The sequence below is a fragment of the Camelus dromedarius genome, chromosome 30, assembly GCF_036321535.1.
Source record: "Camelus dromedarius isolate mCamDro1 chromosome 30, mCamDro1.pat, whole genome shotgun sequence".
Classification (NCBI taxonomy): Eukaryota; Metazoa; Chordata; class Mammalia; order Artiodactyla; family Camelidae; genus Camelus; species Camelus dromedarius.
Window position 1 is genome coordinate 24010713 of NC_087465.1, and position 144179 is coordinate 24154891.

Sequence of the window (144179 nt, forward strand, 5' to 3'; positions counted from 1 at the left end):
AAAGTAACACATCTACAACACACATATATACATAAAAAATTTCAATTGTGAATCAGGTACAATAATACAAAACTTATCAGTTACAAAAGAGTTTGGATTCAACTTGTGTTTCTGATGGAACAAATCCAGGTCACCTGTTTAGATGGCTAAATCCTTTTTACCAATATTTACAGAGAAGACACTTGAGATTTGTATTTGTCTTTGACAAGTCAAGTTCCAAATTGCCTATCCCCCTTTTGGTTTCTTCTTTCCATAAGAGTCACCTTCCTGAAGTTTGCATTTTAAAAAGATGGCCTACCTAAGAGTTCTTGGAGAAGACCAAGAAGAACATGTACATCTCAAAGGCATAGGAGAAATGCAAGTTTCTCTTAGGAGGAACTTTTGCTCCCTTAAAGTCAGAACTTACTTTTTTCAGTACTTACAAGGCACTTAAGATATACAAGGGAGGTTTTGGGAGTGGTAAAAGGACCGGTGGGCTTTGAATTGTTTCTGAGGTCACACCTCTGGTCCTGTAAAGACAACGTGTAGAGTAAGGACGGCTGGTTTTAATTCCTCAAAGAAATGAGTGGCCACTTTAGTGATATCAAAAGACAGGCATATCTATTCACCTATGTTGGAATGTTTTCCTTCCCTTGTCCTGGAGCTCTCTGGCTGTCGAGGCACAATTTCCCATTATTAATTTGGTAGTCTAATTCAGATATGTGATATGATTTGAGCAATTTTTTTTTTAATGGAGGTACTAGGGATTGAATCCAGGACCTCTCACATGCTAAGCGTGCACTCTACTATTGAGCTCTACCCCATCCCTTGCCTCCAACACTTTCTGAGGACAGTGTAGTGGATCAGATGTGTGCTGCTTCTGAGTCTAGCTCCCCAAGGAGTTGCCCTTGGGTTGGTTCAACTCTTTTACATGTCATAGTTTCTCCCTCTGATAGTCTAAAACCACCGTGGGTGCTCAGAGCACTGGATGATCAGTCCTTGTCTCACACATCCTTGTATTTACTTAGTGGTTGTAGTGAGGAAGAGTACTGAGAAGCTGGTGGGGCTCAAACCACCTGAAGAGTACTGAGATGCTGGAGTTTGGGGTAGACTCCAGGTATCCTCCGGTGGGTATCTCTGATATGTTGCCAACCAACCATGCATATGTTGACCAAAAAAAGTTAATCAATAGTTGATCTAAGAAAGAAATTGAAATTTTTATCTAAGCCAACCTGAGGGTTATAACCTGGGAGACAGTCTTTCAGATATCTCTCAGGACTGTTCCACACATTAGAGAACAAGGCACAGTTATATAAGTTATTGAGACAAAGGGTTATATGTCAAATGACATATTGACCATTTACACAATCCAGATCTAAACGTACAATGAGTAGTAGGTCATCATTACCCTTACAGGATTAAGAAGGAAGGTTACCTCCTAAGGAGTTATTGAGTAATGGGTTATCCTGACCCTTTACAAGATCAAGAAGGAATGTTATTTCCTGAGGAAGTCTAGTTAATGAAGATGCACGATACACATTAAAGGGGAGGGAGGAGGCCCGAGTGGGCAGAGAAAACATTTTATGTTTAAGTTTTTCTTATCTTGTCATAAAATATGAATTTTAATTCACCAATAACCAAGAAGACACAACCCATCCCACTCATGTTTTCAAGATAAACAACTAGTCTTCAAATAAGAGGATTGACAGCACTGTTTGCACACATTGTTCATCCTAAATCCATGTAGAAATCAGAGTGAGCATCTGTTCTAGCTATTTGGCTTTACCAAGAGGAAAAATAAACTTCTCGCACCTTTATGACAGGAGGTGATTTTGCAAGTTGGAGCTTGGAGGCCCTCTGAAGATAGGCTCTGACCCTCCCACAGAAACGAGGAGGTGAGCCACTCTTTTCCTTGATAACTACATTTCTAGGAAACGGCTTCCAGGTCTCTCAGAAAGACATTCCTGGGTTGTAAAGCTGTCAAAAAGTTTGTTTAGCCTCTTAAAAATAATTGACATACATTTCAGAGAGGAAGAGAAAGAATTTACAATGACAAGTTTGCTAAACTAAATGCTCTTACAGAAGGGAGGGAGGGAGTCTCTTCCCTTATTTTCAACAGAGAGAATTGTCTATTATTTTGAATTTGTTACATTACCAAAGTAAGTAATCACATTTTTCAACCTCTTCCCCTGGAGCAGAAGCTGTGAGGCAAGATTTCATACAAAGACAACTTTGTAAACTTATTTTGAACACTGCAGGTTAGCTTTTTGTAAAACTCTCTAAACAAAAATATTAAACAACATTGAGCATAATTTCTAGACAACACTGCATGAGAAGGATTTTTTAAAGTTTTTTCTTTTTTTTTCCCCTCCCTAATGGTAGTTTATCTTCTGGGTAATAATCTTGCTGATCTTGCTTAACAGTTAGAGCCAGTGGTTCCTTGAGGAAAAAAAAAATCATTATATACTGATGCCAGGGATTTACCCTTAATACTGGGTATCAACTGCTATTGTCCACATGCACAATAATAGTGAAAGTTTACTGACTGTTTTCTAGGTGCCAAGCCCTGTTCTAAATATATTATCTCATTTAAACATCTGTCGAGCCTTATGAAGTCAACACTCTTAATATCTGCACTTTATAGATAAGGAAATCAAACAGTTCATAACTTGTTAAACATTAGGCCTCTAGTGGGACATGTAGCTTGGCTCGAACCTCTGCAGTCTGCCTCTCACATCTACACCCTACTAGCAAAGAGTGCAACACCATGTCTGAGAGCTGGATCCCAGAGTCAGACAGGTCTGGGCTCAGATTCCATCAGTGTTTTTTTATTAGCTGGGAACTTTGCCTAATTGTTCTGTGCCTCAGTTTTCCAGATGGGGATAATAATAGTAGATAATAGATAATAATAAATGAGCACTCATGAGGATTACTGAAATGCATACACAGGATGCTGAGGACAGTCTGACACCCAGAAAAAAGTTAAGAAATATTAGCTTTCATGAGTAATATATCCTCAGGCATTGAAGTCAGACGCCATGGTTGACTCATTAAGATATTAAATAACACATTGCATTTGGAATAATGATTTTCTTTCATGCTCCGAGTCTAATCTGCCCATCAATGCTACAGGGTCTCTAAATTCCATTTATGGTACTGCCTTTAGAAAAGGCAACAACCTCGGTGCTTACTTATTCATCCCACAAAGGTTTATTGAGGGCTCACTTTGTTACCAGGCATTTGCTAGATATGGGAGATAGAAAGATAGTAAATAAAAAAGACATTCACCCCTACACCTACCTTCGAATATGTAAAAGAGTGGTACAATTGCAGTTGTGACAAGAGTTGTAAAAGGGAAATTCAGGGTTCTATGAAAACATAGAGTAGGTTGGGTTTACCCAAAGCCAGTAAACATCAGTACCCCTCGCTTGCACGGTTCTTCCAAGGACCCAGAGCTATTTATTTTTTAGTAAAATTTGCAAAAGTAAGCTATCTTAACATCCGTGGTTAAAATAAGTATTTTCATTCCACTTTTGTTTGTCAAACCTCTTCTCATATTGAATGATGTTGGAATGACTATCAAGCAGTTTTGGAATTTGCTAAGAGGAAGTTGAATTAGGGGTAGGTTTGACTTGGACTAAATGAGAAAAATTTGTGGTTTGTTGTCGCTTCAGTATAGAGGTAAGTAAAATTTAGTTGTCCTGTCAGAAATATACTTTATCTGTACTTTGTAACACCCATGGGCAGGGCCAAAAGGGGTATTGAGATCTGGGTATGTCCCGTGGTGTCCAATCCTGGAAGTATATGCAGATTGAAGGAAAAGTAAAGTTTGAAATGTTTGAAGTATATGGAGCAAGAAGCTAATATCAATTGTGTAAAATTGTAAGCAGAGTACATGGTTTCATGGATGCATAGTCATATGGGAAGTTTTCCTTTGTCAGGAATATTCAACAATACAGTATTTACTATTATGAGATACCATGCTTCTGAGGTGTGTGTGTGTGATGGAAATTACACTCAATAGACTTTATCAGAATTTCTGTCTGCGCAGGATAGAAATTTGTAACAATCCTATAAACAGCAAGTCTGTGTATGTGTGAGGTCACATGAGTTTAGCACCCAAACTCTCTACTGTCTCTATATAAAATGTGATTATAAAATCTTTGATATATGAGGATATGATCAAAGAGAATGTAGCCAAAAAATGTAGGGGGAAAGTTTAAATAGAGGTGTGGTGAGCTTTCAAGTAATTAAACATATTACTAAACTTTTCTAGACTCTGTTAAATGTGTAGTGTTATGGATTTTTTGACATTTGTAATTTGTTATGATTTCTTCTTACACTCTAATATTCATTTTCGTACTTAATTTGGTATTCTTTTTCTTAAAGAGGGCTCCCCAAAGTGCATAAGCTTCAGATATCGCCAAACTTGGATGCACCTCCAGCAGGAAGACTTAAACCAGGCCAAAAGTCAAGGTAAATTTCTGAGAAAATGTCATTGAAACTGACTCCTGATAGGGGTCAGAGGCAGCCACACTAAGGAGGTAAAGAGTGTATGAGCGTGTATGTGGGATGGGGCTGGGAGGGGAAGGCAGTGAGGTGCTGGGTGCAGGTGCTCAGACTGAACCATAAGGAGGGATGGCAGAAGTCATGGTATGATTTTAGGCTCTCTGATTTCAAGAAAAATTAAAAAAATTTAATATGACCACTTCTTTTTTTTGTCACATTCAAGACAGGAATCGGGTGTATGAATTTTCAACCTTATATTCAAGCGTGAAAGTAATATCACCTAATTTTATTTAAGTTGCATTCTTAGCCCCTGTCCATTGGTCTGTTATTGTGTGGGGCATTCAACCTTAGTCATCTTTACAACCCTGTCTCTCTCCTTCACTCTCAGGATCACAAGAAGGTGGAAATTCTCTGAGGCATGTGTTTTAGTCCTTCCATTCTGCTATAGCAAAATACCATAGATTGAGAGGCTTACAAACTGCAGTAATTTATTGCTCATAGTTCTGGAGCTGGAAGTCCAAGATCAGGGTGCCCACAGAGAGCCTCCTTCTGGTTTGCAGACTTTTCACTATAATACCTTCACCTTGGGGGTCCTGATTTCAACATATAAATTTTGGGGGGAACACAAATATTCAGTCCATAGCAGCATGTATTCTCCATCTTCTCCCAGATTTGCCCTGTGGTATTGGCTCTAGTTGCCCACACTATTAGCTAGCTGAATAATTTACCCTGTATTGTCTGTCTCCCTTCCTTATTGGTGTTCCCCAAAGTTCCCAGATGAGTCCCTTGCACTGGATCCTTGTCACAGGATCTGCTTTAGAGGAACCCAAACTGAGACAATGAGTTAATACTGTAAGGTCACTGTCAATGCCCTTGAGCCAAAGACCACCAGGGACACACATATGGTTGAACCTGTTGGGTTTATTATTTTTTGCATCAAGGTGGGACACACTCCATGGGAAATCATGGGGTGTCTCTGCAAAAGTGTGTCAGAAAGGGCCTATTACAGGTTTTGGACACTGGATGATTTGGGCGATGATCTAAGGAAGTGGGGGTTTCACTTTAGATTGGATGCTGTCAGAAAGCACGGGCAATTCTATGAAGGAGCATGTCAGTTAGTCTTATCTACAGTGAGGGCAGACTAAAATGAGGTTAAAGTTGTAACTGGTAAAGAAATAGCCACTCATCTCGGCCAAGAGCTGAAATGCTAGGTATTTTGTAGGTGACAACTTTGAGCTTGTTTTTGTCTGTGCTTGAGACAGGAAGGAAGGGGGTAGGGCATAACCATTGAAAGAATGACACAGCAGTTGAGGATAGGTTAACTAGTTAGAACCAATCAAGCCCAAGATGGCAGAGGATTTGACTTTCAGTGGACCTTAAGCTTCAGTATACCCTTATTGTAATGGACTAGCATGCCACATGACACACCCTCAGGTGCCATGACAGTTCTGAGGCTGACCATAAAAGGCCAAAAAGTGGGCAGGGGCTCAATTCCTGGAAATTCCTGCCACTTCTCCCAAATAGTTGGAATAGTCCTCCCACTTGTTAGCATGTGAAATTACTGAGCCCAGAAAAACTAACAACCCCCACACTCCAGGACCTCTCACCTTCTAAGATGGCCCATATTTGGTCTGTGGAATCTATATCTCCTAGGCCATTCTTGCCCCATCTCTTGCCTTCTGAGATGGCCACACTACCTGTGCAGTGTGTATCTCTCTAAATAAATTCACTTTCACTTTATTGTGGCTCGCTTTAGAATTCTTTCCTGTATGAAGTCAAGGAGCCTCACTTGTCAGGGTGTGTCCCAGTGATTTGCCCAAGACCTAGGACATGACTATCTTCTCAGGTCCCATTTTCCTGTAACACTTAGAATTGTGAAGTCAGTTTGCTCTGTTTCACCCTCTGGGCTCAGAGAAACCTTGTCTGAGGTTGGTATTCTGTGAGACAGTGTATGGCTAATTAGAATGGTCTACCTGTGAGTGCCAGGCCAGGGTCTGAAAGTCCAGGGCTGATTTTAAAAAATTCTCAGCGCTTAGAAAATGCCAGGTCTTTAGTAAATTGTCAATGTTAAGTATCATCTGTAAATAAAATTCATATTTTATGCCAAGACAAAAATTTAAACACAAACATTTCTCCTCTGCCCTTTGGCCTCCTCTCTCCACACTGTGCACTGTGTATCTGTATAATATAGGGACCAAACCTCCTCCATTGGCAGGAACATCTGCTCAACCATAAAGGTCAACATTCTCCTAGCATCAACATGACAACTCCTTAAAACATTCCTTCTTGATCTTGTAAAAGGTCACTATGACCCACCATGATGATGCTTAGATCTGGATTATGTAAATAACACATCATTTGATGTATGACCCTCTGTTTCAAGAAACATGAAACTATGCCTTCATTTCTAATTGGGTGACAGTTCTCAGAGCTTTCTGAGATGCTCTTCCCAGGTTATAATCCTTAAATTTGTATTGAATAAAAATTTCCATTTCTTTATTAGATTGCCTGATTAATTTTTCATCGACACATCAGTCTAAACTTGGAGCTTCACATGCGTCCTCTTTTAATCCTTGCAATAATCCCAAATTAGGTATGACTATTCACATTTTAGAGGTGAGAAAGAAATGTGATCTATGCTCATGAAGCCTGTCAACAGGTATATGACACTAAGATGGAGAATGATAAACCAAAGTTCTGCCTTTACTTTTAAAGTGTATTATTACTAATCCCGCAGAGAGAAAAACATAAGTAGAAGGGTCAGTAACCTGCTGCCTCTTGGGGATAAAGGGTGCTGTGTCCTTGGAAAAGTCAAAGCCGCCCCAAAGCTGCAGCTTTTATTAGATTTCCGCCATTTCCCCTTAAGAAAAAGGAGGCTGTGTCATAAATCTTTTATTATTCTGATTATGTATGGTCCAGCGTGGACTTAAATATGCATCTAAGGAATAAACATAAATTACTGAAAAGGCACTAGGACTCGAGCAATGTATATGCACCGCGTGTTCTGCACTCTGCAAACTTTCCTGGCGCAGTAGTTCCCGCATCCGCACCAGGACACCGGCACCGCCGTTACCTGCCCTACAGTAAACGATCCGGACGGTCTCGGCCGCCAGGGCTCGCCCACTCCAGTCCACTCCCCGCCCACTCCCCAGCCGCCCCGCCCACTCCCCAGCCGCCCCACACACTCCGCGGAGCTTTTCCGTTTCCGGGCGACGTTTGTGAAGCTCAACATGTCGCTGCTAGGTCGGGTGTTCTTTGCTCCGGGCCGCGGTCCTCGGCGGGTAAGGGGGCAGGAAGCGCCCAGGGCCCTCCTCGCCCCGCCATTAGCCCCCTTTTTGGGGTTCGCAGAGCCAAGATGAGGGGGTCCCTGGGTACCCGGAGAAGCACAGAGCGTGGACCCGCGCGCGCGGCGGGGCGAGGACAGGGTGTCCTGCGGAGAGAGGAGCGGGAGCCGGGGACGGGTTTCGGGGGAAAGTCACATTCTGTGGCTGATGGAGGAAGCCCTGATTCGTGTTTGTGTATGCGTGGAAGGGGAGAGGAGGGCACGCCATGGTTCTCAAAGGGTTTCACATTCTTAGAAGTTTTAAAGTCGTGTGTAGAGAGCAGGACCCTGTACACACCGGCCCTTTTGGGGGGAAGGGAGGGACCAGGGTGGAGAGTGGGGCCCGGTGGGAGCGTTGTCCTTATCTGCAGTATTTTTTTTTTTAAATAGACTAAATTTTTTTAGAGCAGTTTCAGGTTTATAGCAGAATTGAGCAGAAAATAGAGTTCCCACATAGCCCTCCCCACCTTCAACATCCCTCATCAGTGGCAGATTTGGTACAATTGATCTGCAGTCTTTTTTAATGAAAGAAATTCATTTAAGTGTTAGTTGTGCAGTTAAACAGTAATACAAACATATTCACATTAAAAAAAAAAACAACTCAGAAAACAAAATCCAGCTTTTTACACTTCCCTTCCTAGAGGCAGTGCCACGGAGCTGCATCTCCTGCTGGTTTCCACTTCTTTCTCCCCCATATTTCTGTTGTTTTGTTTTGTCAACATCTCTGCGCTAGACCCATAGTCAAAATTAAGTGTACAAGGGAAGACAGCTGGAGGGGGAAGAAAGAGAAAGGAAAATAAAAAGCAAGAATATCCAAGACAGCTCCTTCCCCCAACTAAATGAAGAAATCTTAGCTAAATTAAACTAAACCAAAAATCACAATTTTCTTAGCTAGGTAGAAAAGTTAATCTGCCAACTGTGAAAACACTTTTCAGTTTTGATAGAATCCGCAGGAATGGTTTTCTTTTTTGTAAAACACGGTCGAATTCTAAATTCCAGATTCCAAAGGTGAACACAGGGAAATGGCGTAATGAGTCTCTGACGTAAAAGAGAGATTTGTTCAGTGCTAGATTTTATTCGTATTATTTTCTCTTCCTGTAGAGATTTAGGTCATAAGTTATTGTAAAAGGAGGCTATATTTTCTGATCTCTTCTTAAAGAATTCTCTTATTTGAATCCTACGGTGGGTCTGTATAGTAGAAAAGTCTTCAGAGTTTTTTTCAAAACACAAATCAGTAAGATTGTAGTAACACGGTCGCACGGACTGTGTCCCACCTCTTCTGACACCATTAGACAATACAGTATGAGAAGGTGAAAATGAACTCATTTAAAAATTAACTGTAATCACAGCTTTGAAATTCCTTTACTTAAGAAAAATGAAAGGTTTGAGGATGGGGGTTTGAAGGCAAGAGGGGCTCACATAGACCATGTTTCTCTCCTGGCACGTGCAGACTTGGATTTGAATTCCTGAAAGAAGAAAAGTCTTAACATTTGTGAAGTGGGGAGTGGTTTCAGGGAACATGATGTTTTTGTGGGTGAATACAAGTTACAAGTAAAGCCCTGATGTGAATACTTTAATTACCAAGAACCATGAGAAATGTTTCATTTGACATAAACCCTACTTATGAAGTGCTGCATTGTACTATTAGCTAGTAGGTCTTAGTTCAGTGTAAACTTTAAAGAGAATTGGCTCTTTGCCTGGCCCTGGGGATGCAAAGATTAAAAAAATATAAACCCTGCTCTCAAGTTGCTCTCAGTTTCACTGAAGAAAACATCCACTCATTCAGTAGTTGATCAGGAAATGCTAATTAAGTGCCTACAAAGTGTTGGGCATTCTTTGGGGATCCTTAGTTGAAAGCTGTCTCTACCACCCTTGAGTTAATAACCTCGTGCGTGTTTTTCAAGCTGTGGATAATAACTTATGAGTGGACGTTGAAGTAATTTAGTGGAACAGAATGACTTAAAGGAAAACAAAATGGGATAGAGTAGGAAATCGTAGACTGAAAATGCAGATGTGTATTAGAATGTATATATGAACCAAACAGTGTGTGCCAAGAGGAAGTAGGGAAGGCTTCATGGAGGAGGTGGCTCCTAGAGCTGACTTTTGATGGAGGAGTTGGAATTTATAGGCCCAGAGAAGGATAGCACGTATCAAGAAGTGAAGGAGCATGGGCTACTTTTAAAAATTCAAATGATTTGGCACTGTGGAGTTTCTAAAGTGGAGTAGTGGAAAGTGAGAAAAGTGCATAGAGAGGAGACTGGACAGGCTGCTGGGGGCGGCCAGGGCATGGTGGGCTCCACTTGCTTATGCAGCAGATCAAACATGTACTATGTGTTAGGCACTGTACTAGAGAGATGGGCACAAGAAAAAGAGCCGACTCCTGCTCTCAGAAAGCTTGCAATCTACTGACATTATGGTATAATATGGTTTGTGTTATGATGAGTGTTCTTGATCTCAGACGGGGTCCAAATAAATAGCATTCCTCTCCTCCAGTCTGAAAAACAAGAGTAAAGGTGGAGGCCAGAGTATCCGTTGTTATGGTTTGGTATGAGAGGCAGTTGTTCATACTAACTGGATTTCCTGAATCAGCCTCAGGAGGAGGGCAGAACTCCTGCTCCCTCCAGGCAGCTAGCTCCCAGGAGGAAGGCAGTTTAAGAAGGACTACTCATGCTCAGGTGTTCTCTCAAAATTTACTGGTGAGATAAACCGTTTCTAGGGGGACGGGGTACTAAGGGGGCGAAAAGAAGCCTGGAGTTAAATTAACTGAGCTCCTTTCTGGGGGAAGTGAATTTTCAGGATTGGGGAAGAAACACTTCCCATTCGCAGTGGGAGAAGTGTACAGTTGATGGCGTGTGATTTGGGGGTTATGCATTTCAGCTGAGATGTGAAGGATTAGTGGGCGCTAGCCCGGGGAGGGGGAGGGTAAGGAAGTTACAGGCAGAGAGTGGCCTGTGTGAAGGCCCAGACTAGACTTACAGGTAGCAAGTTAGGACGCAGGTGGTGAGAGACAAGCCAGTGAGCGGCCTCCGAGCCATATTAAGGAGTAAGAGCGTTGTCCTGAAGGCGTGGGAGTGGGAGTGAGAATGGAGGCAAATGGTCAAACCCTGGGTAGACCTCTCCCCATGGTGGCCTCAACCAGGGAAAGGCAGTGTATGAGAGACTTGAAGTCTCCTGATTTCAGGAGGTGACTTGAGAGGCCTTGGTGGCTGGTTGGTGAGGGCAGGGGGCTGAGAAAGGAAGGTTAGGCCGTGCTGAGGGGGGTAAGCAGCACTTTCACAGTTGTGAGCAGGAAAGTGATGTTACCAGGGGGGCCTGCAGGTGGGGAGACCAGAGCGCTAGTAAAGTGATGCGAGTCTGAACTAAGGGCGCTGTTGGAGCTGTTTGGAACTCTAGGCCTTCACAGTTGTTGAAATGATGTTGCCATTTACCTTTAGTCCTGATTTATTTTATTCCCTATGCAATTTCCAGCTGCGGGTTAATATCTCCACCTAAGTAGTCCACAGGCGTTCCAGGTGAAGCATTTCTAATCAGAGCTGGTTATTGTCAGTTTGGTCTTCTCATGTCAACCCAGGCATTTCGCTTACAGCATCACTACACGTGCAGCTGTCTGAACTGAAAAACTCCGTCATCTGCAGCTCTCCACTTCTTGGTCACCATTTCCAGTTGATTGGCTTCTGAGTTTAGGCTAATCAGCATGTTAAATTTCTGTGCAAAGTATTGTCTTATCTTAATTTCTACTCTCATCACTTCTTACCTAGACTTAAGCCTTTTGTTTGACTTACCTCCATTTCCTTGCAGCTCACAGTTAAATCTTATTTGTAAAGCACAAAGGCAATGCATAAAGTAATAGAGATTTTGAGGTGAAGGTGAAAGGAGAAAAGATTCTATCTGCCAAATGGCCTTGATCAAAGAGGGAGACCTCTTTGCTTGCTGTTAGTGAAATAGGTCAAAGTGTGCTGAGGTTGGGCTTTGAAGCAAGAAAAAAATAGTTGGACCAGATGGTACTGTAATAATTAACTGTGTCCTTATTTTCTGGGACTTTCCATCAGCAAATAATTTTATTTGCTAACCTCCCACCCCTTCTGATGGTGGCGTCCAGGCTAAGTCACCATCTCTTGTGTCGCCTGCTATAAAAGCATCCCCTATTCTCCCTGCTTCCAGTCTTGCTTCCTACATTTCATTCTCAACTTAGTAACCAGACAATCTCTAAACTTAAGGAAGATCATGTCAGTCCTCTTCGCAAAACTTTGAAGATCTTGCCCACTTGACTTAGAGTAAAATTGTAAGTCCACATAGTGGTTGACTTCAGCCTGTATGAACCAGTCCCCTTTACTGACCTCCCCTCCTGCTCCTCTTTCCCCTCCCTCCTGATTCAGGCCCACTGGCCCTCTGACTCTTGCTCAGCATCTTCTGAGGGCCTTTGTCCTCATTCTCCCCTCTGCCTGAAAGAACCATGGGACTCATTCCCTCACTCCCTTTAGGTCTTTGCTCAAATGTCATCTCAGCAAGACCTTTGCTGACCACTCTGTTTGAAACAGCAACACTCTACCCATATTTTATGCTTTATTTTCCCCAACAGCAACATGCTAGTTTTTAGTATACTATATATTTCACTTAATTTATTTATCATCCCCCCTCCCCAGGATAATCTCCCTAAGGGTAGAGTATTGCATCTGTTTTGATCACTGTTGTATTGCCATTGCCTAGGACAGTGCCTGGGGCATAGCATGTGCCTAGTGAAAACTTGCTAAAAAGAAATAATATGAATTAATTCTAAACCTAATCATAATACCATGTTTGGTTCTAATTCTTTTTCATATAAGCAAATTCCCAAATCAAAACAAACCCCTTTCAAAAGCAGGGCGTCTGTTTCTTGGTTCAAAAAAGATAGTCATGTTTGTTTCGGCTAACATGATAGGGATCAGTAAGAAATGACTGGAATGACAGGCAAGCAGGAATGAAGGCGCCAGTTGAAAATTTCAAAGTGCCTGCTAATTTGTCTCTTTGATTTCATCTCCCTTTATTGTATAGTACTGGTGAAGCATCTGTTTGGTCTACATCTAATTGCATACAGATAAGAGTTGTAATAAAAATGGGGAATACACCTTGTAACACAGAGCAGCTACTTTTTCAAGGACTCATTGTTATAAGATGTGTCATTATTCAAAAAATGTAATTTCTGTCTTGCTACTGGTGACAGCTGCATTCAGCCTGGCCACTGGAGCTCGGAGTCCAGCTGACTTCTTTTTATGCTTGCTCAGCTTTACCTTCAAGTTGCTGTGGTAGTGAGATCTGTATTCTGCAGAAGCTTATGTCAGTGGCTTCTGCGCAGTGCCCTGTTTAAGTGAAGCGGCAGACAGGTGCTCAAGCAGCCCACACAGGCGTAGAGCTGGAACCTAACACAGCCTGAGGCAAGCCATGGGGTGGGTAGAGTCTGGGCTCTTCAATCTTTTTGAAGTTTGTAGGATCACTGTAGGGTTGTTGAAAGTCCTTAGTAGACCTGGCTCATGGTAAATATTGAATCCACTACTGTTATTTCCTGCTAGTCTTTTTTTCTAGGCATATATTTTTATTTATAGTTAAGAACATCCTATATATTTCTTTTTTCACTTAACACCATACAAGCATTTTCTTGTCCAGTTTCCAGTTGATAACTTGCCTGTCCTAAATCACTGACTACATTTATAATTATTTTCTTAGAGTAAATTTCTAGATAATTCAGAACAACTGATGGCAGGCTATTCAACTTAACGTTGTAGCAGGAAATTATAAATTCCGGAGTTTTAATCTTGCAACCATGACCTGATAGGGAATATCATAGCCCACTGATGTGATTATTAAACTCAGTAGGAGCTCTGTGATTAGAGAGAGGCAATAGACAAGATGGTTATAATCTTGGTCCTGTAACTTGGTAACATAATTAACTTCTCTGAGCCCCTCCTGTACAATGGGATAAAAATAATGTGTATTTCATGGAGTGGTAAAGATTAGTTAGATACGTAATCCTGACATATGGTAAGCACTTAATGAATATCAGCTTTTTATTGCTTGTTATTCTGTTCAGCACTTAAAAGTTTGTTTTCATACTTAAAAATGAGAGAATGAAGTATAATCAGTTTACAATGTTATCATTTATATACTTTTAATTAAATGAGAGAATGGCAGTGATTTTGACAAGTAATATGAGAGTAAGCTGTAAAATATAAGATAGGGCAAGTATTTTTCAGTTCAAAATGGTTTAATTTTCCCCCATTTTAAATATAGCAAATATTTTTTATGTTAGTACAATAATTATTCTATATATTAGAATATAAAATATTTTAAATTTATTATCTAGAAGATAACATGAGAAGAAGCATTTGATTTAATAAACCTAATAAAGGACATTTTGTAACTTTCTTCAGTGATTCAAAGATGGAATGTGACTTTTATCCAAATTATCCTTGTTAAAAGATGAATGCTTTATGTAAGTTTTTTTAAAGTTAAATTTAAGCAAAACATCTAAACTAATAGAGTGTTTCCTATGTGTGACACAATTTTCTAGGTTTATTATTTATATTAACTCATGTAATCCTCACAATGTCCTATTAGAAAGATTCTATTATTATCTCTAATTATAGAAGAAACTGAGGCAAAAGAGGTGATAGAACTTGCTGAAGTTTATATGACCAGGGAGAAAATTTTGTCCTATGTAGTCTAGCTCTAAAGCTCATGCTTTTAACCATTTCCACTGTTACTTAACATTCCAACAGAAAAAGAAGAAAACTTGATTAAATACAATACCAATATGTTTACAGTGAGTTTATGTTAATCTAAGAATTTGATTAATGTTAAAGAGTAAGTTTTAAAAAATTTATCTCTTTTGTGGGAATACAAGTATGCAAATTTCTTTTCTTTTCTTTTCTTTTCTTTTCTTTTCTTTTCTTTTTTAGTTTTTCAGTTACGGAACACAAATATTATATCAAACCACTGACGCTTTTCAGTCTAAATTCTTTCCACCTGTTCAAAATGTGATGCTACCACCAAACAGTTTCCAAGGAAAAGTAGCATTCATTACGGGGGGAGGCACTGGCCTTGGTAAAGGGATGACGACTCATCTGTCCAGCCTAGGGGCACAGTGTGTGATAGCCAGCCGGTAAGTCAGTTTCAGCAAGTTGCCTAGCAGGAGTCTATCGATGGGATAATTCTGTGCCACATTGTTGAAAACATTGTTTGCCAGTTGTTTGATTTGTGTCTTAATCTTGTATGAAATATCCTTTAGGTCATTTAAATAAATCTCCTTGGAAAAAGTGTTAGTTTGTGATGATAGAAATAATGATTGATTATGGAACTGATATATACATTTCACAAATTCAGTGATAGAATTTTTTTCTGTATATGAATAGGAACTTAAAAAGTATTACAGTGAGGATGCTTTGCTTTCAAAAGTGATTATAATTGCTCATTCAATAGATGGTTAACCTTGTGCCAGGATAATGGATATAATGTTTCCATTTTCTATAAGATAGGCAGATATTTCAAAACATGTATTGTGATGAATGTAGGAAGGAGGAGACCATGTGGAAAGAATTTCTTCTTATTTAGGCGTGTCCTGGTACCTTATAACTACGTAAGTGTTGAGCTTTAGAGGCTGGTCAAAAAATCTACCCATTTCTCCAGTTTTGAACAGTGTAAAATTTTTAGGTAGGCTAATTAATAATCTGAATGACAAGTCATTATGTCATTTACAAGGGGCCAAGTGAATTTCTTTCTGATGTTTCCTTTAACGTAAATTGTCCAGAACATTTTTTTCATGTTATAATATTTTTGAGTGTTAAAATACTGTCTTCTTTGTAATACTACATAACGTACATGGTTTTTTTTTGTGTGTTACTCTCAAGAGTGTAAGACACTGAATGCGCATAGGTTGTCCAGACCTATCAATTTGGTCTAAAATCGACTAACATAGATTTTATAAATAACATTGATTTTATATAGTTTTAAGATAAGCTTACATCATTCCATGAATGTGTTTTCTTTCTAAAGCAGGCTTGGGCCAGGAAACAGATAGAAATGAATATAATTAAGGAAATAATTTTAAATCTGTGAGTAGATATAAATTAACTAGTCTAAAAGAAATTCAATAAATTAATGTCAGATGTATGAAAATTGCATGAATTTAACTTCTAGAAAATAAACTCATTCAGACTGTCTTGTTTGTAGATACAGATTTCCTATTGCCTCAAGAATGCATGTCTTTTAGCTATAGATTGTTTTTTTAATTTATGAAAAATAAAACATGAAATCGTTTCAGAACTCATGCAAAGTACCATGTGTTTATTTCTAGAAAAATTGATGTTTTGAAAGCTACTGCAGAACAAATTTCTTCTCAAACCGGAAATAAGGTATGTTAAAAAGTTATTTAAATCAGATTTAGGAATTATGCTTAAGTAATTTACTCATGCTTATAGTTTAGGAAGTCTGAAAAAAGGTAGGATTCTTTCTTTTTTCCTTTGTTATTTTGCAGGTTCATGCAATTCAGTGTGATGTGAGGGATCTTGATATGGTAAAAAACACTGTGTCAGAACTGATCAAAGTCGCAGGGCATCCTGATGTAAGTATAATGGTGATGAGGTCAAAGTTTGAGGCATTTGATATTGATAACATCTGCCAAGATGTAGGAAGGAAATAAAATATTGACGTGGACAAGTGCTGTGTTGAGAAGCATCTGTTTTCCGTCTGCTAGCAAAAAGCCATCTCTGCTTAAAGCGGGGAATAGATTAGGAGGAGTGCTATACCGTTTTCTTTCAAGAATACTTTAAAAATACATTTACAGTCATAGAACAAAAAAATCCTTCACTTTAATAAGTTAATGAAATAAGAGCAGTTATCTAAGAGCACAGTATCTACTTTAAATGGTTCATGCTCTTTGCTTTTCTTAATCACTTTTGATTATCTCTATCAGTGGAGGCAAATAATACAAACAAGGAAACCTACAAGGAATTCCAGATTTCTCCTTGTAAGAACTGAGATATACATTGGTATTTTGCCATTTTTTGGTTCACCTAAAAGAAGCCATTTCCTCCTGTAGTCTCAAAGAGAGTACTTTTCTATGTTAAAGCTGTTTTCAGACAGACCATAATATCTGCTGTTGTATCTGCTCTAAAACTAAAAAGAGTCTATTGCTAGTGAAGAAACAGGTCAATAACCAAGAGTTTCATTAGGTAAGTTAACCCAAAAATGACACCAGAAATTAAAGGCACTTTATTTGAGATTCTTTGAAGTAAAGTATAATTACGTGGTAGATATGTTAACAAGTCCAGACTCGTTCTGCTCACAGCATGACAGGCCAATAAATTGGGAGACGAGGTGTTGGGGCAAGAAATAGTGACTATTCGGAAAGCCGGCAGACCGAGAGGATGGCACACTAATGTCTTGGAGAACCATCCTGCTCCAGTCAGAACACAGGCTCCTTTTTTACCAAAACCCCCCCAAAACCCCCCAAAAAACAAACAAACAAAAAACCCAGGAGAGGGGATGTGTTGGTTGTTGCAAACTTCTTGATGTAGGAATTCTTTGTTCTTGCCGCCGTCCGTGTGGGTCAGGCCATGGTGTCCTTGTAAACCTCCAACAAAAACAAAGGTTATTGTCTATTCTGCAACTTGTCATCTTTATGTAAGTGCAGAAGTGTTAATATCCTTGAAGGTCAGAGCCTTTGGAAAAAGGCTCTCCTGTTTACCAGACAGGCTAAAAGCAACATTGTTTTACAAAAGGTGCAGAGCCAGCAAGAATGAACCTAGAAAGAAAGGGCCCTGGCACACTGGTTAAAACTAAAGGAACAGATCCAATACAGAGTCAGATTTGTTCTCCTCTATTACAGATATGCTTAACTGTATTTATATTTTAATAATAGACTCTACCCTAGTTTTGAGATGGAATTAGGATTCTAAAATTTGGTAAAGAATATAGGAGATATTCCCAGGCTCAAAAAAGTGAAACTGAACCAGATCTTATGATATTGTTTCATAGCAGACTGTGAACTTTAGCTTTATTATATTATTGGGAATAATAACTTTCAGAAATAAAAGCCCTTAAGGGAAAATATTCTTCCTCATCTAAGTTTCTGTAACTTGCCTTATTCATTATTAGATTGTGATAAACAATGCAGCAGGGAATTTTATTTCTCCCACTGAAAGACTCTCTCCTAATGCTTGGAAGACCATAACTGACATAGTTCTAAATGGCACAGCCTATGTGACACTAGAAATTGGAAAGCAACTAATTAAAGCACAGAAAGGTATGTTTATTCTTCACATATTTATCGGGTCCCTATTGTGTGCAGTTTTGGTGCTAAGCCCTGGGATACTTACAGAAATCAATGATACAATGTCTGTACTTGTCCAACTCATAATCTAATAGGGAAGAAAGATACTTTTACCATATGCTATGATCTAAGCTTTAATGTTATGTTTCAAGTGCATTGGAAATCCAGAGACAGGAGTGACTAACTCTCCCTAGGGATGATTAATTATCGGGTTGAGGAACAAGACGCAATTTGAGCTGAGTTTTCAAAGATCAAGACATGGAGAAGGGGGAGGGAAAAGGAATGTAAATGTCCATGGGAAGAGGCTCCGTGTGGGAAAAGCAGAAGGGTGGGAAAAGCAGAAGGGTGTAAGGACTGGTTACAGATGGGGAGGGAGAGTGGTGGGAAATGATTATGGGAAATGAGTTAGGGGGTGTCATTGGGAAAGTTCTCAGTACCAAAATGGGGGAATTTCATGTTAATTCAGAGGAAATGGGGAATTATTTCCTTATGGCTTTCTCTTGAAGGTGTCTCATAAAGAATATGCTGTGATTAGAAAGGTTACTGGAAACAATGTGGTGGGTAGAAAGACCATTCTAATCTAGAAAGATTAGAAAGACCGTTCAAGAGGATTTTATTTTTTTTTCATCAGGATAGAGGGCATGAGGGATAAAGTAGAAGGCATTTAGAAGATAAGGTCTGTAGGTCTTACTGATGAGCTGAGAGAGTTTTTAGCTGGAGTGAGTAGTTTAGATGATGATGACATCGGTGAGAAAACTGGAAGGAGACTAGATTTAGAGAGACATTAACTAGGAGGCCGTTTCTGTTTAGTACTGTGAACAGACTTCTTTATAAAAGTTCATACAATATAAACGGTAAATATATTTGTAATGTATTTACGTGTGTATATACATGTACGTCCAGAACCAGTGTACATGTATTCATTCAACAGACACTTACAGACTTCCGTGTACCAAGCGCTGTGCTGCAAGCCCAAAGGACAGAGGGGGACAAGACGTTGTCCCTGAATGAGCTGTGGTTAGGACATGAAGGATGGGGGTATTTTCTCAGAGAGGGTGGAGGGTATTCTCAACAAGGATGGGAGGAAGAGTCCTTGTATTCCTTGAAGGATGTCCTTTGGGGTTTGAAGGTAGAAAGGAAGGCGTGGAGCTGGCCACATTCCTTCTGTTCATTCAGAGCTTTTGCCTCATTAGATTCAATTTCTTCTGTACAGTGTGGGTAATTCTCGGACCAGCTTGAGAAAGGATGTAGGAACAGACAGACGGATGTTAGAAAGGCACTAGATTTTTTCCTTTTTGTGTGCTAACAACTTCCGTCCTTTCTCCATGCACTCACTGAAACTGAAACCCCAGGTCACTCATTCCCACTACAGCAACTTGGCTATGATTGAGATTTGGAGTTTGCATGAATTTTTTTTTTTTAAGGGATGGATGGTTGGGAAGGGAAACGGAGAAGTGTGGGTTGACTTCTCTTCTCTTCTCTGTCTGAGGATCCTTGAATGTACACATCTTTGTACGTGTAAGGAAAGTATCTTCATCTTCTCTATCTCTTCCTTCTCTGTGTCTGTCTGATTTTGTCTCACCATAACTCTTATTCATGTCTCTGATTCTGTCTCTCTCTCTTCTTCTCTGCCAACTTTTCACTTTTGGTTCTCTTTTTCTCTCATCATCTTGATCTTTCTCAACACTTGGTATTTCTCTGCCTCTCTCATCACTTGGTGTTTCTCTGTCTCATTTTTCTTTTATTTTATCTCTTGCCCATCTCTGTTACTCTTGATTTCTGCCTGACTCTCCCTTCTTTTCTCATTATTGTCTTTCGTTTTAACATAGACTTTGATCTATTTTTATTCATCACATTGTATTAAAATTCTATGGGCTTCATTAAAAGTATACTAGCTAAAACTTCTAGGAAGATGGAGCCAGTTTTTATTCTTCCAAGATTCCTGCAAACTGTAGATGTGTAACCTCCAGGGTTTTAAGGACCTGCATTAGTGGGCTGTGGAGAGCACAGCGCACGGGTCTATACTGGGATTGGAGCAATAATCAAGGAATTCAGGTGCTGATGATCTCTAACATGTGTCAAGCTGGTAAATGTGGAAGTCAGTTTAGGAGGCAGGCAATCTGTGATAATCCATGGTCAGAAGTATGTTAGGTGGTCTGGCTTCGAGGATGGCAGCCAAAGTAAGAGATCTAGGAGGTCAGACTAGAGAAGGTAAGGGCACTAGCAACTGGAAGACATGCTCACTTGCTGAGGGCAGGGATTGGTGATGCTGTGCACTCAGAGAGGGGCTAACAGATGACTGAGGATCGAGAGAATTGTGGCCTTAGCAGGGGCAGAGAGCTAAAATTAGAGGGACATTTTTAAAGTATGTTTCTAAGCACTATTGATGCAAAATTAACAATTTTGAACAAATAAAAGATGCACAAAACTCCTGAAGCCCTCAGCCCAATGTGCCACGAAAGTCAGTAACTATATGGCTGAGCCTTTTGGGGAAGGACATTGAAATTATCATGCTGAGATCCATTCATCACTAGATTACCATGTATAAATGTAAATTTAGTAAATAAGATAGAAAAGAGTACCTAATTTTATTAAAGAATTGGGAGAACTTGCCATGAGGAGAGATAAAAAGAAAGCATAATATGTACTTTTATTTAAAAGTGTAGTCACAACGGTCATGGATAGGATAAATACTGAATTTTTCCTTCAACCCCTAGAGGTCACTAGAAATAAGAGATACCTCTTGAAACTCACAAGAGGTGATTTTGGGACATATAATAAGCATTTTATTCAAGTAGGTTAATAATAATACTTTATACCGCTACAGTGCTTTGTAATTTACAAAGTACTTTGACATACCAGTATGGAACCAGTATGAAACCCAGCATTATTGTATGCTGAAATACAGATAGATTAAAGGAGTAAGTCAGTGCATGATATAGCTCTAATGTGTGTATTATTTTTAGGTTGCTAAATGTGAGGTAAAAGTTATATATAGTGAAGTCCACAGATTTTAAGTGTATAAATTGATGTTTTATAAATTTACACACTTAGGTAACCATTACCCAAACCAAGACATAGAACATTTCCACTGCCTCCAAATGCTCCCTTTTGCCACTTTCTACTTAATCCTCACTATATTTTTAATCCATTTTTAATTGAGTTGTCTTTTTATAATTTAAAAAATTTTAGATTTTTTTATTGCGGTAACTGGTTTATAACATATATATGTTTTATGAGTGCACTATTCTATTTCTGCTTCTACATACAATACAGTGTGTTCACGACTGAAAACAGTTTCCATCTGTCACCATACTGTTGATCCTCTTTACTCATTTTGCCTTGTCCCCTCCCTTTCCCCTCTGGTAACCACTACTGTGTTCTCTGTACTTATGTGTTTATTTTTGTTTGGTTTGTTCATTTATTTTGCTTTTTGTTTTTGTGTGTGTGTATTTTATTTTTGCATATGAGTGATATCATACGGTATTTATCTTTCTCCACTGACTTCTTTCACTTAGCATGATACCCTCAAGGTCCATCCATTTTGTCACAAATGGCAAAATTTCATCTTTTTAATGGCTGAGTAGTAGTCCAGTGTGTGTTTGTGTGTGTTTATCACATCTTTATCCATTCATCTGTTGATGGATGCTTAGCTATTCTGATATCTTGGGTGTTGTAAATAATGCTGTGATGAATAAAGAGGTACATATATCTTTTCAAATTAGTGTTTTCATATTCTTTGGATAAGTGCCCAGAAGTGGGATGCCTAGATCGTATGGTAGTTCTATCCTGAATTTTTTGAGGACTCTCTATACCACTTACCATAGTGGCTGCACCGTTAGACATTCTCACTAACAGTGTATGAGGGTTCCCTTTTTTACACATCCTTGCCAACATTTGTTATTTATGGTCTTTTTGATGATAGCCATTCTGAGAGGTGTGAGGTGATCGCTCATTGTGGTTTTAATTTGCATTTCCCTGAGGATTAGTGAAGTTCAGCACCTTTTCATCTACCTGTTGTGGAATTTCCTCATTTTTAGTATTTATTTCTCTTTTTTCTTCTGCTTGCATCACTTCTAGATTTCTGTCTTTGAGCTCACTATTTCTCTCTTCTGTAGGGTCTGCTCTATTTCCTGTGCTTTCTAATGTATTCTTCATCTTGTTTACTGAGTTCTTCCACTCTAGAATTTGTTTTACTATTTTTTTGAGTGTCAGTATTTTTGGTATAATATTCCTTTTGTTCATTAATTTTATTCCCAAGCTCATTGAATTGCCTTTCTGAGTTTTCTTGTAGCCTGTTGATTTTGTTCATGACAGTCAGATTGCAATATTCTGTGATTTTAAGTTTGATTTCTGGAGAATTGTCACTTTCATTTTGTGGTACAGTGTTACTGTGTTCCTTCGTGGTACTTGATGCATTGTTCTTGTGCTGGTGCATTTTAAGTAAGGAACTCATTTCTTTTTGAGTCTAATGATTGAAAAAGTTAGAAATTAGAAGCCTTTCTTTTCTTACCCAGTAGGTGGTGCTATAGCACAATTTTGGTTTCTCTTACCTGAGCGGCCTCTGGTCACATTTGAGTCTGTACTTTCCACTCTCCACCACCTCTGTGAGAGGTGTGGCCCATGCCTTTGTTATGGCTTCTTGTGCCTCGGGCTCATGGGTAGCTTACTTTTGCCAGTGTCGCTGGTGTTGCTGCCTGGTGCACCAAGATGGTGGACTTTTTTGACTGAGTCACAAGACTCTGCGTTCTAGGGGAGGGTGAAAGTAGAGGGGCCTGGGGTCACATGGGTGCCTCAGTGGCTGAAGGGACTGGGTCACAGGACCCACTGCTGCTGCTGCTACCCAGTTATCCATCGCTGTGGGCACTACTGTGTTTGGGAAGCCAGTTGTGAGGGCTGCATCCCCTTCTGTTCCCAGCTTTTCTGGGGCTGTGGGCTCAGCTGCTGGATTGCAGACCCTGCCTCCACTCTTCCTGGGTTCCGTCTCCTCTTTATGTTCCAGTCCACCCACCGTTAGATGTACAGATTTGTGGAATTCTCTGGAGTCCTGGGTGTGTTGGGCAGAGGCATCTATTGAATTTTAGATGTTTTACTGAAGGGGAGAGAGAAAGGTAGCTTTTCACTTTGCCAATTTGCTCTGTCTTTTTATTATTGATTTGTGGAAATTCTTTATGCAATCTGGTCTGAGTACTTTGTCAGATACAGTATGTGTTTAGAATAATTCCTTCTATTGTGTGGCTTGTCTTTTCATTTCCTTAGCAGTGTCCTTGATTAGCAGAAGAAATTTTAATTTTGATCCATCTGCCAAACTGTTTTCCAAATTGGCCGTACCATGTTGTGTTCCCAGTAGCAATTTACAGGTTGTAGTTGCACCATACTCTGGCCAACACTCACTTGATTATACAGTTGACTTTTGAACAACATGGATTTGAACTGTGCAGGTGCACTTACATGCAAATTTTTTTCGTGCTACAGTACTACATGATCTGAGGTTGGTTGAATCAGGGGTTGCTGAACCACAGATACGGAGGAGCCAAGTATACAGAGGGCTGACTATAAATTATATGTGCATTTTTTATTGCATGGAAGGTTGACACCCCCAACCCCTGTCTCTTTCAAGGATCAACCGTATTACATTTTAGCCATTCTAGGGTTGTGCAATCGTTTTTCACTTATGGTGTTAACATGTGTTTTCTTCATGACTAATGAAGGTGAGCATCTTTTTGTGTGATCATTCATCATTCGTATAGATTCTTTGAGGAAGTGACTGTTTTATTCCTTTGTCCAATTTTTATTGGGTTAATTTGTCTTCTTGGTATTGAATTGAAAAAGTTATTTTTATGTATTCTGATACCAGTTACTTTTCAGATCTATGTTTCGCAGATATTTTTCCAGTCTATGACTTGCCTTTCATGTCCTTAACAGTATTTTCTGAAGAGGGAAAGTTTTAAATTTTGCTATTTTCCAACTTTTCTTCTATGGCTCATGCTTTTTGGGTCCTATCTAGGGGATTTTTTTCCTAATCCAAAGCTGCAAGTAATTTCGCCCTTGCTTTCTTCTTGAACTTTTACAGTTTTCACTCTTACATTTAGGCCCATGATCCATTTTGAGTTAATGTTTATGTATGGTATGCAATGATGGTTAAGGTTAATTTTTTGCATTTTCCTGTCCCTATTGAAATACCTTGGTGTTTTTGTTGAAATAAATCAATTGATATATGTATATGTGTGTGTGTGTGTGTGTATACACACATACACACAAATATATATGTATATGGGTCAATTTCTGAAATCTCTGTTCTATTCACTTGATTTATATGTACATCATTATTTTGGTTTCTTTAAAATATATACATATATTACTTGTTATATGTATAGTATAAATTGATTACTTTAGCTTTATATTAACTTGAAGTGATGTAGTATTCTTTTTCAAAGTTTTTTTTTGCTATTCTGTATCCTTAGCATTTTCATATACCTTTTAGAATTAATTCAACAATTAAAAAAAAATGCCTACTGGAATTTTGACCAGGCTTGTTACAAATCTGTAGGTTATATTGAGGAGAGTTGGTATTTTGACAATGTCAAGTCTTTCAGTCCATCAGCATATGTCTTTCCATTTATTTAAATCTTCTTTAATTACTATCAGTAATGTTTTACTCTTTTCATTGTATAGGTCTTACATAAATTTTGTTAAACTTCTCCCAAGGTAATTTATATTTTCGATGCTATTGCAAAGGGTATTATTTTCTAAATTTTATTTTCTAATTGTTTTTTCTAGTGTTTAGAAATATAGTGGATTTGTTGTTATATATTGATCTTTGTCCTGCAAGGTTACTATACTCACTTATTAGTTCTTATAGCTTTTTTTTGTAGATTCTTTAGGATTTTCTGTATTGCTAATAATGTTATTTGTAAAAAAGATGATTTTTGTATCTTTATTTCCAGTATGTCTGTGTGCTTTTTCTTTTCTTTTCTCACCTTATTTTGCTTACTGGGACCTCAAGTATAATGCTGAATAGCAGTGGTGAAATTAATCGTCCCTGTTTGTTCCTCATATCAAGAACAAATCAAATACATTTCCTCCTGATCACAGTGTTTTTTTTTTAAAATCATGAATAGGTATTGAATTTGCCCAGTCTTCTTCCTATATTTATTGAGATAGCCATATTTTTTAGCCTGTTAATGTGGTGAATTACATTGATTAATTTTTGAATTTTTAAGTCAACGTTGTTCCTAGGCCAAACCCTGCTTGATTATGACATGTTATCTGTTTGTACGTTGCTGGATTTGTTTTCTTAAGGCTTGCTTTTTCAGCTTTCAGCTGTTGCTATTGAGTGAGCTAAAAGAAGAGCCATCCCAATGCTTACTTAGTTCAGAAATCAGTCACAATTTTAGGGAAGTTTATGTGCAGATGTTGCCTTCTCCTTTCCAGCTGCTCTGTCAGTCCTCAGCTTTAATTTGGAAACAGATGATATGCTGGATACAGCCCTGCCTTTTGAAATTGATATTATGTTTAAACTAAAAACATAAATGCCTCTGTGTCACTGCCAGAGACGTGTTAAATAAGTGTTCAACATAGTTTGATAGTCTTCACATTTGGTTGTTTTCCAGAGTCCTAAATTGCTTAATATTTGAGTAAGAATATTGAGCAGAAATGCTCTAATTTTAACTAAATTCTCTTCTTCCTTGTCTTTACTCTCCTTTCCTCCCTCTCCTCCCTCCTTCCTTCCTTTTTACTTTTTTAAAACACCTAACATTTACTGAGTGCTTATTCTGTATCAGTTTTTGTTTTAAGTGCTGAATATTTATGAACTCATTTAATACTTGTAATGACCCTGCAAAGTATAGTTATGGGTGGAAACTGAGGCACAGAGTTAGCCTTTTTTAATACATGAGGGTAAGATGTTTTTAATTCTCAGTTTTATGGATGAGAAAATATGGTTTGTTAAATACCTAATAAGTGTTCATTATTATTAAATTTGATGATTGACTTTTTAAAAGAATTGTCATAAATGGTCTAGTAGAAAAAAAGAAAGGAAAGACTGTATCTGTGATTGACCTTGGGAATTTGCAAATTCTTTGAGTTTTTAACACCCTGTTAATTTCTTGAAATCCAGCTGTTAATTACTTAACCAGGCAACATTCATCCTATTGGAACAGTGCTGTTTTAAATGTTTGAATCTCCTTTTTACACTCAGGGAGAATCAAAAGCAGCAGTGTCTCATTCTAAGCAGTGGGCTACCCATGTCATAAATAAAATCTAGAGAGAAAGAGAAGAGGAAAATAACTTTCACTTTCAGTATCTGAATTGTATAACAATGGCTTAACTTCGGTCCCACACCTCAGTACACATTTCGGTTAAATATGAATGAGAAGATAGAGCACTTTCTATTGGAGCATTGGCTTTGCATAAGTAACTGTCACTTTGTAAAGTCATTTTTATAATTTTGTTATAAGAGTAATGTAGTTAGCATCTGTTTTCAGTGTACTGCAATGGTGTACACTAAAGTTCTGCATACCTCCACTTTCACAAGGTGAGTTTGGAAACAAAGTATTTTTCAGAGATCTGAAAGACTGAGCTTTTGGTACATTAGAAGCAGTTACCATAATGTCTTAACATAACCATTCTTATTTCTCATGTCCTTAAAATGGTACTCCTGCTCCCTCTTCCACTCCCCATGTTTACTGAATTTTGTTTGCTCTGGAGTGTACAGAGGGAAAGAGAAACAATACATATCAAGGAGGAAAAAGAAACTTATCTGAATATTCTTCAAATGATTTTCCTTATAGCCCTTCAAACCTGTAGTCCTTTAAATTTCTTAAAGTTTCTACTGTTTCATAAAATATATAAATATAGTTTGATTCTTTTGCAAATATTAACTAATAGTATTATTTTATCCAGTATTGTGGCCAAGTAAGAAGTAAAAATCACTGAGTTCTCAGGAGTTAAATATTATTACTTCAAACTTTCATGCAGTCAATTTATTGAGAACCTACTGTGTCCTTGGCAATTTTTTAAGCTTGTTTGTAACTGGTCCATTGTATTGCAGCTATCTTTTTTTTCTTAATTGAAGTGTAGTCAGTTTACAATGTTGTGTCAATTTCTGGCTTACAGCATAATGTTTCAGTCATACATACACATACATATATTTGTTTTCATACTGTCTTTCACCATATGTTACTACAAGACACTGAATATACTTCCCTGTGCTATACAGCAGAAACTTATTGTATACCTATTTTATATATAGTAGTTAGTATCTGCAAATCTCAAACTCCTAATTTATCCCTTCCCACTACTTTTCCCCCCTGGTAACCATAAGTTTGTTTTCCAAGTCTGTGAGTCTGTTTCTGTTTTGTAAATAAGTTCATCTGTGTCTTTTCTTATTAAGATTCTACATTTAAGTGATATATATGGTATTTTTCTTTCTCTTTCTGGCTTACTTCACTTAGTATCACTATCTCCAGGTCCATCCATGTTGCTGTAAATGGCATTATTTTATTCTTTTTTATGGCTGAGTAGTATTCCATTATAGACATACATACATACATACATACATACATACATACATACATACATACCACAAGTTCTTTATCCAGTCATCTGTCAGTAGACATTTAGGTTGTTTCCATGTTTTGACTATTGTAAATAGCGCTGCTATGAACATTGGGGTGCATGTATGTTTTTGTATTAGCATTATATCCCTCCAGATAAATGCCCAGGGGTAGGGTGCTGTATCATGTGGTAAGTATGCTTTTAGTTTTTTGAGGAATATCCATACTGTTTTCCAAATACCATCAACAGTGTACTAGGGTTCCCTTTTCTCCACATCCTTGCCAACATTTGTTATTTGTGGGATTTTTTTATATGGAAGCATCATAAGTGCATATCAGTAGATGAATGGATAAAGAAGATGCAGCATATGTATGTAATGGAATACAACTCACACATAAGAAAAAAGAATATTTTGCTATTTGCAGCCTTTCATTCACTTTTTTTTTTCCACTTCAAAAACCAGAATTTTATAACTGGCTTAAACATTTCCATTGCATCAAAAATACCTAGAAATAAACTTAACCAAAAATTTACCTGTACTCTGACAACTGTAAAACATTGAAGGAAATTGAAGATGATACAAAGAAATGGAAAGATATCTTGTGCTCTTGGATTGGAAAAATCAACATTATCAAAATGGCTGTACTACCCAAAGCAATCTACAGATCCAATGGAACCCTTGTCAAGTACTCATGACATTTTCACAGAACTAGAACAAACAATTCCCAAATTTATATGGAACCATAAAAGATCCTGAACTGCCAAAGCAATCTTTTGTAGGTCTTTTTTTTTTTTTTTTTTCTCTCTCTCTCTTTCCTCTTTTTGTTCTCTTTTCTTACGGTTTGATGACTAGAGAAGTTCCTTTAACATTTGTTGTACAGCTGGTTTGGTGATGCTGAATTCTTTTAGCTTTTGTTTATCTGGGAAGCTTTTGATTTCTCCATCAAATCTGAATGAGAGCCTTGCTGGGTAGAGTGTTCTTGGTTGTAAGTTTCCCCCTTTCATCACTTTAAATATATTGTGCCACTCCCTTCTGGCCTGTAGAGTTTCTGCTGAAAAATCAGCTGATAACCTTATGGGAGTTCCCTTGTATGTTATTTGTTGCTTTTCTCTTGCTAATTTTAATATTTTCTCCTTATCCTTAATTTTTGTCCGTTTTTTGACTATGTGCCTTAGTGTGTTCCTATTTGGGTTGATCCTGGTGGAACTCTCTGCACTTCCTGTACTTTGGTGACTATTTCCTTTCCCAAGTTGGGAAGATTTTCAGTTATCATCTCTCCAAAGCTTTTCTCAGGTCCTTTGTCTCTCTTCTCTTTCTGGGACCCCCTATAATGTGAATATTAGTGTGCTTCATGTTGTCCCAGAATTCTCTTAAACTATCCTCATTTCTTTTCATTCTTTTTTCTTTTTTCTGTTCTGCATTAGTGATTTCCACTAATCTGTCTTCTAGCTCACTGATCTGTTCTGCCTCGTTTAGTCTATTCTTGGTTCCTTCTACCGTGTTATTCATGTCAGTGATTTTATTCTTCAACTTTCGGTATTCTTTATGTTTTCCAACTCGGCTAAAAACTTCACTCTGTGCATCTATACTCCCCTTGAGTTCTCTGAACATCTTCTCCATAATTATTTAAACTGTTTCTCAAATAAATTTCCTATCTCTTTATCACTTATTTCTTCTGGGATTTTATCGTGTACCTTGTCCTGGGAGATATTACTCTGCCGTCTCATATTGTTTATCTTTCTGTTTGTATTTTTAGGTAGGTTAGTTACATTTCTGGACCTTGGAGAGGTGGCCCGCTGTGGGAGATGTCCTGTGTGTCTCAGCCGTACACTCCTCTCTCGTCATCCAAAGGCTAGGGTCCAGCCGGTCCTGATGTAGAGTCTGGCCTGTGTTTGTGGACTCCTTCCGCAGGCTTTGGGATTGTTGTTTTCTTATTTCTAGTATCTGCCCCTGGTGGATGAGGCTAGACTAGAGGCTTATGCAGGTTTCCTGACAGAAGGAGCCAGTGCCTGCCCACTGCTGGTTGAAACTGTCCTGGACCTCTGGTGGGTCTGTGTTCTTTTTGATGAAAGCCATTCTGACAGATGAGAGGTGATACCTCACTGTGGTTTTGTTTTGCACTTCTCTGTTGATTAGCGGTGTTGAACATTTTTTCGTGTACCTGTTGGCCATCTGTATGTCTTTTTTGGAAATCTGTCTAGTCAGGTCTTTTGCCTATTTTTTAGCTGGGTTATTTGGTTTTTTGACATTGAGTTGTATGAGCTGTTTATGTATTTTACATATCAGCCTCTTATCAGTCATCTCATTCACCAGTATTTTTCCCATCCATTATGGTTTCATTTTGTCCATGGTTTCATTTCTTTTGCTGTGCAAAAGCTTTTAAGTTTAATTAGGTCCCATTTATTAATTTTTGCTTTTGTTCTTTTGTCTTGGGGGAGCCAAAAAATAATTGCTGTAATTTATGTCAAAGAGTGTTCTGCCTTATATTCTCTTCTAGGAATTTTCAGATCATGCATTTAGGTCTTTAATTCATTTTTAGTTTATTTTTGTGTATGGTGTGAGGAAATGTTCTAGTCTCATTCTTTCATGTGTAGCTGTCCAGTGTACAATATCATTTGAAAGCTCTTTATCTGCTAATTCTATCTTTTCTTATTTCTTCTCTTATTTCTAAGGGCTTTCTATTAACTAATTTTTCCCCAGGTTGTTTCTGTGTCTTTTTATGTGTAGTAATTTTTGGTTACATACTGTGAATATTAGGTTCTTGAGGGGTGTGTGTGTGTGTATGTATGTATGTTTGTGTGTGGTGTGCACATATGTATGTGCATTTGAATTTCCCTTTGAATTAAAAACTTGTGGATCAGCTTGATCTTTTCAATTTTATTTTACAACTTTATTTGTGTGAGTGTAGAGTAGACTTTACTTTTCGGCTAATTTAACCCTCCTACTAACGCACAGCCTTTCTGAACTTTCCACTGAAAATCCTGGATCTTCATCAAAGCTGCTCAGACTCACCTATCTCCCAGCCGCTGTGCACTCTGGGAATTGTGCAGCTGACAGCTCTTAGGCTGTTGTTCTTTGCCTGGCCTTGTGGAATCTCACCCTAAACATGTACAGCTTGGTGTTCATCCAGAGACTCAAGGATACACTACACAGATTTATGGGGCTCTATCTCTACGTACTTTCCTCTTTGGGGGAACTCTCCTCACAAATTCCAACTTCCTTCATCTCTCCAGACTCTGATTGTCTCCTCAACTCAGTGATAATGCTATAATTTGGTGTATTCATATTCCTTATGCCACAGTCCACATGATACATGCACATAGTATACAGTATATAGTGTGTGTATGTATGTAGGGTGTAGTATATGGGTAGTACTTTTAGGCAAAAAATTTGATCTTAGGGCTCATTTCATTTGTTTTTCTTCTCCCAGGAATTGCTGTCTTTCCCTGCCCATAAACAATATCTGAAAAAGTTTGTATCGTATATTTGATCCAGTTTTCTTTATGTTTACAGGAGGAGGGCTAATCCATGATGCTGGAGGCTGAAGTCCTTGCTAATTTAGTTTTGGCTCTGACTTATTCTTACTTAAATAGGTGCTTAGTTAATGGAAATCCTGTCAGGCTGATTATGCAGGGTGTAACAGGGCCATGCCTCTGAGATTTGAGCCTCGGTATTGACTCACCTGGTATAGAATTTTAATCAAGCGCAGACTGGGCCATCCTGAATGACAGCACGGTGTAGTAGTTTTATTAGATTATGCTTTCATTCATTTAGCATTAGTGAAGTTTTGAAAAATGCTTCAATTTTTGTTACACCCTCTTGAATCAGATCCCATTATTATAAATCTTGTTTTCCTGATGTGAATGGATTTAGCTGTCTTGTTAATTACTGTATCCTTTTGCAATGTCAGGAGCAACATTTCTTGCTATTACAGCCATCTATGCTGACACTGGGTCAGGCTTTGTAGTACCAAGTGCTTCTGCCAAAGCAGGAGTGGAGACCATGAGCAAGTGAGTACTGTTATGTTCGTCTTGTCGCTGAAGGTAAATAATGTGCTTTAGTAGCTTATGCAACTGAATTCCTGCTTCCTAGTCTCTGTCTAGAGAAAAATGAAACAAAGGCTAATTTGTATTCACCAGGAGTCATCCTGCTTCACGGTTACGTCCTGTTTGTCCACAGCAGCACTTGTCCAATAGAATTTCCTCCATGATGGAGCTGACTGTTGTGTAAAATCTGCACTATCCAGTAGCTACATGGGGCTGTTGAACCTTTGCATTGTGGTTACTGTGACTGAGAAACTAAATTTTATTTGGTTTTAATTACTTATCTGGTATGACTGTATGTTGTAAAGTTTGAGGAAGAGGCTGATGGAAACTCAGGCTGGAGTGTCCATATGTCTATACACGTGCCACCTCTGACCTCTTAAACACACCATCATCCTTTTGTTGTACCTACTGTACAAGATTAATAGGACTAACATAGACAGTGACTGCTTTCTGGGTCTTGTGGCCTTTTCTGAGCAGCATGATTGCTTCTGGAATTTGTTCCTCGTTGGCCTTTTCCACTGTCTTTGTTGTAATGTAAGTTCTCATCATTGCTTGTCTTGCTGATTGTAATAACCCTAAAATAAGTTTCTCTGCGACCAGTTTCTTCTCTCTTTATTTATTATTCACTTTCCTACCAGACTTGGCTTCCTAAAAATGCACGTCTGCTTATTATGCTCCCTAGCTAAAAACCTTAGATGATTTTTCTATTACTCTTTAGAGTAAAAGCCAAAACTCAGTCTGGTATTCTAAACAGACTTATCCCTGGCCTTTCTTTATTCATTAACTCATTTAATAAATATTTACTTTGTACCTTTTGTGTGCATGGCACTGTGCTAGGTACAGGGAAATGATGGAGATAGAAATAGAACAGTCCTCATCCTCACCTGAGCTCACATTCCTTTTACCATTATCCCCACGCTCTGTAAATTTCCTTACTCGCATCATGCCTTTCATATCTCAGCGCCTGGGTGATGCTGTTGTTGGAATTTGCTGTGATATTTTGCCTCCCTTCACGGCTCTCTAATCACCTCCTCTGGGATATGTTCTCTCATTTCTCTAGAACAGAGTTAATCATTCTCTACTCTTTGCACCCTTAAAACTTTGTTTATTCCAATCTAGTGGGAAGACTAACACATTAATAAATGCCATCCAGTGATGTAGAATCTGAAATGAAGGTGGTGTACCAATGTAAAGGTGCACAGAGAAGGACATAGTAGACCACTTTTTTTTTTCAATTGAGTTATAATCGGTTTACAATGTTGTGTCCACTTCTGGTGTACAGCACAATGCTTCAGTCATACATGAGTATACATGTATTCATTTTCATATTACATTTTAACATATCATTAAAGCTACATGACTTCCCCACTAAAATGTGAGCTCTGTGAAGGAAGAAACCATATCTTACTCATTTTTGTATACTCGTTGCTCAGCAAGATCCGGTCCGTTACTGGTGCTCAGTGCTCACAGAGCTGCATAATTGTTCTCTTTTTCAAATAGTCTCAAAGTACTTTTTAACATTAAAACAGTAGCACACATTTGTTTGAGACACAGAGAATTAACTCCTGACTCGGCAGTTTAGTCTTAGTCTGAGTAGAGATAATTACCTTTTTCAAAGTCAGGTGGTATGGGAAGTAGGAGATTGGAGCTTGACTATTTGGCACCATTTGTACAACATCAACATTAGTTTTGTCGGAATTGTTGACCCTTGTTAGACATTTCAATTTCGTGTCCTTTAAGGACTGTGATTCTGTGCTGCTTTTTTGGTAGTAACTGCATAGTGGGCACTCAGTGTATGTATACCGCACTCTCCAGCCTGAGTTCCCATCAGCCCTCTTCCGTACTTTGTAGTACAAAGTCGTAACAGATAAGGCCTTGTGGGTCCCTGAATATGGCATGTTACTCATACAGACCCATATGCCTGGGCTGTCTTCCTTTCTCCACACTTCCCTCTATCATCTCCCATCCTCTTCTCCTTCCCCACTTACCCCCACGAAAAACTCCAGCTCTGTTATCACCTCCTGAGGGAAGCCTTCTCTCTCACTCCCGGGAGACTTAGGTGCACCTGCCTTTAAGTAGCCCTGGCTCATAGGACACGATTTCCCAGAATGCAGTATCTAGTTCATTACACAACTAAAGTGACCTCTCCTAAGAGAGAAGGACTGTCTCCTGAGGACAGGGACTGCTTTTCTTGATTTGATAGTATAAACACTTACAGAGTATTGGCACAGAGTAAGCTCACAACAACCGTCTGCTGATTAAACAGCAGTGATGACTAACATATATTGAGTATATTGTGCTTAGCATCGTAAAGTGCAGAGCGAGCCAGTGAGGTGGATTCCTTGTTACAATAGGTCTTGAGAATATAAACTAGGTTAAACGAGCTAGCACTAGAATAAATTTATCTGTTGCACCTCTGAACAGAGGTGGCACGGCCTTTCCTCTGGGCTGATTTCCATAGTAGTTTGCTGTTCTGCTCAGCCCAGTAACTCTGTTAAGACACGGGGCTGCTGCCGCCCTAGCAGTTGAGAGTAGGTGCACTACAAGTGCATATCCACGGTGGGTGTGGTCACAAACTCTGTCAAAGGCATCACTCAGAAGAGCAATTTTTATGTGTGATTTGCCTCAAAGAGATGCAGCCCATTTCTCTAAAATGCACCAGTGGATTAAGTCAGATTAACAAACTGTACTTGGAGCACAATGTCCCCTGTCCCATAGAATGGGTTTTGTTAAATTGGCCTTTGAAGTGATGTTACCAGGTCATGTGAATGGATGCTTTATAGTTACATAGAACTTACCCCTTCGTGTCTATTGCAAGGATGCAGTGTCTTAAGGACATTACTATATCACACAGTTTTCCTTTTATAAATTTTCTTGACAGAAATGTTTCATTAAATTTTTAAAATCAGAAACAGTTGTGCTTTTCCTGAGAGATGAGCTTGCTTTTTTCCTTTTGGGCACTGTGGATTGTGTAACTGATGAGGCTTATCTTTTCTGCATAGCATCATGGGAGGGGTAGATACAAGTTTGTGACCCGCCTGTTACAATTGTGTGGACCATCACAGTACATTTAGTTATAACTCTCGTTCTTGACTTTATATTTCTTTATCCTTGTTTTGTTTTGTTTCTTTTCAAATAATTTTATTTCCTTCATTTGCATTATATGTATTCCTTAGTTACGTTAAATCATTTTTGAAGCTAGATTAAGTACATATACACACAGATATACATAAGAATATAAATTCCTAAAATAAATTTAGATGATAAAAGTTAGACCTACCTATCAAGTAGGCTTTTTAAAACCAGGTTGCTTCTTCATGATTTCATGTTTGCTATTAATGTTCTGTTTTGCTTCAGGGCATTTAGCAAGATTCTTTTGGATTCCTATCTCTTTTTAGCTCAGTTCAACACTTATATTAAAGCTTAGTTAAACATGATGTGTTAATATTTTAAATCTATATAATCTGTCTCTTGCTCAAAGTACTTGTCATGGTGCAAACATTGTCATCTAATGTACTATAAAGGTATATTGAACTTTATAAATGCAGGACTGAACTCCAGAAAATGTCAGGGAGGGGCATGAGTCTCATTTCTTTATGCTAAATAATGAGACCTGCTTTAAAAGTGTGTATTGATCTTGGACTTTGTTCTAAAATGTGAGTGGTAAGTAGTCTTGCGCAGCACTTACGGACACTACAGTGTTAATGGTGGTTAGCTCAGCAGAGTGGTGAACGGCCCAGGCTCTGGGGCTAGGCCCTTTGAGGTTGACCATCTGATTCAGAGCAGACGCTTTAACCTCTTTGCTACAGTTCCGTCGTCTGTGACATGAGGAATGGTAACAGACTGACCTGTTGGGGTTGTAGTCTCTAGCGTGTGGTAAGCATGCAGTAAGTCTTGGTCATTAGTATTTTTAACATATAGTATAATATTTTAGCATCTGTGTTGTTTATTTTAATTTTTAGGTCTCTTGCAGCAGAATGGGGTAAATACGGAATGCGTTTCAACATGATTCAACCGGGGCCTATAAAAACCAAAGTAAGTTTTGGTTTGCTTATCATCAAATTTTGAGTGATTAAGGAGTGAAACATCGATAGCTGTATTCTGATGTGTGCAGGACTTCCCAGGCACGTCTGAGTTTGGGGTCTTGGTGGTAGGGAAGAGGGTTTTGCCATTATCCAGTGTAAGAATTAAAGAGGTGGGCAGGAACACAGCAGCTAAACATCTCCTTCATAAGGTCTATTTCAGTGTCGTAATCATTCTGAGATCTTTTATGCCATCAGTTCTGGCATTTTGTCTGATTTGCTTTAATCGTCTGTTATTGTCTTATGTTTCTTTCTTTTTTTTTTTTTTTTTTACTGTATTTTAAGGTTCTTACTTTGACATCTTTTTTTTTTTTAAATCATGGAAGTGTAACTGTACTTTTAATTTAAGAGATGCTTTAGAAATTCATCATACAGGCGTGGTCTTGTTATAGGCAGCATTTTCTTCGACTTGTATCTGTGCCTTTTCATTTGAAACACTCAGTTCCGCATGTCTTCGAATTCCCACATCTCTCTGATTAAACGCCTTCCGACGGCATGGATTTCACTTGTAATCGGTAATCCTTACGGACACTTACTGCAGCTCATAATTACCACTAGCGCTGTTACGGATGTTGCTCAGAAGGTCCGCAGAGTTCTCTGTTCTCTCATATTACCCCTGATAACTTCACTCTCAGACTTCTTTTCATTTTCTTATAAAGCGAGAATGTATAATCCCAACTGAGGTGTAGCTTTGGAGGCCAAGTGAAATCTGCTAGCTTGTTTCAGCTGCATAAACTGAAAATAATGCTCAGGAGCATTTTGGCTTGTAAGTGGTTCTAGGGTATTAAATATTAACATGGAGATAGTTGTATTAGTTTATTTAGCAGTTTGAAGGGTGAAAAATGGAAAGAAGTACCTACATGAGTGAAACTTGATTGAATATCTTATTTGTTTGGCACTTCAATAATAAAAATAAAATGAATGGAAAAATAATTCAAATGCACATATTTAAACACATGATTGAGAACAGTGCTGTGCTAAGCACTGTCTTAAAAGGAATAGTCGTAGAAGCTTCTTTCTAGGACTTCAATATCTCAGGAAGACCATCTGCATTTGATACATTTATTTACTGTGTGCCTACTGTATGCAAAGGTGCTAAGAAAGATACAAAAACGTTTGTGACAAAAAGCTTGCCATCAAGGAGCTTTTAGTCTAACAGTAGAGGTGTGAGATGTATGCTTATAACAAGCATATAGTTTTAAAGAGATTAAAAGAAAACTGAAGTCTGGCAGCTCTCTAGCCCTGACGGAGCCAGGATTGGACCTTTACCACGGTTTGTCTGATGCTTTGTGCCTGCCCACGGAGAGCTGAAGGCCTCAGAAGGAGCCCGTGTGTGCTTGTTCTGTCTCCTGTCTGTGTTATTGAAGAAAATCGTCACCTATACTTCCAGGCACTAGAGAAAAATCTAACCGTTTTTATTTTATCACTGCACATGCATCCTTATCTTGCTCTGCTCCTTCACATCATTAACAGAAGGCAGAATTTGTTTGGCAGATTCAGTTACGGTTTTTCTCTCTCTGGCACCTACTTGAATTTAATATTCCTGCATACTTGTTTTCTTCTTTTCCTATTATTTTGAGAAGAAAGGAGAAGAAAGGAATTTCCTCTTAAATATTTCCCACTTTGGTTATTCTTCTGTGTTTTCTAAGTCAAATGACACTAACACCCCACATCCACCACACAGCTTGCGCGCTCTTCAGCATACTTCCATGCACGTTTTCTCATCTCAGACAGCAGGTTTGCAGGGTAGCTAAGACAGGCATCCTCATTTTACATATAGAGAGACTAAGATAAAAAGGTTATATTTTCTAGTGGTTTTTTTAAAGGTCAGTATTAGGTAAAATGAATATGAAAGAATTTGACAAAATTCTCTGGTGCTTATAGGCCTAAGGTATGAACAGGCTACCATAGTAACATTCCATTTAATGCAAATTTGTTTAAATAGGAAAGGGGTTACATTAAGAAAAAATAACTATTTTCTTATTTTCTAAGGGTGCCTTTAGCCGTATGGATCCAGCTGGAGCATTTGAGAAAGAAATGATTGAAAGAATCCCCTGTGGTCGGCTAGGAACTGTGGGAGAACTTGCAAATCTTGCTGTTTTCCTTTGTAGTGATTATGCTTCTTGGATTAATGGAGCTGTAAGTATTGTTGTCTTTCCCAACTTTTTAGGGAAGTGGATTGTAGAACCAGTCTTGACAATGTTGAATATATATATGATTTAAAGCATTTAATTAGCTACATTTAATATATTATTTATAATTAAAAATACAGTTTATATAATTAATATTATAATTAAAATATTAGTATACATTATTTAGCTTATGGAATTTTTTCATTAATAAATTAATTTTATTAAATGCAAATTACTATAGTAGACATGCCTCTAACATGATCTTTAAGATTGGGTAGAATTTACAGGGAAATATATACAAGATCTTGTGGTAGCTCACAGTGAGAAAAAAATTATGCTATAATGAATTTATATATGTTCACGTATAACTGAAGAATTGTGCTCTAGTTGGAATTTGACACAACATTGTAAAATGACTATAACTCAATAAAAAAATTTTTTTAAATAAATTAATTAAAAAATAAAACAATAAAAGATGATTGGGTAGAATTTGAAATTGTGGAAATGATGGAGAAAGGATTTTAAAAAGAGCAAATCAATTTAGGCTTAATCATCAGTTTTATCTTTAAAACCTGGGCTTTGATTGAAAGTACCAAGGAGAGATAGTCCATCCAATTAGGAGGCAGAAATGGCTAATGGCTCAGAAACTTTTTTAAAAGAAGTTAGTTTCACAGTTTTTATTACTGTTTTGCAGGTCATTAGATTTGATGGAGGAGAGAAAGCACTTATTTCAGGGGAATTCAACAGTCTGAGGAAGGTGATGCCATTTTTTGATTATAATATTGCCAGCTAGGAGACCAAGCTTAAAAACACACAAGGATCATATTAAATTGATTTTTTCTTTTTGTGTTAGGTCACCAAGGAGCAGTGGGACACAATAGAAGGACTCATCAGGAAGACAAAAGGCTCCTAAGACTACCTTGGCCTTCATCTTGGTCATAATGGAAATTGGACAGACTACCTATAATCTTTTGAATATTTTCAAGTCTAATAGAGCCTAGTAGATTGTTAATTAGCAAACATCAAGTGTGTATTACGTGCCACGCCAATGGTAGGTAGATCTTGTGATAAATAAGATAAATAAGGTGGGATAACAACCCTTCAAAGAATTTTTTAAAAATTAAAAAAAAAAGGGGGGGAAGGGAATGAAGACTTTGATAGAGGTAAAAAGTGCTTAGAAGTGCAAAGAAATGAATAGGTATTTGTAACCTGGAAAAATCAGGAGAAATTAATGGTGGAGGTAGCATTTCAATTACATATTAAAACCATGTCTTTGGTGGTGATGACTAAAAGGAAATAGAGGATTTACAGAAATCTAATGGACTTTGTCTTTTCAGTGTGTTTCCTTTTCAGTGGACTGATGAATTGTCTTCTTCAGAGAGCTCAATATTAATTCAAACAAGTTTTTGCCAAAACCTATTTTGTAGCCAGATGCTTTATTTGGTACTGAGAATAAAACATGAATAATCTACAGCCTTTGCCTTCTTGAAACTCATTATCTAGCAGGATGGACAGACCTGTAAATAATTATTTACAATGCGTTGCGATAAATATTATTCCAGCAATGTCAAAGTGTGGAGAAGGAAGTAATTCATTCTGTCTCCAGAGTTTAGAGAAAGTGACACCTAGGAGATAGCATTCCGTTTCAGCTTTTAAAGGAGAATATATTCTCTGTGTAGAGAAGATGAACAAAGCTTATAAAATATTTTTATGTATGATTTTATTTCATTCCATGTTTGGTTTGACTGTCATCCTAAGAATCAAATAAGAAAGCCACAATCTGAAGTTATGTAGCTGTAATTTTGAGTTTATATTATAAATATTACTCCTAAAAATGATTTTTATATGTAATCCAAAAGAAAAATATAAGAAAGTTGAATAGGCATTTCAGAAATAAAACGGTATTTAAATGTCCAAAATAAAAATAAAATAATCAACTTTATTGGTGGAGAAACGCAAATTTAAAAAAATGAAATACTACCATGTACTCACCAGAAAGGCTAAAATTAAGAAATTTTGAATGCTAAGTATTGGTGAGGGTGTGACACAGTGGAAATTTTTACACATTGCTTGGTGGGAGGTTAAATTGTCAAGACTTTGAAAAGCCATTTGGCAGTATCTGCTAAATTTGAACATATGTACACTTCACAACCCAGCAATTTCACTTTTAGGTTTAATCAAACTAACAGAAAAGGGTATGTATATATACCTTCTTCACCAAAAGAACAAAAGAAGAATGCTCACAGCAGCGTTGTATTTGGCATAGCCCAAACTAGAGGTAACCCAGTGTCCACCAATAACAAGGCAAATAAATTGTGGTATATTCATGCAGTGGGAAGTTAAATAACAATGAGAATGCATAAGCAGTTGCTACACAGGTAAGAGAGACTGAAGGATACAGTTGTGTAATTCTACTTACATAAACTTCAAAAGCAGCTTAGCTGTGGTATTGGAAGTCAAGATAGTGGTTAATTTTAGGGAGAGAAAGGGAGTCATAATGAAGCAAGGCTTCTGGATTCCTGGTGATGTTCTGTTTCTTATCTGGGTAGTGGTTACAAAGGTGTATTCATTTTGTGATAATTCATAATTTTTTGAGTACTTTTAGAAGTCACGGGTCAATTAAAAATTTAAAAAAATCAATGGTGTGCAAATAGGCTTGTAGGGAAGCCTCTCTGAAGAAGCTAGCAGTAAGAAGATCGGGGAAAGAACATTCTTAGGTCAAAGCAGCAGCTAGTGCAAAGGTCCAGGGCTGAGCAACCCTAAGGAGCGGAAAGCTGCGGCGGGACCGGGGGTTAGGGGTGTGTACCTTTGTCAGTTGTATGTGTTACAAATTGTTGGAGGAGGTCATCATGAGGATGTGACTGCAGGTTGACCCAAGAGCCGGATCCGGGTCATCTGAGGCTCCTCACCACCTCCCCAGTCCTGGAATGGACATTGGACCCACCGTTCCCACAGCCAGAGCTGTTCCAGAGAAGCAGCCTTGAGTGAGAAAGGTGCTGTTGAGACCATGTGAACTGAATGCATGACCGAACCAGTTTAAAGGCTCTAGCGAGACTCTTAAGATTCTGGTGGACAGTGCAGAGATTTACTCTTATACCTAAGCCAAACCTTGTGTGTAAGTTTTCTTGCTTATTAAACCTGCCGCCTCTCAGTCTGCAGTGGTCTGACTCTTTCTCAGGTCTTTCCTTGCCCTCTGGGTACCAGGGCCAGTTTCAGATTTCACCTGGGTAACTCTCAAGGTTGTGAGCCAACATAAATGTCTTCTTACATTCTGATGTTTGGTTTCTCAAATGACAAATAGATTTACTCTTAATAGTATATTTTCGGGAACAGAGTTCTTAATTTCAATAGATTCCAATTTTTCAATCTGTTTTTTCATAATTGGTTAAGGAATTTTTTACATGCACGAGGCATTGGAGATAATCTCTTGTTGTCTGCATACACTTACTGTTTAGATTAATAATATACTTGGAATGAATTTTGTGATACGAGGTGGGTGTTGTATAAGCTATCTTAAGTTTGGCCTTTCAGATGGATTTTCCATTCTTCATTCTGTCCTCTGCTCCAGGAAGCTGGCCTGTCACATATAATTGTGACTGATTTAGCTGCATTGTAAGAATTTCTTTTCCTGGTAATGCTCAGGAATTAAAGTCCATCATGGTAGGTTGGGTGCTGGATTTATGGCCATTATTACTATCAGTACTCTAGGAAGCCCCCTCAGATATCCTTCTATCAGACTTTTTGTTGTGGTTTTTCTTTCTTTCTCCATGCTACTATTGTAAGAGTGCCAAACCTGATCTCGTTATGGTGAATACTGTGTAATGAGCAGCTGATTACCTACAAGTGAAATGTTGGAAAATTCTGTATATTCCTCCTATTTGTCTGGAGAAGATCTTTCATAAAGAAATACTTGATTATGTCCATTGGGCAAAAAAAAAAAATCCAGATCTTCAGGTATTTTGAGATTTGTTTGTGTATCTTACTGTCAGAAGCACCTGTTAATTCAGTGAGGTATCCAGTAATTCACTGAGTCAGGCAGGTTTATGTTTACTTAGATTTCTTAGGCTTTAATAATTTGAGCAACCTACATTTTCACCTGGATTGATCATGGGTTACATGTCCACTGACTTTTTGAAGAAGAAAACAAAAATACAAGAGATTATTTTCCTCTTTATTTATTCTTAATAGTTAAATTCAGCCTAAGGTTCAGTGCTTCCATTTACACACTAGAAGCAAAGCCAGTCTGCTCACATCACATCATTTGATAAATTTTACTTTTTGGCAATCTCTTTCTGTTTATTCTTGGGGGAAAGAGATAACCTCACTTTTTTGTTATTTCTATGAATTGAGAAAATCAGTGATTACTTTATAGCATGGAGACATTCAAACTAACCCAGAACCATTAATTCTTTGGTGGTAACTATAAATTTCAAACAGGCACGTCTCTCATAGCTTGCCGCTTCACATTCAAAAATCAGAACTCACCAGTCATTACATGTCAGCTGTAACCAGTAGAGAATATTTTAGCTACAAATACATGAAACTGTGACTTGGATTGTGGCTCAAAAGAATGTTCTAGAATCACCTTTCCTTAATAAGATATATGATTGCGTTAGCATCTCCCTTAGCTGTTCTTTTAAACTCATTTGAAATTATTTGCAGATAGAACAATTTTGAATGCTGATCTCAACATGAAACAGAATTCAGAGAATACACAAAGTTATCAATGAGGTAACATTCAACAAGCAGGGTGCTATGAATTTGACATTAAAATTCATTTATGTAGTAAAAAGTAAAGTTGAAAAAAGTATTTTCAGAGGCAGCAGTCACCGTCTACATAGAAAGAAAATCCAGGAAGTATGCAAATTACACACCAGGATACTTGATATATAATTTAATCAGAGGATACATAGAATACAGAAGTTTACTAGAATAATTATAATCTACAACACATGAAAACAGTTTAGAAAATGGATTAAGGTCACATTCTTTGACAGTAGCTTCGTTGAAAATACAAACGTAGAATGAGACATTCATGCGATGTCCAGCGCTGCCCTGCCTTGTCATCAAATCAGCTCAAACCAATCAATTGGTATGGATTCAGGCAGCAGATGTGTTGTTGATTAATAAACTAAATCTTGCCTAGTGAGATTGTTAACCTCATAGAAGCACACTCAACTAACTACTGATTGATATTTTGGTACTTAAGATGCAAAAGCACATTTCTTCTAATTGGAAATATAGCTTAGAACTATATTGTGGGGCAGACCTACGATTGTCTGAAATAAGAATGCTTGGCTTGATCATTCTTCTATTCAGCGACAAATGTGCACTCACACATCAGAGACTAGGATTTTAGAAATTAATCCTGGTGGAATTTTTAGGGAAATCTTGTCCAACTATATTTATGGAAGCAAGAATGTGTTAGGTTTTTTTTTTTATTGGGTGTATTGACTGGCCTAAGCACAGACATTCTGCTTTTCAATCATATGTTTACAAAATCTGTACATTACAAAGAGTATAGAAACAAGCTGAAAAGAATGTGCCACACATCCTGGATAAGTATCTATATGCAGTTAAATTTACAGATACAAAAGAAAATACAGCCTACTTCCCTTATAGTGCAGTTATTTTTAGATACAATGTATCACTAGTAAATGGTCGTAGCCATCAACTCTAGTTGTCCCCCGCAGAGAGAATGAGAGCAAGATCCGTTCGATACAGCTTCCCTCCGTCCGACAAAGCCATTATGCTTTTCTTGTATGTTGGAATATTATTAATATCCAGATCCTGTACAGAACATAGATAGCATTATATTCCAGTTAAATATGGAAGTGAATTAACCACTGTCAAGTGATAAAATGTGAGAGAAAACTGCTTGTTACATCAGTCCATTAAGGGCTGGATTAAATTCTTAGATGTGAATAAATCACAAGGTTGTTTTTGAAATCTGTTTATCACAGTGAAACACTGACTCAGGCTAGTACCAGATCAGGTTAAGAGTTGCAATCTACTTCTGCTCCTCTGTAAGTTTTTAAAGTAGATTTCAAGAAATGAATGTGTGGTTGCTCCTGGATGGATCTGTCAAGTCTGCTTAAGAAGTAAGTGGCTAGGTAACTAGATTACCTGTTTATTCTTCTCACACAGATCCTTCAGTAAAGCATCTAGTTCATTTTCATCTATGTATCCATTGCCATCCTGAGGGAGGGGTAATAAAATAGGACATAAGTAACTTCATCCATTAAAATGGGGAATGTAGTAAAATGGAAATAATTAAAAGCTTCAGAAAATCTTCTACTGCATATTGGCAGATATTCTGACCTCTATGTCAGACCCTCAAATTTTTAACTGCTGTGTAAAGTTCTAAAATACATGTGAATTGCCTCTCATTCAGCACCTCACATTTGTAAAATCCTTTGAACTTTTCAAAGTGCTTTCACATTTAGTATTTCACTATATGTTAACAATATCACCACCTCCTACTGAAGTAAATAAGCACAAATATTTTCATATGAATGGGAACATAGGCTTGGGGAAGCTGTATTACTGGTCTGATGTTACACCAGGCAGTGGAAGAGCTGTACCAGAGCCCATAAAGGACTGATACTGGGTCCAGGAGTAGAGAAATTAGAAGAAACAAAGCATATCTTACCATATACAACATGGGAGGATTCTGCTGGATATATATTTTTTTTAGATTTATTCATTTTGTAATTCATTTTTCAGTTTTAGTAGGTAGCATTGTTGCAATCTGACTGCACATATACAATGTATTGCATGTAAATTCATATACATAATATACTGCACGTTTTTAAAAATTTACATATATGTACTGTTCATTGTTTCTAAGAATGTTTACATAGTTATCAAAGGAATAAAGCCAACCACAAAATAAGAATTAATTTAAAAAGATGCATACATCCTGCTATTAACAGCAACATTCTTTATAATTGCCAAGATATGGAGGCATCCTAAGTGCACATCACTACATGAGTGGATAAAGAAGATGCAGCATGTATATGTAATGGAATACAACTCACACATAAGAAAGAAGGATATTTTGCCATTTGTGGCCCTTCATTCACTTTGTTTTCACTTCAAAAACCAGAATTTTATAAATGGTATAAACATTTCCATTGTGTCAAAAATAGCAAAACACCTAGAAATAAACTTAGCCAAGGAGGTTACCTAGACTCTGAAAACTGTAAAACATTGATGAAGGAAATCAAAGATGATAAAAAGAAATGGAAAGATATCTTGTGCTCTTGGATTGGAAGAATCAACATTATCAAAATGGCCACACTACCCAAAGCAATCCACAGATCCAATGTGACCTCTGTCAAAATACGACATTTTTCACAGAACTAGAACAAACAATTCCAAAATTTATATGGAACCATAAAAGACTCCAAATTGCCGAAGCAATCTTCGTAGGTCTCTCTTTTTTTTCCCTTCTTTTTGTTCTCTTTTCTTATGGCTTGAAAACTAAAGAAGTTCCTTTAATATTTGTTGTAAAGCTGGTTTGGTGGTGCTGAATTCTTTTAGCTTTTGTTTATCTGTGAAGCTTTTGATTTCTCCACCAAATCTGAATGAGAGCCTTGCTGGATAGAGTATTCTTGGTTGTAAGTTTTTCCCTTTCATCACTTTAAATATATAGTGCCACTCCCTTCTGGCCTGTAGAGTTTCTGCTGAAAACTCAGCTAACAGCCTTATGGGAGCTCGCTTACATGTTACTTGTTGCTTTTCTCTTGCTGATTTTAATATTTTCTCCTTATCCTTAATTTTTGTCAATTTGATGACTATGTGCCTTGGTGTGTTCCTCTTTGGGTTGATCCTGTGTGGAACTCTCTGCACTTCCTGGACTTGGGTGACTGTTTCCTTTCCCAAGTTGGGGAATTTTTTAGTTATTATCGCCACATAACTTTTCTCAGGTCCTTTCTCTCTTTCTGGGACCCCTATAACGTGAATATTAGTGTGCTCCAAGTTGTCCCGGAGTTCTCTTAAACTATCCTCATTTCTTTTCATTCTTTTTTCTTTTTTCTGTTCTGCAGTAGTGATTTCCACTAATCTGTCTTCTAGCAAATTGATCTGTTCTTCTGCCTTATTTAGTCTGTTCTTGGTTCCTTCTAGTGTGTTATTCATGTCAGTGATTTTATCTTCAACTCAGAGTATTCTTTATATTTTCCAACTCTTTGCTAAAAACTTTGCTCTGTGCATCTATACTCCTCTTGAGTTCTCTGAACATCTCCATCATTATTTTAAACTCTTTCTCAGATAAATTACCTATTTTCTCATCACGTATTTCTTCTTCTCAGATTCTATCTTGTGCCTTGGCCTGGGAGATATTCCCCTGCTGCCTCATATTGTCTATCTTTCTATTTGTATTTTTAGGTAGGCAGTTACCTTCTCAACCTTGGAGAGGTGGCCCTTTGTGTAGGCATCCCTACTGCTGGATATTTTCATCTAGCTTAATCCTCATTCTACCCTGCAAAGTGAGTATTACTATCTCATTTACAAATGAGGAATTGAGGTTCAGAGGAGTTTGGTATCTTTCAAAGCCTCACAGGAGATAAAGTGTGGCATGGGATTTGATTCAAATTTATCTAATTTGGGATATAATAATTCACTTCTTATGACAAGAATGAATTGGGTGAGTAATTTTAATAGTTCAGGTTTCTTTTAATATAATCTTGAGTTTGAGGCTTTTTTCTCTTTGTGAGCATTTTCCAAATTTTTCTAGAGTCAAATTATAGATAAGAAAAAAGCTTTACCTGATCATATAACTCAAAAGCTTTATTGAACTCTTTCCCACACATTTTGACTCCCTAGATGATAGAGAAGAGAGCAAAGGTTAATATGTTACAATTATATATCTCACATTCTAACCTTTCAAAAAATATTCTTTATAGTAGAGAAAAAGAAAAATACCTGAAATTTAAGAAGAAAATTCTCCTGCACTGGTAGTAACCTTTTGAGAGAAAAATATTAATAGATTAGATTTTTTTGACAAATATCTTGTTATAATAATATTTGCATACTTCCTAAACTCACCTGGCCATCTCAGTTAATTCCAGCTTCCCATCATTATTTGAATCAAACAATTTCAGCTGAAAGACAGAATGCATTATTGTAGCCACTGAAGAATTATTTATTGCACGAAGGAGAAGACAATTCAAAATAAAGCATTTTCAGTTATCAATTATTTACACAGACAGCAAAATTCTAGAAACTAGCATCTGTTAACACTTTCAGTGTAAAATTTCAACTCTGTGACTTTCGTCAATTGCCAAAGTTTATCAGCACGATGCAGAACAGTCAGAGTAACAGCGATCTTAGGCTGGGCTTTTAGAACATAATTATTTTTCTTGCAAAGATGTGTTTATATGTATCAAGATGTGGGAGAGATGGTGTCTGGCTGTATATAGCACATCCTGAAACTTTCCAAATAACAGTCCGAAATAAATAATTTGTTTCCCTCTTTTACAGCATCAAAGAGTACGAACAGAAGTAATAGGTAGATAATAGGTATAAACCCTTCGAGAGTAGAATTTTTGAGGGAGTTTGAATAGTTTTATTTCTCTTGGACACTAGGTACTCGATAAAGCTCCCTACCTCCCCACTGCACTATACACATCATACACCAAGACATACCCGGGTATAAACACATTCATATCCATATTTGGGAAGCATTTACGTTTTTAGAAAGTTTCCAACTATTGCTCTAATATATTACATAGGAGGACTGCATATGAAATCAAATGTATAAAATATGTGGAAAAGAGGCATCTTTGTTTTTAAAGAAAGGAATGTGATCATAAAGGTTATAGGTTTGGTGAAGTCTTTTTAGGGAGATAAGGAAGAGCATTCTGTGGTTTCAGATATTCTAAGAATCCTTCGTAGGAGGTAGATTTTTTCAGGACCTGATACTGATACAACATTTTATAATCCATTGACTGTAAGCTCAAAAATTGTCACACCAGCAAGTTACTGGACTCCAGATCACACAGTTCAGTGTCCACAGGGAATTATTTCCCTACATATAAATTTTAATTTTAATTAGTTCTTGATTAATCTGCTTCCGGGATTTGAGCTGGTTTATGACATTTAGTCAGACACGCCAGGCCAATCCAACAGGGGAAACTCCCCTCTGAGTGGTTTTAAAAGGCTGCTTCAAATTTCTACCTGGAGAGGAATCTTTAAATAGACATCCCTTGAGATTGGCATAAAACACAAAGTTGATAGATGTAGGTTATTGTTCATTTCCCAAAAGTTATTCAGAGTCTAGATCTGCCCACTGTGACACGTGTATGCTAATGCTGTGATAAATGGAAATGTGATGAGGAATTAAAGAGCTCACTTCCTTACAATGAAAACTTTTTCAATTGTTGTGAAACTAAAGATTAGACCTACTTTATAATAATTACCACTGTATAGTGAATAAAGTACTGGTATAGTTCTAATGTTTTTTTTTTAATCCCACATAAAAGTAGGCTGATAGGCCGAAAGCAAACCTGTTCCATCAAATATAATCAAATCCTTTATAAGATTATTCCTCAGGAAAAAAGTCTAACTCCTTTGTTGGTATAATATAATTGTTGTAATAGGCACCTATATTTTGCAGGTTATTTATTTAAATCAGTGAGGTAAGAATTCACTGTACATTGATAATACTTAAAGCATATATATAAATACATGTACTGACTGGGTAATTTGAAACTGTGAATTTCAAAAATTAACTAGTTAAAATAATGTTTCCAAAAATATTGGCTGATGAATTAATCAGTTTGGCAAAGATTTTTCCTCATAGTCCTAGTGCTGCGAGTCAAAATGAACAGACTCTACCCACTTGAAAGTTAATTAACTTCATGGGCATTGGATTATTTTGTCTAGAAGTTCATCAACTTATTTGTTCATTCGTTCCTAAAACATTAAGTGCCTATGTATAAAGCAATTTTCTTAGTGCTATTAGCAACATTCTACAGCAGCTCTTGGTTATACTATTTATGGTAGCACCAGCTCAGGGAATATTCGGATTTCCTCACCCAAAGCACCAAGAACAATATTCCAGAATAACAAGAATCGAAAGAAAGAAGCAGGAAATGCCCCTTTTTTTAGTCACTCAATGACTGAAGTAGCTGGACGTTTTCTTTAAACTTCAACAAAATCTATGATTTCCTAAGACATGATAAAAATGGATCAGAACCTCTATAATAAATGAGTTTTTAGTGATACAATTTATATATATAAAATGTAACTTACATATATATGTTATATAATTTAGTGATATGGCTTTGTAAGAATAACAACGGATCTTCTGATAGATGAAAATTACCTCGCTCCACAGAAAGGAAATGCTCATGTGTTGCGTGCTTGTAACACTCAGCCTTACAAGGTGTAACCACCCTAGTTATTTCACTTTTCAAGTGAAATGATACTTATGTGCATGTGATGCTCACAACCATGGTTTATTTACTTCCTCCTGTGTAGCCTCGGGAATTAGCCAGAGCACAGTAATATTTCACAGGCTCTTGGCTACAATATTTCCAAGCCCAGTCTTACCATTAGGTCCGTATACTCGGCTAGCTTTGTATCATCAACAGTCTTGTTTGCTTTTTCCAGCAGGTCCTTTAGAAAGTTCTGTTAAGACAAAAAACAGTCAGATAAATTTCATCAAGAGCAAACAGTCTGCTTTCATTTCAGCCTGCCTTGAAATGGAACACCCCAGGAATACGAAGAAAGTCTCTTTCTGAGGGTAGAACTGGGTAAGGAGAGGTGCTTACAAGGGAGGTCCTCTTGGCGTTCCAGCAATGACGCTGCCTTTGACAGGCCTTTTACTGAGAACTGATCTGTTACCATCTATACTAGGCTGTTCTATGCTTTTATGATTTCAGTTAGAGTATCTGGATTACGCACTGTGTAGGAATCAGAGGAAAAACTTGTTAAACCAGCCAGCCCAATGAATGCATTTCTACCTAAGGATATCTTCACAGATATTCGTATGACTCTGCTGCAAGAGACACAAGGGACCCTGCTATGCCTTCATAAGGTATGTGAACAATTATCAACAAACAAGATGGAAATACACCCCTAATTTCAAGTGCATTTTATGCCTGCACAGGCAGTTTTCACATCAGTTTACGGCCAAAATGAAGCTCTTCTCACGAGAGGGCCAGTTGGTTAGCTTTGGGGCTTGATGCAGTCCAAAGCACCTTGGTTAGAACGTGTCAGCTGCCTGTGCAAATTAAAGCAGTTGACTGCAGATGTTACCTAATCTTTGTAGAATACGTGAATCACATCAAAGTAGAGATTAATGTGGGAAGGATGAAAATGATGATTATTAATTTGACAGTTAAAGTATAGGAGTGAGTTTAATTTTTTTAACAGAGAAATAAATCAAATAAAGGCTTTACAAAAGTTTGCCATATAAATGGCAATGTAAGTACTTACGCATATAACAGTCTTCATTTTGTCTAGGGCTATTCATTTGCAACTTCTTTCTTTGTTCAGAAAATGAATTAATGCAATTATGGAAAACTGAGCAGATACTATGTTCAGACATTATTGAAGGATTGGGTTTCTCCGGTTGTGCAGCCATTTACCTCCCTCTCACATGTACTAGTTCTGCTGGACTGATTTAACTTCATTATTTTCAAGGAAGGAGATCTTTCTCTTGGCTTGATAAATTTATTCTCACTTCAGACATTCCACTTCAAATCCAAAGTGAAGCATGGAAAATTCAGTTATCTGTTGGGGTGAATTTTATTTTTGAACCTTATGAGGCTTTTGTCAGAGACTAATTGGGTTAAAAATCCTCACCAGAGACTGAAATGGTGGTCACAAAAATAGCCTGGAAGAAACTTCGGGACGCTGAGATTCAAAGTCTGTCTGAGAGCAAGCAATGTTTTACTCTATTATGGATCTTAAAATTAGCTTTCTTGAAAGATCCATTAAAAAAGAATGCCAACTTATCTTCAAAATTCCCCAGAGAGGAGTGCTTCTATTTAGAATCTCTTTTGAGAATAAAATTGAGAACAAAGAAGACCAGTATTAGAACTGAGCTTAAGTTTCCTTATGAACTTGAAATGATTTTTAAAATATATTTTTTGATCCAATAGAATAAAAACACAATAGTTTAACTTGTGGGCTCTCGGTTGCTAAGCTGCAAGTTTGTGAAAGACACTGTTTTTAGTAATTTCACATCAAAAAGGTTTACATTTCTAAGTGTTCTAGTTAAATATTTTAGCAGTTTTGCAGTGGTCCAAAGTGACCCAAATCATGTTAAGCTGTGACTAAGAGACCATATTTATATTCGTATTTTCCTGCATAAGCAGAAGAGGTAGCTTTTGATGACTGAAGCTTGAAAGCATGTGGTATTGTGGGAAAAAAACCATTATTACCATTATCAGATATTCCGTGTCCACATCTGTGTTCTTTTCCCAGGCAGCTGTGTAATCTTGAAAAATATCTAATCTCTCTGAATTTCATTTCTCTGTTTGTGGTAATGGGACTCATAATACCTTCCCTGCAACTTTTCTGTGAGGATTAAATGTTAAAATACATTTCAAGCACCTAGTATTATGCCTGCCATATAGCAGGTGCTCAATAATTACTAATTTTCTTCCCTTTTAGTCATTCTATATCCTGAAGATAAGGAAAATAAGGTTTTCTGGACTGAGCAGTTTGGGGTCAATTTAAAGAAATGAGAGAGAGCTGATTTTGTATTTCTGAAAGGCTAGTAAATTACTGAGTTCATGACTAACATATTTATTGTGCTTGTATTTCACAAAAATCTTTCATGTGCAACATCGTTCTTGAGTTTCACAATAAATCTGAAAGAAGGTATTACTGCCCCCATATAAAAGATGAAAAAAAATCAGGCAGAATGATGAAGAGATCTGCCCAGAAGTAGGACTTGACTTTAGACCTTCCTGCCTTTTCCTTTACATCTGCCTTCTCCCGCACCAGCTCCTACGTACATCTGTGAGATAGGAATTGACCGATTCATTTTTTTCAAAGTTGCAGTTTTTCAGAAGTTTGACTATATCAGGACATTGTTTTTATTATTGTTACTGAGAGGCAGGAGGCTGCAGGGAATGTCTAGCGGCCCAGGAGGCAGACAAGTTTAAAGAGCACAGCTCTGTGTCTTATTTCTGTGTAGCCGTAAGTACATGCCCTAACTTCTCTTAACTTTTTTACTCACTGGAATAATACTGATCTCAAATAACTCACATGAAGATTAAATAAGATGTGTGTAAAGTACCTGGCCTATAGTAGGTGTCCAATTAATGTTTAACTTGAAAGAGGAATCTGTTTTATATAGTTGTTTAATTTATAAAATAAAGTGCCAAATTTCAACAAAAAGAACTGACTTATTCGGCTTGGTGTATCATTATCTATCCATCTATCTATCTGTCTACCTACCTACCTACCTACCTATTCATCCATCTATCTATCCATCTATCTGTCTATAATCTATCGTCTACCTCTTATATAACAATTTGTATAGACCACAGAGAATTCTAATTCCGCAATGCTGAACAGAATTTCAAAAAGTACTTGAAGTCTCTTTTTTGATCTGGTACTTCATTAATGATATGGAAGAGTGGGTGAAAATATGCCATTGCTCAACGTTAGTTTCTTCTGTGGGAGGTTTTTTTTAAAAAGCTACAAAGTTCATAATTGTATTTGAAAGGAAAAAAATTTAAGCACAATATTTTCTTTGCTTACCTTAAGCTCCTCGGTTTCTATGAAGCCGCTGTGATCAGTGTCATATCTTCTCCATGTCTGTAAATAATTTTGGATAAGGAAAACCAAATACATTAAAAAAAAAAAAGGCAACCATTTTCCTATTTTAAGGAGCTTTCTGAAGACGTCACTCACTGACACAGCTTTCTTATACCTTCATGAACTCCTCACAGGACTTCAGCTGCTGGCATCGGAAAAGCAGCAGGAAATTCTCTTCCGTGGGTAATACGTGAGCCAGCTGCAAAAGATTTAAAAAGTTGTTGTAAGGAGCTTGAAAGCGAGTCTCACGTTCCCTGCTCTTAGTTGTTATTGAACATAGCTCTATTACCTAGAAAACCAGGGGAAGAAAAGCATTACAATCGATTTTCCCTTTCTGATCGTTCGTCCCTACGAAGCGCCGTCCCTGTTTCCGGGGCTTGGCTGCTCTTGAGCGAAGGCGCTCCGGCCAAGAAGCCGGCGCAGCGAGCGTCCGCAGGCAGCTCAGACCGCTGTGGTCTGGCCGCTTCTCATCTGCAGGACACACAAGCAGACACGTCCTGGTGGCTCGAACCCTTTTTCTGTGCCACAAATCAGGTCTTGCTCCTCTCAGGCCACATAGACCTGCACACATGGGGCCGTACATTTCATGTAAAATGAAAGAGACCACGAGAAATATGAATGTAGGGGAGGGGATAGAGGGAAAATAATGCATTCTCAAGTCTGAGAAGAAAGCTTACTAAGAGATTCAAAGCAACACAAACTCAAAACAATTCTAAGACAGTGGAGAGAGGTGGAAAAGATAATTCACAATGAACAGTGGAAACTGAATAGTAACAGGGAGTATCAGCTCTCAGATTTTTTGTTCCTGCTAAAAGAACATTTATTGCGCGAATCCAGCGCTTGGATTTTATTTTATGATCTCCATTTTGTGACCCTATGACATTTCTCCATTGATCTCATTTCATAACTTAAAAGCTCCTTTTTTTTTTTTTTTTTTTTTTTTGGAGGAAAGAAGGGCTCCAGATCCCATTTTAAGATGAATATAATCTATCTATTGCGTGCAGGGAAGGAGGGAGTTGGATTGATGGCCTCACTGAATATGTGAATTCTATTCCTGGCTCAGCTGCTAATTAGCTGTGTTCCCCAGCAACTCCCTCAGCCATTTCTGGAACTTAGCGCCCTCATCACTAAAATAAGGAATTGGAATAGAAACCAGTGTCTCTTAAATGTACTGGGTTCGAAATGACTTTGAGAATCCGTTAGAATCACTACATCGTCACCATTAAAGAATAAACCTACAGCACTGTATTTCATCTAATTCCCAGAAGGTAATGAATCCTGAAATACAGGCATAGACCCTCGTCTCTGGATTTTAGACCAAGAACCTGTGGTCTAGATCAACCTTACGGGCAGCATAAGCTCCAAAATTTGTACTAAATTATAGGAAAGACTCTCACACTTTAAAAAAAAAATTGTCCTTTTAGGTTTATTTAAAAAATTAAAATATAATATAATAAAATGTGTCATTCTACCTTATCTGCAAGTAATCTCAATTTTTAATTATATTTTTTATAATATATCCTTTAACCCAGCTCATTTTTAGATCTTTGAAATAATAATCTCAAATTAGAACCAGACAGTTTATATACACTAATAATGAGATGAAACTAATGGACGGGGCCAGACAACTTATTAGGATGTTTAGTATGACTCAGAACGCATTTTTTAATTTATTTTGAAACAAATGTCACTACTATGGTTGTGCATTAATGCAAGCATTCATTTAGGAAACAGGGAGTAGCCAATGCCAACTCTTCCTTTATTTATTAGTGTGTAACTTGTCAGGTAACCACTTTGTATGTTTTTGGTGGACTTCCCCATTGACCATCCGTTTCAGGAGGGTGAAGACTATTCTTTGTCTGCATCCCTTGAATCCTCAGTGGGATGCTCAACACGTTAGGTGCCTGACATAAATGTTTGGGATTGGTTGATAATTTTACTTCATTAAGAATACCTACTTAACATGATTTATAGTGAGCATTGTTTTTCTATCTTCATTGCAATTTTCTATTTTGTTTGTTGTTTTGTGCAAAAAATAACAAGTTTTCTTAAAAATTTTCTACTTATTGAAACCCACCAAATACATGAAAACAGAAAAAAAATAAAGAGTTAATAAGCAATGACCATGTGTAAGATTAGGGAAATTTTAACCGTTTTGTTTCAAAAATTAAAGTCTAACTTTCATGATGTTCAGAGATCCCTACAATGTCAAATATAGAGATGGTAAAATTCTCTTCAGGTTTAGTGTAAATGTATATTTCTTTGTCCATGTCATTTTGGTTCTAGTTGGTTTATTTATAAGAAGACAACATTTTATCTACATGTAACATACTCAGACTTTTACTTTCATTGTGCTATTAATTTTGAACTGAATAACGTGCCATCCTGTTCTACAGATATTGTGGATAGGCATGTGGCTATAAAGAAACCACCTTTTTTAAGGTGTGTTTCACAATGAGGTGGTCCTGTGTTATCTGTTAGTCCTTCCATTGATGCATATGAATCAATATTCAAGTTTAAGAGCTGAGTACAGTAACTCTCCAGCTGTTGTCTCTGGACCATGTCCACAAAGTGCCTGAGGTCCTCTATAGAAACTGCTTTTTTTCCTCAGATTTGCTAAGTCACTGTTGTCCATAGAATTATCCAGAACTGCCCGTTCCAAAATTACTGGTGATTTCTTAGTCCTTGGGCGGGCTGCCTCCCGGCTCTTTTATAAACTCTCAAAACTATTTTACGGATTGGAGAAGAGAGGAGAGAAAATCAACGGAATGTGTGGAAGGCAGATAGCTGTGGTTACAAGGAGAATCAGACCTTAATTTATGAAAACTGGTTGCTTGTCACTGAGAACGGGGAAGGAAAATTTTTTCTCCATTTGCCTGTATTCCCTATCAGTCTATATACATTTTGAGGAGAGGGTCTGTGTTTTAATTATTGTTTCTTTTCTGGCACTTGCACAAACTTAAGTAGGTATTTTAATGAACCAATGAATGAAGGCAGTTGACTATCTAGGGTCCGCATAGGCTGAAAGTAAGTGGAAATTAAGTTCCTTTGGAGGTAATTCAAATAACTTATCAGTGAGGTGTGGATAAAGGTTGGGTGGACACTGTGATACACCATCCAGAGCTTTCTTTAGGTGCTAGGAGTGTTGCTGTGGTCTCAGCAGTCAGGTCTCTTAGAGCTGTATTCCCCAAGGAGGCTGAATTCCATGACTGATCAGCATGGGGATATGAAACCTAGCCTTCTCAGTCAAAATTTGGGACATCTCTGAAGGGTTGTCCCAGCTTCAGAGCTCACTGTAGGGTCAGCTAAAGTCTCCTTTGAGGCTGTAACACAGCTCAAGGTCTCCCTCTGCCCATTGCTGTTCTTTTCATTTCCTTTTGGCAGGTACTGATCTCAAGAGCACTTCCTAATAAACTTCCTCATCACTAATCTTCAACTCAGATATGCTTCCCACGGGGCTCAGCCTGTCCCATGACAGGGATCGTTACATCTCTCTTCTGTTTCTAGGTATAATATGGAGCCCTTGCATTGTGTTTTGAAGTAGGTTGGAATCCCTTGCTATGGCTCACATGGCTATGATTCAGAACCTGCTAGGCACCGTCCTGGATGCTGGGGATTCAGAACCACCAACAGCAAGAAATTTACAGGGAGGAAGATAATTTCAAAAAATTTTTTTTTCAGAAAACTCCAAAGTAGGAGATAGCTACAATGATAAAGCTATGTTCTAGGTGCTGGGAGAGTACACATGAACAACAACTTCACTAGAAACACAAATGACCCAGGTACATAACTTAAAGCACACAGTCTTGGTGCGTGTTAGCTTGAAGACAGTCTTGGTGCATGTTAGCTTCCTTTAACACATATTAATACAACATTCAGCTTTTTACTTTGGGAACTAAAGAAATTTTTTTTCTAGCCAATAAGCAGTGAGTCTAGGAAATCTGGAAATTTGAAAGGCAAATTAATTTTCTCATATAAATTTAGGTCTAGTTGAATATAATAATTTGAATTTGACAAATTATAAGAATGGGGAAAAAATTGGCCTTCAGAAAAATGGTGTAGATTTTCCAATGAATTATTTTGATTTTTAATAATAAGAGCACATACATTTATAGAGTTTTTACAATATGCCAGGATTGATCTATTTGTTTGATGTGTATTGTCACATTTGCTGTTGATGCTCACATGTCACCCCTGTTCACAGACAAGAAAGCAGAGGCTCAGAGAGGATAAATGGCCTGCTAATCTTGTATTTTACAGTTTAAGCCAGATTTGAAATCTTGATTTTGAGATTTTTTTCCTTTTACCATCACTCTCCATTAAAATCTCCAGTCAAGAAGTTCTCTTAATAAAGTGTTTAAAAAATATACATCCAGAATAAAGTTTTAAATCAGATTTCATTGTCAGTCATTTCCCCAAATTCTGAGGTGGGAAAGTAGACTGGTATTAAAAAATTACATTTCCTATGGTTAAACTCACATGCTGAAATCCCACTGTGGAAGAAAAGAAGGGAAGTCTAGAGAGGTGCCTGCTTCCCTGGGAGGGTTATTACAGTTTAGGTATTAAAATAGCTTTTAGATCTATTTTTCCACTGGATGCACTGACCTGGACAAATAAGACACAATAAGACTGGAGAGGATGGTAGTTGAAGGGAGTAGGTAAACTATTATAAATTTCAGAAAATATAGGGGTTTCCATTCCTTCATAGCTGGTTGAGATTTTTGTATTTGTGTCCCATGTTATATACAGGATTTCTTAGCAAGTGATGTATGTCAAGTTGGAAAAAAGAAAGGATGAACTTTACATAATACAACTTCCTGGTGACACTAGAGGGCGCATTAGAAATTCAGGCATTTCCGCCTCTCCTTTCCCCATTTTATACATATGATTGGTAGCTTTCAGTTCATTTCTTTCAGTGATTTTTCAGAACCCTTCCTTTCTCTTGTCACACCTGCTTAACCACACCAGGTACAGTCAACATGCTGCAAACTACTATAGCAGTCTCTTCCCCATTTTCCCATTCTCTCATTCTCATCTCTCCAATTAACCACCCTCCCCACTGCCTCCCGTGTCTTGGCTGATAACTTAGATTAATGAAAAGAGTTCTGGAATCAGAGTCAGCTCTAGGGCTGCGTAAGTGTTCTGTCACTACCTGCCAGTGAGATCTTGGACACTTCCTTCATCATTTGAGCTTCAGTTTCTTCATCCTAAAAACAAGTGATTTAGGCTAGTGTTCCCCAACGGTCCCATGTAACAAAAAATTCCATATTCTGGAATACTTATTTAAACTTTCTCGTTTATTCTTCTGTGTCCCACTTCTCGCCCTTTAAACTCTTTCTGCCTCAGCAGATCTGGAAGTCCTTCCTGAATCATGTTTCAAGTGGTTTGGTCAAATAACTTTTCTATACCTTGTGTATCCTTTTTCAACCAGGCTAAATTTAAGCCTTGCCATGAGAAATCAACAAACTGAAGCTTGAAAATATTTTCTTTTAATGTGGAAAATATATGGATTATTAATTATAGAAAAAGGCTAAGTACTTTGGAGAAACATGGCTGGATTCTGGCTCTTCAACCATTTATTTCTTGTGGGTTTTTTTTTTTTTAATTTTAGGCAAATTCTATTAAAGCCATAGGCTTCCCCAACTATAAAATATATGCTCATTTTATATTTATATTTACTTTATTTTGTTATCATGAGATCAAATGGGATAACATATCTGAATACACTTTATAAATTGTGTAATGTTATACAAATGTAAATCTTTTTCCTACTGTTACTGCTATAAAAGTTCCTCAGTTCTTTATTTCAGTCTTCATTAACTTTCTCATCTTCCTCTGTTACCTATATCTATCTTTCCTCCCACAGAAATCCTTTTCTTTCTGATGACAGTTTCTTTTCTCAAACCACTGGGGAAATTTCTTTCATCAAACCTCAAGGACAATGTGCCTGCTAATGACTTCTACCCTCTCATTCAAATCAGGCCTCAAATTCTAATTCATAAATGATTATACTATATCATATATGGTAAAATATAGGTTCAAAACAGATTCAATCATCTTATCCTTTTAAAAATGTAAAATCCATGTGAATCAGATCCATGCTTTTTGTACTACTGTTGCAACCTGGTATGAAGAAATTAAAATAAATAGCTGAGCCTATTTGAGTCCTTCAAAATGAAATATGTTAAATACAAGATGCCAAACTCTGAAATAACCACATCTATAATTTCACTGATTTCAGACTTTCAAACTGGTTTTGAATAATTAGACTTATGTCACCTCATTTATGTTCATTTCAAAGTTCTTTTCTTACCCTTGATGATTCTCATCTTGATTAGCTGGCCTCTAAGTCGGTCTATAAGTCCCATTACTATTAAGTTATCTATTTATATAGTAATGAGTTACACATAGGCAAAGGGAAAAGTGTATACTCCGGGGAAATATTTTAATTACAAAGATAATAATAGTATGTCCTTCCTTAACTCTATTTGTAGTAGCTATTTAAAAATAAGTGTACTTCACATTGACATCACAGGTGTCCTGTAAGATCAATTATTTAAAAACGAGGTTAGTTCTCTGAATCAAAGGTAAATTATGACTAAATGTTGTTGACAGCCCAAATTCTTCACACTCTTATACACTAAGAACGTTATATAAAGAACATGATTATGCCTGTAATTTGGCATATTTTAAAATATGACCTTATTCATTTTTCTGGGCAAAGCTATCCACTCAATTTCTCTAACCAGGTTGGAGAGAGAACGAAAGTAGCTGAGACACTAGATTTTATAAAAGTAGACATGAGGGAAACAACAGCTGTTTCACAAATCTGAGAATGCTGGAGAATCAACGCATAGTCAAAGTTTTGCTTCTTTGATTCATTGACCAAAAAAAAAGTCGCCCTCGATAGGAAAAGTCATTGTCAAAAGATAAGACTTGACGCCCACAATTTTAACTTTTAAAGTCTCAAAAGCTATCTGTACCTATAACACATCATGAAATAGTCACTCACTTTAGCTAAGTTCTTGTGGTTTTGTAAGGCCAACTGCCAATCTAGACTGAAATTTCAGAAATGAGTGTGCAGCTTTTTGCTATGATATTATCATAGGGACTGCAAATACTTCATTTTATATTCTAACAGAAAAGTCTAATAAGAAATACTGATGAACCCTGTCCTTGGCTGCTGTTTTATTGAACTGAGGCTGGGTAACGTATGGGACGAGTACTCATCCACAGGTTGGAGACTTGATCCTGTAACTGCACCAGTGCCAGCAAACAGTTGCATGGCCAAAGGCAAGTCATTTCACTTCTTCAGGCCTTACATTCATAAAGAATTAAATTTTGACTTTGGATTATGCAAATTCTTAAGGGTCTCTTTAATTTCTGAAGGGTTTTTGATTTTATGTTTCTGAACAGAAGATAACATGTTACTTAAGTAAACTAAGCCTCTTGGAACAAGTCTTCCAAATCATGTTTGAGTTGGATACAACTACTAAAAGCTCATTTATTAAAACCACATGAGAAAAATGCGTAAGTTCCTTACCTCTACAATTCCTATTTTTCCATCATCTCTTTGCCCATACTGATCCACAAAAGTTTTCATCTCAGGTGATAACTCCTAAAATTATTAAAAAAAAAAAAAGAGGTAAGAATTCTGTAAAACAAACAAACAAACAAACAGTATGCTTGTGATAGTGCTAATAATTTGTTGCAAAGAAAAACTGGAATTGGAACCATTTAGAATTATGCATATTGGTTTTAAGGATATGTTATCCTTTGAAAGTGTAGTCAGAATCATTCAGTTCATAACGTTTAGTGAATTTAAATATAGTGATCACTGTGAATGTACTTTAACATTGCTTCAGGAAAGATTATTTTATATTGCTGCATTAACTGTCCTATAACATTTTCCTTATTATAACATGTTTTATCCATGGAAGTTACAAATATGTGTTTTCAGTTTGGACAAGCAAACAATGTGATTGTTGAAGAGCAACTCACTTTGTGAGTGAAGAATGTTTCAAGCATGGAAGTAGCATTCATTGATTAAATAAGTTAAAAAATTAAATATCAGAAAAACATGTGTCAGATTAAAAAAAATTACTTGATCAATTTGTACCTTTACTAGAGACAGACAATACAGTGACCTTATTTTGGGTCACTGATTTTATGTACTTAAGATCTTTGCCTCCAAGAGTAATTTAGGGAGCAGCTTTCTAGTGTTTCCTTGTTTCCATTTTTCCCAAGATGTTTTCTCTGTCATTTATTTTTGTACATAAGATGTATTTAAGAGTGACAAAGTGAATGCTTTTATCTCATTTGACTTATTTTTTTCAATCTATTCTATTGCTTATATAATCTCCTCAAATATTGACAGATTAGAGAGCTCTGAACTGTAAACTAGTGATCTGAACATAGAACTAGTATTCAGGAAGTTGGATTTGTACCCTTGGGTCTTCAACATAGCCCAGCTGAAACAGCCCTGTCACATTAACTGAAGCCTGTGTAAATAGGTCAGCCTTCGTAAATGTCCTATTCTGTGTCCTTGGAAAAGTAAGTTAAGGTCTCAGTTTTTATCATAACTAAAAAGATGATGGTATTATCTATTGCACAAGTTTGTTCTAGGGAAAGATGGGTTAATATAATTTAAGGGCGATACCGTAGCTGAATATTATTATTACTAGTGTTACAAAATCCTGTTTAAAGCAAGTTATCTTTGGTAGAACTGAGGTAACAAATCGTAACTAAGTAAATTAATATAGACTTTAAAAAACCCTCCTAATATGAATTAATTTTAACTTGCATTTATTAAAGTTTATTACAGAAAACAATTTTAAGAAAATGAAAGGGGCCATAGTAGGACTATCAGTTGTCATATTGTTCACACATACCTTAAAGTAAACAAAAAACCATCAGGTAAACTGAAAAACAATATAATGCCACTAGTTTAACTAGCAGACTTGATGTTTAGTTTATGAGATTTCTGTATGATAATTATGTCAAAATCTGTGTTTTAAACAGTACAAAACATGATAATAACAATAAATTAAAGCTTTATAAAAATGAATGCAAACTTAAAGACTATATTTAGTGAAAATGGTAGTTCTGAAAGTATATTGGGTTGTATTTCATTAATGTTATATTCACTTATACTTAATATTAATGAAAAATTTGAAATTTCACATTACTAATATAAGCCAAACAATCTATCTATTAATACAAGAAAATCTGCTATCCTATTGCTATAAATGCAAAGAAACCTGGTTTATAAGGTCAATCGTTAGGTTTTAAAAAAGAAAGAACAAATATATAAAAGTAGATTTACTACAATGGGGCCAGTACCAAAATATTTGTCTACTATTACAAACCTCGCAATTCAGAGTTTGATTTAGATTTTAACTATTCAAAGATTATCTACTTAATTCATAAAATAGTCAGTAATCAAGGTATTAAGCAATTTTATATAATCCTGTACCTGTGCTCAAATTTCATATAATTGGATTATAATCTAATAATTAGAGCTTCCAATACTCTAAAATCAGAAACTTGGAAGAAAAAAAATTAAGCTCTAAAATGTTTAAAACTCTAACATAAAGTCATTGATTAAGAAAAGTTAAACATTAAAATAGGAAGAGGAAAAGAAAAATCTGAAAACATGTAGACAGTTTCTAAATATCTGAATTTCTAAGATGAAATAAGTATCAATATTAAAATTAATTCTAGAAAAATTAAAATATAATCATTTAGCTGCTGGAAGCATCTTTCAAGGTTTTAATTAGAAATTTTATGGCAAGTAAGATATTTCAACCAGGTATTTTAAATATATATTTTTTTAAACATGGAAAAGAAGTTTTTGTTTTATTACTCAAAGATACATAGAACTGTAATGATAGTATTGCATGAATATATTTACACAGTAATGTACAAACTGGGGGGAGGGTGTGGAGAGAGCATATAAAACATTTTCAGTTTTATTTGATCCTATCTATTATGCTTTCAGATTTATGTAATATTCAACCTTGGTAAAACAACTCCCAGAATGCTATCTAGTTTAAAATCAATTTGATCAATGATTTTAGCAACTGATAGTTTTTTAATGCATCATAGTACATTTTAGTGTCCTCTGGGATTCTTGTGAATATGTTGTACAGAGGTGTGTATCACACAATTTTCAATTTAGACAGAACAAAAAGGTAACTATTAGTAGATTATATATGTATATAAATATATGTATGCTATTTTATATATGTAACTCAGTGCTAGAGGTGGTGATCTGTTAAAGGACCACATACACCTGTATTTCCCTCTAGACATATACATACAAAATCTGTAATGTAAATTTTCTTTCTAATGGTAGTCAAAAAGGCCAAAGATTATTAGCATCTAACTAGCCCAAATCCAACATTGCTTTCTGAAATGCAGTCCTACATAAAACCCAATAGATTAGTAAAATTCTTAACATTTTTTCCTCTATGCAATCACCTCATCTATGTTTTAAAGCTGGCTGTATTTTACTTTTATGCTGACAACATCTTTTCTTAAGGGATTAATTCATGCCCAAAGGAAGTCATTCAGAATTAGTAAAAATTGTCATTTCTTTAATTAACTAATGGCTTAAATTACAAATATAGCTTGCTTTGAAAACACCATGAATTGCTTCCCATCAGCGTATCATTTTGTTTTTTAAAAAAATATGAAGTTCTTAAAATTACTTTTTACACCTCTAACTTTTGGATTTCTTCTCAACAGAAACGGACACTTTTTTTTTTTTTTTTTTTTTTTGCTATGTTCTTGCTCATTATAATGTTGCAAAGTTGTCCAAATTTCCCCCACCTTGGGAAGTCAGGACAGGACTGTTTCTCATCACTCCAACCACATCAACAAAACAAGAATAATAACAGTCAATGAATAAGAGATCCATAATCTGCAGATTTGTTTCCTGACCAGCAAGGGGCAGAAATGTATTTCTACCCTCTTACTTACCAGGCTGTTATAGAGAAGATTAAAATTACCTAACTGAACTCAGACGTAGAGGTGGTGATCTGTTAAAAGATCTCACACACCCACCATTTCCTTTTAAACACTGTTAAAGAAAGTACAAGTATAGAATTTATATTTTAAAAGCTCTGATTTCATATTGTAAGTTTTTTTCCCTTTAAGGAATTTCTCTTTCCCTCTCTCTCCCCTTCTCACTCCCTCTCTGTCCCCCTCTCCTCCTCTCCCCTTTCCCCTTCCCCTTCTTCCTTACCCTCTCTTCCTCCCTACACGATTTGCAAAGGCACTCCTTCTCCCCTTTCTCAGTAAATAAGTGTTTACATTCCAGGAAATTACTCGACCTCACTAGTTCTTTATGAGAAAGCTAGAATATCTTTTTCTTTAAGGGTGAAGGTCTTTTTCCTCCTTTGCAAACTTCAACCTACCAATCCAGCCTTCTTCCGCGCCTGCTGGAGCTCTTGAATCAAGTTCTGAAGCTCTTTTCCTTCCAGGTAACCACTTCCTGTAAAGACAAAGAGGCACCCAGGTGTCAGACATCTCATTCTGAGTTTCTTCCCCATCCAGTTTCCACAACAGCCATCTTTCTGGCCACCGGAGAGGTTCTCTCTTGCCTCGGTATTGATTAACCCTCAAAGGATACAGAGGCGGCTGAACTCCCCTCCCGGGGTGTCAAAATTTAGACCCACTAAGGGCAAAGGAGGATGACTGGGATGCTCAGCGCAGCTGTAGAAACTTTGGGGGAGGCAGAAAGCCTCAATCCCTGAGTTCTTGCTCCCCCCATCTTTCTACTAGTACCATTCTTGGAGAAAAAAGATTAAGGTGTAGGGATAACATAGAAACAGTAAATTAACTTTAAAATTGATGGTTGGCAGCCAGCCAGAGAGAAAAGATTAGGGAGATGTGGGAAGAAGTAAAGAAAAGAAATGAGGGCTAATCGGATCAGGAGTCTCATGGAAGGGGAAAAGGTGGGAAAGGGCAGGGTCGAGATCCTTCAAACAGTTAAAAAAAAAAAAAAAAAAAAAAAGAGGATAATCACCGTCAGCGTCGAAATGAAGCCAGATCTCGAAAAACTGTGAGGCTGAGATCAGGGATGACTGCAGGTGGGATTCTGCCATTGTACAGCGGAGTGTGTGTCTGCGTGTGTGAATATGTGTGCGTGAGTGTGTCAGGGCGAGAGTGGGGTGAGAAAGAACCGCAGGGTGTGTGTGTGTGTGTGTGTATGTGTGTGTGTGTGCGCGCGTGTAAAGAGGAAATTCTGGGCTGTTGGAGGAAGAGCAGGGCGCGGGCGCTGTCCTCGGTGCTGCTCAGCTCAGGCGGTCCTCCGGAGTTCTCTCTCCACACCCGGCACCCAGTTCTCAGTATTTATCCTGACAGCCGGGCCACGCCTCCTCCTGCCTCCGATTCCTCACTCCCTCCTCTTGCTCGCACCAACCTTCTCCCCCTCCCTTCCAGTTTTCCCCTCGCCTCCCTGGAAAGCTAGCTGGAGCAGCAGTTTTTTGGAGTGTAGGGAGCAGCAGGTGGTGGGAAATCCTTAGCTCAAAGACTGAGTGCTGAAAATAGACTCTTTGCCCTCCACATTCTTCTGTCCAGAAGGTATCTTCTTCCTAAATATTATAGTAAAATAACGTACTTGAAGAATTTTTGATTTTCAGATGGAAGAGGAAAGCTAATGAAGGGTAGAACCACATAAATGATATTTATATTGCATGTGCTATGTGTGTGATTTCTCTAAGATATTTTAGTGTTTGTTTGAAAACAGCCAGGTGAAAGTTTGGCAAATATTAAATTACTGTGATTACTTTGATTAATGTATACAATCTACTTATATAAATAACTACTCTATTTTGTGCTTGTGGGGACCATCATATGAATGTTTCTTAAGATGGCTTATATAAACAAGCCTTTACCAACATGAGAAAGCAGGACTATGTTTTTTTTTTTTTTAACTTGTAGTAGAATTATAACTGGAAAGTGACAGAACTAAACTACAAAATCATAAAATGATAGGAGAAGGAAGTGATCTTTACGGATACTATGGTTTATCTCTGAGTTTAGAAAAAGCAAGCAACCTAAAACAAAGAGAAACCAAGGATCTGGACCAAGTTCATATCTATGTGAATTAGTGACCCCAGCCAAGGCTCTTCTCAATGACTGTAACACACATCTCTCTCCTTTTTGCTGTGCTAAGCAATTCTTATTAAAGAATTTTTCAGAAACTGGAAGTTACCGTCAGAGTTGGAAAAAAAAAAACCTAACTGAACACGTGTTATGTATTTTAATATAATAAATGATGTATTAGATGATTTATTATTTACTTCTAAAGTATTTGGTTTTGAATGTTTTGAAACTTTAAGTTCTCCTGAAGATGTATCTTAAGTGTCTGATTAGAATGGTAAAAAACGCCAGTTGGAGTAGCAAGAGAAATTTCAAATACAGCCAATATAAACTTAAAGTGAATTAAAGTGAATTTAGCAAGCTCTGTTTTTAAGCTTGTGTAACTGAGTATGAGAACCCTGAATTTTACGTTTCTGAGGCTATAACTCTACCTAATAAGGGATTTGTGGAGCTTTTTATGTATAACCTTTTCAGAGACCCATCATTTCAAAGCTGGCCTATTTTAATAATCTTCTCAATGGAGTTCTCACTTCCATAGTACCTGAAGTACACAAATTATTTTCACTTTATATGATTCTCACATTTAGTCTCTGAGGCTGCTCTTCAGAGCAATACTACTATTAACATTTTACACAAGAGGCAAATAACTGTATTCTTGGACTAAACAGGCATTCACTAAACATTTAGTTATTTATACTTTTATTTATCCAATGAACATTTATTAGTACTTATTTTGTCAAGCACTAGACACTGGAAAACAATGAGATAAAAGACATGGTGCCTGCCTTATTGAAACTTGGACTTATGGGCATACAGTGACATACACACACATGACATAGTGGATATAATGGAGGTGTGCACAAGCTACTATGAATGTGTAAGACTCCTAATTTTTCTGCATGTGTGAGAGTTGAAGCTTAAGTTGTCTAACTTTGCTTATATAACAAGCACAGAGGAAGCTCTGTTTCATGGTGGGCACTGTTGCTTGTAAGGAGAAATGGTCATGGGAATGGACTGTAATTCTTGAAAGACTAATCCTCATCCAGTCTGGTCTGCCACTATATTAGCAGCAGGAACTTTGTATGAAAAAATATGGTATGTGAACTAGGAAGCTAATGCTAGAGGGTAAACTTCAAGGAGAGGGTGAGAAAGCATTGACTGTAGAATGATTTGAGGAAGAACTCTGACCTTTCTATTCTTAACAGCTAACAATGTGCCTAGACTATATATACAATTCTGAGAGAAGGAAAAAATGCCAGGAAAAAAAAATGAAGGAACATGATCTGAATAAAACAATGAAAAGAAGACTAACATTTCTATTATTTTTGGTAATTACAACTAATTTTCTTCCCAAACATCTCCTGAATCCCCAAACGTGTGTGCGTGCCATGCACACACACACACACACACACACACACGCACACAGAGGCATAAATGTTTCCACCACAACTTTTTTTTTAGAATATAATTTTAAGCGTCAAGAATATTATATGAAAACTTTAAAAAATTAAAGATTTATATAAAAAGCTACCTCTTTTGCATTTCACTTTGCTGAAACTAAGAAGACTCCAGAATTTCCACGTAGCATTGTTTAGAAGTGATTTGTTTAGGGTAGGAAAGCAAGCACATTCTTTTCACTCTTCATGCTTCTGTGCAGTGGCTTTTGAGGGAACTAATTCAGGTTATGAAGAACTAAAGCCCCCTTTCAAGTCACCTCTTAGTGTTGTCACTACCCTGAGCAGTCAGTATTAAGACCTCCATGCTTTAACAAACATGCAAATACACACATATGGGTTTTTTTTAATTGGCTTCACAGAAAAGAGACTATATTCTGTACATTACTCTGTAACTTTTTTATTATTAATTGAAGGACATCCCTCCAATATTAACATCAACATCTAATGAATACATTTTTACAGTCAAATAATATTTTTATTGATTAACTATAATTACAGACATTAAGGCTATTTCTAGCTTTTTTTTTTTTCTGACAAACAATGCTGCCACAAACATCTTTATCCATGTAACTTAGATACAAGTGTTTTTTTATTACAGCAGGACAGAGTTCCCAAAAGCAGTTCTAGTTCAGAAGTGTGCATACTTTAAATTTTAATACACATTTCCAGATTATTTCCCCAATTTGTAGGAACTCATATGAAGAAAGTCTAAAGATAACTTAACCTCATTAGCTATGAATATTATTGCCTTTTAAATTTTTGTGCTAATCTAACAGGTAAAAAATCCGTTATTAGTCTCCCTTAATTTGCATTCACTATTAATTCTTAAAATTTACCTTTTGGCTTTCTAAGGTGAGATTTTTATCATATATATATCTAATAGCAGAAATATAATTCAATAGAAAATATTTTTTCCTTGAAACTATTATTGGCTTACTGTTCCAGACTGTTACCTAATCGTACCTACAATACCTCTTTTCAGACTATTTTCAGCCATTTCTAGATTAAATTCTACTTTATGCTACCAGTAAAGAAGTGTATGTTTTACGTAGATTTGAAGTAAATTCACAAATACTTCTCATAACTACCTTCAAATCCTTTGATTCCTTAATTAAGGTAGGAAGGATTGTCTTAAGTTCATGGGAATCCTTTCATTTCTAGGATTCTTGAAGAACTACAAATGTTTTTAATAATGAGAAAGATTTTTCCATAAGATTGGAGTTTCTAAAAACAGCATTGCAAAGCATTTTTATGACTTGCTTTATATGCATCATTACCCAACAGTAAGGTGAATGGGCCCATGATCCAATATTGTCATAAAAATAGAAGCAATTTGTTTGCAAAAAAATCCCCAGGGTAATTAAAATGCATTTCCCATTTTGTGGTACTGAATTACCATATCTCCATTCATATTAAGGCTACTGCTGTCTCAACTCACTATGCAAATTGGAAGACTGAACTTCCCAGGTTTAATGAATGCTTACTTAACCTCCATTTAGAAAGGAAAACTCCCAGAAATCTTTTACTATGAGTCCAATTGCTTGCGGAATGTGACAAATCACTATATCTTAGCATCATAGCCCCTCATAGAAGTGTCCTTAATAGATGAATCAAGCCTTCTGGGAGGAGTTCGTTGTTTTACCTGCTTGTGTTCTCGGCAAGGTACCTGATCAGCATCATTTTGTCATTTGATGCAATGTCCCAAAGATTGAAGAACTTACATAGATCCAGTCACAGAGAATTCTATACTCTGGGCTGGCTAGGCAACAATTGGAAAGAACTATATTTCATTCTGAGTGCCACAAGCTTTTCAAAAAGGGATGATCGAATGTTGCTTAGATGGGGGACAGCAGAATGTCTTGGAAACAATGATACATGGCAAATTGTGGAATGAAATGGGGAAATTTGGCTTGGAGAAGAAGCTGCCTTGCAAGTGTTTGCAAGGCTTACATATGGAAGATGGGGCAGACTTTATCAGAAGACACCAGAGGTGGATTTTAGTGCCATTTAAACAGGTATCTATCAATTTGAGCTCTTCTACAAGGATGGGCACCGCTGGATAGGTGGCACAGTTTCTCCATGAGAAAACTCATTCACTTACTCAAAAATACTTATTGACTACAATATATTTTTCAAGGGCTAGCATGGTGAAGAAGAAAGTTTCTGCCCTCGTGAAAGTTACAGTTTAGCACGAAAGAATGTGAAAGTCAAATGGCAAGCAGTGAGAGGAGATACATGCACTGGGGGCGTTTTGACTTTATAACTTCTGTGATCCTTCCAAACTTTTTTTTTGTATATATATGTTTTTTATTGAAGTATAGTCAGTTTACAATGTTGTGTCAGTTTCTGGTGTACAGCATAATGCTTCAGGCACACGTGAACATACATATATTCATTTTCATGTTCTTTTTCACCAGAAGTTACTACAAGATATTGATTGAATATAGTTCCCTGCCAACTCTTCAGTTCTATAATTTCGTGACTCTGCTTGGTCTGGTGTGTTTGTGATAGGTAGTATGCATTTGCAAAATAGATATCCATTGAGAAGTACAGACTGTGGCCTTGAGCAGAAATGACTTTCTTGGTGACTAACTGTCCTACTTAAGATAATTTTAAAGTCCTTGGCCTCACTAAACCCATTATCTAATCTCCTGAGTTACAAACACTAGTAAATACTGCTACAAATATTTTTGTTTACATTAACTATATTTTCACTTTTTCAAAGACATAGAATCCTTTGTTTTATGGAGAGGAAGAGATCTAAAACATGAAAACAGATTTTCCAAGTTTTTTTCTTTAGAGTAGATATCTAATATCATCAGCCTTCTTTGATTGATACAATTTCCATCAGTTGTAAAACTCATTTTCTTCACATTTTACAATCTCCGATGTTGTGATGTATCTTACAATCATTGCTCTACAATTGGCAAATTGGTACATGATAATCATATACCTTAAACCAATGGTGTATTAAAACTGAAACTTGTTAATTCCCTTCAAAAGTTTCCGTGGCTACCCAGTTAACATGAAGAATAGAATTTAAATTTCTCAGCCTGGATTCAAGAGACCTATACAATATATTTTCAGCCTTATTTCCAGTACCATTCCCATAATATGCAACTCTCCAGCCACAAAAACAAAACAAAACAAAACAAAAAACCAAAAAAAAAAAAAAAAAAAAAACCAACAAAATTAACTCCCACCCCCAACCCCCAAACCACTTGCATACTTGCAGGGTGCCTTTTCTCATGTTATTCTCCTGTTTCTGGGAAATCTGTCTTTCTCTTTCTTCAGCTATTTCTCCACTGGAGCTTCCTATAGGTTTAGGTATTACCAGGTTGCTCTCTCTCAGTCCTTTACAAAGAGATAATACTTCTTTCTTTTGAGTCACTTTGAGTAGCTTACTGTTCTCTATCTTCTCTGCTGCGCCTCTCAACTGGATTATGCAGTTATTTATAAAATGGTCTTAAAGGCCCAGATAAAAGGAACTATATTTGGCTAATAACAGGCAGGAAATTGATCACATCTTGATTTTAATCTGAATTAATACAAGACTTAGAAGAAAGCCATTATGTGTTAATATCTTTGAATGTATAATTGTAATTTTTTTCCCAATAGACTTTTGTAACATTTACAAGTATGAAAGGGAAAGTTCTCATCAATACATGCAATGAATATATACAATGAATCAATACATACAGTGGATTAAAAAGTTAGCCTTTAAAAAATGTAATAGGAAATTGAAAATGGGTAACAATGAAACAAGTACGTACTGTTCAAGAATTTCAGAGTTATTAACCAAGTCTGGTGTCTGACTTCTTTTTAGAATCATCTCTTTCTAGCACACTTGCCCTGTTATATTCTGTGCCCTAGCTACACTAATCCTTTTTAGTTCTTCAAGACTCTCTTTTTCTCCCCAGGGCATTTGCACATACGGTTCCTGCTTCCTGGAGCACCTTCATGCACTCTCCTAGCTGGGCCAACTCCTGATCATCACTTGGGACTGAAATTAAATGTCCATTTTTAAAGAAGATCTTCTCTAAATTTTCTCCCAGTTTATATAACCTTGCTATATGCTCAGAGAGCACCTTGTGTACTTAATCCTAATACCTGTCATTCTAACTTTTAACATCTCTCTTTTTTTTCCCACCAAATTCTAAGTTCCCTCTGGACAGGGACCAAGTCTATCTTTTCTTCATTGTTTCGTAAGTACTTGACATATAGTACATAATCACTAGATATTTGAAAACATAAGTTATTAAATACAGATAAAAGTGTAAGGGTTCTTAATTAAGGATCTGAACATTCAATACATTATATATTTCTTATAATCTGCCTTTCTGAGATCTAAATTTCAAAGGAGGATAGACAAGAGGGGAGAGGATCATGGGAAAAAAGAATACTAAATTACCCAAGGCAAATGTGAAAACTAATTAAAGTAAATAGCTGTAGGGAAGTATGGCTAAAAATACTCAGGGATATTAAAGCCACAAAATTCACATCCCAGATTGAACTCATTATATTCTAACCCTCCCCTCATCAATGTGCTCTTGTTCTGTATTTCACATTTTTGTTAATGACTATTCAGTCCCCCAAGTCACAGGTCTAGGAGTCTGGATTTTCCTGCCTACACTTCCAACTGGTTTTATTCCAAAATAATAAAATTCTCTCTTTCCCCCCACCCAAAGCCACTCTTGTTCAGCTGACATACTGCAGCCTAGTCAGTTCTTGGACTATTATAATAGCCTCTTAGATGGTCCCCTGCCTCTATTCTGGATGCCTTCTCTACTTAATTCTTCTTTTACAAAACAGCTTTATAGAGATATAGTTACCATACAATAAACTGCACATATTTATAGTGTACAATTCGACAAGTTTTGACACATCAATTACTCTTGTGAAACCATCACCACAATCAAGATAGTGAACATATCCACCACCTCAAAAATTTTCTCATGCCTCTTTATGATCCTTTCTTATCTTCCATCCCTTCTGGTTGCCTCTTACCCATCCACTCCAGGCAACTACGGATCTGCTTTATGCCACTATAAATCAGTTTGCATTTTCTAGGATTTGTGTAAATGAAATCATACAATACACATTCTTTTTGTCTGGCTTCTTTCATTCAGCTTAATTATTTTGAGATTCGTTTGGGTTGCTATGTATATAAATAGCTCTTTCTTTATTGCTGAGTAGTATTCCATGCATGGATACACCACACTTTGTCCATTCACCTGGTAATATTCACTTGGTTTGTTTAAGTTTTGGCCTTGACAGATAAAGCTGCTATGGACATCCATGCCTGGTAGTTTTTATTGGATTCCAGACATTGCAAATTTTACCTCGTTGGGTATTGCATATTTTTGTATTCATATACATATTCTTGAACACTTGTAAGACTGAGTTATTATTATGGGAAACAGTTTAAACTGTTTGGGTCATTCTTGTAAAACCAGAGCAGTCTTTAGTCTAAGGCTAATTATTCCCCACTACTGAGTTCCTCCTGTGTGCTCTACCCAATGCCCCAAGAATCGTGAAATTCTCCAGTCTACCTGGTGGAAACAGGCACTATTCCCAGCCATGTGAGAGTGATGAATATTCCTTTTTCTCATCCTTTCTGGTGGTTTCTTCCAAGCCTTGGTTAGTCTCCTCACACACATGTACTGGTCAATACTTAGCTGAAAATTCTAGGAAGACCTTCTGTAGATTTTCAGAGCTCTCTCTCTGTGCAGATGTCTTCTCTTTAGTGCTCTTGGCTGTGAATGTGATCCACATTGTGCTCCTCAGACTCTTGGCATTGTCTCCTCAAGCTGGAAGCCTGCTGGACTCTACCTGGATTCCTCATCCCTGTGCTGTGAACTAGGAACCTTCTGAAGGCAGTAAGCTCATCTCATTTGTTTCCTGTCTTTTGCTGCTTGATCTCTGTTGTCTTGAAAACTATTGTTTCATATATTTTGTACAGTTTTTCTGTTTTCTGCAGGGGTGTGTGTATAAATTTGGTTCTTGTTGCTCCATCTTGACCAGAAGTGGAAATCCTCTAATTCATTATTTATGATGCTGATAGAGTGTTCTTTCTAAAGGCCTTTCATTTAGTGGCTTTTCATTGTATGACATTATGATATCCTCTGTAATTTCACTTTGCCCTCCTTTACAAGGTCTCTCAGTGTTCATTATTTCTTTCCCTACTTTTTCAGCTATATTGAATTACTTGCTTTTCCTTCAACACTCTATGCTTTGCATATTTTTAAAATTGAAGTGCAGTCAATTACAGTGTGTCAGTTTCTGGTGTGCAGTACAATATCCCAGTCTTGCATATACATACATATATTCATTTTTATATTTTTTCCGCTAAAGGTTATTACAAGGTATTGAGTGTAGTTCCCTGTGCTATGCAAAAGAAACTTTTTAAAAATATATTTTTAGATAAGGTGGCTAACATTTATAAATATCAAACTCTCAAATTTATCCCCCCCACCTCCTTTCCCTGGTAACCATAAGGTTGTTTACTAAGTCTGAGAATCTGTTTCTGTTTTGTAGATGAGTTCACAGTGTGCTTTTTGTTTGTTTGTTTGTTTTTAGATTCCACGTATGAGTGATATCATAGGGTATTTTTCTTTCTCTTTCTGGCTTACTTCACTTAGAATGATGAGCTGTAGGTCTATCCATGTTACTGCAAATGGCATTATTTTATTCCTTTTTATGACTGAGTGGTATTCCACCGTATAAATATACCACAGCTTCTTTATCCAGTCATCTGTTGATAGACATTTAGGTTGGTTCTGTATCTTGGCTATTGTATATAGTGCCGCTGTGAACACTGGGGTGCATCTATCTTTTCACATTAGAGTTCCCTCCAGATATATACCCAGAAATGGGATTGCTGGATCATATGATAAGCCTATTTTTGGTTTTTTGAAGAATCTCCATACTGTTTTCCATAATGGTTGTACCCAGTGAAATTCCCACCAGAAGTGTAGGAGGGTTCCCTTTTCTCCATACCAACTCCAGCATTTATCATTTGTGGACTTTGGAATGATGGCCATTCTGACCGGTGTAAGGTGGTACCTCGTAGTTTTGATTTGCATTTCTCTGATAATTAGTGATATTGAGCATTTTTTCATGTGCCATTTGTATGTCTTCATTGGAGAAATGCATGTTTAGTTCCTTTGCCCATTTTTGGGTTGGGTTGTTTGAGGTTTTTTTGTGTGTAAGTTGTATGAGCTGTTTATATATTCTGGAAATTAAACCTTTGTCAGTCATATCATTTGCAAATATTTTCTCCCATTCTGTAGATTGTCATTTTGCTTTGCTTATGGTTTCCTTTGTTGTGCAAAAGCTTATGAGTTTAATTAGGTCCCATTTGTTTATTTTTGCTCTTATTTCCATTGCCTGGGTAGGTTGCTCTAGGAGAACATTGCTAAGATTTATGTCAAAGAATGTTTTGCCTGTGTTTTCTTCTAGGAAATATGCTTTGCATATTTTTTGTCTGTCATTTTCTCTCCTTCTAATCCTCCAGGATTAAGAATCACTATTTCTTAAGCTTTTTTGACCTTTCCTTTTATTGTTCAGAACTGATCAGAACTTTTCTTTGTACTTCCACTAATACTTTACTGACTTTTGTTGTAAAATATATTATACTGTTACAATGATTGCATTGTACCTCCTTCTTGTACATTAGTCCCTGGAGACAGAAATGAGGTCTTTATTTTTTGCCTCCTCAGTGTCAAACACTGTGCCTGGATCATAATGAATATTAAATAAATTGTTAATTAAATTGATGGAGAGTTGGAATACTGTATATAAAGGCTACAAGAAAGGACAAACAAACTTTTAGTGCAGTGATTCTCAACCATTCACTGCACATTTGAATCACCTGAAAACCTTTTTAAAAAAGTTTCTGATGCCCAGATCCTAAGAATATAAAATAAAAATATCAGACAATAGGTCCCAAACATGAGTATATCTTTAAACAGGTGATTCAAATATACAACCAAGGTTTAAGAACTCTGCTTATCTAGCATTTTTAAAGGCTTTATTGAAACATACCGTAAAGTTCACCCACTGTTAGTGTATAATTCAGTGATTTTTAATGAATTTATAGAGTGTAAGACTACCACCTCAATACAGTTTTAGAACATTTCCCCTACCTCCTGAATTTATCTTAAGCCTGTTGTAAATCTCTGCTTCCACTCCACCAGCCCCAGGCAACCAGTCATCTGCATTTGTTTTGATAAATTTCTCTTTCGTGACATCTCATATAAATGGAATCATACAATGTGTAGTCTTTTGAATTTGGCTTCTAATGCTCTTGAGGTTCAAGCCTGTTGTAGTGTGTGTCAATATTTCTTTCCTTTTTCTTGCTGAGTAGTATCCCATTGTATGGATGCAGAGCATTTTATTTGTTCATTTATAGATAGTAGACATTTGGATTGTTTCCGGTTACAGGTGATTGTGAATAAGGCAGCTGTAAACAATCATACACGAAACTGTGCAGGCATATTTTCTAATTTGCCTTGGGTAGATTCTTAGGAATAGAACTGAAGAACCATGTAGATTTAACTTTTTGAGAAACTTCAAAATGACAGTATCATTTATATTTACATTCCCGTTAGCAATGCATGAAGACTTTAGTTTTTTCCACATTGTCACAAGCAGCTGTTATTGTCTGTCTTTTTTATTATAGCCATTCTAGTTAGTGTGTAATGGTATCTCACTGTGGTTTTAATTTGCGTTTTCGTCATGTTTAGTGATTTTATGCATCTTTCATGTTCTTCTTAGTCAGGCAAGTATCTACTTAGGTGAAATGTCTATTCAAAATTTTTTTTATTTTGTAAATTTGATTGTCTTCCTGTTAAGTGTATACTGTATACAAGTCCATTACCAGATATATGATGGACAATTACTTCATTCCAGTCTCTCTTGCCTTTTTATTTTGTTAATGGTGTCTTTTGAAGTGCAAGTGTTTTACATTTTAATGAAATTTAATTTATTTTTTTCTTTTCTTGTATACGTTTTGGGATTGTATATAAGAGATGTTTGCTTAGCACAAGGTCATATAAATTTTCTCCAAGGGTATTATCTTTTAGTTCTTAAATTCTGATTCTTACATTTAGGTCTATAATCCTTTTGCGTTATTTTTCTCAAATTGAGGTATAATTGACAAATAACACTATGTTAACTGTAGGTGTACAGCATCATGATTTAATATTTGTGAAATTTAATATTTGTGAAATGATTACCACAATAAGTCTAGTTAACAGCCATCATCATACAAAAGTTTTTTCTTGTGATGAGAATTTTTAAGAACTCTTAGTAACTTTCAAAAAAGCAATACAGTATTATTAACTAGAGTCACCATACTGTACATTACATCACCAGGGCTTATTTATTTTATAACTTGAAGTTCGTAACTTTTGACCCGCTTCACCCATTTCGCCCCATCCCCATTCCCCTCACCTCTGTCAAGAACCAACCTGTTCTTTGTATCTATGAGCCTGGTTTTTTGTTTGTCTATTTTTGTTTTATATTACACATATAATTAAGACCATTTCAGTATTTGTCTTTCTCAGTCTGACATATTTCATTTAGCATAATGCTCTCAAGGTCCATCCATGTTGTTGCAAATGGTAAGATTTCCTTTTTTATGACTGAAAAATACTCCCATATATATACCACATCTTCTTTTCCCATTCATTCACTGATGGACATTCTTTTGAATTAAATTTTGTGTATGGTATAAAGTAAAGATCTAAGTTTATTTATTTGCATATGGATATCAAATTTCAGCATCACAGGAAAGGACTTCTTTTCCTATTTAATTGTCTTGACAACTTTGTTGAATCTGGACACTCATTTCTGTTCTGATATTAATGTCTGTTTATGTACTAATTTCATACTGTCCTGATTACTTTTAATTGTATTGCTAGTTTTGATATTGGGCGGTTAAAATTTTCAATTTTTTCCTCTTTTTTCAAAATTGCTTTGACACTTACAGGTCCTTCACATTTTCATAAAATTTCGGGCCAGCTTGGCAATTTGTACATGAAAGCCTGCTGAAATTTAACAGAGACTGAATTGTATATAAAGACCCACCTGGGAATGAATTGCCATTTAATAATATTGAATTTCTTACTACATAGGCATAGAATGATGCTTCATTTATTTAGATTATGTATCATTTCTCTCAGGAATGTTTTGCAGTTTTCAGCCTATAAAGTTTGCACTCTTTGTTAAATTTATTCCTATGTATTTTGTTCATTTTGAGGCTTTTGCAAATGCAATTATTTTAAATTTCACTTTCAGATTGTTTACTGGTAGTATGTAGAGATACAGTTGATTTTTATACTTTAATCTTTGTTCTGTTGTTACCAAGTCCAAACTTGTTCTGCTTGCCACACATCAGGCCGATAAATGAGGAGACGAGGTGTTGGGGCAAGGAATAATGACTATTCAGAAAGCCGACAGACCAAGAGGATAGCAGACTTTCTTGGAGAACCATCCTGCTCCAGGCAGAATACCGTCTCTTTTTTTAACAATAAAACAAACCAAACCAAACCAAACCAAAACAAAACAGGGTAAGGGGTGTGGTTGGTTGTTGCAAACTTCTTGCTGTAGAAATTGTTTGTTCCTGCAGCTGTCCATGTGGGTCAGGCATGGTGCTTCTGCAAAACCTCCAAAAAAACAAATGTTATTCTCTATTCTGCAACTTTGTTATCTTTACATGAGTGCAGAGCTAGCAAGACTAAGCCTAGAAAACAGGGCACAGGGTTAAAGCTAAAGGAACAGATCCAATATAGAGTCAGATTTGCTCTGTTATATTACACTGTGACCTTGTAAAACTCATTCATTAGTTCTAGTATTTTTGTGAATTCCTTAGGAGTTTCTACATACTGAATAATTAACCTGCAAATAAAGACATTTTTACTTCTCTATTTCCAATCTGAATTTTTAAACTCCTTTTCTTCCTCCCCGTTTTTCTCTTCCTCCCCTTCTCCTCTTCATCTCCTATGTAGATACTCTCTCAATTATTGAGAATGGGTTATTGAAATAGTCAGCTATTGTTTTTAATTATCTGTTTCTCCTTTCAATTTTGTCAGCTTTTGCTTCATATATTTAGATAATCTGTTCTAGGTGTGTATACATTTATGATTGTTATATATTCCTGGCTTTTATCATAAAATATCCTTCAATGTCTCTTATATTTCTTATTTTAAAATCTATTTGTCTGATGCTAATAAAGCCACTACAGCTCTCTTACAGTTACTGTTTGCATTTTATGTTTTTCTACCCTTTTACTTTCAACCTATTTGTAGATTTGGAATCTAAGGTATATCTTTTTTGGACAACATATTTTTAGGTTTTGCTATTTTATTTTATTTTATTTTATTTTATTTTATTTTATTTTATTTTATTATTTCAGTCTGACAATCTTTTTTTGAATGTATTTTAAAGAAAACCAACATCTTTTACTCTTATTCTATTACTCATTAAATGAAAACAGGTAACACTGATGAAGAACCACAGGATAATAAGAAAAACAGGCTTTGCAGTTAGGAAGACCTATTTAAAATCCTGAGTTTGCTACTTGTTAATTTTGTGACCTTGGTCAAGGGGAGTTCTAAAATGTGTAAAGTGGTGATAACTGTTTCACGGTATTGTAAAATTAAAAAAGAAACCTTAGGTAAAGTGCCTAGCAGGGTTCTAGCCAAGGCAAGTAGTTAGTGATCAGTGCAGTTATAGTAAGCAGCTATTAAGGTTAGCCTATTAGAAAACTCAATTAGATTCAAGATTGTTATCTTAAAATTCTCTAATCCTGATTCATTGTAACTGACTGGGGAAACTATCCCCATGCCTCTTATGATAGCAAAATTCCATGGCAGTTTTACTGGTGCATGATTATTGGATGGCTGTTGTTAATTTTCATTCATAGATCATAATTCATTAACTAAGAGTGCTGTTTTGAATGACCTTTTGACTTCGGCATTGCAGGCAAAGCCAGCATGAATTAAAATATAAAGGTGAGGTCTATTTATCATGATGTTTTTGAGGTATATTGTGATTATCAAAGCTGAGCATGGCTTCAGTAAATGAAGCAAGATATCCCCTTCCAATTAGCCATGACACAAAATAAAGAGATCTTCTGGGAAACATGCTTTTATGGAAGATGAAAAAAAAAGTTATTTTAAGGGCACCACAAAAATAAGGGTAAAAGAAGATAATCTGTAACAAAAAAAAAAAAAAAAAGCAAACAAAGAGACTACCTGACACAAGGCAAGTTTTATTTTAGCACTTTTGTAAGTGTGTCTTTTGCAAACAAAACATTAAGAATGTTCTCAGACATCAGGGAATACTTGAAAGCTGGGTTATTTTCTATTTTTTTTTTTTCTTGGAATAATAGAGCTTTGGTATAGTCAGGGCTAAATCAAACTGAGAGATTTTGCATTATACTCTTAATTTTTTCTAGAAAAATGTTATCAATTTTTTTCTTAAAAATCATGTATGTGTCTAGGGAGAGCAGTAATTAGCTGTAAACAAATGTTTTGATAGATAGATGGAAAACAGTTAGAATGTGCTTAGAGGTACTGCACCCAGCACTGTGGTGTCTGGGGCCAGGGAAATGCAGAGTAATTAAAGCACTGGTAATCATAATGTTAGTGATGATAAACATTGTTAAAAATTATTTGGAGCTAAGTAGACAGAGCTTTATCTGTAAATATGCACTAAGAATATATATTTATATATGCAAGTATATGTAGTTAACAAGGCATATTTCACTTTCTGAAATATATTTGTGCTGATGAAGTTGAATTTGAAGTGAGTTTCCATACAGCAAATCCTATTTTCCAACCTATCCCACTCATATAATTGGAAACATTTTTCCATGGAAAGGTAATGAAACTGAGAGGCAAATATTGGTCTGGAATTTGTTAATAAGGTTTTTACTCAAAACCAATTTTTCAACAATCACTATGTGCCCTCTGCAACAAAGAAGCTGGGGATGCAATGCTAAGTCTCAAGCTCTCTATTTCCAAGGAGTTTGTCCTTTAGAGACACAGAGAAGTAAACAAGGAATTTTTAAATAGACTTTATTCTTTTAGAGCAGTTTCAGAATCGCAGCAGAATTGAGCAGAAAATACAGTGTTCGCTCATAGCCCTCCCAACCTACTCATATATACTCCCCTACCCTCAGCATCCCTCATCAGTGTGGCATATTTGGTACAATCAATGAACGAACATGGCCATATTATTATCAACCAAAGTCCATAGTTTACATTAGGGTTCACTCTTGATGTTGTACATTCTATGGGTTTTGACAAATGCATAATGACATGTAGCCACCACTATAATATTATACAGAATAATTTCATCGCCCTAAAAATCCCTTGTGCTCCATCTATTCATTCCTCCCTCCCTCCCTCTCTCCAAACATCTAGAAACCACGATCTTTTGTTTCTGTAGCTTTGCCTTTTCCAGAATGTCATTTGGTTGGAATCGTACAGTTTGTAGCCTTTTCAGACTGGCTTCTTTCACTTAGTAATATGTCAAATTTTAAGTTTCTTCTATGTCTTTCATGAGTTGATAGATCATTTTTTTTACTGCACATATATCTTTTAAATTTACATATATGTATTGTTCATTGTTTCTAAGAGCGTTTAGAGCTTTAGCCTTTTAAACTTACATAGTTATCAAAGGAATAAAGCCAACCACAAAATAAGAATTAATTCAAAACAATACATACACCCTGCTATTAACAGCAACATTATTTATAATTTAGAGAGAGGGAGGTGCTATACAGTATAATCTCGTCTATTTATTCTACAGTTTTGAAATCCCAGTCTATCCCTTCCCACCCTCCGCCTCCCTGGCAACCACAAGTCTGTATTCTATGTCTATGAGTCTATTTCTGTCCTGTATTTACACTTTTGTTTGTTTGTTTGTTTGTTTTTGTTTTTTAGATTCCACATATGAGCGATCTCATATGGTATTTTTTTTCTGTTTCTGGCTTACTTCACTTAGAATGACATTCTCCAGGAGCATCCATGTTGCTGCAAATGGCATTATGTTGTCAGTTTTTATAGCTGAGTAGTATTCCATTGTATAAATATACCACATCTTCTTTATCCAGTCACCTGTTGATGGACATTTAGGTTGTTTCCATGTTTTGGCTATTGTAAATAGTGCTGCTATGAACATTGGGGTGCAGGTGTCATCCTGAACTAGGGTTCCTTCTGGATATAAGCCCAGGAGTGGGATTCCTGGGTCATATGGTAAGTCTATTCCTAGTCTTTTGATGAACTGAAGCGTATTAAAAAAATTTTAAAGTTAGCCAGAACTCTTCTAGCTGACAGGCTAGCCTTTTGTTTTTTCAAACTCTCTCTCTGTCTTGGGTCTTTCCCACAGTCGGTATTCATTCCTGGGGCTTGTCGATTTCCCCCAGATCAGCAATGGGTCACTCAACATCATAAATGTCTTGTCCCATAACTGGGCTCAGCACAGATAAAAGCATCCCACACCAGGTGCTGGGGATTCGAGTATCCTGGCTTTTATGTGGTCAGATCAGGGCCCCCAAAGACAAGGTCATAGGTGGCTATCTCACTCTTAACTCTCTAAGAATTTATTGTATATCCTTTATAGAATTCCAGGGTCCCACATGGCCAAGGAGACCCCCCTCACTGGGCCAAATACCCCTGGAGGCTAAAATCATCCATCTATAAGGGAGTGAATAACTTGAGCATCTCCCCACTCCACCCCACAGCACCATGAAGGTGCTACCGGTAGTCAGGGTGTGGCGTGCTGTTCATTTTCTCTGCCTCACCTTGCCTGTCAGGCAAATACCATATCCCCACCCCCTTCCCTGCTGACCAACTCCATATCCCATAGTTGCACTAACCGTGCCTGGTTACTTCTCTGGCCTTTTTCTGGAACTTAGCAACTATAGCAAAAAGCTCAACAAGAGTAGATGCTCCCATCATGGATGTTTCCTGAACTGGCGGCTCCTTTGCTGGTTTGGTTGTTGCTGCTGTGCTTTTTTGCTTTCTTTCGCATGGGATATTTTCTCTGTTTCACTGTCAATCACCACAGCATCCTCCCCTTCACTCTCCTCACCTTCCAGGGATTCCACCTCTTAGCACCCCAGTCAAGTTTTGTCACAAGTGCTAGCACAGGAATTCACAGCAGCCTGCACCCTCCTTAGCTTTGCAAAACAGCATGCTGGGGTCTTCAGTTTATTGTCCTGCTCTCTCAACTTGTCTGCCAGTCCTGAAGCTAGCAGAGTGGCAGACAACTGTACATTCTCCTCTAACCTCAGCTCTTCTTTCAACTTTCTAACTTGAGTATCAGCCTCTAGTTAAACATCAGTGGCTACACACCTGCTCACAGTAGAGGCCAACCCCTTGGGTAGCCATTCATTTCCCTCCTTTGCAGTTGTTCTTCAAACAAGCACATCAAACCAGCTGGTTTTTTCAAGGTGTATCCATACTCACTCAGTGGTCCACAAGCATCTTACTGTATGGGTAACCCCTCCCCATACACAGGTTGATGGCCAACTTGGGATTCCTCTCCATCCCACACTTCTTTTCCAAGGCCCATTTCTTTGGTCTTCTGGCTGGATCACCAATTCTTGGTTTCAAAACTCCAAAGCTTCTTGGGTGAAATATGAAACTGGCTCCCATACATGGAAGGCAGGGAGAGACCAAAGAAAGAGAGAGACCACTCCAGATAGGTAGGTGGCAAGTTTAATAAGCAAGGGAACTTACATACAATGGTGTCTTCAGTGGCTGCAAGATGAGAAGATGTTTGCACCCACCCACCAGAATCTTGAAAGTTTATATTGAGGCCTTAACTGGGTTCACGAGAACACCACTCAGACGATCTCAACAATACATTATTTTCTCAATGCTGTGTCTTTGAAAAAGATCCTCATTGTGGGAATGATGGGCCAAATGTACTTTCCAAGGACAGGGAAGGAGTGAGGAGCCTCCCATTGCCCAGATCAAGCTCTGGGCTCAGTCAGAAGTCATGTTTTCTTGATAATCTCCTCCAACAGCCTGCTAACCTGAATGTGGAAAGGAAGTGACAAAGTGAAACTTTACCTTCCTTTCTTGACCAAGCACCAAAGGTAGAAATCTGGGAAAGCTTTGGTAAGAATTCTCACTCTTGGCTCGCTTCTGCCAGTTTTCCCCTTTCTGTAGGCTCTGGTGTGAGTGGGGTGTCACCGTGGGTCTTATCCTAGTCACCAGGAACTGTAGACAAGAAAAAGAATTTTCCCTCTACACTTTATGGTGAATTCTTTGCTGAGACCCCTTTTTCTCTAGGGCACCTCATAAATGGGTAAGCTTATCTTAAGTTAAAAGTTCTCCATTGTGGCCACTGTAATTCAAGATTATCTTTGGAAAGGTTAACTTGCTTGTTCGGCCTTAAAACAAAATTTTATTCACCCAAGGCCTCACACTGGATTCAGTTCAGCTTAAGTTGGACCCAGTCTGGTTTCTAAATCAGACTGAGTTCAACTCTGGTTGATTTCTGGACTAAGTTTAGAAAAATAAATGCTCAAATAAAGTTTGAAATCTCACAATGCCAAAGCTATGGACCTAGAATCTGAGAGAGGCTTGTCCATCAAGAGGCAGTGAGGAAGCAGCAGACCCAGAGGGCTCAGCAGATTCCTGCATCTGGTTGCTTGTTGCATCTGGGGGCCGTCAGGGGTCTTCTTTGGTTCCCTCTTCTGACATCAGAGCTATTAAAAGATAAACTGAAGCATATTAAAATTTGGGGGGTTATTTGAGCAAAAACTTCATTAGAATCTGGCAGCAGCCAATGTAGCAGATAGAAAGGTGCTCTGAAGAGCTGCACAAATGAGACTGTTATAGGCAGAAGGGAGCAGGAACAAGGAAGTGACACTACTCAGAAAGGCAGGCTGGTTATTGAAAGGTAACTTTCCTTTAGATACGACAGGAGTCTGTCACGTAGATTACATAACTAGTCCTCATCAGGTGATTACTGATTGACTAGTTTAAAATTTCATGTCTGGGAGAGCAGAAACTAAGTCTTGATGTGGTGATGTGGGGCTTAGCATAAGCAACTCCATTTTGGGCCTGTTTTCTTGTTTTTAACAGTATACATTTATAACTTTATGTATATATAAAACTTTGACCCCAAGTTTTCTCCCTGTCAATTTCTCACTTTTGCACCATTTTCTTATCTTGTTGTTGTTGTTACTATTATTTTAGTGTTACATGTTAAAATACCTTGTTTCTCCTTGTACAATTTTGTCATAAAATAAATGCATATTTTTAGATCTTTTTCTATATATTTTCCTATTTTCATTACTGTGAATTTTACTTTAAAAGCCCTTATTAAATGAATCTCTTGATAGCAGCCTGAATTATCTTTAATCCAAATAACGGCGTGAATTCAAATTTAGACTGGATAACTCTTATTGCCAACTCACCTAGGAACCCATCCATCAAATTAGAGGCACAAGCAACTCCTTTAGCCTCACTCTAAAGGTTAATTTCAAAACTCGATGAGGTTCACATTTTAAATTTGTGCTTCTTTCTTATAGCTCTAAATTTGGAGTTCAAAGTCCTTTTTATTTAATACATGTAATTTAAACTCTCAAATCCAAGCAAGCTGTGCCACTGGCTATATAATCAGGTCTCTGAAGAACAAAAGTTCATAAAATGATACAAAAAAGTAATATTTAGGTGAAGAAAATAGAGTAAGGATAGAATGTATCTTCACTATATTCTTGAGTGATACAGCTTTGTGATTTGAGTTTACATCAACTCTCCATGCTCCCCAAACCACAAGTAACATGTTTTTGTTTATTTTATTTTATTTTTTGTCAACTATAACTGTGAAAATGTGTTTTCCAAGATGGAAAATTTAAGTCTGATTCATGAATTTTAGTTTTGGTGATACTTAAACTAATGGTATGGTCTTGAAAAGTCATTTCATCCTTCTGTCTCAGTTTCCTTGCCTATACATTGAAGAGGTAAGAGTAGTCTATCTTTTTATATGTTGATGCAGACTAAGATTTTTTTTTGATTGAAGTATAGTCAGTTTACTACGTGCCAATTTCTGGTGTACATCATAATGTTTCAGTCATACATATATACACATATATTCGTTTTCATATTCTTTTTCATTATAGGTTACTACAAGATATTGAATATAGTTCCCAGTGCTATATAGAAGAAACTTACTTTTTTAAATCTATTTTTTATATATGATGGTTAATCTCAAACTCCCATATTTGTCCTTTCCCACCCCCTGAAAACCATAGAATTGTTCACTATGTCTGTGAGTTTGTTTCTGTTTTGTAGATGAGTTCATTAGTGTCTTATTTTTTTCTTTCTTTTTCTTTTTAGATTTCACATATAAGTGACACGTGGCTTACTTCACTTAGAATGACAGTCTCCATGTCCATCCATGTTGCTGCAAATGGCATTATTTTATTTTATTTTATTTATGGCTGAGTAATATTCCATTATATAAATACACCACAACTTCTTTATCCAGTCAGTGGGAAATTCGCAGAGTATTGCAGCCAATGGCAACCTGGAATAGTATAGGATACAATACCTTTATTCAAGAGATTCAAAACAAACCAATTCACTAGGATTAATTAGTGATACAAAAATTGTTCCCTATAACAAGATGCAGTAACTCCTTTTTGCCACTAGGGTATTAATAGTGCCTGGAAAGACGTAACTGCTGACTGGAACCCCAGAAGAGTTGTTGCTCCTAAGAGAGAATCAGGTAGCTAAAGCCAAGTTATTTTACCTCCTCTCCTTTTCTTTAATTGAATTTTGGTGACTTTGGGGCAACACATAAGTTATTTTTATTTAAGGATGTCATAATTTTCCCCAATGTCTAACTTAGTTCCTTCTTGTCTCCTTTGCAGAAATAGAGATAGTAATAAAATATCCAATACGTTGCATCTTTTCTTGCTGAGGAAACTGAGCCTGAGACAGACAATGCAATGTCTCCAAAGCTACTCTGAAGTTCAATCAACTATCTTATACTGGGGATAGAAAGTTTCATTCTCTTACTATTCTGTTATTCATCAACTTTTTGCACTGCAGAAAACTGGAAAGATTCTCTTTCAAGTGTATGTAAAAGGTGGGCCATTGTTTCCAGAGCCAATCTGATCTATGTTCTTGTTAAATAAGGAACCTTGGGCTCCACCTATGTATACTAATTTCTTAGAGTGATTCATTTGTAACATTAAGATAGATTTAGAGGTGAAATAAATCCATATTGCTGAAAATGTCTACACTATACAGACTGGTTTGAGCCTGTAGCAAGCTGCACAGTAAAGAAAGAAAACACTGGTCTGGGGTCAGAAACTTGGATTTAAAACTTGAATTCAATATTTGTCACCTTTGCGACTTTGGGATAATTATTCCACTTGTCTTATGCTTGTTTCCTCATTTATAATAGAGGGATAAGATTTGCCTAAGCTGCTGAAAGTTTTAAATGAGAAGGTGCACGTGTTTCTGATGATGTGGTCTTGCTTCTCCTCCTATCTTCCTTGTCATAATCAACTAACCTAACATTTATTGTGGGCATCCTTTGCTCCATAATACCTCTCAGTAATCCAACCTAAGTAACAACTTTATCCTGAGACAATTACAGAGTTAACCAAAGCCAGAGAAATTTGACAGTGGAAATTTACTCAGGAATCCTATTATTTGGCATTTAAAAAATCAAATTACTATTTGGCTAATTAAAAAAATCAAACTGGCTGCTTTTTCCACTATTTAATTAAAATACTAGATGGGCACTTTGGTTATTGGCTAGACTTAGGTGTTAGAAATATTGCTTACGAAAAGTAAACTATGACTTTGGGTTGCATCTAGAAATTTGTTTACCAAATAGAGAGACACTATAAATCACGAGTTTGTTTTTGGAACTAAGTTGTTTATGATGTCAAGTGAATTCAAACACAGAGTTCCATATCTTTTAGATAAAAATACTTCACTTAATGTTTCTGCTATTGGAGGAACTGTTATAACCATACTGTTTAAATAGGTATTCTTTATATTTTTCATACAAATTCCTTTTGTTAGCCTACCAAAATGAAACTTGAGATTGATTTCAAGGATAATTATATAACTATGAACTTTCAAAGCCTGCACACATTATCTATGCAGCAGACAGTGTTGTTTATACAAACAGTAGCATTTGAGGGGGCAAATATATGGCTGTAATACATAAACTTTTACACTTCTAGACATGGGACATTTATTTAAAAGATTCACCTGGCCAGTTGATTTGATTTCATGGAATTATATTGTATGTAGGCTAATATACACTGTTAGATGCACTCCTTTGTGTATGAGAAAACATGCGTATCTTTGTGCAGTGTTAGTAAATTTTAGTATAAATGAAAAAAATTTTAGTATAAGTGAATGTATTACAATATTTTCATTATATTAGTTTGTTGGGCAGACTAACAAAGAAAATATATTCACTTGGCATAAACATGTTCTTTCCACTAAAGCTAACGGGTATTTTTGAAAGAAAGAACATATCCAGCTTCTTTTGATCAATCTAATGAAAATTCACGTTCCTTTGATCTTGTAAATGACCTCCTTGAGTAGCTAGAAAATGTAAATAAGCAAACAGATTGCTATGCCTACACTAGTTGAGAAGCCTAACATTAAAATCAGTCATTCTATTATTTATAAAATACTAAGTCACCAATTGTATTTTATCTTTCACTGATTTTTGTTCAACATTAACCTTCAAAAATGAAAGAAAATAACCTTGATTGTTTTTTCCTTTTGTTTGCAGAGTCTCTTTGGTAAGAATTTCAAATATCTTGGAGCTATAGATGTTACTTTGTTAACAGAAGTCATTCTCAAAACCATTAGCGCTCAGCTTTATTTTTGGTCTAATATCAAAAGTCTGCTTTGCTTTACATCACAAGTTTATTCATAAACTCTAAAAAATAAATCTCCTATTTTACTGCTGCTCACGAATGAATGATGTCAATATTTATTTAGAGCAGTGGTATCATTGAAAGGACAGTTTGGAATGAAAATGTGAGTCAGAATTACTCTTGCAAATATTAAATTTTGATATTTCTTATTCATTATTGTTTCAAAATGGAAGCTATTTTCCTGGTGATAAAAATCATGGTAAAGATTATCAAACAAAAATTTGTAAGTTCCTCTGTAATCTCACCTTATAAAACTATTTACCATTATTTTTTGTGTACTTCCATCCATCCTTTAAAATTATACACATAGATGTATATATCTATATAATAACTATACATAGTATTTATGAGATAATGTAAGATGTCTATTTGACTTAAATGTAATTTGTGGACCCCTCTCCAAGTTAACAAAAGTGACTTTTTGAGAAATTATTTAATATTATTTCCACATAGAACTTTCTATTTGTTCTTTACTATTATAATGTTTCAATAAATATTTTTGTATATTTGCCTTTGTCCTATTATTTCTTTGAATAATTTCTCAGAAATAAAATTGCTGGATCAAATAGTATTTAAGTTTGAAAGATATTGAGATGATTCTCCTCAAAGATACTTTCAAACTACATTTCCATCAAAACTGTCTGTTATCTTATATCCTTGATAGCACCATACTGCTTAAAGCTTTTAAAATTTGCTAATCTGATAGGTTAAAAGACAATATAATCTTTTTATTTTTATTTGAATTTTTAAAATTATTAAAATGAGCAGTTTTTCATATTCTTTCTAAACCTGAGATGTAATTGACATAGAATATTGTATACAATGTATTGACTTGATACATTCATATATTGCAATATGATTTACCACTGTAGTGTTAGCTAACATCTCTATCACATCACATAATTATCATTTCTTTTCTGTGATGGAAAACATTTAAGATCTAGTTTCTTAGCAACTTGGAAGTATATAATTGAGCCTTGTTGTCTATAATCACCATGCTGTGCATTAGATCTCTAGAACTCACTTATCTTTTAGTTGTAGTTTTGTACCTTTAGCAATCTCTCCAACTCCCCTGCCCTGCACCCCCACCCCACCCCAGTCTACTCTCTATTTCTACAAGTTTGGCTTTTTTAGATTCCACATGTAAGTGAGATCATAAGGTACTTGTCTTTCTCTAACTTAGTTCACTTATCATAATGCCCTTGATGTCCATTCATATTGTCACAAATGGCAAGCTTTCATTCTTATATATGGCTAAAAATTATTTCATTGTGTATGCACATGCACACAATGGAATATTTTGTGTTACATTTTACCTATCCACTCTTTCTTTGAGGGACACTTAGGTTGCTTCTATATCTTAGCTGTTGTGAATAATGCTGCAATAAGCTTGGGAGTCCAGATACCTCTTGGAGATCCTATTTTTGTTTCCTTTGGCTATATACCCAGAAGAGGGATTACTGGATCCCTGGATCATATGGTAGTTCTATTTTTAAATTAATGTATAGTTGATTTACAATGTTATGTTAGTTTCAGGTGTATAGCGAAGTGATTCAGTTATACATAGATATATATCTATCTATTCTTTTTCAGATTTTTCATTATAGATTATTACAACACATTGAGTATAGTTCCCTGTGCTGTATAGTAAGCCCTTATTGGTTATCTATTTCATATACAGCAGTGTGTATATGTTAATCCCAAACTCTTAATTTATCCCTTCCCCATACCCTTTCCACTTTGGTAATCATAGGTTTGTTTTCTATGTCTGTGAGTCTATTTCTGTTTTATAAATAAGTGTTTTTGTACTTTTTTTTAGATTCCACATATAAGTGATGTCATATGATATTAGTCTTTCTCTGTATGACTTACTTCACTTAATATGATAATCTCTAAATCCATCCATGTTGCTGCAAATGGCACTATTTCTTCCTTTTTTATGGCTCAGTAATATTCCTTTATATATATATAATCTATCTATTATCTGTCTGTCTGTCTGTCTATCTATCTATCTATCTATCTATCTATCTATCTATCTATCTAAATTCCTTATCCAGTCATCTGTTGATGGACATTTAGGTTGATTCCATGTCTTGTCTATTGTAAATATTGCTGCTATGAACATTGGAGTGCATGTATTATAGTTTTTTTCTAGATATATGCCCAGGAGTGGGATTGCATGATCATACGGTAACTTTATTTTTAGTTTTTTAAGGAACCTCCATTCTGTTCTCCATAGTGGCTGCATCAATTTACATTCCCACCAACAGTGTAGAAGGGTTCTTATTTCTCCACACACTCTCCAGCATTTATTATTTGTAGACTTTTTGATGAGGACCATTCTGACTGCTATGAGGTGATACCTTGCTGTAGTTTTGATTTGCATTTCTCTAATCATTAGTGATGTTGAGCATCTTTTCATGTGCCTGTTGGCCATCTGTGTGTCATCTTTGGAGAAACGTCTATTTTGGTCTTCTCCCCATTTAAAAATTTTTTTTTATATTGAGCTGTATAAGCTGCTTATATATTTTGGAAATTAATCTCTTGTCACTTGCATCATTTGCAAATATTTTATCCCATTCCATAGGTTGTCTTTTCATTTTGTTTATATTTTCATTTGCTGTGCAAAAGCTTTTAAGTTTGATTAGGCCCAAGTTGTTTATTTTTGTTTTTATTTCCATTACTATAGGAGAAGGATCCAAAAAAATATTTCTGCAGTTTATGTCAAAGATTGTTCTACCAATGTTTTCCTCTAGGAGTTTTAGAGTAACTGGTCTTGCATTCAGGTCTTTAATACATTTTGAGTTTATTTTATATATGTATTAGATAATGTTCTAGTTTCATCATTTTACATGTAGCTGTCTAGTTTTCCCAGAACCACTTACTGAACAGACTGTCTTTTCTCCATTGTATATTCTTGCCTTCTTTGTTATTGATTAATTGACAGTAAAGGCATGGGTTTATTTCTGGGCTTTCTATCCTATTCCATTGATCTATGTGTCTGTTTTTGTGTCAGTACCATGCTGTTTTGATTATTGTAGATTTGTATTATGGTCTGAAGTTAGGGAGCATGATTCCTCCAGCTCCATTTTTTTCCTCACGATTGCTTTGGCTATTTAAAAGCTTTTGTGTTTCCATACAAATTAAACATTTTTTGTTATAGTTCTGTGAAAAATGTCATTGGTAATTTGATAGAGATTACATTGAATCTGTAGATGGCTTTGGGTAGTTTGGCTATTTTAATGACTCTTCCAGTCCAAGGGCATGGTATATCTATTTGTGTCATCTTCAGTTTCTTTCATCAGTGTCTTATAGTTTTCAAAGAACAGGTCTTTTGCTTCCTTAGTTTGATTTGTTTCTGGGGATTTTATTCTCTTCTGATGAAATGGTAAATGGAATTGTCTCCTTAATTTCCCTTTCTGATATTTGGTCCTTAGTATATAGAAGTGCAACAGATTACTCTGTATTAATTCTATATCCTGCAACTTTACCGAATTCATTGATAAGCTCTAGTAGTTTCCTGGTAGTGTCTTTAGGATTTTCTACATAAAGTTTTATGTTATCTGCAAATAGTGACAGTTTTAATTCTTCTTTTCCAATTTGGATTCCTTTTATTTCTTTTCTTCTCTGATTGTTAAGGCTAGGACTTCCAAAACTATGTTGAATAAAATGGTGAGAGTGGGCTTCCTTGTCTTTTTCCTAATCTTAGAGGAAATGCTTTCAGCTTTTCATCACTGAATATGATGGTAGCTGTAGGTTTGTCATATATGGCTTTTATTATTTTGAGGTATGTCCCCTCTATGCTCACTTTCTGGGGCTTTTATCATAAATGGATGTTAAATTTTATCAAAACCTTTTTCTGCATCTAATGAGATGATCATATAGTTTTTATTCTTCAATTTGGTAATGTGGTGTATCACACTAATCGATTTGTGGATATTGAAAATTCCTTGCATCCCTGAGATAAATACCTCTTGATCTTAGTGTACAGTTCTTTTAATGTTATTGTTGGAGTCAATTTGCTAGTATTTTGGTTGAGAATTTTTGCATCTATGTTCATAAGTGATATTGGCCTGTGATTTTCCTTCCTTCCTCCCTCCCTCTCTCTTTCTCTTTCTTCCTTCCTTCCTTTCTCCCTTCTTTCCTTTCTCCCTTCTTTCCTTCCTCCCTTTCTTTCTTTCTTTCTTTTCTTCCTTTCTTCCTTTCTCTCTGTCTCTCTTGTCTCTCTTGTCTCTCTCACCCTCCCTCCCTTCCTTTCTTTCTTTTCTCATATCTTTGTCTGGTTTTGGTATCAGGGTGATTGACGATGGCCTCATAGCATGAGTTTGGAAGTGTTCCCTCCTCTGCAACTTATTGAAATAGTTTCAGAAGGATAGGTGTTAACTCTTCTCTAAATGTTTAGCAGAAATTGCCTGTGAAGCAATCTAGTCCTGGACTTTTGTTTGGTGGGAGTTTTTAAATTACTGATTCAATTTTAGTACAGGTAATTTGTCTGTTCATATTTTCTGTTTTTTCCTGGTTCAGTCTTGGGGGATTGTGCCTTTCTAAGAATTTGTCCATTTCTTCCCAGGTTGTCCATTTTCTTGCTGTATAGTTACTGTTAGTAGTCTCGTGTTCTTTTCTATTTCTGTGACACCGGTTGTAGCTACTCCTTTTTCATCTCTGATTTTATTGATTTGGGCCCTATCCCTTTTTTACTTGATGAGTTTGGCTAAAGGTTTATCAATTTTATTTATCTTTTCAAAGAACCAGCTTTTAGTTTCATTGATCTTTTCTATTTTTTTAAGTCTCTATTTCATTTACTTCTGCTTTGGTCTTTATGATTTCTTTCCTTTTAGTAATTTTTAGTTTTGTTTGGTCTTCTCTTTCTAGTTGCTTTAGGTGTAAGATGAGGTTGTTTATTTGAGATTTTTCTTGTTTTCTGAGGTACGCTTGTTTTGCTATAAACTTCCCTCTAGAACCGTGTTTGCTGTGTCCCCCCCCCCTTTTTTTTTTCTGTTTGATAGTTAAAAGTTTATTGTCAATTCTTGGTAGTTCCCTTAAGTCATTCTCAGTTCTACTATTTAAAAGCAACTCAGGGAACCTCCTTTCCAGTGGCACAGAAGTCAAATGAGAGGGCTTCATGTAACAAATATATCTATGTTAATAACATATTAGTTTCAATTCACAGCTCGTTATCAAAGTCCTTGCAGCTTTAAAGAGGTAACACAGTGGCATAAGTGAAGGCTGCTGCACGCCTTTGACCAAAGGCCCATCCTCTGCCTAAGGGTCTGTCCCCCCTGACTGCTTGGGTATCATCTTGCAGAGCCTCCTAGGCCCAGGAATGGATGTGTGTGACCTGAGGAGGCTGGAGTGCACAAAGGGTTGTGCTGAAGCCTCCTTCCCTTGGGTGCCCCTGCTCAGCCTGTGCTGCCTGGGCTGGCCTGCGCCCTTTCTGCAGGTGTGTCTGGGGCACCATGTCCATATGTGAGCTGTTTCTAAGTGGCAGGAGAAATTGTTCCTACTTAGATGTGGCCCTGACCTACTGGGCAGGACGTGGTGGTTGCACCAAGGGATGATGAACTCCCTGGTGTCCTAGTTCTTCTTTGACCTTCTCTGCCAGGCCAGGGTTTTGGATTGTCGTGTTTTCATTTTCATTTGTCTCTAGGTATTTTTTTGATTTCTTCGATTTCTTCAGTGATCTATTGGTTGTTTACTAGCATATTGTTTAACCTCCATGTGTTTGTGTTTTTTGTACTTTTTCTTATAGTTGATTTCTAATCTCACAGTGTTGTGGACAGAAAAGTTGTTTGCTAGAATTTCAGTTTTCTTTAATTTATGGAGGTTTGCCTTGTGGCCCAGCACGTAATTGATCCTGGAGAAGTCCCATGTGCACTTAAAAAAAAATGTATATACTGCTGCTTTGAATGGAATGCTCTATGAATATCAATTAAGTCCATCTGGTCTAATGTGTCATTTTAAGGTTTGTGTTTCCTTATTGATTTTCTCTCCGGATGATCTGCCCATTGATGTAAGTGGGGTGTTACATTTCTCCATTATTATTGTGTTACTGTCAATTTCTCCTTTTACGTCTGTTAACATTTGCCTTACATGCTGTGGTGCTCCTCTTTTGGGTGTATATATATATTTACAATTGGTTAGTTATATTTATCAACCTTGGGAAAGTGGCCCTCTGTAGGGGATGTCCTGTGTTTCCCACCAGTAAAATTCCCTCTTGACACTCAAGGGCCAAGTGCTGGCTGGTCCCAGGGTAGGATCTGGCTTGCCTTTGTAGATTCACTTCCACAGGCTGCAGGATTATAGTTTTATTGCTTCTGTTCTCTGCCCCCTGGTGAGTAAGGCTGGTCTAGAGGCTTTTGCAAACTTCTGGCAGAAGGGGCTAGTGCCTGTCCACTGGTGGGTGGAGCTGGATCCTGTCCCTCTGGTGGGCAGGGCCATGTTGAGGGATGTGTCTAGAGGCAGCTGCAGCTGTGTGTTCAAGAAGTTATTTGGCAGCCTGCCTGCTGATGGGTAGAACTGTGTTCCTGCTCAGTTAGTTATTTGGTCCAAAGCCTGCCAGCACTGGGGCCTGCAGGTTGTTGGGTGGGGCTGGGTCTTGGTGCTAATAACCCAAGCAAGATGTCAGTCTCCAGTAGAATTCATGCAGATGAATGCTCACTGATATGTCTGCTACCAGTTTTTATGTTCCCGGGGTGAGCCACAGCTGCCACCCGCCTCTCTGGGAGATCCTCCAAAACCAGCAGGTAGTCTGGCCCAGGCACGTATGAAGTTACTGCTTTTGCCCTTGGTTCCAGTGTGCATGAGATTTCGTCTGTGCCTTTCAAGAGTGAAGTCTCTATTTCCCCCAGTCCTGTGGATCTTCTGCAATTAAGCCCTGCGGACCTTCTACAATTAAGCCCTGCTGGCCTTCAAAGCCAAATACCCTGGTGGCTTATTTTTCAATGCTAGACCCTCAGGCTGGGGAGCCTGAGGTGGGGCTTAGAACTCTCATTCCTGTGGGAGAACTTCTGCAATATAATTATTCTCCAGTTTGTGGCTCACTCAACCAGGGGCTATGGGATTTGATATATTTAGAATTTGCCCCTCTTACCATCTCATGGTGGTTCCTTCTTTGTATTTTTAGTTGTAGAAGATCATTTCTTGTATATTCCAGGTTTTTTTTAAAATTGATGATAGTTCTGCAATTAGTTGTGATTTTGGTGAGTTTGTGAGAGGAGGTGAGCTCAAGGTCCTTTTCTGTCATCTTGGCTTAATGTGGTAGTTATATTTTTAATTCTTGAGAAACCTCTATCCTGTTTCCTGTAGTGATTGCACCAACTTACATTCCCACTAACAGTGCACAAGGGTTTCCTTTTCTCCACATCCTTGCCAACACTTACTTTTTGTCTTTTTTGTAGTAGCCATTGTAACAGGTGTGAGGTGATATCTCACTGCAGTTTTGATTTGCATTTCTCAGATAATTAGTAATGTTAAGCACACTTTGAAGCCTTATAGTTTGATGTAGTCTCTTTTATTGATTTTTTTCTTTTGTTAATTGGTGTCATGTCCAAAAAAATCGTTGCTAAGACCAATGTCTAGAAGCTTTTTTCCTTATGCTTTCTTCTATCAGTTTTAAGATTTCAGGTCTTAGGTTTCAGTTTTTAATCCATTTTGAATTAAATTTTGTGTGAGTGGTGTAAAATAGGGTTTCTATTTCATTTTTCAGTATGTAGTTATCAAGTTTTCTCAATACTATTTATTGAAGAGGCTATCTCCCCCATTGATAATTATTGGCTCATTATTTGCTTTTCTTATTCTGTAAATTGCTTGTGTTCAATCTCTGCCTGTTTTTCTATTAAAGCATTATATATCATGATTTAATATTATATGAAGATACACAATATTAGGGTGTTACATAATGTGAATATTATTTGTTGATTGATGCATTGTGATGTGTCTTTTTACTAATCTTTTAACTTTGTTAATGATTTTGCCTTAAAATTTTAGTTAATATATAGTTATGTAACTTTATAGTTTTTGGATTTCTCACACCTAAGAATTGTCTTTCTTCTTCAATATTAAAGTAATTATTTCCTTTGTTTGTAATAATTTTATATTAAAAATAATTTAAAATACATTTGGATTTTGTTTGAGGCAGAAACAAAATTTTTCCAAGTGTTTATCCAGCTGTGCAGAATTATTTATTATATTTATTCATCATTTTTCCCACTGATTTGAAATGCCAAATTTATAATACCAAAGGTTTCATATCTTTATGGATTTGGATCTTATTTTGTGTTTTTAATCTATTTATTTATTCTTAAGCAAATGATGTATTATTTTAATAATTGTAGCTTTTTATAAATTATGTCATCTAATAGAACAAATCCCCTTTATTTTTCTTTTTCAAAAATATCTTGGTCATTGTCATGAACTTATTCTTCTTCATGGAAATAACAATCACCTTGGTATATTCCACCCCATTAGTACCTTCCATTTTCATTAGTTCTATAGGAAATTGAATTAGAATGCATTATACTTACAGATTATGTCAGAGAAAATGGAAATCTTCAAAATATTGAATACTCTAATGTAAGAATCTGGTATATTATGCATTTTATTAGGAAGTCTTTATTAAACTTTATTTAGAGAGTCTTTTTATGCTTATCAGTAACAGTTTAGAGTTTTCTTCACGGATTTTATATAGTTCTTGTTAGGTTTATTTCTAGGAATAATATAGCTTTTACTTTAATACGACTGTGAATAGGACTCTTCCAATAAAACATCTAAACTATTACTACTAATGTTTAGGATTCACTTATTCTGTGTATTAATACTGCAATTTAGTCATCTACTAGTTTATTATGACTCTCAAAATTTTTTATTTGGTTTTCTTGCTTTTTGTGAGGGATTATATCATTTGCAAATTATGATAATTTGCTTGCTTGCTTCCCTTTGTGTACCTGTCTTCTTTGTCTGTTTCATTGTATTGACTAGAAACTTCAGAGAAATGTCAATTAGTAGAAGTGACAGAAAATATCCTTGTTTCATCACTGACTTTAATATAAATGCCTCTAATTTTTTCACCATTAAGGATGATAATGCTAATTTTTTTTCTTTGAGACTGAATCACATTAAGGATGTTTTACTTATAATATAGGAATAGATTAATGCCTTTTATAATTATCTTAAAAATAAATATATGGTTTAATCTATGGATCTAATGGATCTGTCAACATAATGAACCACAGAATTGAATTTCCTAAGTAGAGTTAACCTTGTTTTCCTGGAATGAAGTCAGCTTGGTTATGTTGCTGTATGCTTTTGATTTTAAAGCTAGATCTGATTTGTAATATTTTAATTAGGCTTTTTTTCATTATACTCCCAAATGAGATTGCTTTGTAGTTAGTGACTGTGTGGATGGATGTGTGCTCACAGCTGGGCATACAAAATCAATTAGTTTTTAGAATTAAAATGCCCTAGCTTCATAAAATTAACAATGAAAACCTCTTTATTCTCTGTAACAATTTAAATAACAGAAATTATATGTTCTTTGAATTTGGGAAATCATCTTCATCTGGTGCTGTATGGGAAAGGTAAATCTTTGTACTGTTCTTATTTATATAATTCATTTTATCAAACATGTTATTTGTTACACAAGTCTCCTAGATTGATATTTTGTTCCTACTTGTTCTGAGGGAGTTTTCAGTATCCACTTTGTGGTCTTCTTTTCTGCATTAATGATAGTTTTCTTTATAGATTTTGACTAATTTTTTTGAGCAGAAGGGTTATTTTAGCTTGGGTTCAAGGGCAGGTAGTTTCTAGGAAGTGTTGGTAAAGGAGTGGGGAATTGGGACAGAGAAATTAGGGAAGCCACTAAGGGGTGTGTTAGCAAGAAATTTAGCATTGTGAACAACTGGAACTTAATCTCTCTAGGAAACTCTCAGGAGTCAGTGTAGAAAATACGCTTCAGCGTTATCCTTGCTAAGCTGGTGAGAGAGTTGGTATATTTATCCCCCTAGGTCATCCGTTATTGATTGAGGGCTACTCCAGGGGTAGGAGGCATTAATTCTCCAGCATATCTGGCCTGTTTCATTTGCAGTCAGAATGGACTCTGAGAAAGCAAAAAAGCATCTTCTACAAGTGTCCACAATTGTTAGAGGTTTGTGACATTTTGTACCTATAACTAATTCATTAATTCTTATATTTATTAATTTATTGAACAAACATTTGCTTTCATACAAGACTGTTAGTTTACTGGTACATAATTGTAGGATCATACTCCTTTTCTAAAAGTATTTCTCAAGTTTTGGCTCATAGACTTGTTTTGCAGAGAATACTCTTCCTGAAAATTATTACTTCTATTAAATTACCTATTTTATCAATTATTCTTCATTAAAAAGTCCACTTTTCTCTTGCACTTTTTAGAAAAAATAGATGTTTACTCTTTTTCTTTATCAGTAATTACTTTTTTCTTTTTTAAACCATTTTTTAATTGAAGTATAGTTAATTTACAATGTTCTGTTACTGTCAGGTGTACAACAAAGTAATTCAGTGATATATATATATATATACACACATATGTATATATGTATATATATTCAGATTCTTTTCCATTATAGATTATTATAAGGTATTGAATATAGTTCCTTGTGCTATACAGTAGGTCCTTGTCATTTATCTATTTTACATATAGTAGTGTATATAGGTTAATCCCAAACTCCTAATTTATCCCTTCCCCTTATTTTTCCCTTTGGTAACCATAAGTTTGTTTTCTATGTCTGTGAGTCTACTTCTGTTTGGTAAATATGTCCATTTGTACATTTTTTTTAGATTCCACATATAAGTGATATATGATATTTCTTTCTCTGTCTGACTTACTTCCCTTAAAATAATCTTTGGGTCCATCCACGTTGCTGCAAATGACATCATTTCTTTTTTATGGCTGAATTATATTCCATTGTATATATTTACTACAGCTTCTTTATCCATTCATCTGTCGATTGACATTTAGATTGATTCCATGTCTTGGCTATTGTAGATAGTGCTGCTATGAACATTGTGGGGCATGTATCTTATTTGAATTACACTTTCTCTGGATATATGCCCAGGAGCAGGATTGCAGGATCATATGGTAACTGTAGTTCTTTTAAGGAACCTCCATACCCTTCTCTATAGTGGCTGCACTAATTTACATTCCCACCAACAGTGTAGGAGGGTTCCTTTTCTCTACACACTCTTGAGCATTTATTTGTAGGCTTTTTAATGATGGCCATTCTGACTGGTGTGAGGCGATATCTCATTGTAGTTTTGATAATAATTTCTCTGATAATAAGTGATATTGAACTTTTTTTTATGTGCCTGTTGGCTATCTGTATGTTTTCTTTGGAGAAATGGCTAGAAAAAAATAGGTGTTTACTCTTAAAAAAAACATACAATGCAATATTATCTTCTCATATTTCATTGAGAATTCTACTTAGATTTTTTTTTAAATGTTCTCTCTAGTTTCCAGGATTAAATATATTCACTGGTGGTTATTTGTTCTGATTACCCAGCTTGGTCACCTTCTTTTTTGGCTTCTGATTTTCATTTCTGAAGATCTTCTTGATGACTGATCATATTAATAATGATTAAAATCATTAACTTACATTAATTTATAAGTAATGTTAGCAGGTATAATCTCCCCTAGCAGTTATGCAGAATAGTAGTTCTGGACATTTTTACAGAAAACAAATTTTTTTTAAATTGGAGGAAGACATAGTGTTGTTAATTTTTAGATTCACTATATGTCAATTGAAAAACTATTATTTACTAGTACCACAGATTTATAAAAGAAAGAACATTTGAATTTCTCTGATATAGAAAAGATAGAATCTCTTAAATAGTACAAGTTTGGCTGGGTATATACTTACAACAGTGATCTTTATTTTCTCTCTTCATAGGTCCATGGAAGCCTTCTTTCTGTTAAGTACTGGGAGCTACTGTGGTTAGAGTTTCGTCCTCAGGCCTCACCTTATACTTGTCCACTTTATGAGCAGTAGTGGATTTTTTGAGGTGGCAAAGCTCCATTTCATTTGGAGTGCTGCATGTATCAACTGAAATCTGGGTGCTAATGCTGTGGTTCCATTTTTCACCTGAGGGCTCTAGTGGGTTTCCCCAAATCTTTCAGTTTATTCCCTCCAGTCACTCCCCAAGCCAACTTTAGTTAGAAAAGATATTCTCTTGACTTCATAATTTTTTTTCCCAGCCTCCCCAACCAGCTAGAGAAAATTAGTATTACCCTGCAGAGTTTCCTCCACTTACCCCTGTGGCTCAGCCCTGTGCTTGTGAGTTTTCTCCCGAGGTTTTGTCAAATTTGTATGGTTCTTTGCTGATATTTTAAAAAGTTGTCATATGAAATTGGGGCCTTTCTTGGCTTAAGCAAAATTGAAAGTATATTTATTTATTTATTTTTGGTTCATTTTAGTGGGTGCCATTGAGATGTTTTTGCATCTTCTGTATATTTTTGTAAGTTACCTACCTCTGGACTTCTCAGTTACTGGGAATGAATGGTCTAGATATCTCAGGCAATTATGAAGAGCATTTAGTCAATAGCAAAGATAGTTACTGAGTTCTTCCTAGGTGACAGGGTGTGCTAGATTCTTTGAATTCCTCTTAAACTCTGTAAGGTAGTCATTTTGAGGTAGGACTTGTTATCACCTTTGACAGAAGAAGGAACAGGGGTTCAGAAAGTTTAAATACCTTGCTCTTTGTCATGGAACTTATACTGGCAGAACTTGAATAGAACATAGTTCTGTTTGGCTCCTCAATCCACATTTTTTTCAACATTCCACAATTTTTTCTAATGAATTTATTGAACAGCCATAATTCTTTGCTGCACATTTAATGAGGACCTAGCCACATAATTACTAGTGACTTATTTAAAGGTTTTTTTTTTTTAAAATAGTGTTTGGTTATCTTAGATTCTAATCAGAAATACTGATTAAATTCTTTCTTTGACTCCAGCTCCTGCCATAATAATACTTTCAAACTAATTGGTGCTATTATTTAAAACATTTTATGGAAACTATAAGCTCTTTCCTTAGAAAATGTTACATACACACAAAATTTTTACATAATTTCAGAGACTTCATGAATATTGCTGTTGCCTGTCCATGGACCCAGGATAAAATTTTGTCTTAGAAGGAAGGGATTATCACATTGATCAGTTCTTTTTGAATGGCATTATGTCTTCTTTGAAACTATTAAGAGAAGATATGCTTGGATTCTGGTAGTTAACGGGAAATGTAACTTTTCAAGACCACTTTTTATATACTACCTAATATGCTCTGTCTTTCTGAGACAAACTGTTAAATGTACATGTGATACATAATAGCTACTATTTTTTACTGTTTACCCTTCCAGCTCTCCAAGCTGAATTACCTGGCCTTTCCTAAAGATTTTCTCTCCTGGACCACACTGGTCGTAGGTGCTTACGTGTAAAATTACAGTAGAGTTTGATGACCTTACAGATAGTTCCTTATGATTCAATAATTTGTTTGCTAGTTCAGCTTTCTATTTGGAGGAGAGTTTCAGATGGTCAAATCCTTGCACACTGTTTTTTCATAGGATGCAAAATCTGATATTCTTTGTGCATGAATCTGGATTAGTAAGAATCACCAGGCAAGACTTGTAATGAAAACTCTCTTCAAGCTATTTTTAACTGCGTGTGATGAAAAAATGGTTTTAATGAGGAAAGAATAATACATTGATCTTTCTTCTATTCATTTGTGAGGCAGGTTATATAGGCCATGATTGAAATACTGTTCTTTATTAAAATGTACACAGTGAAATATTTCAGTGCCTATTGATGATAGCGCATTGATGTCATGTAGATGTTATAGAATGAATTCACTGTTTCACTATTTCCTTGAATGCCATGCAGTGTTTTTGATGAATAATGGCTATGCATAATTTAGTTGCTTAAGAATTTATGAGATCAGGATCAGCAGCTAAATTTGAGGTTAGTAAGATGTAGGGCAGTTGGACAAGGGTCTGAGTTCACATGATATGAAGACTTGGCTCACCACAGAGACCACAAACCAGCCAGAGGCTGAATGTAGCCTCAGCTTATTTTGTTTTAAACACATTTTGAATTAATTCTCAATGTGTAAAAGTTGGGCAGTTTTACAGAAAATTCCAGAGTTTTGTTTTCCGTTGAATCATCAGAAGATCTGGCATCACTGGCCCAAATTCTCAAGCTAAGTATCAGCAGCAGAGTGAAACATGGTTTCCTTTTTGCCTCTCTGATAAAGAAACTGAATTTCAGTTGCCTTATATTATTGCATTTCTATTGTTATTTTCTTTTGTAGAGAGAAAGAGAAATAATTTCTTATACTTGTATCTTTATCAAAAGAGGGAAAACAAATGATAAGCTGAGAGGGTGGCATAGGGGAGACAGCACATTTTTTTCCCCAAGTGAAGATTATTCTTCCATGTTTAATACGCAAAATGTGTTTCTGTCCAAAAAATACAACTTAAAGTACCAATATGTAAGCAACCATGATAAGAAATATGATTGATATCTGTAAATTTTGTTTGGTGAGAAACTTAACGATCTGAGAAAAGATTCCAAAGTTTTTACTGGGCTTGTTTTTGAATTTAAAATATCTGAGTAAAATTGTCATAAAATTCATTTATTACCTAAAAAAATTGCCTTGTTAAAGACAAAGGAAATTATGTGTCCTAATCAATCATTTAAATTGGCAATAAGATTTAATTCCAGCAAGAAATGTGAACTCAAGAGTGTTGAAGAAATGGCAATAACCTAAAGAATATGTTGGAGGAAGTTAAAGTTTTTATGTCATGTTCTATATAAGTGATGAAAGCCTGGAGGTAACAAACACCATCTGGTTAGCTATATTTGTATGTGTTATAAATGAGGCTATAAACGAGACTAGAGAAATTTTGGACATAAAACCCTTGAGAGGCATGACACTCAAAACCACATTATCTATGTTGAAGAAAATTTTGAACTACTTAGTGAAAACTGGCCAAGAAATGTTAGGGAGTGACTCTAACATCAGATGGTGCCTCCATGAAAGTCTGTGTTAACATCAAACTCCTTCTGAGGTGGTAAAATTTGGAGGGACACATTACAATTTTTCAGGAATTACTTTGTACCAAATGGTTAAAAAAATAACTAAATAAAGCCTGTCTTTGTTGGAGTAAGATCCTGTGGCTTGAAATGTAACTTACTCAATGTGTGTCTTGATGCACTGGAAACACAACTGAATAAGGGGTGTAATGTAGTGTGCAGGGGTTAGGTGATTTGAGTCATTTTAGTTGTATTGAAGCTCCTTATTTTTACTTGCTGAAACAAATTGATTTGCTCATGTCATCTTAGAAAAATTTCTGCTTCATCTCACCAGTGACTAACGGATAAATCTTGGCCTTTTTGGTTAATGTTACAACTCATCTAAGCACCTTGAAACAGACCTTCACAAGCAGTTGGCAATGATTTTATGTGCCCATTTCAAGCAAAATTGTGTCTTTGGGAAACTCATCTGACAAGAAATATGGAGATCTACATTCATCTGATAAAAGTGGCTCTAGAAGTGACAACCATGGCTTAAACTACGTTCCCTAAATATGAACTAAATTCCAGAAAATATTCTCTAATTTCAAAGGGTATAAAGATGTGCTAACACTCGATTTGAATCAAATTAAGCTATCTCAATTAACTTTAATCATGTGAACAAAGAGCTTCAAGTGGAAGTTTCTGAATTGCAGAAAGGTTACTGAAAACTAAATAGAAGTTCTAGAATATTAGAACCCTACAAATATCTCTGTTCTGCAGTTTTCTTAATTGTAAAAAAAAAAAAAATATTCTGCAAAGATTCGATAGATGCCCAGACATGCTTCTGTTCGTGCACAGCTGTTTTATTTTCTGAATAAAACTAAATAAAACTCCCTGCTAAAGGGTTCAAGGCTAAATTCTGTGCTGCACATAGCAGTGTGAAACACAGAACTGGGCACAGCTGTCTTGGTATGGAAGAAAAGCGGAGAATTTTCCTGTTCTAAATCAAAGGAGCAATGCATTAGGAAAGAGAAAAGTTACACTTAGTGGCTCCGGTTTTTTAATGTGTATATTTAAGTTCCAATTTAAAATATAATCTCCACTATAATACATGTTTGCAATATTAGACATATTCAAACCATACAAGACATAAATAAAATTTTTAAAAACCAATACAATTTAAAAAACAGTTATTTTTTTAGCAATTGACACTTTAAAAAATTATCTGGTTTACTTTACTCTTTTATTCTCTTTCTGGAACCAAAAGCACTTGAATTTGAGATACTTGGGTCAGGGTTTTATCTTAGCAAATGACAAGAAGAAATCTGGCTTTGCTCTCTAAATGCCTTTCAGATCATGACTGACTTCTCTCTGCCAGCACAGCCTGTTTACTATATTTGGCATAAGAATGACCTTTGGCTAGGTGGTAAACTCCTTACTTGTTTTTTGTTTTGTTTTGCTTTGTTTTAATTGAGTTATAGTCAGTTTACAATGTTGTGTCAATTTCTGGTGTACAGCACAATTTTTCGGTCATACATGAATATACATATATTCATTTTCATATTCTTTTTCACCATGAGCTACAAGATCTTGTATATATTCCCCTGTGCTATACATTATAAACTTGTTTATCTGTTCTATATATACCTGTCAGTATCTGCAAATCTCAAACTTCCAGTCTATCCCTTCCCACCTCCTTCCCCGTTGGTAACCACAAGTTTGTATTCTATGTCTGTGAGTCTGTTTCTTTTTTATATTTAAGTTTGTCTGTCTTCTTCTTTTTTTTTTAGATTCCACATATGAGTAATATATGGCATTTTTCTTTCTCTTTCAGGCTTACTTCACTTAGAGTGACATTCTCCAAGGACATCCATGTTGCTGCAAATGGCATTATGTTGTCTTTTTTATGGCTGAATAGTATTCCATTGTATAAATATACCACATCTTCTTTATCCAGTCATCTGTCGATGGACATTTAGGTTGTTTCCATGTCTTGGCTATTGTAAATAGTGCTGCTATGAACATTGGGGTGCAGGTGTCTTTTTGAGTTAGGGCTCCTTCTGGATACATGCTCAGGAGTGGGATTCCTGGGTCATATGGTAAGTGTATTTTTAGTCTTTTGAGGAATCTCCATACTGTTTTCCACAATGGCTGCACCAAAATCCTTACTTCTTCATTCACCTTTCTTCAAAACTGCTAAAATTGTTGATGCTTCTTTCAAAATGCTGCTCATTTTAAATAATTTGAAGCAAATTTTCAATCAAATTAAATAGATTATATATGTTCTCAGTTAATGTAAGTGTATTCTAATTTTGTGAATTAGAAAAAACTCACATATAAATAATAATGTCTTTAATAATATTATGAGAGTATTTCCTGTATTTGCCAACGTTCTCTGTACTTAATGGTTAAGATTATTCACAATGATTGTGATTTTTCTTGATTAGAGTATAAACTCTACAAGGACAGCATTTTAAAAATGTTAACTGATACGACCTAGATATTCAGTAGTGTGCTTGGTACATAGTAGGTAACACATGTCTGATGAAATACGATTCAAGGATAACTGAAAAAACTCCATTATTTGAATAATACCTATTAGACAGACTGGGCTAAATCGCATTGTTGGTAATACACAACCTCCAAGTCTCAGTGGTTTAACATACAAAGGTTTATTTCTTGCTCATGAACACATCATGGCGGTTGACAGAAGGGTCTGCTCTGCAGTCTTGCAGCAGCACCGTTTGGTGAAGAGCTCTTCCTTCAGATGTCACAGCAGGGGAAGGATGAAACTAGGGACTCAGGCACAGGGTTTTCTCCACTCATCTCTTTGGCCAGAAGTAGTTATATGTCTTTACCAAGGTGCAAGGAGTCGGGAAGCACTGGGGAGCAAATAGAGTATTTGATGAGTGTTACTGTCTTTGCCACAACATGGTAAGTAACCAGTGACTAATTATTACCTGAAGTTGCTGCATGCAGTGGCCTGGACTGTTGTTACACCTTCTGGTACATATTTCCAGATAAGAAAAGAACTTCGTCCCCTAGAAGGACCATAAGACAGGCTGCAGTGTCATTCATTGGGGTTTCTGGAAATCCACAATTGTGTCAAATTGTTTAAAGTGATAATTTAGAGTGCTCTTTGATCTGCATTTGATTGATCATACCACATGCATAGATTGACCCGAAGTATTGGATCCTGTTGGAGACTAACAGGGTGGGTCTCCGAAGTGGATTCAGAAGTGAATTCTGATGGATTATCCTCAGGTTTCAAGGGAGGCTTCTCCTTCTTCTCCAGAATAAGGATCTCAGAAGTAAGCTGTATAGAAACCATTCCAGTTTGGGAATCATTTTGTTGGTTCTGCCAAGGATTCTGGGGTTATCCTCTACACTGATGACAGTCTTGGGCTCCTGGTCCATGTTTTTCCAAAGGTAGCCAGCTCTTATTCCTGGAACTGATCTATCTTGCATTGATTTATGAAGGGATTTCTTTCTCTAAAGAAAAATCTGGTGCTAGCCACTAAGACAATACTGTCACTTTACATGTTTGCATGAAGGCATGTAACATTCTAAGACATCTTTCAGGTCTCTATTTCTGAGTAAAATCTGTTGAATGTGTACAATTTAAGTTATTTTAGGCTATTCTTTCCAGAAGACATGCAGACTGTACAAAATTATTCATAACCCTACGTGTATAAGTTAGGAACAGAGTCATTCACCCAGTAAATGTTTATTGAGAAGTAACTCTGCATCTAGGATGAAGATAACTGATGATGACTATTGGATACACAACAATGAACGAGACGTAGTGACGACCTTTGAGATGCTCAAATGCTGGCTAGAGACAGACGTGTCAATAGATAATTCTGGCACATTGCAATTACTACTGTAATTTAGGAACAGAGTGAATCAGGGTAAGGATTGTGCCATCTGTACATTTTCAGGCTTTTGCATTGACTTTTGTCATTGACTTTTAGGCCATTGCAGCTGACTTTTGAAAGTAGGTACTCTCTATTTGAGACAGAATATTCCAAGGCAGGGAAGCACCATGAAGTATAAGTGGAGAAGCCTGGGTAAAAGTTCAGAAGGCATAAAATGCATTACATGTCTCGGAGCCTTTGAGAAAAACTGGACTAGAACGTTGGGTTCTTGTGAGGGAAGTAGTGTAAACTGGGTATAGAGATGTGTCATTGCTACAATAGTGACTTCCAAGGAGTCGTGCCTCCTGGAAGCCTCATCTTGTGTAATCTCCTCTCATGAGGGGGCTTGACCATGTGATGCATACAGAGGCTTGATAAGCACTCATGCAGAAGACTTGCCTGCTTGGAGCCCCGAGACTGTCATGGCTCAAGCAGTGCATTGAGGAAGAGCAGTCTCATGATGAAGGAGTAAAAACATGGAGAGAGATTCTACAGAAAGATAGAGAGACCATGTGTGGAAAGAGATCCCATGGAGAGAGACCATGAGGAGGGAGATTCACGGAGAGAGGCCACATGTAAAGATACTCTGGAGAGAGAGAAAGATACACACACGTACACACACACACCACACGTACAGAGAGATCCCAAGAGAAGAGAGGTCATGTGAAGATGTGAGTCTCTGGACGTCATCCATCCCCAATTGACAGGCAGGCTGAATGCAGTCATATGTGTGAACCCAGGCAAAGTCAGCATTTAAGTGTCATCCAGTGAACCCAAAAAACTATGAAAAGTAATAAACATTATAGTTTTAAGCTACTAAGTTTTGAAATGGTTTCTTATAAAGCAATAGATAATGGATACAGAAAGTAACTATATTTATTTATTCATTCAACAAATTTCTATAGAGTTTATTATCTACTATGTGCCAGGAACTCTGCTAGGCGAAGACTGTATTTTGGAGGGCCTTACATTTCTTGTTAATGAATCATCTTCTTTCTGCCCTGACTCCAGCCATTGTAAATGTTATTACTATTGTTTTAATTGAGGGCTTCATCATATCTTACCTATTGTAATAATGTTACATTGTTCTGTCTTTCATTTCAGCTTTTCCCCCAAAACACAAGACTTGTTATTATCATATTTAAATCTCTTTAGTGGCTTACCATAATTTTCAGGTCTAATTTTAAACTCCTTTGTATATGTCACCTTATACCATGTATATAGCCTCTTCTCCAATGTCCAATAACTTGTAGTTCTGTAAATAAGCAATGCTCACTCAGATATTAGAATCTTTGCACATGTTGTCTTGGCCTGGAAGGTCTTCTCTCATTTGCTTGCCTGGTAAAAGCTTGTATATTCTTCAAGACAGAGTTGAATCTGCATCCTTTTTCAATACCTCTAGGTGGAATTGATCACTCTTTCTTTTGCATTTTATGCCATCACTAAGCATTGCATATCACTCTAATAACATAGCACTTGTCACACGATGTTGGTATGCTGTTTCCCTTCTAGACTGTGAAATCCTTGAAGGCAAGGGATTCTATCTTTCTTCCACCTTTCTTACCTTTGTATAGTCAGCTCTTAATTCTTGGTATACAGTAGGTACTCTTTTCTTGAGAAATGCCTTTTACTTATAGGCTGTAGGAATTCACTGACTATTTTATAGGAAGGAATTTTAGGAAATTAATTCAGGCATCAGTGTGAATGAGCCAAAACAAAGGCAGATGTACCCATTTCTTAAACCATTTAACCATTTTACTTCCATCATCGAGGTGACACATGAGGATTGTCAAAACTAGGGTAGTAGGAAGATGGAGGGAAGGATCTACATAAAGGACCTATCAGAGGCAGAATGGCCGTGACATGGTGGAAACCTGAATGTGGAGAAAGAGGAAAAGCGAGTAATTGAAAAATGTTTGCGGTTTCTAGATTGGACAAATGGGTAGGTAATTATGCCACTAACTAAGACAGAAAATAACAGAAGAGGAGCAGGTTTAGAGAGGAGGAAGTAGAAAGAAGGAGATAATTACCAGCATACTGCCTGTGAAGAATGAATTTCAAGATTTTAACAGCTCTCACTGGTAAGGGAACTGTTAATTATAATGAGGGTGACTATATTAGCACAAAGCAGGAAATCTTGTGAAAGATGATCTGGTTGGACTAGTTCTCAGATTAAAAGAGAATGATCTAAATTAGTAAATTTCTCTCAGGCAGAATTTGATACACAAACAGTTAAGACACAGCCTTCAATTGCAATTTCTTTAAGAAATTTTATTCTTCAGGAAAATATACCTAAATAGACAATAATAGCCCCATTTTAGGATGCTATGACTGAGGTAATTCTTATCAAACAGAGTAACAGTGGTCATTGACTTAACTGGGAATGAAGTTTGTAGCTCTTACCACAACAATGGCAAGATAGAAGTGATTCTCCAGAGATTTTATCCATGTGTTACAAGACTGCAACACTGTCTCTTTGATGCTTTTTCAATCACTTATTGTTTAATAGCAATAATCCAACAGCTAGAATATCAAACTGATATCCTTTTTCCATGACTAGAAGTCTTACCCTTCCTGAAAAGACCTTGGTTCTGTGTTTCTCACATCATCAGGGTCATAGATTAACAGCTTTCAATAATTCATTGCCTATGACAACACTCTCCTTTCCTGCTAATTGTTCTGGGCAAGTTGGCCTACGTAATAATGAATTCATAAGAAATATATTTACTAGAGAAAGGAGTTGAGTAATGAAACTATGTATTATTTCTTTAGAGTATTCCTTAATATAAAGAAAAGTCAAAATCTAACCAAATCAGGGTTTGTGGGATATCAAAAAATAACATGAAACCAATACTTCAAAGCCTTGAGTTTTGTGATAATTAGTGCAGCAAAGAAACACTCGATACATCTGCAAAGCAAAATTAAATAGTGCAAATAGAGGGGGTCAAAACAAAGATTAGAAAGACTGAAGACCAAACTTAGAGTCTGGATTTTGCCAAGGCTCCCACTTGTATCACTGCATGAACAAAAAAGGAGATCAGACATAGACTCTTATGATAAAATCTATCAGGAACCAGTCACACGTTGGTGACTGCTATTTGTGGTCATTCTGTCTCTCTCTCATCGTTTTGGTTAAAGTGTAAATAGTAAAGTAACAGTACAACCTCACAATAGATTTATTCCCCCTCTTTAGTCACTATTCCAGGGAGACATCTCATGACATTCTTCTCATTCTTATAATGGATTAATGCTACAGTGAACTCTGGAGGTCAACTGAATTAGCTCTCATGGGACGCAAAAGTCATCACCCAAATAAAGCACTTACACAGCACCAACATATGATCCTGATGTAGCTGGCAGCTTGTGCCTTACCTTGGAGAATGAATGCATCTAACCTCATCCCTATCACAGAGACTGCACTTGGGATATTGTACACCAGTCTCCTTGTACTGTATCAGCAAGATGGACCATATCCTGTAACTGGAGCCTCAGCTCATGCTTGTGGTAACTCAGAAACACATAACGTCCACTCTCTCTGTAATTTGGGTAGCACTATCTGAGAGGCTAGTGAGAAGTTAGGTAATAGTGAAAATAAGTCCTTTAGGCAGTGCATATGCTATGTCGGTTTGTTATGAAGCTGTGTTTACTTGCAAAGTGAGTAGTCCTGTCTGTACAATTGCCAGTAAGCTAAATCAAGACCGAAATATTCCTTAAAAGAGTTGCTTTTGTTTAGAGAAGCATGCCACTGGCTGTGATGAATATGGACACTGTATTTCCAGAGAGTGGCAAAGAGCACAAAGCCTTTAACATTGTCGATACTTGTGAAATACTTTAAATTTGATTTTAGCGACTAATATAAATTTAGGTTTTGCCTAGTTGACCAAGTTTAAAAATGTATTTTCCAAGAGTAGCCATGAGTTGATCATTATGATAGTTTGATGATGGGTCTATTTTTCTATCCTACTTTTTATTATTTTATTTTACTTTTCTATTCTATTTCTTTTTTTGTGCATTTTTAATATATTGAAAATAAAATAAATCTTGTAGCCATGTTTTTCAGTAGTCAATGGTCTTATGCTGCTGCAAATTCAAATTTGCAAATTTGAAACTGCAAGTGTTATGTGCAATGAAATTTCTGGGTGGGTACACACCTTTTCATTGTATTTCTACTTGCATATCTGTCACTGGTTTGGCCTTTAGTTAATTCAGTCTAATATATTTAAGGAAGAAAGGAGAGTATATTTAACCAAATGCATGGTACTAATTTAGATATTTAAGATTAAGACAATTAAAATATAGTTCTTACTTTCATGGAGCTTATAGTCTATTTTTGAAGACAGATAAATGCCAAAAATCAGACTTTGATAAGTATTTTAGTAAATGTTGTTTGTGAGGGTTAGTTCCAGCAGGCTTGAAATTAGCTTGAGCTGTTCTGCTTGTCTCTGTATGGCACTGACCCCAAGTCAGTAAGAGTATTGCTTTGTAGCCACGAATCTCAAGAGTTTCAGGTGGTTTGCAGCACTGTTTATTGGTAACAGTGAGACTGATAAGTTGTGCCTGGACTTGGTGAGACTCCCTGGGAGAGTCTGCTGCTCAGGCTGATTTAACAAAAGGAATATGCCTACATGATCCACAAAATTAAAAAGAAAACAACCCAAACACTAGTGATGACTTCATTTAGCATCTTTGGTTCCAGAGTGTTCAGTGTCATAATGATGGTTCCAGATTCAAGAGAGAAGGTACCTCCTGCAATGGCCCTTATGGAGGGAGGGCAATAGGATTTTTGCACTTGACCCTCCAGGTTCCCTGCTGTAAGACAGTCTTTGACTCTGATGGATATTCTCACTTGAATGCTGTAGCTGTATTGTATCCATTTCCTGTAATAAATTGTAGACTTGTAAGCATTATTATTTTGGGTCCTGTAAGCCCTCTTGAGCAATTCAAACTGCTAGTGAGAAGACACAGTGTGGGTGGGGTTAATGCAAAAGAAACTAATTTTGTGTGTGCGTGCTGTATGTGTGTACACCCATAACCCTTCACGTAGGAGGTAGAGTTTGGAGAAATTAATACTTATTTTTAAAAGAAGATAGAGGAGATAATAGGCCAGAAATAGCTTGGGTAAAGGCATGGCACAGTCTAGGAATAATTCAATGTGAGTAGTACAAAATCTGGAGCTCAGGTCTGAGCTCAAGGCTGGAGATACAATGCTTGGGATCACCAGCTGAAGGAGTGAAAGAAGTGGGTATTGTCCAAAGAGAGACTGTGCTGTGAGACAATAGCTAAAAACTAAATCTCGTTGATGATCTGAATTGGTAGAGAAATGCCAAAGAAAATAAAGTTTCAGAATCAAGGAAAGAGGTAGTTCATCAAAATATTAAATCTAGTAGAGTTCAAGAAGAATGAGTATGGTGAAGAGATTTTTGAATTTTTTAAACAGGAGGGTTGAAGGTAACTGTCTGAAGAAAGGTTTCAATTCAGAAGGAAATAGAATAGAAATTTGATGGTAAAAGAGAATGGGAAAGATGAAGTTAGAGCTTGAAGAGGAAGAGGTTGATGGAAAATTTGTTTAGAATTGGTGAAGAGCCAAAATGCCTGAAGACTAAGAGGAAGGATCTGAAGGAGGGAAAAAGTTGAAGTGCAAGAGTTGGGAAGAATTCATGGACAAGGCTTTGAATGAGGGGATGAAGTTACAATCAAGAAGATGCTGCTTTTTTTGTGAGAGAAGAGAAAGAAGAAAATATAAGTTGCATAAAAAATAAAATGTAACATATATTCTATGGGCCAAACTGTTTGGAACCTCAGGATAGGAATGTTGCCATCTTAAAGAGCAGATCGTATGTAGGTATACTGTATCAACATATGACATGTGAGAGCTGCTATAGGTTGTCCTGGAGTTTAAAACTCTTACTAATCCTTACCAATCTACATCTACCCCTTCATGAATAACAGGCATTTTATCCTGGGCTCAGACTTTATTTAGGCCATCTTAATTTGCTCTTCTAAGTGTTTTCTAGAAGTGGCTTTTCAGGCTTTTGATACCTTCTGTGCCCATATATAAATGTAGTGAGATACAGTACTGGGGTGGAGAAAGGCAGGTTTCAAACAAATGTTTCTATCAGTGTTGGTAGGTCTCCAAACTGACTCAGTCTATAGCACAATATTTTCTTTAGCTTGCTCCTCAGATTAATTCACTGATTCTTCTAAAGCTAATCTTAATAAATTACACGTATTAATTTTCCATTTTAAAATTGTGTTCTATTATTTTGCACATAGAATTTTAATTAGTTTTACATATACCAGAGAACTTCTGCTTTTTCAGCTAAAATGGTGTAATAGGGACTAGATTTACCATCTTTCCTAAAGCAACCAAAAATAATGAGCAAATTTTAAGAAATAACAAACTTTAAAGCATTGAACAAAAGGAAATGGAAGACAGTGATCTAGCAGAGATGAGAAAAAAATGAGATGAATCCTATGATTACCCCAGTTTTTTGTCTAGAGACAGTCTCTAGGCCATGGTGCAGGAATGAGGAACTCAGGCAGGGCACAGCAGACTCCCTGAGTTAAAAATCTAAAACTGAGTGTTCAGAGAGATCAGGGAGGCTAGAATTCACAGGAAAGAATATTATAATCTGGGAGGTTATTCCTCCAGCTTTGTTCTCTTTCCTCTGTGTTGCTTTGGCAATTCTGGGTCTTTTGTGATTCCATATAAACTTTAGGATTAAGCTGGAGGAATAACCCTCCCAGATTTCAGACAATACTACAGAGCTATAGTAATCAAAACAGCATGGTAGTAGTACAAAAACAGACATATGGATCAATGGAACAGAATAGAGAGCCCAGAAATAAACCCACAGGCTTATGGTCAATTAATCTTCAACAAAGGGGCAAGAATATGAAATGGAAAAAAGACAGTCTCTTCAGCAAGTGGTGTTGGGAAAATTGGATATCTGCATATAAATCAATGAAGTTAGAACACTCCTTCAAACCATACACAAGAATAAACTCAAAATGGCTTAAAGACTTAAATATAAGACAAGACACTATAAATCTCTTAGAAGAACATGTAGGCAAAACATTTTTGGACATAAATCTTAGCAATGTTTTCCTAGGGCAGTCTACCCAGGCAATAGAAATAAAAGCAAAAATAAACAAATGGGACCTAATTAAACTCATAAGATTTTGCACAGCAAAAGAAACCATAAGCAAAGAAAATGACAACCTACAGAATGGGAGAAAATATTTGCAAATGATGCCCCTTACAAAGGTTTAATTTCCAGAATTATGGAAAACAGCTCATACAACTTAATAACAACAACAACAACAATAAAAAAAAGTAATCCAAAAAATGAGCAGAAGACCTAAACAGCAATTCTCCAATGTAGACATACAAATGGCCAATAGGCACATGAAAAAATGTTCAGTATTGCTAATTATCAGAGAACTACAAATCAAAACTACAATGAGGTATCACCTTATACCAGTCAGGATGGCCTTCATTCAAAAGTCCACAAACTTTTTGCTGGAGAGGGTGTGGAAAAAAGGGAACCCTCCTACACTGTTGGTGGGAATACAATTTGGTGCAGCAATTATGGGAAACAGTATGGAGATTCCTCAAAAAGCTAAAAATAGGCTTAACATTTGGTACAGCAATCACACTCTTGGGCAAATATCTGGAGGGAACTATAATTCAAAAAGACACATGCACCCCAGTGTTCGTAGGAACACTATATACAATAGACAAAACATGGAAACAACCTAAATGTCCATTGACAGAGAACTGGATAAAGAAGTTGTGATATATGTATACAACAGAATACTATACAGCCATAAAAAGGAATAAAATAATGCCATATGCAGTAATATGGATGGATTAGGAGATCATTATTCTAAGTGAAGTAAGCCAGAAAGAGAAATAAAATTGCCATATGATATTACTCATAGGTGGAATCTAAAAAAAAACAGAACAGACTCACAGATATAGTAAACAAATCTATGGTTACCGGGGGTAAAGGAGGTGGGAAGGGATAAATTGGGAGTTTGAGAATTGCTAATATTAGCTACTATATATAAAATAAATAAAAAAACAAATTTCTTCTGTATAGCACAGGGAACTATATTCAGTATCTTATAGTAACCTATAATGATAAAGAATATGAAAATGAATATATATATGTATATGTATGCCTGAAAAATTATGCTGTACACCAGAAATTGGCTAACTATACTTCAATAAATAAGTAAATAAATAAATAAAGGGAAGAGAAGAGTATTATAAAGGAGAGATCTGCACAAAAGAGAATTCCAAAGATCTTCAGATGGTTTTCCTCGAGCAGTCAGATGAGTACTAATCAGCACATATGTATTTAGGAAACTACCTGAGTCTGAGGAAAGAACTGTCTGAAAGTATTAGAGTTCAGTGCACAATGCCCACACAAAACAGAATGAAAAACCTCATGATTCATGGCACATTGGGTAGACTACACAGAAGGGCATTGGTAGAGAGGAATAATTAGCCCCAGTTTGAGCTTCAGTCTTTCCTAACAAATCTTTTGTGTTTGTTTGTTTATTTATTAAAGTATAGTCAGTTTATAATTTGTATCAAATTCTGGTACACAATGTAATGTTTCAGCCATATATATACATAATATATTCATTTTCATATTCTCTTCCATTATATATTACTACAAGATTTTGAATATAGTTTCCTGTGCTGTATAGTATAAACTTGTTGTTTATCTATTTTATATATAGTAGTATCTGCAAATCTTGGACTCCCAATTTATCCCTTCTCACCCCCTTCCCCTTCTGGTAACCATAAGTTTGTTTTCTATGTCTGTGAGGTTTTTTTCCTAACAAGTCTTAAAAGCATGATGTGAAATGATCAGATTGTTTCCAGCAACTTATAACTTGTGTCCCAGAAAAAAGGCTCAGTATATACAGGTATACAAACTTGGATGTCTAGGAAAATTTTCAATATCTGGCATTTAGTCAAAAATTACCAGCCAAATAAGGAAGCAGGAAAATACAGTTGATCTCTGAGTAATGAAGGGGTTAGGGCCACCAACCCCATGGGAAGTCTCATATAATTTTACAGTCAGCCCTTGGTATCTGGGGTTCTGTATCCATGAATTCAACCAACCATGGATCATGTGGCATTGTAGTATGTATTTAGTGAAAGATATCTTAGTATAAGTGGACTTGTGCAGTTCAAAAGTTGTTTAAGGGTCAATTATATCAGCCACAATGAGGAGATAACTCAATCAAAACCAACCCAGAATTTACACAGATATTAGCATCAGCAGACAAGGACATTAAATCATTTGTTGTAACTATATTCCATTTGTTCAAAAAGTTAAGTTGAGACATGAAAGCTATAAAAAGACCCACACTGAACTTCTAGAGATAAAAACTACAAATGTGTGAAGTAAAAAAAGCAAACTGATAGAGTTAACGCAAATTAGACATTGCACAAGAAAAGATCAGTAAACTTGAATGCAGAGCAATAGAAGCAATAAAAACCACACACACACACACACACACACACACACACACACACACACAGAAAAGAGAATTAAATAAATATTAAGAGAACATCAGTGAGCTATGGAATAACTTCAAATGCCCTTATATATGTGTAGTTGGAGTCCCTGAAGGAGAGGACAGAAGTGGGTACAGAAACATTTTGAAAAATTAATGACTAAATTTATTCCCAAATTTAATTGAAAAGTGTTAACCCACAGATTCAAGAAGCTCAACAAACCCCAAGTTCAAGAATCATGAAAAATCTCTACTGAGGCATATCATAGCCAAATTGCTCAAAATCAGTGATAATGAGAAAATCTTATTAGGATCCAGAGATAAAAATGTTATGTACAGCGGAACAAAGATAAGATGCAGCATATTTATTATCAGAAACAGTGTGAGTGAGAGGTTAGTGGAGCAGTATCTTTAAAGTACTAAAAATATAAAAGGTCAAACTAGAGTATTATAATCAGTGAAAATATCTTTGATTCTCGGCAAGTTGATCTGGAAATTATTTTCTTTGTATTTATCCCATAGGGCTTCACTGAATTTCTTGTAAATAAAAACTTATGCTTTTCTTTAAGTATGGGGAATATGAGGTCATTATTTCTTCAAATATTGTAAGGCCCATTTTCTCTCTTCTCTCCTTCTGGAACTCTAATTACACTATGTTAGACCATTTTCTATTGCCCCAAAGATATCTGAGGCTCTATGTATTTTTTTTTTCAGCTCATCTTTAACTCTCTTTTTTTAGTTTGGGTAATTATATTGATCTATATTAAAGTTTAGTGATTCTTCTATTTCCAGTCTAATGTGCCCATCCACTATATATTTTATTTCAAGAACTTTACTTTTCAATTTTATCATTTAAATTTGGTTCTTTTTAAATAGTTTTTGTTTCTTTGTTGAGATTTGCTATGTGTTTATTTGTTATGACCATCTTTTCATTTAAATCCTTGAGCATATTTATTCTAGATGATTTAAAGTCTTTATCTGGAAATTCAACATCAGGATCATCTTAAGTTTAATTTATCCTGACTATTCTTTTTTTCCCCAAATGAAGCATCATAATTTCTGGCCTCTTCACATGTGGCTAGTAATTGACTAATGGATATAGTGATAACTCTGTCATCCAGAAATTGGGTTTTTCATTGTTTTGATTTTCTTTAATGAGTGTTTCTTTTTGTTCTGGCATGCCGTTAAGTTTACTTATGGTTCAATCTGATCTTTTTGAGTGTTGTTTTAAAGCCCAATCCAGGCAGTTCTAAAGCATTCTCTACACTAATAATAGAGTAGCCATACTCCTAAAGTATGCTCTTTCTATATCCTGGGAAATTACCCAAATATCCATTCAACTCATAGCTCACTAGCACACCTTGAGAGTCTCATCTTAACAGCTTAGTAATCAAGGCTGAAAGAGACCCTGTGCAGATTTCTAGAGCACCCTTTCTATGCTAATTTCTTCCGTCTACTACTCCGTTCTTTAAAATTTTGCCCCTTTAGCAACCTCAAACTCTTATCTTTCCTGCCTCAAGAATTTTTCTATTCTTAGCCTCCAACTCCCATTTTGTTGTGTAAAAAGTACTGTCAGGCAGAAAGTTAGGTTGATCTTAGGGCTTATTGCATGTATTTTTCTTCTTTCAGAGGTCATAGTCCTGTATTATCTGTTGTTCAAAAATTGAAGTGTCAACTCATATATTTTTTGATTTCCAGTTTTATTTATAGTGGTTGTATTTTGGTGTAAGTTAATTCATGATGGCTGGAGATGGAAATCACACTGGATTGTTTTAGCTTTCAAATTTAGGCTTGTTATCTATCTTGTTTTTTTTGGTATGTTGTGAGTTAGACAACAAGATTTATTTTTCACTTACAGATATTCGATTAACCTAGATCGTTTATTTTAAAGACAATCTTTCCCCTACTGAATTACAACAGACTCTTTGCCCTCTACCTTTAAAAACTATGTATTAAATTTTAATATCATTTAAATATAGCTTATTGATTTTTTTCAGTTCTGAGACTACTTCTTTGTGTATGAAGATAGAAACTTATCAGTGATTTTAGGATTAAACATTTTATTTTTTCCAATTGCTAATTATGAGAATATAAAATCTTTAATTTGGAAATTAGTCCAGTTCTTTATTTCCTTTTTAAAGGGACACATTGATAGTTATATACTAATAGTAATAATACTAATAGTAGTAATATCAACAACAACAAAAAAGATTTATTGATCTTATTACTAACCCTTGTTAGTTACTGTGGTGATGGTTCTCTACAAATATCCTTCCAATGTACCAAGCCTCTTGGTATTCATATCATTCTGTAGTCATCTCCCATAATAAATGTGGACTTGTTACATGTAATCAATATAATGCCGTGAAAATGGCACTACCTGGTTCTGAGGTTGGATCATAAGAGGATTTGTAACCTCTACATTTTGTTAGAACATATATCCACCATGTAGGAAATCTACTACTTTGAAACCATCAAATTATGAGGAATTTCAAGCTGCCATGTAGAGATGCTGCATGGATGGAGGAAGGAAGGGAGAGAGGGTGAGGGAAAGAGACAGAGGAGGGAGAAGGGAGGGGAGGAGAAGAGAGATGTGTGGTCTGGCCAGTGCTCAAATGTTCCGGGCATATTAACTGGTGTGCCAGATACTGGTGTGAATAAAGGAGGTATGCTGAACACCTGGCACAGTTGAGCCCTCAGCCACAGCCACCATCTTACTGCAACTGCACAAGAAACTCAGGATGACCTAAGTCCATCCAAATCATAGAACCATGAGATATAATAAAAATTTATTACTATTTTTAAACAACTAAGTTTATTGGTAATTTGTTGAGCAGTCATGGATAACCAGACAATTACAATAATAATTGTTTCAATTGAAATAAGCTGTTTATGTCTAAATTATTGTTACTTATAATGAGCTTTTATCTTCTCCAAAACCAAAAACTCTGTGGATTATTTTACTATTAAAACAGTTGAGTTTGAAATGACATTTAATTGTGCTGGATGCTTATCAGGAAACACTCAGTTTTGGGGTTGAAATGTTTCATTTGAAATGATTGAATACATTTTCCATGATTTTATTGTAGAACTTAAGAGACTTGCTTCATGGGGCAATTTGTAAGACAAATTCTATGGGTTGACTTGAAGAACCAGATGATTATTCCTTTATTTCTGACAATTTTATTTCTATTTCTATTCATATCATTTTAATCAATAATATGTTGTTAACCAGGATTGATTGTGCCAGAAAAAAATGAAAGTGTTAATTTTTAAAAATTATACCTATAAATATTGTTGAGTTGTGGATATGGCTACTATTTTGGGACTCTGTTTCAACTTGTTTATTCCAAGCTTCATTGATAAAACTATTTCTCTGTTCAAATTGAACCCTGTTCTGTTGATTATCGTGTGAAAAGTTTGTATGCCTGCTGAGGGTGTTTGTAAGAAATTCTCAGCAGTTATATCTTCTACTCTGAAGTTTTAATTTAATATGTTCTTACCAGTATTTCCTATACGTCTGCTTTACTCTTTCACGTTGTCATCTGATAAGAGCTGCTTAGGTATTCTTTGGTTACCTGTGGGCCAGATATGTTCTGAACAGCTGAGCAGAATTATTTTTTGTGTGTGCTGGTAAAGTGGCTTTGTTGTACAACATTGTTACTGGTGATTATGGTATTAAAATGTTTTCATTAGTTATCAAGTGAACTCTAAAAACAATTGAAAATGTGATACATACAAATTTTCCTTTGAGTAATGTTTCTAGTACATGTAATTATAAAAGTAGTATATAACAATGTGTGAAACAAACAAGTTTGATTTTTGTGGTTCATAATTTCCACCATCTACTTTTATTTATTTAGTACTTTTAGTAAGCAGAGATTAAAGTCCAGGTAACACATACATGCTATTTATGTCAATTGAGTAGGTTGCTATTTACATAGTATGAACATCTAGGCTGGGTTTTATTTGTGGTCATGTATAATCAGAAACCTGATGACACTGCATTTACTTAAAAGTCTATAGTGCTTATCTGTAGCTGAGAAAGTGACCAATCATCCAATGAACAAGACTCTTAAAAATTGTAAAGAGAGAGGCGTGATCAAGATGGCAGGATGGGAAGACGCTGAGCTCATCACCTCCCACAGGCACACCAAAATTACAACTACTCACGATAAGCTATTGATGAGAAAGACTGGAAGACTAGTGGAAAAGATTTTCTTCAGCTAAAGATGTAAACTAGGATCCACAATAAGAAGTGTTAAGAGGGGTGGAAGTGCAATACAGTCAAGACCTCCATCCTTTGAGAAACCCACCAACAGGAGGCTAATTACAATTACAAAGGTTCTCCCCAAGGAGTGAGGAGTCTGAGCCCCATTTCCGGATCTGTAGCCTGGGTGTCTTCCACCAGGAAGACCAGTCCCCAAAACGTTTGGATTTTAAGGGGAGCAGGGCTTACACTCAGGAGAGCCAGAGGGTGGTGGGAAGCAGAGACACCAGTATTGAAGGGTGCACACAAAATCTCACATGCTCTGGGACCCAGGGAAGAAACAGTAAGGAGCCTGGGTCAGCCCCACCTGCTGATTTTGGAGAGCCTCGAAGAGAGGCAGGAGGCCTCTGGGGACACAGATCTGGTGGCAGCCAGTTTGGGGGACCCATTCTATATGAGGGTATTGGTGCTGGCAAGTGCCAATTTTGAATCTTCCCTGCGCCTTTTAAGTGCTGGGACCTGGCTCCACTCATCAGCCTTTTAGCACCAGTCCTGGGATGCCTCAGACCAAGCCAGGCATGGACACAGACACATCTACCAGCAAGCCAGCTGCCTTAAGACCCCCTGAATCCAGAGCCACCCTGGGACATGACCCTGTCTACCAGAGCACCCAGGACCTGAGCCCACACACTAGTGGGCTGACACTGGTCCTGAGAGCAGCCTCACCCACCAATGGGTGGGAATCAGCACCAGAACCACCACAGTCCCACAGCCTGCCATGTGAGTACTCAGCCCAGCCACCAGCAGGCCAGCACCAGCCCCAGGACCTTGGGCCCTGACCCATCAACCAGCAGGCTAACATCAGCTCTGGGAAAATTTGGCCCCGCAGCCAGCCACCTTGGGATCTGGCCCCAACCACTTTCGTGCTGACATGAGCTCTGAAACACCCAGGGCACTCAGGTAGAGAACCCTGGCCCCAGCCTCACCCACCAGCAGGTTGACACCTGCTCTGAGACACCTTGGACCCTTCAGCTAGCTACACCAGGATCCATTCCCACTCACCAGAAGGCTGACACACACTTTGAGACAACCCAGACCAAGAAAACAGCCATGACAAGAAACAGTCCCAACAGGCTGACATTAGATCCAGTATCCCCAGTCCCTCAACAACTCACCCCAGAACATAGCCACATGCCCCAGCAGCTGGCAACCTTCATACAAGGCAGGGCCTGGCAACCGACTGAAATGGGGGCCAGCTACGTCTACCAGACCACCCAGAGTAGCAAGCCTGCCACAACACAAGAATCTGTGCAGCCCACAAATGGGGAACCCCTAGAGCATTTTCCTGTGGTGACTAGAAGAAAAATGTATATACATCTACAAATTGCCACTTCTCCAAAATTGGGAAATGTAGGCAACCTACCAGAAACACAGAAATAGAAACAACAAATTAGGCAAAATGAGGCAACAGATGAGCAGGTTCCAAATGAAGGAACAAGATAAAACCTCAGAATAAGAACTGAGAGAAACAGAAATAAACAATTTACCTGATAAAGAGTTCAGAGTAATAATTATAAACATGTTTTAAGAACTCAGGAGAACTCATCAGTGAATTCAATAAAGTTGCAGAATAAAAAAGTAATATAGAGAAAGCTGTTGCATTTCTATATACTAACATTCCCTGGTTGCAAACTATACTATAAAGCTATAGCTTTTTTTTTTTTTTTAAAGAAGTTGTGGTATATTTACACAATGGAATACAACTCAGCCACAAAAAAGAATAAAACAATGCCATTTGCAGCAACATGGATGGACCTGGAGAATATCATTTTAAGTGAAGTAAGCCAGAAAGAGAAAGAAAAATACCATATGATATCACTCATAGGTGGAATCTAAAAAAAAAAAAAAAAAGACAAAGGAACTTATTTACAAAACAGAAACAGACTCACAGACATAGAAAACAAACTTATGGTTATCAAGTGGGAAGGGATAAATCAGGAATTTGAGATTTGCAGATACTAACTACTATATATAAGATAGACAAACAACAAGTTTATACTGTATAGCAAAGGGAATTATATTCAATATCTTGTAGTAACCTATAATGAAAAAGAATATATGTATGTGTATGTATGACTGAACTATTATGCTGCACACCAGAAATTGACACAACATTGTAAACTGACTATACTTCAATAAAGAATTTAAAAAACTTAAAAAGGGAAAAAATACAAAGCTATAGTAATTTTTTTTTAAAGTACGGTATTGACATAAAAACAGTCACAAAGATCAATGGAGCAGAATAGAGAGCTCAGAAATGAAGCCATACTTATTATCAGCAATTAATCTGTGACAAACGGAGGCAAGAATATATAATGGAGAAAAGACAGTTTCTGTAATAAATGGTGTTTGGAAAATGGCACAGCTACATGCAAAAGAATCAAACTAGACTACTGTCTCACACCATGTAAAAAAATTAAATAAATGTGTATTAAAGGCTTAAATGTAAGGCCTGAAACCATGAAACTGCCAGAAGAAAACATAGGCAGTAAACTCTTTGATATTCTTCCTAGCAATAGTTTTTTTGACAGGTCTCTTCAGAAAAGGGAAACAAAAGCAAAATAGACAAATGGAAGTACCTCAAACTAAAAAGCTTTATGCAGTGAAGGAAACTATCAACAAAACAAAAAGGCCACCTATTGAATGGGAGAAAACATTTGCAAACATTATATCTGAGAAGGGGTTAATATCCAAAATATACAAATAATTCATTTAACTCAACCTAGAAAAATGAACAATCCAATCAAAATATGGGCAGAAGACTTGAATAGACATTTTTTTTTTTCCCAAAGAAGATACATTGATGGTGAATAGGCACATGAAAAGATGCTCAATATCACCAGTCATCAGGGAAATTAAATCAAAACCACAATGAGACATCACCTTACACCTGTCAGAATGGCTGTTATCAAAAAGACAGCAGATAACAAGTGTTAGCAAGGATGTGGAGAAAAGGAAACCCTTGTGTACTGTTGTAAATTGATGCAGCCTCTATGGAAAATAGTATGTAGACTCCTCAAAAAACTAAACATTGAACTGCCCTGTGATCCAGCAACTCTACTCTTGGTTATTTATCCAAAGGGGAAAAACACTGTTTCAAAAGATATATGCATCCTTATATTCATTGCAGTATTATTTACAATAACCAAGGAATGGAAGCAACCTAAGTGCTCATCCCTAAATGAATGCGTAAAGAGTGGGATATTACTCAATCAGTCATAAGAAGGAATGAAATCTTGCTATTTGCAACAGCATGGATGGACCTAGAAGGTATTATGCTAAGTGAAATAAGACAGAGAAAGAAAAGTACTGTATGATTCCACTTATATGTGGAATCTGAAAAACAAAACAAATGAACAAACATAACAAAACAGAAACAGAGTAGTATTTAGAGAGAACAAACAGGTGATTGCCAGGGAGGTGTTAGGTGTGGGGAGGAAAGAAATAGTAAGGGAGATTAACCTCCAGTTGACACATAAATGAGTCATGGGTGTGAAATGAACAGTGTGGGGAGGATAGTCAATAACTATGTAATATCTTTGTATGTTGACATATGGTAACTAGACTTGTGATCATTTTGAGATGTACAGAAATATTGATGTACTATGTTATGTAACAGAAACTGACATAGTTTTGTATGTCAATTATACTTCAAAAACAAACAAATAAACTCATAGAAAAAGATATCAGATTTGTGGTTACCAGAGGTGGGAGAGAGGAAATAGAAGGAAAACAGTCAAAAGGTACAAACTCCCAGGTATAAGGTAAGTATGTACTAGGGATATAATGTACAACATGATAAATATCATTAACACTGCTGTATATTATGTATGAAAGGTGTTAAGAGAGTAAATCCTGAGTTCTCATCATAAGGAAAAAATGCATATTTTTCTATTTATTTAACCTTGTATCTATAAAAGATGATGAATGTTCACTAAACTCATTGTGATAATCATTTCATGATGTAAGTCAAATCATTGTGCTGTACACCTTTAACTTAGACAGTGATATATGTTAATTATATTTCAATAAAACTGGAAGAAAAAAATAAAGCTGGGAAAATTATTCAATTAAAACTAATGTACATCCTTTTGAAAAAAGGATATTATTAACTTCATAGTATAAATTTTTATAAAAATAAGTGTTTTTAGATGTGAAAGAAATTTAAAGAGAGAAAAGGAGGCAGTTGGCAACACTCATCTGTATTATGGTGGGAAATGCTCTCCTTCATTCAATGCAGAAAATGATCAGAAAAGCATGCAGAATGTGGGTGAGATGAGATGAGAAAGAAAACTCTGAGACACTATTTTCAAATATGTTTTTAAAACAATGGTATTGTTGTGGATCAAACACTAAAGTTAGTGTCAAATAACCTATGGTTATTTCTGGCTTCTCTGCTCATGCTTGCATTTATATAGAATTGGTCACCCAGAAAGTCTTGTAAATTATTAACCTGGAATCCTCTTCATTACATCCATCTGAGATGGGCTTTATTATTCAGTTTATTGTATTGGTGCAGAAAGTTGAAGCAGGTGGGGAGGGTCACTTTTCATTATAACATAACAGTAACACAGCCAGGAAAATTTCACTTTCTTGACTCAAACCCTGAGCATCGATAAATCTAGACTTAATGTTTAGGCAACAGTAAATAAGTACTTGGAAGTCATAATCAATGAACACCCATAGAGAACACAGCAATACAACTGCTCTCTGTTTTTACTTCTTTATTTTTAGTTGCTAAATAAAAACCGCCAAGAGTGTATTTTGTTGTTTGCTGAGTGCTTCCAGGAATGGAGAAGATTGTTAGAGATTGCCCAGACTCTCCACGGTCAACTCATGCTTGTGTTCCGCTCCCGGAACTTGTGTGCAGAGAATCTTTCTACGCCTTTCTCTCTTCTATAACACATCATGAAGTTTTACACGTAGCACTTTTGGGATCCAGAAGGCACAGGGAAACGTCACTGCCTACTAACTCCTTACTCTCAGAGCTTCTGAGGCCACTGTCAAAAATTATTATGCTTCTTTTGTGGTAAATGATAAGATTTTTCAGTGATTTTATCTTTTTGTGTACTCAGATTTCCAATAAAGTAAAACATTACAGGTGTAATGCTCTCACACTGCTGCCAGTAGGTAATATGAGCCGGAAGGTGGATTCTATCCTGGAGGCACTCAATGGAATGCATATCTTGTAGCTGGCTGATACCAATCAATGAAGCTTTAGTTTCAATGTGACCCAGCTGTTTTGGAATTCACCTTGGGTTTAATGTTCCTGGAGCTTTATCCAGAAGACCAAATCACCAGTTAATGACTCCAAGTATCTGGAATGTTGTCTAGGTACTTACATAGGTAGGCATATTTAATAAAAGGGGGCGAGGGATACTAGATTGCTTCAGAAAATTAAATGGGAACAATGCCTAGATCTACTTCTATATATTTGCTTAATGAGGTTGCTCTGTTTTGAGAGATGTATCTTTTTAGGTTAAAAATGGGAAAAGAAATCTCAAGGTATTTAATGAACTACAACAATCTTAATATAGACAGTAGTGTTTCTGTCAAGGACAACTCTGCCTGATATAGGATTTGCATTTTGATCTTTTCATGGGTCATTGTGAGTTAGCAATGTTAAAAATATAAAATAGAAAATAATTTTTTAAATTGAAGTATAGTCAGTTACAATGTGTCAAGTTCTGGTGTACAGCACAATGTCCCAGTCATGCATATAAATACATGTATTTGTTTTCATCTTCTTTTTCATTAAAGGTTAAGAAAATAAAATTCTTTATTGAAATATTTTAGTGACTTAAAATTCTTTCATCTAATATAAAAGAGTTAAGATTTATTTCAAGGATTTTGTGAAGTACTTATATTCATTGTGATATTTAAAAGATCTTAAATTATAACTTGGAGTTTTTACATATTTGATGCTGACTTCTTAGTGTAAGATGGAAACATTAAATGGCTCCTTTAGTGTTTGTACTCTGGTCTCTAAACTTTTGGCAGTTATCTGACTCTGAATAGCCCACAAGTCAGACTTTTAACATCTGAATTATTTACTTTAAATGATTGGCTAGGGTTGCTCATGGATTTTCCTCTCATTAGCATGTGGTTCTAGTGTCTTTGAAAATAATAAGAAGAATAAGGAGAACAAAAAAATAACAAAGGGCAAATTTCTTGAAATGGGCTGTTGGCTTTCTGTAATAGACTCGTGGCTTAGTATGTAAATGGGGACTGGTTGGCAATAGAAGGAATTATTATTTGTGTGCCTATTTATGACATGAAATTCCTAAATGGAGTGCCCCAGATGTGGGAAGTATAAGACACAGGAATACGTTCTAATACCACCAACTTCTACTGCAGTGTATCTGATGACTCATTTAGATGGCTTTGGGGACTGGCAGGGGACTTGGGTGGTAACCAATTCTTCCATCCGTTGCTGTCACAATGGCCAAAAGTGGTAGTATGCTGTAAAGCCACAATGTAAAGGGCTGCCAGGTTATCCTTCTTAAAACACCAGTTCCATTCTGTCATTCTCTTTCTTTTACACTATAATCGTCTTTCAGTGTCTGCTGAATGAAATGAAAATTTTATAACTTGGCACTAAGACAATGTGTTACAGTCAAATGAAATTCAAAAAATGGATAAAAGGATACATATATCTAAGGACTGTAATGAACATAGGTCAATTAAAAAAGATGTGTACTGAAAATACCTGGTACCTAGAAAATCCTTAATATGTGGTGGTTATTGTTATTAGTCAATGATTACTATGTTCTAGGCACTTTTTCACAAATTTATTGGTTTAGTCCTGTAAACCATAATATAATATATATATGATTAAACACACACTCTATATATCTTAATTATTTATAAAGATTATGATGATATAAAGAGATAATGGCTGAATGGTGAAAATCATGAATAATTTAATAACTTTAGTATTCCTAACAGTTCTTAAGATAAGGCAACTTTTGGGGGACCTGGGTTATAATTTATCTATTTTTGTGTCCCACAACTCACAAGGTCCCTTGTACTCTGTGCAGACTTATGCCTATATGGTAGTCAAAATGACATATCATGGAATCATACACTTAAAGTAGGAAGAACATGGGCAATTATGTAATTCTGCTTCCCTCAGACAGACAGTGGAATTTTAGAAAGAATGAATTTCTAAAGGTCACAAGCTATTTCATTTTGAAGAGTATAGACTAGAATTTAGATTGTCTGATTCAGTTTCTAGAGATATCCAAGTTTTGCTTTGTATGAAATGTCTGTTAATTCCTGGACAGGGAGATGGGGTCCTTGAGGAATACAGAAATATTCTTGTAGAATGATTACCACGGTTCCTAGGACCATTGTCTTCACATCATTAGAAACGTGCTATGTGGGAAAGTACTTGGCAGAAGATCCGTGCTTGGCAGCTGCTTCAGTAATTGTTCCCAATAAAACTAGCTTTTAAAAATAATTCCTTTGATGGAAATGATAAAGATAATCACTTTCTGCAATTTAGTGCCCCAAATGTACCTGCTATGAGGAGGGAAATTTGGGTCTTTGCCTAGTAGAAGTCTAACGTACACCAGTCCTGGAATTTCTCAGGTAGAAAATTAAATTTCATGTTTCTTCAAAATTGGTGCAAGTGTGTGTGTGTGTGTGTGTGTGTGTGTGTGTGTGTTGGGGTTAGGGGAAGTATCAGGAAGGCTATGATAGGATGTGGATAAGATTCTCTCACCAAAAGCCCCCCACGCCCTCTCCCTTCACTGATGCTAGACATTGTGGTAAGCTCTTTTTTATAAATTATATTATTTTATTTTCACTACTAACTCCAACTCTATCCCTAACTCTCCAGGGGTAATGTTGTTTAAAGAGGTTAGGTAAATAGCTAAGGCCAGTAGTAAGAGAAATGGAATTTTCACCTAATTCTGTTTGATTCCTTACATGGTTACATAATACTATATACCCTTAAGGTTTGTTTTTTTTTTTAATTGAAGTATAGTCAGTTTACAATGTTGTGTCAATTTCTGTTGTACTTTTATTTTTATCCCATTCAGGCTTGATTTCAAACTATCTCCCTTCACAGGACACAGACATACATAAGGTGGCTTGGGTTGGGTGCTGATTTATTACAGAGAAGGGATAAGGTGATAATTATTATGCCATGCAGATAGTAATTTGTATCTAAATACCATGTTTTTCTTTATCCCGATGATAGGATGATGGAGTGCCACCATTGATTAAGGTAACTAATGGTCTGTTAATGGGCCCAGACGTTTTCAAATAAATATACATGAACCAGGCAGGATTCAGACATTGAGAAAAACAAGTCCTTGTCAACCCCTTATTGCTCTTGATTTTCTTGTAAAGAGCTGTAATTATTCTGAAGCTTGGCTTATGACACCAAACTTTGGTTTTCCATGACTCTCATCCCATTCCTCTGATTACAGGTTTGTTACCCTGTCTCTGCCCTTCCAACTGGGCTTGGCTTGCTGCCACATGACCTGCCATTATCACCACCAGAATTTAAACAGTACCTCTTTCGGCACACTGAACAATGAGAAACTTTCACATTTATAAATGAAAGATGTATTTTATCCTCATAATGACAGTCAGCTTTGTATCCTTTTGCAGATACAGAGATTGACCCACCAAACTATCCAAATAACATACTGGTTATTCTGACCCAGTTCAACAAAAATTGACCACCATGGGGCTTCTATGCTATGTGCTCGGCATAGAAAGATAAATAGGCTTTATGCCCCGGAGTTTTCTGACTACTCTCAGAGATTATTACACATCACTTAGTGTCAACAGAACAGCCTCAGTGATGACATATAGGGTCATAGGTGATCTGCCAGCACAAGGAAGTGGCATTTACAGCAGCTGGTGGGTACAGGGCCTCTTGCTTTGTACAGTAGCAGAGACCTGCAACACATGGTTAGAACAACAGCCACACTGTAGCACAGAACGCTGTATTCACCAGCAGCTGGAAAGATGACACCTACTGTTGTAAATGGACTTGAAATGAAAGCCTTCACAGATGTTATAGTTTTGTATTCCACACATAGACTGTCATAGGATGATCATTCCCTATGTCATCTCCACGACTGTCCCTACACAGGCTAACAGCATCTTTTGGCAGAAGAGAAGACTCTCCAGGAGTAAGCTCAGAAGGTCTTTATTGCCACTAAACCTCTCCAGTCTGCTTTCACAGCATGAAACCCCTTTACAGTGCCTTACAGGACTTGATTAGAGAAAACCTAAATGTAACCCTCCTGAGAATACAAACTTAAAAAGACATAAACCTCGGGCCTAATCCATGGCAGGCAGCGTGCTAAACATTTTTGTGTAATTGTTCAATTAATCCCCAGAGTAGTATGAGGTAGACACTAACCTTCTTTCCCTTGACAGCCGAGGAAGCAACACAAAGGCTCAGAGAAGGGGAGGGATTTCTCCAAGTCTCATAGCCTGAGTCAGGATGCAAATGTAAGACTATTTAACTTCACAGTAGCCAGATCCAGGTGGCATGAGTAAAGATTAGGTGGAAATGACTGACAGAAGAAAATTTCCTAAGGGAAAAGGAAGAAGTAAATAAAAAAGGGAAACATTGCAGGGAAAAGTGCAGAAAATGAGAGCTATAGTGGCTTAATATAAGTATATCTTGGGGGGCTTTTGGTGAGAGAATCTTATCCATATCCTATTATAGCCTTCCTGATACCTTCCCCAACCCCAACACACACACACACACACCTATAAATGGCGGGAGCTAGTATCATCATTACTAGCAGTAGCAATAACACTGAGAAATAGTAATAGTTGTGACATAGGAATGGTGGTAGGATCCATCCTCAATGAGATGAACCTTATGTCAGTTGCTTGGGGGAGGAGGCAAGATCTTCAGACAGGAAATCAGAATTCAGGAGATCTGGGTCTTAGGCATGAAAAGTCTCTTCTGCTTCTCTTGGGGATCTGGACTTGGAAATGTCTGGGTGATATTTTAGGTGGGAAGGAAAAGCTAATTGGTCAGCCACACAGGGATGTAGATTAAGAAGCTGCCATGTGGGGACTCTATCTGTAGCTCTATATGAGGTTTAGCTGGTATATCAGATCATTAAATTATAGGTAATTTCCTTTTTGTTCCTCCAAGTCTTTTTTTCAGTCTATTTTAGTTTGTCACCCCAGATTTGCTATGAGTCATGTAGGAAATTGGGATTTTCCTGACTCAAACTTCATCTTTATTGGGGTTATACACAACTTAAACCCCTTATTTGGGCCCTGGTCCTCCTTCTCAATAATAGAAGGTAAAGCCAGGGACACAAGGTCCCCATAAGGACCCTTCATTTTTTTTTTTTATTGAGTTATAGTCATTTTACAATGTTATGTCAATTTCTGGTGTACAGCACAATTCTTCAGTCATACATGAATATACATATATTCATTTTCATATTCTTTTTCACCATGAGCTACTACAAGATATTGAATATATTTCCCTGTGCTATATAGTATAAACTTGTTTATATATTTTATATATACTAGTCAGTATCTGCAAATCTTGAACTCCCAGTTTCTCTCTTCCCATCCCCCTGGCAACCACAAGTCTGTATTTTATGTCTGAGTGTGTTTCTGTTTTATGTATAAGTTCATTTGTCTTTTTTTTTTTTTTAATTCCACATATAAGTGATATCATATGGTATTTTTCCTTCTCTTCCTGATTTACTTCACTTAGAATCACATTCTCCAGGGCCATCCATGTTGCTGCAAATGGCATTATGTCATCATCTTTTATGGCTGAATAGTATTCCATTGTATAAGTATACCACAACTTCTTTATCTAGTCATCTGTTGATGGACATTTAGGTTGCTCCCATGTCTTGGCTATTGTAAATAGTGCTGCTATGAACATTGGGGTGCAAATGTCTTTTTGAATTAGGGTTCCCTCTGGGTATATGCCCAGGAGTTTCCCCTTCATTTGTAATTATGAAGTTCTTGCTTTTAATTTTATCAAGAATGCTTTCAGGTGTTCTGGCTGGCACTTAATCATATACTGTGGTTCTCTTCCAAGTTTAGTATATTTAATGTAATCTTATTTTTCTATTAGATTATATTTCTATTATTGTACATTGTAAAAAATCATCTGTAGCATTTGGCACAATGATCTGTAGGTGAGTATTTAGTAAAGATATTTACTCTTTATCTAAAATCTGATATTAATTTAGACATCAGCATTGTATTTCCCTGGTCTTCCAGACTTTTTGGTACTTCAGATATTTCTGTATGTGATTAAGATTGTCACTCAGCTGTCAATAAACAGCAGAAAAAATGGGGAAAAAAGATTGTTACTTAATAGGTTTTTAATAAAATTGGAGCATGCCTTAGAAGATAATTAAATTCCAGGGTTCTCAATTCTCCAAAAATGTACAGCTGTGGGCTAATTCTAGTACCCACTGCTCAAAAAGAGCTGACACAAAACTTAGATAAAGGTATCTTGCTATGTAAGAAATTGCTTTTTAATTCATATCTTGAGAACATAAATTACTATAAATTTGTTATAGAAGCTAGATGTGAGAAGTCAGAAGAGCCTATAGATGAGATGAAGTAATTAAAGCAAATGCATCTTAAATATTTAGGAAGTGGTGCTTATACAGTCAATTCTGTTACCATCCTAAAATGTGACCCAAACTTATTTCTAATGAATAATATACACTGTAGTAGCATTTCCTTCTCCATTAGGTTGTAAATTAATTTTAAATAGTGCTTTCATTCCCTAAATTTGATGATCAGATCTTGAGCAGGATTAATACTTGAGAGCACAATATTTCTGTTGGATAAATAAGAACCTCCACTATGTATGTAAAGAATCTTTTGTCTACAGGGCTCAGCCACATTTCTTTCCCTGTAAGATGAGTAGTAGTCACTCTGACTCAGTCTAGAACGAGGGGGTGCAGCCTCAGAGCAGCTCCCAGCACTGACGCTGGTGCAGGGTGCAGAGTTTGGGTGATGAGAGATGAGGGCCAACTGTCAGCCAATTCAAACACTTATTTGAATTGGTTCCAACTCCAGGGAACATTATAAACACAGACACTCTTTAGTTGTTAGACTTTGCCTCTACTAATACTACTTGAAAAAAAAAAGTGACTCGATTGAATTCTAACTACATGTCAGGTAGTTGTGGCTGTTTGCATTATATACATTATTTCATTTAGCCCCTTTAACCATCTTATATTTAGTAATATGAGGTGAGCAAGGTCCCACATTAAGCAGGTAGGGAATCTCAGGCTGACCCAGGTTTGTCTGATTTCAAGCCTGTCCTTTCCAGTCTTATGCTGTTTGGCCTGAGGTTTTGGAATGTGCTCAAAAGCAGGGGTAATCCTAGCACCACAAACAGCTTTAGACTCTCGGTTGAGAATGGCATTGTGATATTGTATGGGCTGCAAGTTCAACCAGAAAAACCCTGTGGTGAATTTCTCAGAAGTAGGGAAATTCACTCAGTAAATTATTCCAACTGTGTTAAGTAGTGATACTGCATCTGAGAACCCATGACTGTTGATTGATCTAGTGTTTGTAGATAAGGGGGTGGGCACCACTTAACCTCTGCCCCAACACTACTGCTTGACACTTCTGCCTTTCAGAGGCAGCTCCCAATATTCTTCACAAAGTTATGTCCCCCTTTTTAGTTGTCAGATAAGGAATAGAAGGGGAGTTTTCATAACATGATAACTGGATCCTATTTGTTAATCATACTTCCTCCTTGTAGGGTTTCAGTGCAAATCCTACAAATAAGGAATCACGTAGGCAGACAGCTGGACATGAACTTCATAACCCATGCTGGATCTCTGACAAAAGACTGGTTTGGAGCCTGTGGCTTAGGACTGAAGCTTAAGCAAGGCTTTATAATTTATTCCCCTTGTCTCCAAATGGAAAGTTGAGACCAAAAGCCCAAGGTGTATACTTGCAAAAAAATAGAGGTGGCTGAGGTCTACTTTAAGTCCACTTGCATAAATACATTTGCACAGAAGCCATCACTATCCCACACATACCCTCTCAGCATTCAGTCTCAGCCTCTGCTGAAAGCATCTTGCCGCATGCACCCAGGACTCACTCTCTTATGGTATAACTGTCAGCTGTGCAGTTGGAAGTTAATACCCCTGCAGCAGCCCTCAGGTGGCAGGATTTGAAGGCTAAACATCCCAGCTCCTTCACCTGCCTGTATGGGACAAGTCTGCATAGTCTATGCTTTCTCCCAGAGTTCTCCAGCAGAACTGAGACTTGGTCGTCTCCAGTGGTAACCTGCTTAATAACTGTAGGCTGTAGAATGATGGCCCCCACCTGTCCATGCCTTAATTGCTGGCACTTGTGAAATTATGTTACATGGGAAAAGAGACTTTGCAGATGTACATAAGGTTATAGATCTTAAGATAGAGAGATCATTCTAGACTATCCAGGTGGGCCCAGTCTAGTCACATGTGCCCCCCAAAGCAGAGGGCTTTCTTGAGCTGGGGGCCGAAGAGATACTGTGGAGGAAGTTGGAGGGATATGAAGCCTGAGAAGGAGTTGATGCATTGTTGCTGGTTCTGAGACAAAAGAACCAACGTTCAAGGACCTGAGAGAGGACTCCTGAGCTAAGGGTGGCCTGCAACTGACAGCCAACAAGGAAACGCAAACTACAACTACACAGAACTGGATTCTGCTTACAATCTGAATGAGCTTGAAAGGAGAGTCTACCCCAGAGCACCTGGATAAGGCACCAGACTTGCCAGAATCATGGTGTTGGTCCTGGGAGATTCTCAACAGACAACAGGCTCAGCCCTGCTGTGCTGGAGCTTCTGACCTCTGGAAACTTGGAGACACTAAATTCATGCTGATTAAAGTTACTCAGTTTCCAGTAATTTGTTATGACAGCAATAGAAAACAAGTAAATTAAGGCATACTCTCTTGGTATGCTCCCTTCCCTAATTTCACCTTCCTATTCCCCTACTGGTATTTCTTGTGATCCCTTCCCAAATAAACCATTTGCACTTAAATCCCAATTTGAACCTCAGTGAGGCTGTCATGGAGGCATCCCATTCAGTTCTCCCTTTAAGAGAGAACCTTCCATGAGGAGTCAGGCAGCCAACAAGCCTCCAGCTTCAGGCCTTCAGGAACTGCACTGTTGGAAATGAAGACATGCCCTCCTTGGGAGCTTCTGGCCAACAACTGGGCTCAGAGGAGTAGCCGAGCCTGATCATTTCTGCCCAGAGGACACTTCCTCAGACAGCCTCTGTGCTGGCATCCCATTGTGCTGTTTGACACTCTTTAGAGCTGCACCACAGCGTGAGGCTCTTCCTTCCCATGCACACTTCCTTTCCCATGCACACTTCCTTTCCCTTCTGTCTTCACAGATGTCAGATTTCTTTGCTGTCCGAGAAGTTTCTTTGTCTAATCCAGGCCCCCCCTTTTTTTCCCCACAGGTGTTACTCCCAATAAATCTCTTGCAGTTGTAATTCCATCTTGGCATCTACTTCCCCAAGAACCGAACTGACAAACCAACCAAAAACACACACTGAGGTTTGTCCAAGAAGGCAGAGCTTACCTAGAGCATCTTCGACATTGAAATAAAATCAGATATATAAGAAAGGAAGTGGAGAGTAACTACATGTGTGTTATGGCATAATAACACTCCCCATTAAAAACTGTGGTCCAGTAAATATCCCAGAATCTAACAGTTCTGAACAACACCACAGGAAGTAGGAAGAGAGAAGCTTGTGATTGAGGACACTCAGCTGGGGAATCAAGAAACATTGACCTCTTCTGTATCTTTCCACCTCTCCGTCCAGTATACTGATGTGCACAGGATAGGACACAAGGTCTGTTGATTCATGGGACTTTATAGCATACAAGTGAGTATGAAAGTTTCACTGGGGTTTGATAACTTGTCTTACACAGAACATGACCATTTTTATTCGCCATGTTGAAATATACCTACTAGAATTAACACCAGGCACACAAAACAGGGCCTTTTGAGATCAGTTCTTGATGTATATTAATCTCACTTGGAGATGTTCAGTACAGTATTATGTGTATAGCATCTGACGAAGGTGGTATTGCCAGTGGTTAGTCCTATGGACTTTATGTGACTTGTGTTTGATTCCTGGTCCAATATCTATTGGATGTGACCTTGAACCAATTTCTTAACTTCTTGAATCCTTCCTTTCCTCATCTGTAAAGTGAGAAAGATACTAGTATCTATTTCATTGGGCTATTATAAGGATAAATGACAATAAACATAAAGTGCTTAGCAACACCTTACACGTTAAGTCCAATACATAGAAGATTGGGAATATAGTATCTAATAATATCTTAGAAAGTTCATGGGCATACTTTTGTAATACACTGCCTAGAAGAGAGTAGGCATTTGATAAACTCTATATTAATTAGGATAAGCTAAAGTGTCTCAATACATAATGGCTCAAACACAGTAGAAGTTTATTTTTCCTTTACATAACAGTTCACAGTGGATGTTCCAAGTCAGCAAAGGAAACTGCTTCACACAATCATTTAGGGACCTAAGGTGAATGTGGTGGTAACTTCTTCAACTTGTGATGCTCTTGGTGTCACTCCCCTGTCAGCTGGAGTGGAGTGCAGGAAAGAGCATGAAGGCATCCTCCCGGAGATTTAAAAGGTGTGGACCAGATCTGAAAATGATGTGCTATTTTCCTCTCATTCCAGTGGAGAGAAATTAGTTGCATGGCCATACTCAACTTCAATGGAAATTGGGAAATGTAAGTACATAAGGGAGGGCAGATTTTGTAGACACTTAAGAGTTTCTACTAACAATATCCTTTTTTGAAGCCACAAGCTCAATGTTGATTCATTTTTTAAGATAAGATTAAATTTTTCTTTAATGTTAAAACATTTAACACTTAACAAGTTATCATCAAAATATCCTATAAATCTTTAGGTAAACTTACACAGATCACATAATTTTAAAAAATTCTTATTTTATAAATACCAGAAACTCCTAACAGAAAACAGTGAGAGAAGATATGCACATTATATGCTACAAACTTAGGACTTTATTCAGACGTTTATTAAAACAATAGATATTTATAGAATATTTAGTTTTTTTCCAGGGACTGTAGTTTTATGTAGGTGAAACAATAAAACTGATTTCATCCTCAGATAGCTTGCAATCTGGTAGCAAAATGATATGTCCACCACAAGTTATCATGAAGTTGGAAAATGCAAGTGTTATAGAAGAATGGTAGAAACAGATGAAAAAACAACCTCAGTTAGGTGAACATTGGCTGTTTCCTTGGCACTGAAGTTTTCCAAAAAGAGCCCTTGCGATGTCAAGTCATATGTTTCTCTGTAAGTCTTCAGTTGGTCACATATCTTGAAAGTCTGCAACTTTTCTTCTCACTTATCACTCATATAAGCTTACAATTTTTAGTTTTTCAGTTCTAAGAGGGACAGCTTTTACTTTAAGGGAAAATTTCTTGATCCAAAATGAAAGTTAGATATCTTTGGTGGTATTCTTGGAAATAAATTCTAAGCAAATTATTACAAATGCAGAAATAATTTATATTGTAGGCTTTACAGCCCTGTATTTTATGCTAATTTTTTGTTTTACAGAGATTATATAATTTCATCTATTTATATAATAGTTTACTTTTCAAAATTATTCTGGCAAGAAAATTTTGAGAATGCTCATTACACCAATATCTATTTAAAGATGGAGCTGAAGACAGATAATTTTAAAATTAATTACAAGGGTATCTCATTAAATGCTTTTTTAAAACTAAGGACAAAATAATTTCCTTTTTCCAAGAGTAAAATATAAGCCTGATTATAATTATGCTATATTATATTAGTAAAAAGATATCACTGGTACCAAAATTAAACTTTCTGGAAAATATCACTTCCTATTTAAATTAAAAAGAAGTTTGAAAGCACTATCTTTGTTCTTTTCTGTTTTCTGTCCTAAAATTCTTTAAGCACAGAGTGTGTGTTTTCTGCTTGGAACAAGTGAGGATGACATTCCAGATTCTGTGGGTGCATAAGCTGCTCTTTGAAAGTCTCTTCTAGTCTAACACAGTACCAAATAATTTTCCACTGCATCTCCTTTGTATTTTCTTGATTACAGACAATGAGGCAATTTACTTTGGATATTTAGTATTTTCTTCTTTTGAAATACTTCCTTCTATTTTCTCATGATACAAAGATGCTTTTTTACTAGCATCCAAATTGTATTAGGTAGTTGAGACATGATCAAAGTAAGTCATACTCTTTGCACAGCTAAGGATATCATCAGCAAAACAAAAATACAACTTACAGAATGGAAGAAAATATTTGCAAATAATGCTACCAACAAGGAATCAATTTCCAAAATGTACAAACAGCTCATACAGCTTAATATAAAAAAGAAAAAAACAAAACAGGCAACTCAATTAAAACAATGAGCAGATCTAAATAGACACCTCTCCAAAGAAGATATACAGATGTCCAACAAGCATATGAAAATATGCTCAACACCACTGTTAGAGAAATGCAAATCAAAACTACAGTGAATTATCACCTCACACCAGTTAGAATGCCCATCATTAAAAAGTCCACAAGTCATAAATGCTGGAGAGGGTATGGAGAAAAATAAATCCTCCTACATTGTCGGTGGGAATGTAAATTGGTGCAGCCACTATGGAGGACAGTTATAGAGATTCCTCAAAAAACTAAAAATAGACTTAACATATGATCCAGCAATCACACTCCTGGGCATATACCCAGAGGGAAGCTTAATTCAAAAATATACATGCACCCCAATGTTCATAGCAGCACTATTTACAATAGCCAAGACATGGAAACAGCCTAAATGTCCATCAACAGATGACTGGGTAAGTTGTGGTATATTTTTACAATGGAATACTATTCAATCATAGAAAAGAATAAAATAATGCCACTTGCAGCAACATGGATGGACCTAGAGATCATCATTCTAAGTGAAATAAGTCAGAAAGAGAAAGAATAACACCATATGATATCATTTATATGTGAAATCTAAAAAAGAAAAGAAAAGGACACAAATGAACTCATCTACAAAACAGAAACAGATTAACAGACATAGAGAACAAACTTGTGATTACCAGGGTAAAGGGGGTGGGAAAGGATAAACTGGGAATTCAAAATTTGCATCTCTTGGGGAGTGATGGAAATGTGAGCTATCTTGATTGTGGTGGTGGTTTCATTGGTGATATATCTATCAAAATTCATTAAATTATACATCTGAAATATGTGTAGTTTATTGCACAGGAATCATACCACAATAAAGGTGTTTAAAAAAACTTAAAAAGACACACACACACACGCACACACACAAACAAAAGTAAGTCATACTTTCAGCATTTTATCTGGTAACATGCCACCTCCATTCTTGCTAATGTTTTGGGTTCCTGTACCCATATGTGAAGAACACAAAGTCGATTCTTTCAATCCAAGAACATGGTCCCATCTTTCCATTTCTTTATGTCATCTTTAATTTCCTTAGTAAATGTGTTGTAGTTCTCCACGTATAAGTCTTTCACTTCCTTTGTCAGATTTATTTCTAGGATGCGATTTTAAAAGGGGTTGTTTCTTAACTTTCTTTTTCTGATATTTCATTGGTAGTGTAAAGAAATGCAACTGATTTCTGTATGTTAATCTTGTATCCTGCTACTTTGCTGGATTCTTTTATCAGCTCTAGTAGTTTTTGTGTGGAGCTCTTAGGGTTTTCTATATATAGTATCATGTCATCCACATACAGAGACAATTTTACCTTTTCTCTTCCAATTTAGATAAAATGGCCATATAGCCCAAGGCAATCTACAGATTTAATGTGGTCCCTATCAAATTACCCATGACATTTTTCACAGAACTAGAACAAATAATCCTAAAATTTACACAGAATCACAAAAGACCTAGTATTACCAAAGCAGTACTGACGAAAAAGAATAAAGCTGGAGGAATAACCCTCCCAGACTTCAGACAATACTACAGAGCTACAGTAATCAGAACAGTGTGGAACTCGCATAGAAACAGATATGGATCAATGGAACAAGATAGAGAGCCCAGAAATAAATCCACAGACCAATGGTCAATTAATCTTTGACAAAGGAGGCAAGACTACACAATGGAGTAAAGACAGTCTCTTCAGCAAGTGAGTTGAAGAAACCAGATCTGAATCTCTTGTGTTCTTAGTTTACTTATTAAACTTTTTTACTCTTCATTTTTATTGTCAGAAGAAGATGAAAAACTAAAAATTAAATTCAACAGAAGCCAATTAATAAGTGTTATCACGGCACCCTTTTGAACCCTTTCCCTCTTGGAATTGTCTCTTCAAATCCAGGTTGTGGTATGTACAGGTATGGCTGTCTAATGAGCGATAAGGTTGATTTGACAATCTTGGTATAAACTTCCACATTACAAAGAGCAAACTGAGACAGATAATAAGGAGAGACCTAAGTTCTTGGATCTACATACTTACTATTGTCTGAGTTTTCACAAGGCTTCACTATCCTTCCTGTAAAGTGTGGCTGATCACAGGGTAACTATTTCTCCAAGATTACTAGGGTCAAACTGATGTGAAAAAGTTGAATTAGCATTCTGAATGAAAATGTGTGTGTGTATGCGCGCATGTGTGTGTGTGTGTGTGCGCGTGTGCACATGTATGCACACCCCACCCCCAGACACATGTTCTTATCCTTTAATAGAGCTGGCCATTTGGGATGTTTAATAACTGCCTTGTGTTAATAAGCTACTGTGCTTCATACTTTGCTGCTAGGATCTCTTGACTTTGTCATATGAGTTAAATCCTACTCCAGGCTCACATTCAACTTTGACCTTACAGATAAAGAATTTAAAGAGTCGATCCATGCTCTTGAGATCAGCATCACCTCCTTGGTGTGCAATCTGGCTCTGACTTTGCCCATCAATGATAATAACTGGGTTTCTTTTTCACTCCTGGGCCCTGCCGTGCTCCAAAGTTCTAATAACTACATCCCTACCTTGCACTTGTGTATGAGTCAAAATCTTCAGAACTACTCAGTTCCCAGGCCATCCTGACAATCCTTGCCTGCCTGGAGAAATTAGCTATCTTATTATAAGTTTTTTTGTTCTTTGCTGCTCTGCAATGCACATCCCATGAAGGTAACTGCTTCAGTCAACAGTTGGATTCCCCACTAGAATCTGCAGTGGGGTCTATCCCCTTGGCATTGGAAGATCTAGTTCTAAGTCTAGATTACTCATCATCTGTCTCACATTATAGAGGTAATATTTGATACAGAAAAGGTAAAGAAGAGACAGTGGAGCTAAGCAGATAACCTGTCCCCACAAAGGAAGTGTACTAATACCAACATATTTGTTTGGTGCCCATTATGTGCCAGGCACTGTACTAGACACAGAGGATACAACAGCCTGGAGACTGATATTGGCAGTTCCTTTGTGGAGCAGGTGTTTTAGAGAGGGGAAAGTAATATCTATGTAAACTGACAACTAAATGAAATATTCATAAAACCTGATAAAGTGTCATGAAGGAAGCTACAAGGGGCTTTAACAGAAGCTGAGAGAATTGAAAAACAAAAATACTGCTTTTGTGTACTCATTCTATAGCTGTCTTAAGAACAGAAAAGAGATGCTCACCTCCCCATTCTCTGTGAATATTTCTTGCCAGAATTAGAATCACTTCCAAAGAGATGACCATAAGCATTACAGATTATCTTGTGAAAACAGGATGTACTATACTTTTACTCATGGCCTGGAATTCCAAAAAACAATTTTGTGAACAAATGTAACAATATGACCTCAGGCTTGCTTGCCACAAGGATCATATCAAGGCATAGAATGTTATAAAAGGAGATTTTTAATAGATTTATCCCGACTCATAAAAATAAAAGAATAGGAAAAAGGATGATTTCTTAAATTTCCAGTAACATGCCTGATATTATATTATAGAATTTTCTTATTGGGTATACATGAAGCAGGTTAGAAATATAGAACCTTGGACAAGTTGTGTTTAGGATATTTTTCACAATTAAAGAATTTCAGAGCAAAATTGTTGCAGTGGAGTTGCATACAGAATTGGGTCCATCTGTTTGTAGCCAGAAATAGAAAGCTTGTCACAATTGAGATAATATTAGTCAATCTTTGCCCAGGAAACCACAAAGCAGCAAATGTTGGTAGCTTGCCTTCAAAAGTGGACTCATGCTTGGTTGTGGCAGAAAAATTACATTAAGAAATAAAATGTAATGTAAAATCTTACTTGAATGTAAGGCCTTAAACCATAAAACTCCTAGAAGAAAACATAGGCAATAAGCTCTTTGACATCAGTCTTAGCAATATCTTTCTATGTATGCCTCCCCAGACAAGAGAAGCAAAAGCAAAAATAAACAAATAGAGCTACCAAAAAGCTTCTGCACAGCAAAGTAAACCATCAACAAAATGAAAATACAACCTAATTAATGGGAAAAGATACTTGCAAATGATATATCTGATAAGAGGTTAATACCCAAAATATATAAATAACTCATACAACTCAACAACATATAAGCTAACAACGTGATTAAAAAATGGACAGAGGAACTGAAGATACATTTTTCCAAAGAATACATACAGATGGCTAACAGATATATAAAAATATGTTCAGCATCACTAGTTATTAGGAAAATACAAATGAAAACCATGGTGAGATATCACTTCACACCTGTTAGAATGGCTATTTTCAAAAAGTCAAGAAAGCACAGGTGTTAGCAAGGATGTGAAGAAAAGGAAGCCCTCACACACCATTGGTAGGGATGTAACTGGTGCAGCCACTGTGGAAGACAGTATGGAGGTTCTTCCCAAAAATTAAGAGTAGAACTACCATGTGATCCAGCTATCCCACTTATGAGCATTTATCCAAAGAATGGACCTGGAAGTTGTAGCTTATTATACTATATGAAATAAGTCAGACAGAGAAAGGCAAAAATACTGTATCATTTCACTTATATGTAGAATATGAAAGTAGGCAAACAAACAAAAAACAAAATAAATGAACATACCAAAACCAGACAAAAACAAACACGTAGATACAGACAACAGAGTGTAGTGGTTACCAGAGGGGAAGGGGCAAGAGAAATGAGTAAAGGGGATCAAGTGTATAATGATGGATGGAAACTAAATTTTGGGTGGTTAGCATGCTGAAGTGTATACAGAAGTAGAAGTATAATGTTACATACACAAAACTTATTTATTGTTGTAAACCAATGTTATATTTTTAGACTTCTTTTAAATATGGTCAGTAAGGACTTCATTGATTAAATTCTCCTTGACGCTATTGGTCAATTTTATATGATACTAGATCTAAGCAGAATTTTGAACAGATGGAATGAAATTGTTTTACTGGTACTTTTCAATGGCCCTTGTTTCTCCCAGTGATAGATCAGTGGAGTGACAGCCCTGGATTTGACAATATGATCAATGGGAAGAGTCTGCACCTCCTTCTCAGTGACTTGCTTTGTTGCTGCAGCTAGTGTGTGCAGATGAATGTGCAATGAAATGGCAGCAGCCAACATGAAGTATTTTCTTACATGATGGAGAATTCTATGTCCTCGCTCCTACTTGCCAGTTCAGCTTGTTTCAAGGACCTGTTCTGTTTCAAACATAACCAGGTGATAGGAAGTTGGGTGCTTTGTTATTTTCATTTATTCTATTGCAATTGGTTGGGGAGGGGTTAGACTAGATAACAACTAGTATCCATTTTAGCTCTAATTCTAAAACTAGTGGTGTGCTGGAGCCAGCTGATCCTGGCTTGGAACTTCACATTTAGGGACATCTTTTTGGTCGCTTGGCCATAGTGGGGATATTTACATCAAGGAAACTGGCAAATGCTATAAGGGAAGACATTTGTTTGTGCACTTTTAGCATTTTGCTCTTGAGAACAGCAGCAAATGCAGTATTTGCTCTCAGTGACAGGAGCCCTTATCACTAGAAACCTTCAGAGGAGATTTGGACAAATGCTTAGCATCATGGGTAAAACAATTGCTGGTGACAGTTTTCTTTTCAGTGTCATGGTGAAACAAAGCTTTCCCTTGGATTGTTTGCTTGTGTAGTTAATGGAAACTTTTCCAGGCATCTACATGTTCCCTCTCATTGTGAATAATTGGCTCTAAGTGTCATAGTTGTTATTTCCTTTAAAACTCTTGCCTTCATT

The 144179-nt window shown here is 36.5% G+C and overlaps 2 protein-coding genes across 3 annotated transcripts; one reads left to right on the forward strand and one right to left on the reverse strand.

Annotated features, from left to right (window-relative positions):
* Positions 1 to 7671: 7671 nt before the first annotated feature.
* DECR1 (2,4-dienoyl-CoA reductase 1) lies at positions 7672 to 39403 on the forward strand. 2 transcript variants are annotated; one of them, XM_031441390.2, is made up of 10 exons: positions 7672 to 7769; positions 14743 to 14945; positions 16137 to 16194; positions 16317 to 16403; positions 17939 to 18086; positions 31583 to 31682; positions 35681 to 35753; positions 37793 to 37939; positions 38627 to 38689; positions 38786 to 39403. In XM_031441390.2, the coding sequence occupies exons 1-10, from the start codon at positions 7719 to 7721 to the stop codon at positions 38843 to 38845; spliced, it is 990 nt and encodes a 329-aa protein (XP_031297250.1). In that variant the 5' UTR covers positions 7672 to 7718; the 3' UTR covers positions 38846 to 39403. The 2 variants fall into 2 exon arrangements, with proteins under 2 accessions (XP_031297250.1, XP_064336997.1); XM_064480927.1 differs by having other exon boundaries at positions 31607 to 31682.
* A 2679-nt stretch (positions 39404 to 42082) lies between these two features.
* Positions 42083 to 65059, reverse strand: CALB1 (calbindin 1). Its single transcript, XM_010978220.3, has 11 exons — positions 64748 to 65059; positions 64137 to 64213; positions 60260 to 60334; positions 52832 to 52915; positions 52660 to 52716; positions 49492 to 49569; positions 46984 to 47039; positions 46861 to 46900; positions 46704 to 46757; positions 44059 to 44130; positions 42083 to 43722 (listed from the first exon to the last, which is right to left on the reverse strand). Exons 1-11 carry the CDS (start codon positions 64824 to 64826, stop codon positions 43609 to 43611), a joined length of 786 nt encoding a protein of 261 aa, XP_010976522.2. The 5' UTR covers positions 64827 to 65059; the 3' UTR covers positions 42083 to 43608.
* Positions 65060 to 144179: the final 79120 nt, after the last annotated feature.

Excerpts from the sequence above, each read along its gene's own strand:
- DECR1 (XM_031441390.2), top strand. The coding sequence starts at position 7,719 with ATGTCGCTGCTAGGTCGGGTGTTCTTTGCTCCGGGCCGCGGTCCTCGG. Across the intron at positions 18,087-31,582 it reads ACTAATTAAAGCACAGAAAG|GAGCAACATTTCTTGCTATT; the intron begins GTATGTTTATTC and ends TTGCAATGTCAG. Across the intron at positions 35,754-37,792 it reads CGGGGCCTATAAAAACCAAA|GGTGCCTTTAGCCGTATGGA; the intron begins GTAAGTTTTGGT and ends TTATTTTCTAAG.
- CALB1 (XM_010978220.3), bottom strand. The coding sequence starts at position 64,826 with ATGGCAGAATCCCACCTGCAGTCATCCCTGATCTCAGCCTCACAGTTT. Across the intron at positions 49,570-52,659 it reads TAGAAACCGAGGAGCTTAAG|AACTTTCTAAAGGACCTGCT; the intron begins GTAAGCAAAGAA and ends TTGTCTTAACAG. Across the intron at positions 47,040-49,491 it reads CCGAGTATACGGACCTAATG|CTGAAATTGTTTGATTCAAA; the intron begins GTAAGACTGGGC and ends TCTGTCTTTCAG.